General features: G+C 39.2%; 7 protein-coding genes and 1 long non-coding RNA gene across 15 annotated transcripts; 5 read left to right on the plus strand and 3 right to left on the minus strand.

The window, feature by feature from the left end:
* Positions 1 to 777: 777 nt before the first annotated feature.
* LOC124404077 (caskin-1) lies at positions 778 to 50651 on the minus strand. Of its 5 annotated transcripts, none has more exons than XM_046877916.1 (8): positions 50567 to 50624; positions 49707 to 49829; positions 6344 to 6616; positions 5918 to 6241; positions 4819 to 5156; positions 4306 to 4686; positions 3494 to 3892; positions 778 to 2947 (listed from the first exon to the last, which is right to left on the minus strand). In XM_046877916.1, exons 2-8 carry the CDS (start codon positions 49720 to 49722, stop codon positions 2693 to 2695), a joined length of 1986 nt encoding a protein of 661 aa, XP_046733872.1. In that variant the 5' UTR covers positions 49723 to 49829; positions 50567 to 50624; the 3' UTR covers positions 778 to 2692. The 5 variants fall into 5 exon arrangements, with proteins under 5 accessions (XP_046733872.1, XP_046733871.1, XP_046733873.1 ...); XM_046877915.1 differs by lacking the exon at positions 50567 to 50624 and adding an exon at positions 49984 to 50308; XM_046877917.1 differs by lacking the exon at positions 49707 to 49829 and having other exon boundaries at positions 50567 to 50651.
* A 5364-nt stretch (positions 50652 to 56015) lies between these two features.
* Positions 56016 to 59867, minus strand: LOC124404832 (NAD-dependent protein deacetylase sirtuin-7). The gene is made up of 4 exons (XM_046879262.1): positions 59739 to 59867; positions 59461 to 59558; positions 58797 to 59012; positions 56016 to 58540 (listed from the first exon to the last, which is right to left on the minus strand). Exons 1-4 carry the CDS (start codon positions 59835 to 59837, stop codon positions 57316 to 57318), a joined length of 1638 nt encoding a protein of 545 aa, XP_046735218.1. The 5' UTR covers positions 59838 to 59867; the 3' UTR covers positions 56016 to 57315.
* Positions 58885 to 59632, plus strand: LOC124404836. Its single transcript, XR_006929031.1, has 2 exons — positions 58885 to 59017; positions 59466 to 59632. It is a non-coding gene; the product is annotated as an uncharacterized LOC124404836 (long non-coding RNA).
* Positions 59868 to 60002: 135 nt separating the features above from the next.
* On the plus strand, positions 60003 to 61639 carry LOC124404833 (probable methyltransferase-like protein 23). 2 transcript variants are annotated; one of them, XM_046879265.1, is made up of 2 exons: positions 60003 to 60204; positions 60921 to 61639. In XM_046879265.1, the coding sequence occupies exons 1-2, from the start codon at positions 60040 to 60042 to the stop codon at positions 61503 to 61505; spliced, it is 750 nt and encodes a 249-aa protein (XP_046735221.1). In that variant the 5' UTR covers positions 60003 to 60039; the 3' UTR covers positions 61506 to 61639. The 2 variants fall into 2 exon arrangements, with proteins under 2 accessions (XP_046735221.1, XP_046735219.1); XM_046879263.1 differs by having other exon boundaries at positions 60023 to 60291; positions 60921 to 61505.
* On the plus strand, positions 61534 to 61947 carry LOC124404835 (SRA stem-loop-interacting RNA-binding protein, mitochondrial). The gene has a single exon (XM_046879267.1). The coding sequence runs from the start codon at positions 61534 to 61536 to the stop codon at positions 61810 to 61812; it is 279 nt and encodes a 92-aa protein (XP_046735223.1). The 3' UTR covers positions 61813 to 61947.
* Positions 61780 to 62664, plus strand: LOC124404834 (acyl-CoA-binding domain-containing protein 6). The gene has a single exon (XM_046879266.1). The coding sequence runs from the start codon at positions 61882 to 61884 to the stop codon at positions 62590 to 62592; it is 711 nt and encodes a 236-aa protein (XP_046735222.1). The 5' UTR covers positions 61780 to 61881; the 3' UTR covers positions 62593 to 62664.
* A 2419-nt stretch (positions 62665 to 65083) lies between these two features.
* On the minus strand, positions 65084 to 73256 carry LOC124404830 (rho GTPase-activating protein 44-like). 3 transcript variants are annotated; one of them, XM_046879259.1, is made up of 9 exons: positions 72487 to 73256; positions 71041 to 71194; positions 69842 to 70130; positions 69524 to 69748; positions 69071 to 69368; positions 68171 to 68410; positions 67240 to 68054; positions 66878 to 67059; positions 65084 to 65589 (listed from the first exon to the last, which is right to left on the minus strand). In XM_046879259.1, the coding sequence occupies exons 1-9, from the start codon at positions 72537 to 72539 to the stop codon at positions 65161 to 65163; spliced, it is 2685 nt and encodes an 894-aa protein (XP_046735215.1). In that variant the 5' UTR covers positions 72540 to 73256; the 3' UTR covers positions 65084 to 65160. The 3 variants fall into 3 exon arrangements, with proteins under 3 accessions (XP_046735215.1, XP_046735216.1, XP_046735217.1); XM_046879260.1 differs by lacking the exon at positions 65084 to 65589 and adding an exon at positions 65657 to 66143 and having other exon boundaries at positions 72487 to 73255; XM_046879261.1 differs by lacking the exon at positions 65084 to 65589 and adding an exon at positions 66339 to 66551 and having other exon boundaries at positions 72487 to 73255.
* An 819-nt stretch (positions 73257 to 74075) lies between these two features.
* Positions 74076 to 79377, plus strand: LOC124404562 (UNC93-like protein MFSD11). The gene is made up of 2 exons (XM_046878797.1): positions 74076 to 74374; positions 77779 to 79377. The coding sequence occupies exons 1-2, from the start codon at positions 74222 to 74224 to the stop codon at positions 79066 to 79068; spliced, it is 1443 nt and encodes a 480-aa protein (XP_046734753.1). The 5' UTR covers positions 74076 to 74221; the 3' UTR covers positions 79069 to 79377.
* Positions 79378 to 127672: the final 48295 nt, after the last annotated feature.

A 127672-nucleotide genomic window follows, 5' to 3' on the forward strand; every position in this document is an offset into this window, starting at 1 on the left:
AAAAATAGCGTGGGACCAACAGCAGAGAAATGACGACGAAAATCTGCAGTTTTTTGGCTGTAACTTTGCAGGCGTTGCTCGCAGCGTATTGGGACTGCGCTCAATCGATTTCTCTCGCAAAATTACGTCGGAATAGTGCCTCACAGAATTAATTGCAGCACTTTTCAAAGTCGTCGAAATTTCCGCCAAAAATCCAAAGGGGTTAGCCTTACTTTTTTGCTGAATTTCCGAGCCGAAAATCTTCATTCTCGGAATCGATTTGTATGACCATCTCTAGAGTAATTGGACCCCTGGGAACTCAGAAAACACGAGAAAAACTTCTTACGATTAACAGCAGAGAAATCACGCAGGAAAAACCAGCAACTGATACCTTCCTTTCGAGTATCGTTACCATGGGAAACCCATGAGTAAGACATCATGGAATCGACAAGTTAACGAAAACCAGAACTTCCTTTTTTGTTTACTATTGTTCTTGAACATTCATCTAAGAAGTAACGCCAAATATACGTGTTTATCATCAAGACACTGAAAGCTCTCAAATCTTTTCCATTCGAACATGAAAGTAGCCGTCTACAACGCATAAATATAACGCTTGTATTCTGGTTAAAAATATCAGTACGACCAATCCATAGTGATGAATTGCAAATATATTCTCCGCAGATTTCAACCTCGTCGAAAATTTTCATTGTCACTCAATGTCAAATGAGGTGCTCAAATAAGGTATGTAGTAAGTATGCGTAAGTCGCAAGAACAGGTCTCATTCAAATAACAATCGTCTTCATTATAATGTTATATTTAATGCATATTAAACCAACATGGAAGGGGGGGAGGGGTGTACAATACAGCTTAGGCGGACGCACAGCTCGCCAAGCGAGACAGATCGGCGCATACCTTTGTACAAAAACTATAACTAGTATAATATATATTTATATATATAATATGTATATGTCACAGGCAAGTAGTGATCGGTAAGTACTCTACGCAACCTGTCACTGAATTATTTAAAAGTTCCACGCGGCAAATAGGTATATCCACACCATTAATTCGATGTAATCACCATCACTTACTAAAATATCGACTAATTAATAGTAATATACGTATTCATACGTGCTATACGTGTTATTAAATCAATGCAAGAAATAGCGGCACGAGAAGTAGGTAAATATTCCAATAAGGGGAAAGATTTCTTCGTACAATAATGTATACATAACAATTTTTTATATTACCTACATACATATTTATGTATAAATGGCTAGGAACTTATAATAAAACTTCTGACATTCATCGATAGAGATACTTCTTATATAGTGTAAATAAATCTGTAATTGTATATGTATATGTAAACAGTAAAATTCATCGTTGATTTGGTGTTCAATAAACATCAAAATATAGCCGCCGTTAGCTAAAATAGCCTTTTTGGATTATCATTTGAATACTAACATGTAAATCCATATCCAAAGTTATCGACAGTAAAAATAAAAGAAAATAAAATGCTGGAAAAGAAACAACGTTCATAGAAAAGAGGAATAAAAGCAAACATGGCCATAGTCATAGTGAGTCAGTACAAAACTCAAAATCACTGCTTGCCAATAACATCTATATGTAACTATACACCTATAGTAGTTAACAAGACAAGTCCATGGCCTGAGTTGATCAGGTCCGTTTTTTCTGTACTTGAATAATCTTAAGAGTTAAGTAAATAATTCTTAAGTAGTGTGTGGGCACAGCACAGCGTAATTGTAGAGACCACTGTGCGCGTTTCTTTACAGTTTCGTAGCACGTATAAAAGAGAAAAGGAGTTGCGGCACGTTGGTTTCTTTATTCTTCTGTTTGTTAATTTTTTAAATCATAGTATTACAGTAATATTATATTAACATTGTTATTGCCATATACAATAATAACCGTTATACATTATTACGTAACTATCTATATATAATATTACTGTAAGCAATAAATAATGTTAGTGCGTTTTCAATTCATGTAAATGTACCTAGTTTATCAACTCATACTGTTCTTCATTATAGTAGCAACTCGATTTACAACATTTCTATAGAAACATTCAATCAGCATTTCATTGAGATTAGACAGACATAACTAGAATACTAGTAAAATTATTCAAATATCAACAGAACGTCGTGTTGAGTAACTGATAGAAGTAATTTTAACGATTACATATCTCAAATTAGTATAACTGTGGTAAACTAAATATTCGAAATCATTTCGAGGATTCCTTTTTTGTATAAATAGATTAACTAGCACGTGTTTATATTGAAATGCGGGTCATACTTCAAATTCGTTCAACTAAAATTGAAATACGAAGCTGAAATGGTTTTGCATTTTATGAACTGGAATTAACGATTTGATCAACGAAATAAGTCAAGTACTCTCATTACCATATGCTATCTATAGGAGCGATATACCTTACAAACGGGTTTCAATAAAACTAGATACCTAAACATCGAGAACTGCCTTATTGACTGATCTTGAATTTGTGCCATTTTTAATTGATATAATACGGTAGTTTCAATAGTTAGATAAGCCACGTCTCCTCCTTATCCTTAATTCACGTGCGCACAGGTCTTGGTTGTCAGAGGGAATGTCTCGTATTAAATAAATTCATTCAATTATCTTCATCGCTATGGCAACAATAATTGCGCTACGAGCGAATAGCAGTAGCGGGCAAAGGCAGTAATTAGGGATTGAGGCCCTGACGTTTCTCCTCTTCAAGCATGGCGTCTAGCTCGTCTGTAAGATTGGCAAGCATGTTCCCGATGTCGTTCAAGACATCCCCAGTCTCTTGACCAGTTCCCGTACCAGAATGATGATGTCCCATCATGCCACCCATCGGAGGACTTGTGTAATCCTGTGCTCTCGCTGCTCTCTGTTTTATTGTCCCTGCATTTTCGTTCGCAAACGGTAAGGAGTCTGATTCAGTGCTCGAACTTGACTGTAAATTATAGAAAAATTTTGATAGGATTGGCACGAGCCAATATTTACTGCTAATTCAGGTATGAATACCATGTTTGCAATTAAATCTCTGTATATGAAACATCCTTCGGTTGGCCTATGTAATATCGATCTACGTTATGCTGTAAAACTATAGAACTATCCAAGGACCACAGAGTTTTCAATCAGATATAGTGATCAATTATGAAGTTTCCGAAAAACTGTTCAAATAGACGACGAGCGATTTAATATAAAAATTAGAATAAATTCAATTATTGTAGAGATATTTCTGGCTACATACTTTTTCTATAATTTCACCATTATTTAATTCATTTATTGGAATAATGTTAGAACTATTAATCTCTATGATATTACAATGGGTGAAACAATGGTGTTCTGTTGTTTTCCACTCATACTAAAATCTGACAAGGCAAAAATCCGACAAGTCATAAAAACAGAATATCTGAAGGATCCTCGAAACAAATGCAGGTCCCCAGTTACTATAAAAAAAAAACCTGCACAATTGATGAAAAGTTTAAAAACCCACCTTAAAACTAGCGTCAGATCCGTTGCGGTGTTGCAGGGCGAGAGACGCAATCAACTCGTGTTCTTCATTGACACTAACACCTACGCTGCCCCAGGATCGTGACATGGAGGAGTGTGATCGGAGTTGTTGTGACTGGGCGGATTGGGCAGGTGCTGGAGCCGGCGGTGGTGGAATCATTTCATCGCAGGAAGCTGTTGGAACAGGACCGCTACAATCTATCACAACATCTCCCGCTCCTCCGCCAACTGCTGTCCCAATTTCACGGGAACTCTGGCGTCGCGGTGGCGACGGTGGTCGACGTTTCGGTAAATGGGGGCTGCTCTCAAGCCCGTAAGTAAGTTGGTATTTGTTATCAAAATCACGTGGCAACGATTTAAACTGTCCAGGAGTGGCGGTGACCTATGATTAAAAATTTCGCAATAAGTATCATTGATACTCTTTAATTATACACATTATTGAAGACGATGTGGATCGTCAAGGTGGAACGAAACCAGGTGAAACTTTCAAAAACTGCATTGTGACGAGATTCAACTGGTAAAACTACAAACAGATTCTACTTTTTGCTTTCTAAATTGAGAAGTGTTGACGAAATATTTTCTTATAACAAATATTCTGATTAACGGCGACTAGAAATAGGATATTTTCTTTGGAAAAGCAACTTATGCTAACTTGTTGCGAGAAAGAATGATATGAAACACATTTTGTGAATCGATCTAAGAATTGCTTCACCTTCAGATATGCCAGACATGAGCGAATGGTTCAAAACCCATGAATAAATCTGCCTGACCATTTATATGAAACTGTTAACCTACCTTAGCGATGGGTCGCGGACGTACCAGACAGTGTCTTGGTCTGGGAAGAGTGCCGCCACCAGCTTCTATCGCTGCTTCATTAGTGGGTGTCAAATCACCATCTTCATAGCTGCGAGGTCGCCACTCAGTTTGAGTCGGTTGAACGTGGGTAGGCGAAGGTGGATAACTAAGAGGAGCATCTTCGAGGCTCTCAAGGGATTTGCCCCGAGGCCCGGTCCTTGCTACTGTGTAGTCTAAACTCTGAGGCATAGCAGCATACATGCTTCGCCACGTCGAAGTCGAATTCACCTCGTTTCCTCTCTGAAACGACCTGAGTACCGGCGACGAGCAGTCTTCATCAGGGGACGGCAAATCTGGTCCACCACGTTGGATAACAACATCCTGCAAATGAAGATCATATAATAATGCAAACAATGGAAGAACTGTACATAATGTTTTTATCTCAACAATAGTCTTTGTTAATAACTTTTTTTTAGTTATTTAGTTTTATTATTAGTAACTTTATTATTGTACCTGTGTGTGACCAGGGTGCGGTGGAAGACGAGCAAGATCAAGAGGCTGTATGCGTTTACCAGCACGTATGTCTTTTACCCGCTTAATAGCGAGGAGAAGTCGCTTTTGGTGACCGAGCCTGACAATACCGATGTCCTCGAGGTCTTCCCAAGTCAGAGTCGTTACATCTTCAACTGAGCGCATGCCTTGCTGCTGTAGTGCACCCAAATATTCTTCTAGTCTTAAAAGTCTCAACCATTCTTCAAGCGAGCCAGGTACATGCTCCGGCAAACCATCACCGACGTTTAAATTATCGATTTCTGCTTTAAGTCGCTTTCGGTGATTCGGTTTCTTAATACCTGCAGGGTAAAAATATCATTTTAATTCTTCATTTTGTTTCTTTTTCCTATTGCAGTAATTAATGTTGAAACAAAATATTCATACTCCTTATATATTATAATATACTATCACATTTTATTGAAGAAACTGTATTCTCTTATATAAAATCAATTGTGAGGTATCAAGGAGATGGAAAATTTCAGCTTTGTAGATAAGGAATGTTTTTTATCATCATTATTATAAAAAGCGTTTGATCTCTTAATTGTTCTATTGATATTCCAGGGACATACCAAGTAGTCATTAATGAATTCGTGAAAGGGAGGTCAAAGAGAAGAATACTCAATTGCATGTCTCTATCGTATTTCAGAAGTAGATGATAAAACATTGCAAAAGACTGAATATTTCATAGAAAAATTTCTTCTTTTTTTTTTTTGAAATGAGAAGAGTTGAACTCTACCTATGGCAAAAATTAACTACAAAACGTGAGAAAACAAGTTTGCTATTTAATCATCGAAAAGATAGCAAGAATCAGAATTAAATCGACGGTGAAAACTCCGAAAGTACAAAATTAAATGGAAACACAACACGTACGTTATCAAATTACAGCGACCCTATGTTCTGACCCGAATACGGACAGGAAATGGTACCTACATAGACTATTGCGTTACAATCAGAACTATACATGAACGACGTCCGTTACCCTGAACCCTCACAAAGTAATTTGAATGGTGGAAATTTTATTAGAATGCCTATTCGAACATCAAAGACCCTTCTAATTTACCTATAGCTGTGAGATCCTCCGGGGTCATTCGGGTTATGGTAGCAAGATCATATCCCGCCGAAGCGAATAAAGTAAAGTACTCCTCGAACTGGAGTTCGGTAAGCCAGGCGTGGACCACGTCGAGATCTGCTGGCCGATCCGGATGACTTCCCAGCGAACTGATCGAGCACCGCGGCGAGGAGGCCAGGGCCCCTGGTCCTCTGGGACCCAGGTGATAACCGGAAGCTCTTCCGGAATCGAGGGAAGCGGTGGAGTGTCTCGAACCAGAGCCTGACCCAGAACTGCCGGGACTGTCTCTGCCCGGACTTTGAGTCATGTCGATACCTGTGAAATAAGGAGAGATTGAAAAAGAGAAAAAAAATTCCAAAAACAATGTGACAACGTGCATTTGTCAAGGCCTATCTATATTCGCCAAATTCCACGCACCCTGATCCTCGGCATGGGCGTACTTCCCGACGACGGGGGGGAAGGCGAATCCAGGATGGGTGAAAATCGGCCCGGGACTCTTTCCGGCCGGCATTCCGTAGGATCCGTCGTCCCCGCCGCCCCCGCTCCCCGACAAGAAGCCGCCATCTTCGCTGCTCGCATATCCCGCGGAACCAAAAGACGAACCGGAGTGTCGGAAGACGTCCGGGACGGCTGGTGGAGCAACCTTTTTAACTTGGGCCACTGCTTTCGAAGGTCGGTTCATGCCGCCCACTGAAACATTCCAAGGAAAAGATTATGCAGATTATGGATTGTTGGTAATTGAAAAAGAAAACGACCATTTCACCCGAACACTTCATATAATCGAAGAAAATTGCTGAACGAGGTGTAGATGGTGAAAGTAAATTCAATCTAATTGAAGATGATCAAAAAAAAAAAATATCATTTCTCCAACGTTATACGTATCATGAGAAGATAAATGAGAAAAAACGCTTCTGATTGGAAATACATACTATGAAATTTTGGGCAGAAAGAAATTTCTTAAATTTCTTTGAATACGTAAAGCATTTATGTCTATAAAGCTAGAACTAATTCGATTTAAAGACGTCGCAGCTAATTTTGTCCCGTGAATGAACCCTTCAACAGAGAATGGTCTGACAATGTAAACACGTTACAATTGGTTAAACGATATGCTTTTAGCAGTTAAAACAAATAGTATACATCAACGTATGGTCTCTGTGTATAAAGAGTATAAATATCGAGTTTTTGTATTTTTATTTCGTGCACTTTTCTGATCTTTGTCTAAATCGAGAGAACATCACGTTCCAATCAAACTTAATCCAATCAACTTCATCAGCTGTAAGTTCTAAGTCGTTATTTCCTAATTTCTCGCCTATACACGATTTCGTGAAGATTGGCACCGTGCACCCCGATCACGCGCAAAGAATTTTAAAATTCACGCCACGTTTCACAGATTGGACACCGCGATTTGGAAAACAGCTCGAAAAACACTTGTCGTTAGTGTGCACTGCACAGATTCGTGATTTGTAGACAAGATGACGCGAGACACAAGTTTAAAAAAAAACCAGAAATGCAGATTGTCTCCAGAGACCGCGAAACGAGAAACATCATCCTACCACCCCCAACCGGATCCTTGTCGCAGGTTGCACGGACGTTGACAACCGTTCATAGGAACGAGATCACCACATCGTACACTTGGTAGTTCTGTAAGTTGAAAACTGAGACGCGGTGGTTAAATTTTTGTGAAAAAAAACACCACAACGTACGAGGAGAACTAGCAAAGAACAGGACGAAGCCACGAGACTACGGTGACCACTACGGGACGGGAACAACGCCGTCCTTCTCCCACCACCCCCCTGAAACGCCATGCAACGCCACGCGAAGGAATGGGAAGGAATGGGATGAGACGGGATGGGATGGAATGGGATGGGATGCCGGTGGCAGAAGCTACACGACGAGGAGGATCCTCCTCCTCCTCCTCCTCCTCGTCCCCACCGTCAAGGTATACCTTAGCGTCGAGAAACGTAGCTGCAGCATCAGCAGCAGCCACAGCAGAAGGAACAGCAACACCGAGTGTATGCTCTTCTCGAGGAACAGGTTTTCACTGGCGTAGGAAGCGTCTAAATTTAAATCGTATACTTGACCGTAAGCTGGATTGTGTCGCAAGTTAGTCTCGAAAAAATAATCCACCCGTAATTTTCCATGCACCCCCTCCCCCTTCCCCTCCCCTTCCCCTCTCCAACGCGTAAAATGGTGTTTAGAGATAATGAGATGGGGAGACCATGCATATGGTATGGTAGCTAGGCCATTATAAGGGAGATTTTGAAATCGAAATCAAGGACTTTAACATTATCAAGTGTTGTCAGTTGCGTGATGTTCAATGTGCGCGTTGTACTCATACACATATACTGCACTATGGCTAGTCGAAAGAGGGTTTTTTCACTTTCAACTGGAGTTTTAGTCTGCAGGCTGCGCCTCTTATAGGCGTCCTACACGGTAGCCATCGGTAGGACCGAAACCTTTCAACCTTTAATCAAATGATTGACGCGTATTACGCAGAAACAAGACAAACCCAAGTTCATCCATGTTGGAACACATTTTTTGTGCATCAAATTGACCTCTCTTTTCAACCACAACTACGTGAGATATATTAGCTACTTGTTAACTTGTCAAGTCCGTTGATCATCATACAGCAATTGATGACAATCACACCTATATAAAAACGGACAAATTAATTATCAATGGTCAGTTTTCTCTTGTATAAGATATGCAGTATTTACAACAAGTCCTGTACCTTTGATCGGATTTCTATTCTCAGGATCGCCAAGTATTCGGTAAAGAAGCATCGATCTTGTGAGACAGAAAATTAGAGGAGAAAAAAAAATAATACCTTGGACTCAATCTGGTCAGAAACGTTAAGAGAACATGCGATTCGTCATCCGGCAAACCGTTTGAATATGCGAAAACGCGGAAGAATTGAAGAGACTAAACATGGTTTTCATCAAGGTGCTGCAACCTCGTGCAATTTTCAATTATTCATTGTTAGACATACTTCTTTGCTCTGACAATAGTTTTTCAACGCACAGCGTCAGGAGCAGTAGCAACAGCATGCAGCAAAGATGCAGAACCAAAGTGGGTACAAGGTATGCATTAAGAAAAGAAGAACGAGGTTATACAACTTGTCTAAGATTATCTCTATATCCGTTACAATGTTTACGTAGCTAAGCACCGCGCGTGTAGCCCTGGACAAGAGGTTTGCTTTGTACAGCATCTTGATAGAGAAGAATATATATATACGATAAAATGAAAAAGGGAATAGAAGAAGTTTAGAGCATATAAACGCGTATTTACCTATATCTGAAACACAAGGGGGTAGAAGGAGGGGCGAATCAGGCGTCTATTCCCAACGTTTCTAAATTTCCTATTTCCTCAATTTCACGCACCTCTGATCTTGGAACAACAAGGAACGCGCTTTTTCCAACAACGACTTGAACGCTCAGAAATGGGAGCTTACACTACTATACTCCTCGTTACTTCGGGAGTGCAAGCAGTGTGAAACAGCGGTTTGTTGTTCCAAGTACCACCGCATCACCACTATAAAATAGAAGGAGGCAAAAAGATGTGAAAGGGTGGTTGTGATGGTGGCGGTGGTGGTAGTAGAGAAGTCCACGACGTTATATACACAATACCTATAAAAAAAAAAGGGGGAAGAAGAAGAGTCGAAGAAGTCGAGACACGCGCACATACACAAGTTGAATCTTCCCACGCATCGTTTCACCGCACTCCACGCGATCTTTTCGATCGAACATGGCACACAGACTGCACACTAAATGAAGAATACACGCGATTCTCAAGTAAAATAAATATATGTGTATGTATAATATATATATATATATATGTATGTATTATAGTAGGGAAACGTGGTATGTGGTGTATAATATTTGTGACGCCGAAAACTATGGCTAAGTGATGAAAAAAGATTATTAAAACAAATAAACAAAAATTGGTCCCACGAGGATGTGCGTGGCACGCGGTGTGTGTGGTGGGGTTGGGTTGGGTTAGTTATCTCACGTGTGTTTCGTGGGTGGACAGCTACCTTATATCCTCTACCTACATATACCAGGTTATAATACGTGGGTAAACCACTGCGCAGAGACGGAAAGTCGAGAGGAGGAGGAGAAGAAGCGACCGACGTCGCATGGTGGTTGGTTGTTGGTGTCTTACAAGAAGGAAGGTGCGAAAAGGTGATGAGAATGGATACAGAGAATATGGTACATGAGATATGGGAAAGAAAGGAAAGGAGATGAGAGGAATCCCGAGGAGTCAACACACCGTGTCAATTGCTTAAGTTACGTTCTTAATGCTATGCGTATATACATACGCAGTATATAACGCTATGCGGTGGAGAGGATGAGAGTTAGGAGACGTGAGGTATGGAAAAATGGGGAAAAAAGGTGTTAATAATCCCGGACGACGGGTGAATTTATTATTATTATTATTGTTATTGTTATTATTATTATTGTAAATAATAATTTCACACAATGAAAACCCTCGCTTTTGTATAATGGAAGAAAAAAAAATTATACATATAACATGATATATTTATTCAGAAACATCTGATTATAGTGAGCAGTGTATATCAATAAACAAATTTTCGTAGTAAAAAATGTGATAATTTCTTTTATCTTCTTCTTTTTGGGATTAAATATATATATATATATATATATATAACGTTTGAATGTTCGTTTGTAGAGTATCTCCATAATATTTGTAAATTTTGGCGAAAGTTTCGCCAGTTCTTTCAGCCATCATAATCGATGGAGAAACTTTTTCTCGCGAAGCGAAAAAAAGATCAAAGAAATAAAGAAATCTTCAGTCGAGATGATCACATCGTCACCGATTAATACTTAGATACTGTGATTTCGCGTATTTCATCATCGGGATATTTGGCATACAGACTATATATAGATATGCAAAACTTATGAAATGAGAATAATGGTTACCACTCTCTGCGACTTTCGTCGCAAGGCTATTGAATGTCGTTGAATAATTACAACAACATTAATATATCAATATCATATCAATTGCAATATTAACTTTTGTCGACCAAACGGATTTTTCGAAGATTCTTCCCTCCGCTTACAATTAATATTCCGCATACATGTATATATTGAAACTATTACAACAGCCGAAACACACAAATCATAGTCTAGACCCTTTTTTTTACATCACTGCACGAAGTACAGCGAGAGGTTGAGTTTTATGAGAAGCAGCAAGATAGTAGAGAAGAGGGAAAAAAAGCAGGCGAGTAAAAGAGAAAGAAAACAGCGAAGAAGACGAACAAGAAACTAGTTCAAATATACAATTTTTATGGACTGCCTACTACTACTACTACTACTACCACCGCTATAAAATAACACTAAATTAAAGCGGTTAGAATAATATTCTATATTTTTGTCTTTTTTCTTTTTTCCCCAGTGAGAATCTAAACTGCGTTCTGCTGAAGCCGAGCAGCAGTTTGCGTCACTTAAAATGATATGCATTTTTGAATTAAGAAGGCCGGAGATGTTTCACCCACAATAAATAGATGAATGAAAAAAAATACAGAGTCTGCAATAACAGCCGATGTCTGTAAAATACAATAAACGCTTTTTTAATAACTGCAACCGTCACGACGTCTCTCAAAATCTCTCAATTACACTCTGCAAGTCGTATACTGCATGTATAGAAGGAACAATAAATTTTAGAATCATCATATACTTGGAGAGACGAGAGTTTGATTGCGAGAAACCGAGGTCTTGGCTTTCGTAGCTTCTGTTTGCCGCGACCTTAGCTGGTGATCAACGCTAAACGATACCAAGATCTATGCTGTACACTCGGATAGTTTGATTCTGCAATTTTGAGCTGAAAGAAATTAAAAAAAAAAAAGATTCAGACAAATCAAGATCTGCATATAATTCAAGAGAAAGTTGCAATGGACAGACTATGTATTGTCATCACCAGATTGAAGTTAGTAACGTTAATCTAACGAGATATTGAAACTAAAATCATTTTTTTGAAAATGTATAACGACTTTAGAGAAGTTTAATTACGAAAATCTGAATACACTTTGCTTGTTTAAAAATAGATTACTCAATCAAAAACATTATCATTGATAGTTCAACTACCGAAATTGGTATTAGAATCTATGCCGCCAAGTGTACAGACACGGCATACACCGCAGACGCTGACACAAGTACAGTGGATACTGAATTGCGTAATATTTACACAAACTTCATAATTCACCTTGCAGTGTCTACGTATAAAATTTAGAAGTGTTGTATGATATAAGAAGTCTCGACTACGGCACCAGCGTAGGTCTATAAAGCAAAAAGGTTGGTAAGATGAAAGTGTGAGTTATAACGGTATAATATCAAGGGTAAAACCGTAAGTGATATCTACACTATACCGAGGACCCAACACCGCCGCAGGTCGACAAAATGACGGTTATCATTTTTCACGGTGGAAGAGTTCAGTTTTCTTTCTTTGCTTTTTCATTTCTCTTTCCTTTTTCTCGTAACAACGAGCGATGAAAAGGGGAATTTGGTAGTAGGAACGACGAAGTATGCAGTGTCGCTTCACCCAAACCGTAAAGCAACCCAAAGGACTCGACTCCTGGTGCCTCAGACACGTTTAAAGCCGCACAGCAGCTCAGGAAGAGACCGTCCAGCTTATACCCAGAGACGTTGCCATAGAAACGTTTCTTAATTAATCATTAAGAGTCTCTCGCGTACATACATACTGTATACCTACTGGCACGTCGCGTTAATTAACGCTCGCAAATTGCTCCTCTGAATTGGCAAGGGACATTATCAATCCCACTCCAGCGTCCGCAATTCCAGTTTCTTTTTTTTTTTCTATCTTTCTCCCTCGATTCCTAATAATGTAATAGACATCACTTGTATACTTCTATATTGATAACTTAAAATCGAAATTAACGCATTCAAGTCATCGTAGGTGTTTGGAAAAAACCAAGAAAAAACTTGGGATACTATATCGAAGTGAATGGACTCGAAGAAAATCTATTTCGTTGGTTAAAAAATTTCCTTTCCCTCCGTGTTCTTTTCCAACAAAGTTTTTTTGGGTATCAGACATTACATGGATGTAAGATATTACGACTGACTACGACATACAAGATTGTAAACTCATCCTGTGACGTTAATCGAGTGATAAGTTTGAAGCCAGGATGTCTTGGGGCAAAATTTGAGACGAAGATAAAAAAAAAATATTGTAGAGGATAAAAGCGGCTGCCAGCCGAGGTAAAAAGGAGTGAAATTATGGGGGGATAGACTGTTCGAGACTTCTTATCACGTGGTTACTTAAACACTGTTTGCACCCGCTCTGTTTACACAACTATTGAAACTGATTCGAGGAATCGACATAGTCGAGCTCTCGGCGGCGTAACTTTGAGAGATTTGAAGAGAGATGCTCCATAATGTAGAAGATATGTTAAAAGTCTGTTTCTCCTTCATCGCGGACTAAAGACTCGTGGGAATTTGTCAACGTGGAATAAAAATTAAAAACAAATTACATCTGCCCTGAACAAATTTTGCATTCATGTTGTGACTAATTTGCTTTCATAGTAGTTTCAATGAAAAACTCTTTTCGGTTTTTACAAATCCAACGTTTGCCAAAATCCACGGCTTTCCGATCGATTAAACAAACGGGAACTTAACCAGAGCCAAGAGTACATAGTTGAATTCGTTTTCGCTTTATTTCTGCATGTGAATATCGGATCTGCGTCGTTGATGAATAATTTCAAATTATTTTAGCACCGAAAATCCGATGGGTCAGCCGCTGAAGCAGTCGTTGTGTCACTCTCTACTGTAATCGTTTTGTAATCATTGTGATCGCGTTGCAATTATGAAAACGTCTGCAATCTAGCAATCATTTTTTACCACTGTAATTATTAGCAATCACACCATAGTCATTGTGATTCCAATAATTATGAAATGTTTAAAACTTTAACTTCGATTGCAAAAAATTTGAAAAACAATTGATCGAAAAATTCAATAAATCGATTGATCGCACAGCACCGATATATGTACATAAATCGTAAATATAAATACTTTACGAAATATCTAGATGAAGAACGAGACGATAAAGTGAAAAACGACGACTCGTTAAATCAAGATTGCAGCACGCGATTCCTGAATTCCAGAGTGCGAAATCGTCACTTTGTTACGTACAATCTAATCGAGCGTTTGAACATATATACATACATATAGATACATATATAGGGTACATAGGCAAGGGAACAAACCTGTACATAAACATAAATCGATCGTCTTTCCTCGATTTCACCAATCCGAATCTAATTCAAGCTGCCTTTGAGGACAGACAGCCAAGCCAAGTGGATATAAAGATATCGCTTGTAGATTTATTGCCGGGTGTTAATAATGTTGGTCGTAGAAAAAAACAATCGTTTCGAATACCTTCTTATCTAGCACGTCAGTAATTCAGATTGCGATCAGCATAGCGGCATGTCATGCCTGCGGATCGCTCTCTAAGAAAACTCGTATCGCAACAACCTGTTCATTCGCACTATAATAATACCTGAGCTAACTCATTCACTTCACTTCACTTCATTTCACTTCGCTTCACTTCACCCCGCCTATACATATAATAATATTCAGTAACGCGCATTGTTGAACTGTGCAAAAAATATTCTGCCCATGCAGGAATTCTGAAGGCTGACGCAAAAAGATAAAGAGTATCGACGTGTTTATATATTTTCAGGCAACATTCTTTATACCTCCGGCAAATCAGCTTGCTTCTGATAATAATATACATATTCGTACAAATTTATTGACTGTTTAAAATATTTTATGATATTAAACCGCATGCCGTAGCGATGCCATTTCGAAATCTATAATTAAAAGCATTAAATCGTATTAAAAATCGGAATGCAATTGTCGTCTAATTCTCTCTACAATGATACAATAATAATACATACTTGATTAAATTTTCCTCGACTTCAATTAGATCGAACCATTCGACGTGTGGCCGGATTTGAATAAATTAAAATCAATTTCATGCAAATTAGCCTAAAATCGATTCGAATGTAAAGAGGAAAATTTCGCTGTTTGAAAATATTAGGCTATTTTGATTAGCGAGAAACCGATGAATTACAGTTTTCGTCTTAGTAAAAATATTGAATTAGTAAGAATAAGAGTAAATAGAAAATCGAGGACGAAACTTACGTTGCATAAGATTACGCCAGCTGCCGTAAATGGCCTTTATGCATTTATCTAGAGGACTGCTTACGACGCTGTAATTGTTAAATAAATCATCGGACTTCTTTCGTGCGTTAAATAAATTTCCCTCGGATCTGCTTCTAACGAGGTTCGAAACAGCGGTCGAAACACTGCAGCCACCGCATCCTTGGCGAATTTTACGATGACAATATTTATTGTTTCCAGCATCAAACACAACTGGGCAGTTGGCTACGGTCCCAATTTGCTGATTGTCGGTACCGAGTGGATTCCAGACCTCGATAGCGGGGTCCCGAAAGCTCTGATAAGTGGATGAAAGCTTCCTGCTCGATCGTTGAAGGAACCGTTTTCCAGGCGGTAAAGGTGGGGGTCCCAAACAGCTGGAGACTGCCGTGATCGCCATATTTTGAAGATCGAAACCGTAATTTCGGGTGTTAAATTATTCCTTCCGCGTAACAACGAGCAAAAATGTGGAGAAAAAAATCGACGCTCAAGAATTTCCTAATTCTTCACAGGAAACCTCGAATATCTCGCAATTTTTTATTCTTTCAGAACAGAACTTATTCTCAATCCGTGATATTCTTTCCGATGCACAAGGGACGAAATCACCAACGGTGTGAGACGGTGTGAAAAAAAAAAAAAAAAAAATCACTCAAGTTTACAAGAAAATCAATGCAGGTAGGTATACAAAGTTTCAAAATATTATTTTCAAGATTGAACGAGGAGAAGAAAAAAAAAAAAAAACAGAAAGAAGGAAGAAGTAAAAAAGAAATTCTCCGACACGATCGGATAGCCGTCCAGCCGATGGACCCGGACTTAAGGAACTGCCGGAAAGCTTGAGAAAACGGCGCCGCAACGACGATACGAGGAAAGGGAAGGTAGGTAAGGTCTGAGAGGCTATCGGCGTCGAAATAAGCGTGGGTCCAGGTGGGCAGGACACGACGGCGTAGACGAGGCCGTCAGTAGGTGGACGGGTTCGGTTTTTGCGTAGGAAGTCACCCGGGTGCGTAGGAGACCGAAGCCGGGAGGGAACGAACTGAAGAACGAGTAAGACGTGGTGTTTGCCCCGAATGAATTAAAATTGCTGATTGTGAGAGGGAGGGAAGGAAAAGGAGAGGGTGACAAGAGGAGAATATCGTCGTCGTTGACGTAAAGGCGATTGGTCCAATTTGCGATGGTTATTATATACATATACATATAAATATATATAATGCAGAATTCAAGACGAGAAACTCGAGAAGATGCCAATTCCATGTGTATGTGTGTGTATGTATAAATATACATATATGTATATATACTAAAGATGTACATTTTTTATGTCGTCGAGTCAATTATGCAACGCGTATAATATGAGCAGTTTCGTTACATTAAGGAAGGTCGCGGGATACTTGACTTTGTTCATGGACAGAGAAAAATTCACAGTTTACACGCACGCACGTGTGTTGTGCTGTGATGGTGTAGTAGTAGTAGTAGTAGTAAGTGAAGATGAAAAATTATGTAGTACTCCGTAGGACTTAATTTATATTCATGAAATGACATGTATTACAATATACATCTCAAATGTTCAAGGATTTCTGTTACAACACTTGTATTTAAAAACTCGTAAACGTGTGCGTGCATTTTTTTTCAATTTCTTTATATAGAAAGAAAAGCTTTAAACCTTATGTATGTATTATATTAATTTAAAAACTACTATATATAGTTCCTAGGTTTACCTCAGCCGTATAATGATATATATATATATACAACTCGATAACGAGTTTTTCTTGTAAATTTTTCCAATTCCGTTTTCTATTGTAGGTATTTATTTTTGAAACATAGATTTATTATCGTTTATTATAATGTATAATTATTATACTTCAGGTATAACGTATACTTGTATTGTACGTATAACGTATACTTGCATGCATAACATGTATATTATATGAAGATTTTCCTGTGATATATATTCTTCATTAAACATTTAAACCATATCATTTGAATTCAAATTGTTATTCAAATATGAGTTGCATGCCTAATTTATTTTCCCTAAAATTTGCAAAGTCCTGCACAAAAAGCTCGAGGCCTACGTTATATATAGTGCGTCGTTTAATTTTCGCCTCCGTAATCATCTTCCTCGGGGTGCAAAAACGACCAGGTAAAAAGAAGAAAAAAAAATTCCATTAAAAAATGTTTATACGTACAATATTTCATTTATTATCAGACTTATAGAAAACAAATCATCGAACAACTTGTAAATATGATCGTACGAAGAAATTTGCCGATCTGTTTTAGTGCATGGATTGCAGAAAAGATGAATATAACAAATTTGAATAATCAAATTATATATGTATTATACCTTATACCTATATACCTACTCAAGAATTTTAAGCGAGATGAGTGCGAGGGCCGGAATCGCAATAAATAAAGAGATTTTTCCCGGTATTATAAGCATAACACTTGGCGTATAAGTATAAGGGAGAGAAGAAGACCATCGTAGAGTAATTTCTTGTGCACAGCGGCGGTGGGGCGAGAAAAAATTAGGAAAACTCGGTGGGCGAATATTTTACACTTCATATATATACATACAAAACATATACACATACAGAGTAAAGAATTTATGAATGGATTAGAAAAATAGAAAGAATGAAGAGAGGAGGAAAAACGGTAGACGCGTCTACGTAGGCGTTACCCTGACTTTAAAAATTAACATAATACGCCCGTGCAAAGTGAAAGCAATGGTGTTATAAACACGTTATAATATTATTATATGTATATGTATATATACACATATATGCGTATATACCGAAAGCACGCTAGTATAAAACGCACATAATACTAGTAACAATAACAATAACAATAATAATAATAATAATAATAATGATCTAGGTGTACGATGTAATATATAAGAGAGCAAAGCGTTGCGATTGATGCTTTTATACGAGACGTGCTAAACTAAACTAAACTCTTCTCCTCCTCCTCCTCCTCCTCCTCTTCCTCCTCTTCGTCGTCGTCTGATTCATTGATCGGCAGCAAAAGGTTCAATGTCCAGGGGGAGAAGATTCTCTGAACACGCAACCCGGAGAGCTCAAATCTCAAACCTCGTAATGTTACTCAAACAAAACACACCTTATTATTCTGGCTATGCGATTTCCGCGATCTGAAATTGCTGTTTCACAAAACTCAAATTCACTTTGGGTATAAGTAAAATAAACCGATTTCAACCACATCCAGCTATTATAGTATACATAATATATATGCATCAAAAAATATGCTGCATTTTTCAGGATCGATTGTTGATTTTTTACCATTTTTTTTTTCCTACATATGAGTCGATATTGATTTTTTTGTTTTTTACGACTGAAAAATCGTAATTCTATTCAACTTTTGTCGAAAATTTCATCATCATCATCAACTCTATAAATGTATGTTCGGAAGTTATGTGATAAAAATAAAAATGTCAATCACGTCTATTATTCTTCTTCTTCTTCTTTATCATTTGTCCTTTTGAATCACGCATTATTGTGTGTACCGAATCAACTTTTACAACAAAATAGTAGGATACTCTATGGTTTTTGGGGTCACCGATAACGAATCTAAGGGTTAAATCTGTCAAAATATAGGTATGAATATATGACATCGGGTCGTTTAATCGTTGAAAAGTGTCTTTCTCAAGACCCAACGCAATGTGAATAACTGACTGAAACTTTCTATAAATCAAAAGCGTTGGCGACAAAGAACGTAAATAAAAGTATATATATGTATAAGATGTATAAAAGTACCGTTTACGAAATTCTCGGTAAATTTCAAATGACTAATTACTAGGATGAAGGACACAGTCGCATCGTACAAAGAGAAGGTGGGAAGACACGTCATAGCGGAAATACCAGAATGACGATTACATATATGTATAAAATAATGAGAATCGGTGGTAAGATTCAAGGCTCACATGAAGCAAGATGTGTGTTAGAGGCTATAAAACGCGAGGAACATTATAACACGCGAGAGATAAATGAAGTACCTTACAAGAAAGGAAAAAAAGTAGAAGTAGAAAAAGAACAAATCAGTTCAACGTTCCATCGTGCGAACTTCCGCTCTTTCTTTGTTATAACAATGTACTAATTACAATACGCAATGTCTGCAAAAATTTTATTACGTTGCGCGACCTTGAAATAATATATTCAATAAATAATGATAATTTTACTCCATAATTATAATTATAAGTCTGTGAAATTCTATTCGAATTATTGCATTTATCAATTTTTTCAGTATTTTTCTACAGGCTCGTTCTCGTGAAAAAAAAATTTGAACTATATATTTCTTATTTTTTTTTTTTCAAAGTAACACCATTTTTGCAAATATGCGCGCAAACAAAATTTGCATATATACGTAGATAGATAGATAGATAGATACATATTGTATACATAATAAGGTTCGCGTCGCGATGAAAAAAATTCGAGACTAAAGTACTTGGTAAAATTTCTGGCCAAATTTGTTGGCGTTTCTCCGCGTCACGAGTAGAAAGACAAGAAAAAAAACAAGAGAAGGAGGCAAAGTAAGAAAACAAGGCAAAAAAAGAGGAATTCGCAAAACACATAAAAGTTTCACCTCTCTTCAAGTTTCTTCGCGTTTCGTTCGTCCTTTTTTCCTCCTCCCTCGTTCTGGTCGCGCCACTTTATACCCGAGAGTAAAAGCTATACATACATACATACATACATACATATATACACACAAAAAAGATTCACGTGGGAGAAATCACGGGAGTAAAATGTTCTCGACTTAACGCGATAAGGGTTGTATGTATATGTATACTAGGATGGGCCAAAAGAAAGGATTATTTTTTTTCGTTAGTCACAGTGAAAATATCGTTCAAGATGACGAAAAAAAAAAATCTGTAAAAGTTTGAACTCTTAATATAAATATTAAGAGGTGCTTATTTACGATTTTCCATTTTCAGTTGAAGTAAATGTAGGAAAAATTTTTGTATAAAATTGAACGATCTACAAAAAAGGTCTCTGGGGACTTTTTCTTAAATCTACTGTTTAATAGGCGACGAAAAAAAAGAAAGAGAGGGAAGGGGGAGGGATAAAATACTTTTAAATTTTGTAAAATTTAGTAAATTCACTTTCGCCGCGTACCTGCGGAAGTTTATTTTCGCCGTAAAATATCTTACACGTTGTCAGATATACTTGATGTCACGATAAAATCAAAGTCAAAGAAAATAATGAGGAAGAAGGAAAGAGGGAAGTTTGGACGATGAATCTGTGCGCTCATTCGAGCGTGTAAACGTATAAATTTAACCCTACGGCGAAGGTGGGGTAAAATCTTGGGGACTCGTAAATACACGTCGTTTCTACTTATCGCGGCATTACTCTCCTCAAGTTGCTGCTGCTGCAGTATCGAGATGCATCGCAGCTGAAAGAGAGGAAGAAAGCTAAGGAAGCTCACATTATTCCATACAGTGCAATCCCTCAATAGGGCCGTAAGCGTTACAAGATTGAAAGCAATTTTTCAGCAGGTTGACGACAATTTTCTTCAAATAAAATTCCCCGACTTTTGGCGTAGGGAAAAAAAAAAGTTAATCACAATTCCCTCGCTCTTTCTCACGAAATTCAGGTAACGTTGGACAGCTTTTATGATCAAAGGCTCCAGTAGTTGTGCACCTTGAGTACATGAATTTGGATCTTAAAAACACATACCTAGTATTGCTTCGTTTTGGACAAATAATTAGAAATTCAAAAATATCATTTCCGAAAGTTAGCTCGAACGAATTTACGAAGCATAGCTGAAGTTTGAAAACTATTTATAAAAAAAAGTACGCTTTTCCCCTATGGTCAATCATAATTCCCTGACTTTTCCCGATAGACGAAATTCCCGGGCAATTCCAAGTTTTCCCGCCGGTCTGTCGCCATCCTGTTAGAGACTCTTATTTCATTTTATTTTCGTCTATAACACTTGTGTCTCAATATTTTATTGAAACATCGGGTTTCTTCTTCTACATAATTATACTGTATTTAATAATCTAAAATTTGATGGATCGATTATCTGTACTTCCTGCACAAAATAGTGCTGCGAGAAAAATAAGGAGGAATAAGGAAGAATGAAAAGGAATACGGCAAGTAGGAGGAACGAAAAAAAAAATGCCAAAGAAGAAAGGGGGGAAAGAAAAATGATGCGATTAAGATAAAGACGCGGGTGAGATTGGGGGGGGGGGGGGGGGGGCGATAAATCGATAGACGACCTGGGTGCGGCGCCCGTTTCACGTTAATATCGCTGCACGCGTGCGTTTTAAAAGAAGGAAACTAGTATTTATGTGCCTTTTCGTTATATATGTATATGTATACGATAATGGGAAGAAAGGAATTAAAATGTAGCAGAAGAGTCGTAATATCGAATTAAATTGAAAGCATGGGTGAATCTGTTTCATGGAATTTCACAATTTCGACAAAAAAGTCGAAGTATAGAAGAGTGAAAATGTGCAGAAAAAAATAAAAAATAAAAAAAATAAGGAAAACAAAGAAAGGTACATGCATAGAGAATAAAAACTAGGATCGTCGGAGTTTGAAACGTGTCGTGAGAAATTATTCATTTTTTTGTCAATTTAGATCTTAAAAAGATTGTTCGAAAGCCTTTTTTGAAAAAAAAAAAAAAACAGGAAATTATTATTCTTGTTCTGAAGTGAATATTTTTGTACCAGACTGCTGTTTAAGTATTTGGAATACAATTTCTGGCAGTTTGGGATTCTCTGCACGAATTATGATGGTAGGTTAGAAAATTAAAAAACCCTTTTTTTCCACTTTAAATCGTAAAGCCCCAACTAAATAAGTCATTTGATATTCGGAACAGGTATATTCGGTCTTTTTTCCTCAAACTTCGCTCTCTCTCTCTCCTATACATATAAAAACACCTTCAATCGTCACACGAAACATCTTCAACAGCTTCAGCTTTAACAAAATAGTATTCCGTGCTTTTCGGGGTCGCCGATTGCGGATCTGAAATCAAATTTCAAAAATTCAACATGGCCAATCCAATATGGCGGACGAAAATTTCAAATCTAATGGAATCCGGTCAAAACCTCTGTGCAGAGGTTTTGGGGCTCACTGATTGCATTCGCCATAATGAATTTTCAAAATCTGATTTCCGATTCGTAATCAACGACCCCAAAACCCCTGGACAGAGTTTTTCGTATTCGATCGAATTAAAAATTTTCTTCCGCCATATTGGGTTCGCCATTTTGAATTAGTAAAATCCGATTTCACAATCAGACCTAAAGTGTTAATTACGGATCTGTGGCACGGAACGAGAGTTGCAAAGTACGGTATAAAGGGTAAAATGAAAAATAAAAAAAAAGACGCTAACCTAGGTGGCTTACAGGCATAGAAATATACTCGAGGACGTGGGCGTATGGCCTAAATCAATATAGGTGAACAAAATTCGGCCAATCTGTATTCATTTTACGAACTCTGGGACAATTCAATCTTCCCGCTCGAAAGGATCTCCGACTCGGTTTTCGTTGAACGTTCGAGGATGGAAAACAGGGGCAAGATAAAGAGAGAAAGAATAGAAAGAGCGAGGAGGGCGCGGGGGGGGGGGGGATGTGTATAGACAAAGACGCGGATACACACGACCGATTTTAAATTCGATCGATTCTGAATCTGTGGAATTGGGACGGTTGGAAGAATGCCTAAACATTCTGCAAGAGAATTATCTCAAGGACGATAAGGAAACTCGCCAGGAAGTGAAACTAGACCTGCGGCAGGATATTGTAACGTCACCTATACATAAAAGTAAATCAGAAACTGGGAGTACAGAGAGAAAAAAAAAGAGCAAACAGAACTGTACCCGTTAAAAAAATACCCAGCAACGTTATTTGCGTCAAAATTAGTATACATAAATTTCAAACAATTATATGATTCTGTCCAAATCCGACTATAACACAAACTAAGCCATGAACAATTTCAGGACAATATTTCTATAAATAAAACCTTGAAAATGTTTATTTTTTGAGATTACTTGGTCTTTCTGAAAAATTTTTTTACTCATCTGATAAGCGAACGAAACGAGACTTTAGAAACGGATGTAAAAAAAAAAACAAGAAAAAAAACATTATCTCAAATTGTGGATATATATCATCTTGTGCTAATCGAATTTGTTCAGAATAATTTCGATTAGCACACACTTTGTTAATTGTCGCAAAAGAATTGGGAAGAAAAAAAAAATAAATAAAAAAATACGCCGACGAAAACTTTTCAAACGACACTCCGTTCGTCATCTCCTCCCCAATTTCTGTCTCATTTGATGAAATCATTTAAAGGATAGAAATTGTCCGCCAGCGTTCCCGTTTCGCAAAGCTGCAAAAACCTGTCGAGATTTTTGGCCGAACTCGAGCATTCAATTACACCCCGTGTATACATATAACGTTATACAATAACGTTATACTCTTACTCTGTGTAAGTGCCCGTTTGGAGCCCAATGCAGGCTCTTAAGAACCCGCAGCATGCTGCGCCTCGCATTATGCAACGAACACGTTGTGTTCTACGGCATACGGGCAATGAATTTCAATTCAGTCGTCGCACACGTACGTGAGAGGAACGGGGGGAGGGGGGGTTGAAAGTGGGGGTTGAATGTATTCGTCCTCTTGCAGGGATTTTCATCGTCGTAATTCCGAAACTTTTTTAAACTCGCGTCGCGAACTTGGAATAGCAATTTTCTTCCTGTATATGCATGGAGTAAAAAAACGCCCTTAAACATCGGTTAGGTTAAGTACACTATATATACATATATATATATACATATGATGAGATTCTCTCGGTAATGTACATTTTATTACAACAAGTAACGTTGACGTTTTCATCAATTTCCCACGTTTTTCAACCAAAGAATAACAAAAAACCTGTTGCCCAGCTTGAACGTGATATCGTTTTTAATTTAGTAAGTAACGCGTTTAATTTCAATATAAATTCAATTACATACAAAATATGATCTATAAAAATCTGTACAAAATTTCAAATCTCAGATGGCAAATAAAAAATTTTAAATTATCTAGCCAAAGCTTTGACTTGTTACATACAGTATGCATAAATGTACAAGGTGTACCGATTGTAAACGGTTTCGAAGCTCCTCGTAAAGGCGAAGAGCCTCGTTTCGAGTCTCTCGACTTTTCACCCCCGTCCGTGAGAGTGTAACCTACAACCACGCGGATACCCATAAATATGAGGACGGTTACGTTATGTATGTACCCGCATGTCGGGGGTGGTTGGATATGTAGTTACGGGGTGCTCTCCGACACTCTTGGGTGCTCTCGGGTGCTTCTCGCAGCACCGCTCGATACGCATTGTCTCAATCTCCGTCCCCCGGAGGCCTTCCCCTCCCTTCCCTTCCCTTCCCATCCCTTCCCGTCCCTTCCGTCGTTCGTTCGTTCGTTCGTTCGTTCGTAACTTGTTGGCGAGACGAGACGAGACGAGACGAGACGAAACGAAACGAAACGAAACGAGACGAGACGAACGAACGAACCAAAACCAACCAACCAACCAAGAAAGTAGCAGAACCTTATTGTTAGTCCATACATACAAGCTTTTAACAGACGTAGTAAATACATAAGCTTAGTTAGTTACCTTGCATGTGAGTAAAATTTAAATCTGAATACGTACAGTTATATTCTGGAAATACATCACCTATATAAAAAAAAAACAACGCTCGCGAAAAAATAAATCACGTATTCTATTGTGTAGGTTGGATAAAATTACATATATTATAAAATTGTATATTATAAAATAAATAAATATTATCCAGCATTATTTTGAATTTTCACAAATTAAAAAAAAAAAAAAAATTTCCCATGAAATCTGAAAATCATTTTTATTCTCTTTGGTTAGCATATTTGAGTCCTCTAAAACTAAGTATTTAATTAAGTACCCCGTTTTACCGCCCTCCCCTGAAAAAAAAAAACAGAAATCACAGACCAACCCGGAATTAAAATTAATTCTACTGCGCAAAATTTTCTTCACCGCTCAATGATTACTCTATGCAACTTTTCGCTGCCACGTATATTATGCCTGACCCGAAAAGTTTTCGCTGAATTCAGCATGTCTACCCTACGTATATAATAGAGGTATATGTGTGTGTGTATATATATATATATATAGTATATAGTATATATTAGTCGTCGGTCCGGAATGAATTTTATAAAGGCGAATCTCCCGTGGGCCGTGGTATAAGCTATAAGGGTTATATTCCCAGGGCAGCAATATCCAGAATCGAGTTAACTGCAGGTCTCTCTGCACAGCCTGGGGTTTGTAACACACTTCCATGTAGGTATACATATATACATACCTATATAGTACGAATAGGTGTACAATATACAATTACATACCCGCAGGTTGTAACAATAGACGTAGACTGGACGATCAAAGTTTTTATTTTTATCCAACGAACGCTTGGATTATATCATCCATCGATGCATGCATCTGCTTTAGGGTGTTTAAAAAAAAAAAAAAAAAAAACAATTTACAATTTGTCACCGTGGCTGTACCTTTTTTTTTTTTCCTTTCTTTCTTTCTTTCTTTCTTCCAAAGGTTAAGAGAAAGATTCTGTGAAAAGATTAGAGTTCTACGTTACATGGAAGATCGCGCTCGTATCATTTTTCACTTTTTGGTCACATTTTTTTTTTGTTTTTCTTTTTTCTCAATTTTCTAAAGAATCACGTCGTAGCACTTCTATTGTTTATTCCTGTCCTGACATTTGCATTTAACCCAAATATCACGATCCATAAGACATATTGAATAATAACTATTTTATGAGATTGAATAAATGATGAAAAAGTCGTCGGAAAAGCTTTTCAAACGTCAAACGAAGACTTGATATTACAAGTGTGAATCTCCTTTGTTACGTATTAAGTTGACGTTAAGTTTCGTGTAAGTAATAAACAAAAAAGAAAAAATAAATTTTAAAAATTGTTCCACGTTTGTCATACGAATTTTGTGAATGTTATTTTCAGATTTTCAAAAATGGTCGTTATTTCTCGGTTAAAAATTAATCGTAACTCAAAATCGGTTGTTCCGAAAAATCTGAATAAATTCAGAATAACGTTTCAGCGCAAAGACAACAACAACAGAAAAAATCACGATGCAAATCAAAAATATTATGGTCTGAAAGCTAGGTGAGTTGACGTGGCAGCCCCGTTTGTACATATATATATATATATATATATATATATATCAGAGTGCGTATGCCTTGCACATAAGGTATTCCGAGTGGTGTGTCGACCTTGCGCGCGTGATTCGCGTATTCCATTATAAAGAAAGGCATTTTACACATGTATATGTATCCTAATATGTATATATACACGTGCATACACACTGTACACGTATTAATACGGTACGCGTAGGATATCTCCGCAGGCGCAGCAGTGCAAAACGTGCTTGTAATCCGTTAAAAAGTTACGTCCGTTTCGTGTTTCTAATTTCAATGATAATACCGGGTGGGAAAAAAGTGTGGAAACCCTTGGGAATCCCGCGGCGTTTGGTAAAAATACACAAAAAAAAAAAAGAATAGTAATAATAATAATCATTACCAAGGTTGAATCTTAGATGAATTTTCTAACAAGGGATTCAATGTGGACCTTCTTGAACATCATCTTCTAGGTTATTTTGACGTCAACTTTGATTTTCCAAATTGGTATCCACTCTCCCGATTTTTGGTACCGTAATCGAAAGAAGCGGGAAATTTTTACGTTCAAATATGTCTTAAGGTTCTAAGGCAAACGTGACGTCTTACGGGTTAAATTAAGGTCAAAAGTCCTAAAGTTATTGCTTATAGATACAACACGCACGTCGCGTAGTCAGTTTGCCGATTTCCTTGCAAAATACATACCTATATACGAACTTATGAATGCATACTGTATACGTTATGCCAAGTTCACTAGACAGAAAAACGAGAAAAAAACGGAGATGAACAGGGAGAAGAAGGATTTAGAAAGAAGCACGATGGGGTAAAGTTGAAAACAAAAACAAAAACAAAAACAAAAAAAAAAAAAACCAACAACAAGGTAAAAGGTAAGAGAACAACAGTAACGTATGTACCTACGCATTATGCATTAAAATTTACAGAATGCATTCATTCATCGCGTTTCTGGGATCGTACTTAACTACTATCTCCTGAGCACGCAGCTACATCTTGCCGCATTTCTGCTTCATTAGTCATTGCTCGTTAAACTTGTACATAATATTATATATACCTATGTTATATGTATACGAACGCATTGTATATAGGTGAGAAGATTCCTTGAATCGTAAGTCCAAACCTGTATTGTATATGTAAGTATGTACATATACAGATATTATGAGTATCGACAAACATCCTGTTTCTTCGAAAGATAATTATTGTTGTATATGATTATTCTTCGATTTTCAACATCCCGTTTCTATGTTTTTCAGAGAAAAAAAGGAAGTTATTATTCTAATCACCCCGAAAGTGAAAAGTTGAATTTTCACTGGATCTCCACGTTTTGGAAATTCGGAGATTGATTAGATTTCGGCTTTGATCGGTTGGGTATTTTTTCAATTATTTAAACAACAAAATTCCAAAAAATTAAATAAAAATGACGATATCCTGAGAATGGACGAATGGGTTTGAATAAAAATCGGTATCGAGAGGTTTTTGAGACGCTAATCACGAATCCAAGACCAGATTTGCGACGTTTAAATTCGTCGTATTCAATAAAGCTGAAAATAAAAAACTGAAAACATTTGGATTTTGATGAAAATTGGTACTCGTCGGTTTGCTGGATGGCTGATCACGAATCTGAAGTAAGACTTGCAAAATGCAAAATAGCGATCCAATGTGGTGGAAAAAAATCCAAAAATATTTCCATTCCGGTAAAAATTGATGGGCGGAGGTTTTTTTGATCATCGATAACGAATCCAAGCTCAAACTTCGAAAATTTGTAATAATGGATCCATAATAACGGTTCAAAATAAAAACAATGGTCATATGTTAAAAAATCTTTGAAATCGTTAATAACGAATCTGAATTTGTAGTTAAAAATTCGAATTAGATATCATCCTTTTTTTCTCTCTATAAACTTGAAACCTGCCTTGTGAGAACGGGAAGTTCTAGAGCTGCTTGTTGTTTTTTGATCATTTTTTTTAATTAATTTGATTTTTACGAATAAACATGTTGTAAAAAAAAAAAAAAAAAAAAGAAGGAAAAAAGAAATCATCACAAACAACGTTACATCCTGCTACTCAGTTTTATATACGTATACCTACATTAGGCAGATACACCGCATTATGAACGTACAATCGTAGCACTGCTAGGTGTTTTATCGCGCGATACGCGAGTAGGTGGTCCGGTATGTGCAACGAGTCGCTCGCATAACCGTAAGTATAACGTGATATTTTTCCAAGGAAAATCAAAGATAAAATAAATACACTATATACTATACCGAGAGAGTCTTCAGGGTTACACGACGATCACGCGTCATTTTTCGTTGAACGGTGTTAGTCTCGTCGGCATTATATTTATTTATATGTATGTATAGGTACATATATATATATATTTGTAGTGTGGATACTTGAAAAGCTTATTTGATATGCACTGTCGTATAGGTATAACAACGCCGAAGAGCTTAACAACGCGATAAGCGTATTAGCAATTCAATCAAAAAGCCCATATAAATAAAAAAAAAAAAAAAAAATAAATTTAAAAAAGCCAACAACAACGTTTATATAAAAACAAGTAGTTCTGGAAATAGTCAAATTAATGTTTTCCCTGCAGATTTGAAACAACCTTCGTTGGATCCAATTACCAGCTAGTTGTTTTTTTTTTTTTTTCTCAATAAACAAATTCGCCGTGAGGAATTGTGAAAAAATATACATTATCGCTCGACAAACTGAAAGAAGTATATATAATATATATATACATATATATATATGATCGTTTTTCAATGTATTGAACCGAATCAATTATTTTCCTCCAAAAAATTACGTTCAACATTTACGACTGAATCGTACAATTAACTTAATTAATCAATATCCCTCATTCGGCTGGAAAAAGTTATTTCACTATATTATATGAATATACGAAAAGCGGCGAATTATTCAAACAGTTCCATATAGTCAGTAAGTTAATTGGTCTAAAACAATAATTTATTCATATATATATGTATATTAAAATAATGAATGTGCGGACATGTAAGCTTGACATATCCCTTATTATATACAGTAGAGTAAAAATTGATAACAGACTGACGATGAAGAGAGATTAAAATCTCGCGCAGCAAATTTCGTGTGCAAGAACAGGGACCGTCGAATTAACAAGTTGGGTCAATTAAGATGGATATAATAAGTATAATAAATTCATCCACGGTCCGATGAGTTTCATTATTTAAAATTCAAATCGGTATATTAATGTATATATGTGTATACATATATTTCGAGAACGAAGATAAACCGACGATAGACGAAATTCGTCGCCAATTACATCACACACTTACAAAACTGTAATGCGAGATTGAAAATTATTTATGTACTTAATTTAATTTTACATATACATGATAAAATCAATCTTTATTTTATTACATACATTTGAGGGAATAATCTCTTCTCTTTTTTCTCTCTCTCTTTCTCAAAGCAGGCGCATTACACACTACGTAAATAATAAATTACGTAGGATTATAACAGTATTAGGAATCAGAGTTTCAAACATTTTTTACTCTCAAGCTCCCGGTAAAGCCGTAGTAAAAATCATTTTATATTACGTACCTATATTGAATTCCACGATGCTTAATAAATTATTTTTGCTGCGATATATGCGACCGTTTTTTGTGCGTAGAAAAAATTCAGGGTGTCCAATTATTTGTGAAAATTTAATTCCCTGGGAATTCCAGGTTTTCTAGACAAAAATCATTATTTATCCAGTTTGTTTTCGTGTACACAATAAATAAATAATACAATAGTCATACGAACAAGAATATTCTATATTTGACCAGAGCACAGCTCATTGTGAGTCGACTTTGTAAGAATCCGCTACCACGTACAATTTTTAAGAAGTCAGGGCTTGATTCGAGACCATTGCCTGAAAGTTGGAAGAAAAATTTGTTTTCTCACCAAATGGTTAAATTTTTTTATGAACCGCGGATGAAAATTAGTAAATTCCAGATACGACATGATATTCCCTGAGATTTCCAAGTTGTTCCCAGGGGATATCAAATTCCCCGACAATTCCCTGATTCCATAATTTCCATCAATACTGGACACCCTGAAATAATTAGTCATGGGATCTGTGTATAAAAATTAATTTCGTCTTTTCCTTATTATATATATATATATATACACATTATTATCCGTATTAATAATACATCTACTAACACATATGAAGATAATAATTTATTCATTATAAGAAAATTTATCGATTATATACGACTGAATATAAATGTTCGATGAAATTCTTAGCTGAATAATATTTTTCCCTCAACCTGTAAAGAAGGACTCCGCGCAAAACTGAGCGATAAAATAAAAAATTCGACGAAGTAAGAAGGAAGAGTGGACGGGGAATGGGCGGGGGGGGAGGGGGTAGGAAAAAAGCAGAGAAAAAAGACAAAACCGACGGTTTTCTATCGGGAACGCGAAGAAAGGAGAAAGGGAAAATAGATTTCCGTTTGAATTTAATAAAACACCTATATTCCGTCCCACCCTACAACCGCCGTAGGTATTCACAATAGGTTCAAAGGGATCAATAGTCGACCCATGAATAGGCCTTCGGTGGGCTTTTGAATGCTTAGAACCCGAACCTACGAACAATACATATAGTAATATATATATATATACATATATATGTGCACGTATAGCATATAATTATATATATCCACACATGCATATACGTATGGATATTATGGGAATATTTGGAGCAGAAAATGACGGTAACAATAAGAGATATATGCATTATATGTGCAGGTAGAGTATAAGGGTATAAATAGCGACAACAATGACGTGTGAAACACGTGATTCAGTCGATGATCGTAATGACCGGCTGCTCGCAATAAGTATCTCGATAAAATTGTAATATATTATTCGAAAAACGTCTGAAACGGATTATATTGTACGTCTATATATGTATAAAAATAAACTGTGAACAATGTTTCATTGCCAACGACGATCGAATACACTTACATACAATTGAACAATTTTTACTAACTTATGAATTTTTCACTTAGACTTTTCTTTCGTTAATCTTTTTCTTTTTTTTTATTTTTATCCATTTTTTTTTTCAAAACTATTTTCATTAAACTACGACATGTGTACGGTATACTGGACTAAGTTACTGAAAATTTTAAATTATACTCTGAATTTTATTTCACCATTCAAGAATCCATAATAATATCATACAACCGATAATAAATTAAATGTCACTTGTCGGTGTGTTGAAATATTGATTAAATTTTTTTTTTAATAATTCTCATACTATTGTACTGTTACTTTCACCAACACTTTTTGTTTTCTTTTCCTTATTTTGGTTCATTTCTTAGGTGTATACACGCATAACCAATCGCAAAAACGCATTTAAAGAAAACAATTTTTCAAAACTAATCGTTACAATATTTAATTCAATAACTCGATAAACATGATTGAACGACGATACAATAGAAACGAATGAAAGTAATCGAACAGCGATAGAATCTCTGAAAGAAAGAAAAAGCGGCGTAAAGTAGAAACAAAAGGGTGAGAACGAAAAAAAGAAGGAACAAGAGAAAAAAAAAAAAAAAAATAGGTGAACAAAAATGAATAATTCGTTTTCCGGTTTATATGTGTATATATTCGCGGACGAACCGATCGCGCATAGCTCGTCCAATCCCACGATGCATATCTGCTTGTGGGAACGTTCATTAAACGCGAGCGTGCAGAAGAGAAGGCGAGCTGCAGGAGGAGGAAGAGGAGGAGGAGGAGGAGGAGAAGAAGGATGTAAGGAGGACGAAGAGGTGGACGAAGAGGGGGGGAGGGGTCAGTATCGTATCCAGGTTAAGTCAGGTAAAATGAGGCGAGGTGAGTCGAGCCGAGTTTAGGTTAGGTTAGGTTAGGTTAGGTTCAAGTTAGGTTAGGTTTGGTTGAGCTCAGGTCTAACCCCTCGTCCTGTGAGAAACATCGCGTTCGCTCCCAAGGTCGTATTAAAGACCAAGGTAAGGTAAGGTAAGGTAAGGCAAGGCGACGAGACGGGATGAGAAGGATGAGAAAATAAGGAATCGGCTGGACGTAGCGACAACTTTTCTTCCTTTCTCTCCTCGTCTCTTTCCTCTTCCCGTTTCGAGCAGAACAATTTAATAAACCACCCGAGTGTTTTCTCCTTTTTACAATAAACGATCACTGATATTATAATACTTATAATAGTCTCGTCTCGTTTTCATTCATTCACCGCGTACGAATGACGATAATAATAATAAAAATAATAATAATAATATTAATAATACTAATGATAATAATAATAATGACAAGATTCCTCTCTTCCCACCGAATGATTACAACAACAACAACAACAACAACACCAATGTATTGTAAAATAAATATTTTCCAATGAATTACAAACAATAACAAAGAAAGATCCCCGCGGCGAGTGGTGAATTTCAACAAAGAGAAGAAGCCTTAAGCAGCTTGTTACAGCAAGTATTTAAATTACTTTGTTCCAATAGGTATCGAAGTCCGTTATTACATACCTACAAGTGAAGTGCGTTAAATAACCGAAACGACAAAGTTGGCAAATAAAGAAGATGAAAAATGTGAAACATAATTCTAAAATTGCACAACAATGCACCGCAGGTGTTGAAAAATACATAGTATCAATGTCCTTTGTTACGACCACGTCCCATTTCAATCTTTCCCCATTTGTCAGTCGGTAGGTATGTATATTATAGGTACAATAAAGTATGTATATGAAGCCAATGCCACCGTATTCGTTATATGCATGCATTATCAGCAGTGGTCTACTTTACATTGTAGACGTATATTGCGTACGTACGTTATGTACATGTGTAATATAAGCCCAACATCATATATACGGAATTGGTCATCGGTTTTTAATACAAGTATATTATTTCAATTATTATTATTGTCATTATTATTATTATTGTTATTATTATTATTATTCTTTACATACGTATATACAAGTCGTCGAATTTAAAATGTCACGCTTGCATATTATAACGTATAATGTAACCTCTTCACATTATATGTATGTATGAATACATATTCATGTATGTAGACCTTATACATATTACATAGCGTAGAGGAGGGACGTACCGCAGTTAATAAATAGAGTAAAAGGACACGGACGATTTATGCGTACAAAGAATAATGAATATTATATGCGTACATGTAATAATATATATATATGTATATATATATATAAATTATGTATGTACGGATATTCAAGTTGATTCTAGTCCCAAAGGCTAACGCGATGAGCAAAAGACGCTGAAGTTTACTTTCTTGAATATAGTTATTTTATGATATTTTTGAATGAATGACGGTTGTGTCATACTATATAGATGACATAATTATTATATATACATAGATCAGATAGATCGATATACGTTATACATTCTGTATAAAAATAACCGCAACAGTTTTTTATTTTTCGATGACAGTTAAATTTGAAAATATATATACATATATTAAATTAAAAGATAACAAACAAGAACCAAAAAACACAAACGAATCTGTGTAATAATAAAATATGAAAATAAACGCTAAAGCTGCAGCGATCTTTGTAAGTTGCATTCAAGACACACGCATTAAAGATGATGATGAAAGCTTTCCGGACTAGAAAGCTCGCGCGCATTGCACAGCTAAAGCTGACCCTAAATCTACTCTCTGATAGTTTAATTTTTATTAGGTACATCTGGCGAAGCTGACCGACCGGCATTGGGGGAGATAATGGCGTTATCTAAACATAACAGGAGCGTGTCTCGCATACTTTGTCTCGCCTCGCGCTATAGATACAAATGCCTGCAGTGTGTATGTGTAAAGTAAAGTCTAAAAAAAGGGGGAGAGAAAGAGAGAGAGAGAGAGAGAGAGAGCGCAGCGTTGGATGGAACGGAAGAAATTTTTCAATTTGAAACGCATCGTTGCATGATGCAGGAATTATTTATTTATACATTCAGCCCTGGAACAGTAAAGTTACTTTTTTTTTTACGTATTTCGGTAACAAACAGAGAAAAAACGCCCCAATTTTGTAAATTCCATCTCTGGGGTACGTCATATCGTTAAGGCTCTTATACAGAGTATCATTTTCTTGGATTTTTTTTGTGACGAATAATAACGTGTGTCAAAAAATTTTTGCGCAAGTTTCAAGAAAATAGTAATGGTCAAAAAAAATGTTCAATAAACATGAAAATACTGGAAAAACTTCAACTTTCCCTCCCCCCATTACTGTTCCAAGGTTAATTATTATTATACAGTACAGGGTGTGTGATTTGCACTGATTGTGAGAATGGAGAGAAACAGAGAAGGAAAAAGAAAGAAATATTTTTTCATCGAAACGCAGCGAGAGCCGTAACAGCTGTACGCAGTGTGACGTCTCTCTGCTGTTGTTGGCAGGATATTCCGAATCAATAATTATATAATACTGGAAGCACACAATGCGGACATATCCGTATGAGAACCACCACCACCACCATCCCCTATTTCGTATAATAGAATAATAGCATTTGAACAGCGTTTTCAATTGAAATTCGAAATTGCGAACGAACGAACCAAGAAACAATTCATCACCGTTTCTCTTTCCCGCAAAATCCCAACGACGACGAGAAAGAAAAATTAAACTAAATTCGAAATGCATTAAAATATCACGTAATGTCCAAGATTTCTATAACAAGAGTTTTTTTTTCACAACAACTATAATCTATCATGTTAATAATAGTTTTTTCTTAATACGTTTTAAATGAAGAGACGACGTCGTTCTGTTTGTTGTTTGTCAATTTCATTATCGTTATTTACCTGTGCATCTATGCTTAGCATAGGCATAGGTAACTGTAATCTATACGCGTGCAAGCGGACGGTTTGAAAGTAATTAATAAATAGAGAGTGATAATACATATACGTTTGAGATTATATTATATGTATAACGACGAGCGAAATGATAATAATCGAAAAGAAAAATAGTATCGATATCTTATATTTCCGCCGCTCTTTTTTAAAACTATATACACATATATACATATATATATACACGTATACCAGTGGAAATATTATTATGTGACAACTTTCCATATCAGAAACCTAATTACAAAAGTGATTGAAAGCGGAAGAGAGAAAAACAAAAATAAAACGGATACCAATCGTTCAGTATTATATTACAAACAATTTTTTTCAACGAACCAAGATACCCTCGTACAGCTTAAAAATCGTTGAATTTCGTACCCTCAGAATTGAAAAAAAAAATTCAGTAAACGGAAAGCAGAAAGAAAGCGAATCGAGCTCATATTTCACCCGCTAAAATCCTATAAAATCTTTCGAAAGTGTCGCAGCAGAACTGTTGCTACGTATCATCACGACCCTGAAGCTAACCACGTATTCACGCAAAGTTAAAAAGAACAAAAAAGAAAAAAAAAAAAAAAAAGCGGGTAAAGAAAATTTTTTTTGTTCATATCGTTGCCATTTTGTGAATTTTTCTTTCCTTCTTTTTTCCAAGGATTAAACCATAGCGACATCTTTACTAATTAAGAATTTTTCAAATTTTTTTTTGTTTCTGACTACCGTAAGGATTCAAATCACGTCGACCAAGATCCACCCTTTTTTTTTAGCCTCCAACTCACCAGCCTATAATTTTGCCAATTTTTGATTTTCTTTTTGTGCGCTTAAAATGTCAATAAATATTATATAAAAAAGAAAAATGGATGATAAAAATGGTTTTTCTTTTTTTTTTTTATTTTTTTTTTTTCATCTTACTTTAAAAAATGCCTCAAATTTAGGCCTCTGGACCAGAATACCCCCTTAAGCCCAAATCGAGAGTACGCGGACAAGTGTATAATACACGTGTTCTACTACTACACACAGTGAGCGTGTAGTAAGTTACACTTAGGTATACTATCCAGTCCGCGTCGTCGTCTTGTCCGATATTATACGATCGTTCCGACTTTCGAAAAGAATTTCTGGGTTGCAGTTACGCGACGAGAGTTTTAGTACAGTAACCACTTAGGGAGATAGTATATAGGGGACATTCCACGTCAATTTGAATAGAGTCCGACCCTCACCCTCTTGGATTTGGTCCGTGATTTTTTATATTCCTGTTCCAACTCTAAAAAGCATTTCTATTTTTTTTTACAGATTTTTCCAACTCTCCATGATGATATTGTTGATATTTTGACAATGATTGGTACATCTTTGAGAATTATGAAAAAAATTACATAAATTCTGTGGCGTAAACGAAGAATATTCGAAACAAAATTAAAATCGGAAGATAAAGCGATATTTTTTTTTCAAGATACAGGGTAGAACACATTTTCCTTAATTCAACAAAAATCTGTAAATTCATAACAAAGTTCAAAATCACCTTGTTTTTGTTTTTTTTTTTTTTTTTCGTTATTTTAATTTTCGAATTTTCATCAAAATTTACAATTGTACAAGGAAAAAGATATCGATCCCTGAAGATTCGAAAAAAAAAAACGATACGAAAAAAAAAATTGCGAACAAGTTGAAGAATAAATTTAAAAAAAAAAAAAATTACCGTATTGCCTGCCCACTTCGACTATGCTCGAAATATTTTTGTTTTTGGACCGCACAATTGTCGTCATTTTTTTTTCCGTAATTTATCATAAATCTGGCGATCATCGTCAACAAAGCATCGTCATTCGGTGGGGTGTTCTAGCGGCGCCGAGAATGGTAGAAAAAAATGTGAAAAAAAAAAAAAATCGAAATGCTTTTCAAAATTAGAACAGAAAGAAAAAAAATTAATAATTGCGGATCAAATCCAAGAGAATGAGGATCAGACTCTGATCGAATTGACGTGGAATGTCCCGTATGTGGATATAGGTATTACGCCTATAAAGAACAAGACGTGGAGCATGCAAGTGAGCAGTAGCAACAACATCAGCATCACCACCATCGGCAGTAACAGCGCGAGGCATATAAGGTATGGTATCGCCGTTTGCGTCTTGGCCTACAACACAACTATCATTACGTGTGTGTGCGTGTGTGCGTGCGTGCGTGTATACATATATATATATATATATATATATATATGTATATACAAACTTGCACAACCTGCAGCAGACCACGTCATCTAGGTGAACGAATTATAGGAGAGGAAACGAGAACGAGAACGAGAACGTCAACGTCGACGGAAAGTCGCGACTGAAGCACACCTGATTACATATATGTACGTACATACCTATCAAAGTACCCAATTACCATTTCTGATTTTGTTTGAAATTATTACAGCAATTGTCCCGACTCTGAAACAGTACCCTGAATTTTATCAGATTTTTCATTCAACTTTGCTCAATTATTATTGTAAATATTTCAAGTGATTTTGAAAAGGATTCTCAGAAACTGTATTTTGTATTACAAACGTTTCAAAACCGGGTCCGTGATGGGCGGACTTTATTTGCACTTTTTTTTTTCTCTTGTCTTGTTTGGCACTTTTAATTTTTTGATCGACTAAAGCGTTGCTGAAACTGTCGAAAAAATCCCTCGAAAAAAAAAGCTAAAAATTTTTATTCCACTATGCTTGGAACATTTCTAAACTGGTTTCACAACGAAGTTGATGAAAAAAATTTAATGTGCCGGAAAAAAAAAAAAAAAAAAACAAAAACAAAAAAAAACGAAAAACTAACAAATAAAAATAAACAAACATCGCTCCGTAATGGAACCGGTCTAGAAATATTCCAAGTGAAAAATATAAGTTTTGAGATTTTATTCGGGAATGTTCAGACCGTTCAAACAATGATTTAGTTGACAAAAAAAAAAGAAAAAATTGGAAAAAAACCGGCCCATCACGGAGCCGGCCTTAGAATGGAATATTTGGAATAGAAAATACAGTTTCTGAGACTATTTTTGAGAAATTTAAAAAAAGGTCCTTTTCAAAATCATTCAAAATATTTACAAGTACCTAATTGAGCAGTTGAATAAAAAATCTGAAAAAATTCAGAGCATTATTTCAGAGTTGGGAATATTGCAGGAAATAATTTTTTTTAAATTACATACGCGTATATTATTGATAATAAGGTGTTTTAAACCTGATACACACGCATAAGAAGATCGAGCGAACCAACCTTGTCGATATTAAATTTAAACTCGAAACTGGATCAGGACACGCGAGTCATAAGAAGGAGGTGAAGAAGGAAATTCAGGTGCTTTTTTTCAGAAAGTAAAGAAAGAAAGTCATACTGCGGTAATTTTTCACCGTCGAGTTTCAGTCAATAAACTTCGTCCAAATTGCTCCACTTTGGTTGTTTATAGGACAGTAAATCGAGTTTCGAGAAGGTTGATTGGTTGGCCGAGAAACGGTACTTTTTCTTAATTTCATTAGATACGAGACAATCGAAGGTTTATCATATTCGCAAGTTGCGATGCGAAGCCTCGGAAATAATGTTAAAAACAAATACAAGATACTGAAATTGTGAAGATAAGTTTATTGACGGACATCAAAGCCTTGTTTCATATCGCTTAAAAATAATTAAAAACATGTGTAATAAATTCGATCGATTTCACCCGACGACGGTTTATCATTTAATGAGAAAACCATTTTCTACAACGTCACTTCAGATGAGAATTTTCCACCGAAATCACACTGAAATCGATAATGTTAAAATAAAATTCTGGATTAATAATCATCGGTAGTAGTATACGAGAAATCATTTAGGATTACAAGAATCTCTCTGAGAAGAAATCGTACGAAATATTAGAAATCATAAGAAATCACATAATGAAAGTGAGATTTATTTGTTAAATAATCTCTCGTAATTACTCTAAGTATAAATCACGGTGCAAATTTTTTCTTCTAACCACGTGATCAAAGTAGGTATACAAGAAAGAGGAGGTTTCGAACCGTTACGATAGAATCCGAAAAAAAAGGAAAGGAAACGAGGGTTTTCAAAAGGTCTTCGGACACAGTTAGTTGTCCCCGTTGGAATGTAAAAACGACAGGGTGGGCAAAAAGTCCGGATTCTTTTTTTTTTTCTTATTTTTTTTTCGTTTGTTTAAATCCAGTTTTTTTAGGGGGAGGTTTGTTCCTATAAAACTCGGGCAAAATTGGTTTTGATTTACTACGTTTGTGATACGACAGTGATTGAATTTTTGTTTAGCATCGTCGGACATGGAATTAGCGAGATAAGCCATTTAGTTATTTTATCAACTATTGATCAATATTTTATTGTGTAAATCAAGCCACACTGTATATGAACAATTTTTGGTTTCTGCTACGAACGAGTTTACGCTCGTTTTTTTTTCTTATTTGCTTTAGGATACAGTGATTCTATATAAGGTATTATTTGAAGGTCAGTCGTTCATTTGGAAGTTTTCTCAATACGTGATAAACACATGTAATCTAAAAATATACCGGATTTTCACCTTTCTACAAAACCCAATATTAAATAAGAAAAAATTTCAGTCCTAACTGTCCCGCCTTTTTCGGGTGAAACCCAGCGGGTTTAATAGGGTCGAGCAAAGTTAGGCCCACCCTGAAGAACGACGCACAGTCCAACCTACGAACCTCAGACTCATGGATGGGATCAGGTTTGTAAAATTTATTAATAAAAAAAATAAGGCATCAACTATTGATTTTTCATTCTGTAATGGAACTAATCTCTATTAAAAATTAAAATTAAATTCCCATAATGGGATTTATTTTCCATTGAAAATACAAAAATTCAATGTTTGATGAGAATTGTTTTGAATTGAATATTAAAATTCAATGGCTATAAATGTATATACTTTGCATTAAATATTAAAAAATAATAATGACTAATGCGTTGAAAAAAAGTAATGCATTATTTACAACCCTGAGAATGTGGATGGGATTAGGATGAGAATATCTTATACCTGCAGTGGACTACCTGGCCTCGCCTTGATCGTCACACCCTCGCATCATCTCCTTGTCAAGGTTTCGTTTGGTTTTGAGGATTCACAAGAGATCTCAAGGCTGAAGGCTACTGCAGGCAGGCAGGTGACCCTCTCAACGTCACCCATGAATGCATGCCAACGAGAAGTGGAAAGAAGTTGGAAAAAAGAAGAGAAGAAAAGAGAAGAAAATAAGAGAGCGTTGCAGCCTCTGTCCTGTCCGACTCGGTTATTCTCTCTCTCTCTCTCTCTTTCATCTCTCTCCTTCCGCTACATTAGAGTGCATTCTGATGCACCACTTGGCTCTTCTTCGCTGTCTGCACCTTCAACCTTTTCATCCATAGTGTTAAGTATTCTCCCCATGCACCTATTTTACATCCATTTTTTATACGTTTAGAGAATTTTTCGATACGTTTCTTTGCGATTTTTTGTTATTTAAAAAATTTAATACGTCGGATCCGATTTCGCGGACAAAAATTTGAAATTCAGAGGAATCCGGAGACCAAACTTTGTCCAGGGATTTTTGAGATCACTGATTACGAATGTGAAATTAGATTTTGTAAATTCATTATGGCGAATGCAATCAACGACCCTGAAGAACTCTGCGTAAAGTTTTTTTTTTTTTTTTTTTTACCGTATTCAATAAAATTTGAAACTTTCGTCCGCCAGATTGGACTCAAAGGGTTAAATACGCAACAAAAAATTGCTGCATCTTTGTTGCACTATTACATCAGGCTTACGATAGATAATAAAATTCCATATATTATCGCAGCTGTTTGAACGTCAAAGTCTTCGCGAGTCATCGACGACAATTTAGGAGAGACACTTTCGATTAATAAACTCGAACAACCTAATCTCGCACAAGTTTTATATCTAAAGAATTCACCATGTCAACAGAATATCAGGACAATCTAATCCGAGCTAGTAACGAATATTTCTACACTCTGTGAACGGATGGATGGATATGCAATCGCAGTCATAACCTGTACCTAGAAGCTTTAAAAGTTTCATTCACACGTTTTTTCGTGTGTACCTACGACTATACTGCAAACCTATTTGTATAATGCATACCTCGAGATTTGTGTAACATATAAATAATTTACGTAACGTAATACATAAAAATCATTGGTTGTAATATTAAATAGCTGACAGCGCATTCTTTTGATATAATGTAAAAAGAATTTCTTTGATCTCCTTACGCAAGTAAATAATATTTCAGATAATTGCCTCGTTAAAATTGATCAAATTTACTCAAGAACCTTATATAACATTGAACCTGTACTTATTTTATAAAATAAATAAACCAATAATACCGTTAAATTTACTTTGAAGATTGCGTATATCTACAGATTTCGACTGCGCGTTTAGGATGCATAATAATTTAGGATGCGTAATATGATATAATCAAATATGTAGAAACATCGAATTTCTAAAATACACCGAAAAAAGAGAAGATTGCAATTATTATAAAAATTTTCGCCGCAACGACACCTGCTAAAATAGCATTCAAAATTATTTTCGTCAATTATTAAAATTGATTTTACACAGAAGAAACTAAACAATTATAAATAATATAAAAAAAGAACACGATATCGTTATTTTATACCGACGATTCCACTGATTTGGCTCCAGATAAATCAAACGTATATCAAATCAATGGAGTTTGTATAAAATATATATATATATATGTATACACATTTCACATATAATCATCGCCCGATCAAAATAATGATGAGCAAACAGTGTTTATTAGTCAGGCAATAATTGAGTATTTATAATATTGACAGTTGCGTAATAATAATAATATTGTATCACGGACGGTTTACCGAAGCGTCTATGTAAAATTCGCGTACCTAAATTTGCCCACGTGGCACGATTTATAACTTATGCACGTATGTTATACGTGATTAGAGACAAAACAAACGACATTTGATAAAACGAGGCAACGAAGAAAAAAGAGTAAAATGAAAATGAAAATGAAAAATAAAAATTGGTTAAAGGTGTATACAAAGAAAAAATAAAACAACCAACGAAAGAAAAAGGAAGAAAGAAACGTGAAATAAATAGCAAGAAAATCTCAAGTCTGGCTGTTAAGTCTCTCCCCCTTATTTCGTACGTGGTACAACGACGACAGAGAGAAAAAACAACGGTGGGGGGGGGGGGGGGGGGGGAGGGGCTAGAGGGTGGATACGGATTGCCGACGAAGCAAGAAGGATGCCAATTACCTCGGAATTCACCATACAATACCTGTATTACTATAACCAAAACGTGAATATAATTTTATATGTGTGTATAATATTGTAAAGACGCGAAGAATTGAAATGAACAGGAAATTGCGTAGGGAAAAGACTGGCTGGTAATCACAGCAGAAATATAAGTATGTAAAGATAAGGGATATTTTTGAAAACTATATACACACACATATATATATATATATATATATATATATATATATATATATATTCTTCAACACCGCCCCGTGTTACATATACTATACAGAAAAGATTGAACAAATTCATCTTCATTATAAGATTGTTATACGACCTTAGGCAGAAGACATGATGAATGAGGAGTAACCATCTGTATAATTTAAACCACGTGGTGAAGGAAATAGAACAATAAAACACACGATGACATAACAATATATATATATATATATATATATATATATATATATATATATATATATATATATATATATAATATATATATATAATATAATATAACCGAGAGGAATTGGCCAATTGGAAAAACGTCTTACAATTACAGGTGGATAAGTATATAACAACAGTAAATGATTCTACCTAATTATACCGTATTACAAATTGGCCACATAGACGAGGACAATTTGTTACCTATTCATAAAATAATGTATAATGAATAAAAGATCCGGCCAACTATTGCCGACGAGAAAAACAAAATAAGAAAAAAAAAGAAAAGAAAAGAAAAGAAAAGAAAAGAAGAATAAAAACGAAAACTCTTGGTCCATTGGGTGTGATGAGGAGTAAAATTAAAATGCAACGATAGAGGCATAAAAGCCGGCGATATGATCTACAGGTGTGGCGGTGGAAAAGGAAGAGATTGGCGAATTACTAAACTACGTGGTATAACAGACAAGTAACTCTGCACCTCTGCAACGCAGGCGATAGACGAGGAGGGAGGAGGGAGGAGAGGAAAACGCCTCATCCTAGTCTTTGCGCCTCCCCGCAATAAAGTTCAACAGCACCCCTCTCGCGTTCTTCACCTTATACACCACCGGCTTTTCACTTATTCATGAAACGACGAGGAGGAGGATGTTTATACCGCGCGCGGCAACGGCAAGCAAGCAAGCAAGCAAGCAAGCAAACAGGCAGGCAGGCAGGCGACACTTCCGGAAACTCAATGAATTTCTTATATATTTCTACAAGCTTCGTTCAAACAGGTAATGCCTTATAAGTATTCGAATAGGGTCAGGTAATATGACACCTGCAATTCATTGCGATATCGCGATAGGTTCGGTATTGTACAGAGTGGCCACAAATTTTTGGAAAAAAAATTCCATCACATTTCTAGTTTTTTCCAGGACCTAGAACCTAGTTTTCCTTGAAATTTTCCCAGTTTAGTAAGTTACTAAAACTTGAATCGTTCAGCTCACTAACTCTTATGTTTGGTTAAAATTCAATTCTAATTGAGGCAAAAAATGTAACGTAAAAAAAAAAAAGACAGTTTGAACAAATTCGTTTTCTCAATGAAAAAAAGTAAACTTATCACCTCAGAAAATCATTACTAATTCCCACGATAGGAAAGTGATATTTTCAGTTTTTTCCATCACCAAATTAAAAATCCCCCGACAATTCCAGGCTTTTCATGACCCCTTTTAAATACCCTGACATTTCTAGGTTTCGGAATTTTAATCCCGCCCCAAAGAAACGATTGCCGAATCTAAATCACGAAACAACTGCAACAAATCGCAGATTTGATCATCACCGACTTTCTTCATTTCAAATAATTAATTCATGATAACTATGCGTATAACCCGCATAGTGCGTTTAAATTATAACAGCGTACGATAGTATAGTAACGGCACAAATCGTAAATAATGCACAATCTGTTCTCGTTGCTCAATCCGCAGCTGTCTCTGCATGGATGCAGTATCTCGTGGAGAGAAGAGGAGAGGAGAGTAAGAGAGAGAGAGAAAAAGAGGCTGGTTATAGTTAATGAATGAAGAGTAGCCGCCGCCTACAGGATGCCCCGAAATTAGGTTACGAAGATGCGGAGAGTAACGAAAATAAATCGGGGAAGGAAGACACAAACTAACTGCGAGACTAGGAAGAGAAATAGAAAGAGAAAGAGAAAAAGAAAAAGAAAGAAAAGAGTTCGACGCGTCATTTTTTGTCGTCGACGTATTTCGGATGCTGACTGCTGCTACTGTATATGTATATAAGAGAGGGAGCGACTGAGAAACTGCAGCGAGAGAGAGAGAGAAATCCGGAGAGCAGCGTGCGTGCCGGTCCAGCAATGCGTTGCCATATTGTCGTTTCGTTCGTTCGTTCGTTCGTTCGTTCGTTCGTTCGTTCATTTCGTTCAGGGGCGACGCATTCTCGCGTGTAAACAAGAACCGAAAGCACAGCCTGCACCGTACCAATTGTACATACATACATACATACGTACAAGCTGCAGTAAAAAACGAAGAACAAAAATACATAGAAAATAAAGAATGAAAGTACCCTCTTCCTTCGTATCATTATGATTTTGGTTAATTTTCTTTTGTTTTGTTTTTTTTTTCAACAGAGTGTACAGTGTCCAACATAAATTATTATATTGACGCAGAAAATTTTCGTACATAGTATGAAAAAGAAATTTTCCTACCATCATGTTTTTTGTTTTGACTATCATTCATTTTCGTCTGCTTCTTTTTTTCTTCTGTATCTTTGATGGAAATAGATGGAAGTTGTTTAAAATACTCCAAAAAAATAGATGTGTGTGTGTGTAATTCATTCACCACTATTAATTGTATAGAAATTTCTTCGTGAGGTAAATTTTGAAATATTTTTCTTTATACAGGATACGACTATTATTCCAACAATTGGAAACCGGAAAAATACCTAAACGATATTTAAAAATGGTGACGAAGAACTAGGATAAATAATAAAAAATCCTTTCTGTCGTCCGTCTCCTTTCAAAAGTTAGTCACGTTCCTTTGCCGATACGATTTATTTCCGTTTATCTCTTCCTCTGGTTATTCTCTGATTTTCACAATCGTGCAGATTTTGGGCAGACACACGGGGTAATAAATCGCAACTCTGACTTGTACGAAATGAAAAAAAAAAAAAGACAGAAAGCAAGAAAGAAGAAAACGTGATAAAAGATCGAGGCTACGGGGCGGTTTCCATTCTGCTGTTTCGACTAACGTTTATTCAGCAGAAAGAGAGTGCGCAACGCCTAGAGATTTTCCACGGCACGCTGCTTACAATATACCGGCGGTTCTCCTCGTGAACTCCGTATAATACACGATATGTATAGTATACATTGTACATATAACATGCGTAAATTCCGTACAACGTAGATCATACATGTGTGTTGTAATCGGTGTAAAAAGCGTGTTGCTACAGAAAGGCAGGCACGTGAGCGAAGGAGCAAGACGTAAATATAGTATAAAATTATAGTAGATGCGGGAACACATATTGCGTGTGTAAACAGCAACACAAACTATAAAACTACAACCCGAACAAGATGAAGAAGAAGAAGATGAAGAAGAAAAAGAAGCATGTCAGGGTCCTGATTTCTCATACTTGCTATTATTTCGTATGTGTGTGTGTGTGTGTGTGGGTTTTATCGAAGGCAAAGACTGCAGCAACGACATAGCCAAACGCATCTCCCTCGTGAATCGGTGAACCAACAATAGGAGACACGCAAGATGGATAAAAAAAATTTCTACTTACTTTTTAACCCGTTTAGTAACGCGTTATTGTGTTGAGTCAATTTATATAATAAGATAGTATGAAATTCTGTGGATTTTGGGGTCACTGATTACGAATCTGAAATCAGTTTTCAAAAATTCAAGATGGCAGATCCAGTACGGCGCATGAAAATATCAAATTCCATCGAATACGGTCAAAAAACTCTATGCAGGGGTTTTTGGGGTTACTGATTGGATTCGCCATACTGGATACTCAAAATCTGACTTCAGATTCGTAATCAGCGATCCCTAGAACCCGTGGGCAGAGTTTTTTCTCCGGATTCCATCGAATTCGATATTTTCGTTCACCTTATATCTGGATCAGCCATCTTAAAATTTTAAACCCTGATTTCAGATTCGTAATCAGCGATCCGAAAAACTTATAATTTATGTAAAACATGTACGTATACGTATGGAGGGTTAAAATTCTCGGAAATGACTGATTTCTCCAATTTTCACGATCTCTTTCAATCAATTTCTTTCTAACAATAATAATTTACCTTAAATCGCAATAATTACATTTGAGTATTAAAAACCATCCGATTGAATTGTCGAAAACGGTGAAAAAAAAAAAAGAGACAAAGATAGAGAAGAAAAAAAAAAATGATCGTCAATTATAGAAACGAATTCCATGATGTAACTGCATGGCGAGAAAATTACTACACACCTACGTACTATAAAATTAACGATTCTGCAAAAAAAATCACAGACTGGCTACTGCATGAACATGTTATTGGGATGGCAAAAAGAGACTCTTTGATAGAAGTTTCTCTCTTGTTTATCACGAATCGACGATCAGATGTCGTCTGCAGACGCGTCCCCCCACCCTCCTCCACGCCCCTCTTTCTTCTCGTTGTTTGCACCTTGAATTGTCCTTGACTCCGATTATAACCGATAGAGAACTTTGACCCCATGCATCGGCATCAGCATCAGCGTCAGGCATAAACAGTGAGAACACAGCTATACGTTTAACTGACGGACGGAAACACGTCCGTATATATATATATAAATATAGGTATATATTGTGTATATATATGCAGCATAGCAAAGTTGAGAGCGGATTTTGATCGACGAGAAAAAGGATTCCTGCACCTCTCTCTCTCTCTCTCTTTCTTTTTTATACATTATTTCTGATCATGAGTAAAGTTGCGCAGTGTTTCAGTGCATTACACAGCTCGATGATTAGTTATAGCAGCGTGTAGACACTTTCTTCTGCTTCTTTTTGTTCTTTTCACGATATGAAACTCAATACCGTGGCTTCGCTAAAGGGTGCGGACATGACTATTGCTCCTCCTACCCTTCCTTTTTTCATTATCCTCCTTATCTTTTGTTCTTAAATGTTTTTTTTTTTCGGCTTCCGTGACTCTTTTCCACCCCGTCGCGCTTCCGGGCCGATTATCTTATCCTGTTTACAACGTAATCTTTAGTTCAAGGGTTTCCTCGAGATAGAAGATCCCTCGCTTGGGATTTCAAGTCGAAATTATATATGTATAATACACGTTTAGGGCGGCGCTAAATTCCAGCGTGTAAAAAAATTCGCTACGTCGTTGTTCGATACAAAATATAAAAATAAAGAAATGAATGAATAAAAAAAAGTGAAACTGAAATGAAGATTTAAAAAAAAAAAAAAATAAAAACGCCTCAGCTTCAGCATTTATAAGCACATGACGACGATGATGATGATGATGATAATATGACATATAAGTACGTACAATCTTCCGTGTCTTTAATTTTTTTTTAAATATGTTTTTCTTCTGTATCTTCTCCTCTCGTTTATTTTTCTTCCTACCGAGTTTCTTGCGCCCGAGCAATTTAGTACGCGCGCTGAGGGCAGAAAACGTGAAAGCAATTTTAAAAACCGCTCGACCCCTCTTCCTCGTCCTCGTCCTCGTCCTCGTCGACGACGCTCTACCAGCAGCAACAGCAGAAGAAGCAGCTGCACTGATTTATGTTAAACGTGGCAATTAAACTTATTTTAAATGAAACTCAGCTGACCAAGAATTCAGGACCCCCATCATCATCATCATTATCATTATCATTATCATTGAGGGGGAAGACGCGATGGCCAAGAGTGGAATAACGGAAAGCAATAAAGGGAAAAAATCTACCAATATTCAATAGATTTTTTTATGCTCATAACAGAGGATTCGAGAGGAACACCAAATGCTCATCGGTTCTGATCGTTATAACAATACACGGATGGCTGATGCGTTCAGCGTCAAGTTACGTTACATTATACGTTACATACGATGGCTCACAGCAGCGGGCGGAATAATCACGGATAATAGGTTCAAGTTGAGAAGATTAATTGAAAAGGCGCTACTCCGTTTGCTCGACTTATAAAGCAACAAACAATAGAGCTCACACAGCTATGGTATTTAGGAGGATCAAGTTACAGTAATAGAAATTTTTCTACAGTAACGAAGCATCATTTTTAGAGAAAATCGTTATTTTTCCAACATTCTGTAGCAATTGCAATACACGCATGTACTGATTTTTCCCCAATCTCGCGTTAGTACCTGAATACTAGAAACATACGTCGAGGAATTGTGTTCTATTCTCGGGTAATACAAGGTATGATATACCTGCAGGTAATTGTGGCAAATGGCAAACATTCTTTGCTCGTCGTGACGTCAGTCCGAAGAAAGGAATTCTGCAAATTCTAGGCTGATAAGCCTCTTCGGTTCAAGAAAATCGAATTGAATATCCAAGAATTCTTACACACGACATGAGAAAATCAACTCTGCGAATGGATTGTGCAGTTACAAAGGAACGGACTTCGGTATTACTCGTTGAAAACAATTAATCGTAAGACGTAACAACAACTTAACGCGTGTAACGCGCACATACCGCATACCGCTAGAGATAAGAGGTCGCAAGTTTTGTAGAAAGAAAACTCGTTTTTTTTTTCATTCTTTCTTGCCCTTCTCTGTTTCTTTTTTCGCCTCTTTTTCTTCGCCAGTTTATTAACAGCGACGAGTTATAAAGTCCAATGAATTTACGACTCTCGACTGACTGAACCCGACTCGCGTGGCTTCTTCTTCTCCTTCCGCCTCCACGAGCATCGTTGTTGCCGCACGTACGGCTGGCCGGCAGTTTCTTCTCCTCGTCTTTTACTTTTTCTACGTGCAATTCCACGTCGTCCTTTGTATGTAGGTACTATATACAGGTACATCCTGTCGTCTCGAATTGACGAGAATATTTTTAACGAAATGAATGAATGAATGAATGAATGAATGTAGAAAAACACGAATGGGACTCCGTAAGGTTCGAGGAAGGAAAGAAAAATAGGTGTTGACACAAAGACGCGTCGGAAACGCTCTTTTGGTAAGCTTGTAGGGAAAAAAATTGAGTGAATGAAATTTCCACTAATAACTAATTCAAGAGACCTTTAGGAGTAGAATAGACGAAACAGAAGATGCTTTTTATACCGGCGTTTTAAAAAACCGTCGCTTTTTACCCAGCCAACGAAGGAAACAAGAAAAAACCGACGATCGTACTTCACTGTTAACTTACAGGATAATATAACAAACGACAATCGCCGCGAGTGTTTTTCAAGGTAAAATCCAGGTATGCGTGTATGTACCTCGTGATAGCCGCGATAGATATAATCAAGTCTTGCTTACCGCTGATGCGTCTCATGGCGCGTTGTGTAGTTCCTGGGTGGGTAAATATCAGTCACCTCGAATCCAGTCGGTGGTTGATGAGGGTATCACAATTGATAAACACCATGCTAATATCACCTGAGCCTGTGACACGCGGCGGCTTTAACAAACTGTTTCAACAACTTGCTATGATGATAACTTGTGATCGTCGTAGTCGCGCGACGCGTCATCGCCGTGCGTTTACAACCGCATGTTGATCGAAACGAGACAATACGGGTTTAGCCAGGTACCTAAGTACTGTGCGCTGCGAATGCGTGCGCGTGTCGCGTAAAATCGGCAGGCGATGCGACGGGTGAAAACGGCACGTAGGAAACTCGTCGAGTTCGATTAACCGCAGCTTCCTCTTCCTCGCTTTTTCTCTCCCTCTCTCTCTCTCTATCACGTACCTCGTTGTACAAAGCTCACCTCACTCGCGCCCGAGTCACTCGGTCATCTCGCCGAACTGCTACGTTCCGATTACATACGACCAGCCGCGACCGAAACTTCCCCGCAATCTCTTTATAAAACATTCATCCGCGACGGACACTCGTTGACAGGCTAGTGCCAGGCAGAACCGCCAGAGTGCCGGCAGCCGTCTGGGCGAGTCCATTATTCGCGTTCGTCCCCCCCCTTCTGCAGCGATCGCGAGGACGCCACAGAGTATGATGTATGTAGATGGCGCGCGCTGCGGCGCCGAAGATGGCCGAACTTTGCCGAAAGGGATGACGAGGATAATGATATGGGCAGATTAGCTGTGATTCCCCCGTATTGTAATCCCTCTTCGTTCTTTTGTTTTTCATCGCCCTTATGCGAATGGGAATTTTTTTTTACCGTTGACTTACCTCGGTTTCGAATCGAAGACCTCTCCGTGTACCAGTTTGCGTCTCTCTAAAACTCTCCTCTCGTGGAACGGTGGTAAACTGAGGGGAAACTGATATACCTGAGATTGACGATTTGTATGTACTGGGAAGATAGAGCGGCAAATAAGGGAGAGATTAGATAGTGGGTCTGAATCCTGAAATGTGGGGAAAACCGGCGTGGTGTATAAGCTATGTACCTGGAAATAACTTTCAAAAATTTCACCTCTAACGCGATGCCGCGCGCATTTTATACACGCGTTTATATGCGCAATAGACGTGCTGATGTTCTTTGCGGTTTTATGTTCGCTTCGTCAATTGTTATGCTGGTACAGTTTTCTTTCGGCGATGACCGTACCTGTTTGACGAATAAAACACGCACCGTGTATAACACGTGTGTGCGTGTGTGTTGAAGTCGTAAAACAAAATGCGGGCATTTAGATGATACTTAGAAGTCTGCAGGACTCGAAATAACCAATTCTCTACCGTATTAAACCAAATAAGATGTACGGCATATATACGCGACGGCGGGTAAAACACAATAGAACTAATTAACATCAATTACCCAAGAGCGCGTGAGATGATATCTCTCAAACACACACACGTGTATATGTGATACTATAATATGCATTGTCGTCATTCTATTGTGAAATCGAGAAGGAGCTGCGAATACCGTTCTACATTAACAGATTCAAATTTGCAATTAGATATTCATATTCACCAAAGTCGGACCGGCAGGTCTTGCGAGTGAAAGATCGTTAATTTTCAATTCATTTCCAAGCGAGCTAGGAAGATTTGACCACACGTTGAAGGTTGAAGTAAAACGAGCATAGCTAATTGCGACGGGATACCTCAGCAAAATTCCACCACCGACGAGTGAATTTTTTTCTCACACGTTCGATCGCGTGGAATTAATGATCGGCTAGACTAGCCAGGCTTGTGATACGGGCTTAAGACGGACTGATAGGTCATAAGTCGCGCGTGCAGCGAGCAGCTACCTATAGAATGAGGGGATGACATTGATAAAGCGAAAGTCCCGCAGGGTGGCAGAAACGAAACTAGAACGCACTCGGCAGTATCGAGTCATGCGGGTTTTACCTTCGTTCCATGATCGTTAAGAATTTTGTAAAAAAGAAGAAGAAAAAGGTCAGAAAAGAAGGAAACAATGGAGTAAAATAAAAATAGAGCGATTATGGAACGCGCGCCCGCGCCCCCCATTGGCGTAGAAACTAGCACGACTGGTCAGGGTAATGGACAATTAATGTAAAAGAAATGACGAGAGGTTACTTTTGTAAGCGTTAATGTAACTACAGCGGTGCAGTTTGCCGTGCCAATCGCTGCACCGAATCGTAAAACGAATACATACTTATACCGTGACCGTACGGTTGAGGAGAAAGTACAGCGAACAGAGCAAACTGCAATGGAATAAAAACAACAAGGCGACAATAAAGCTGCAATTGCACGTAGTCTGTATGCCGTATATATCCGTTCTGAAACGATCTTTGAAACGTGGAGGACGGGTCCAAGAGATTTTCCCTCTTCCGCGTACCCACATCTTGTACATACATACTATTTGCAGAAAACGCGTGCACGCAACAATATCCGTCCGTTGTGTTAACAAAGTAGCAGCGTATATAATGCAGTTGGGTAGAAATTGAATGCGTGCATATATCAGTAAATACAAAGGGGTAAAATAGAAATAAAAGAAGAGTACAGGCGCGAAGAGCAAAAGGAAAAACGTTTCTCAGTTTTGAGAATATAAATGGTTTATGGGCATACGCATTTCAATGGTTTCGTTCGAATATCGGGTTGCAAATGCTACGCTACTCTCTCGCTCTCTCAGACGAGAGGGAGCCGAGATTTGTTTCTTTCCACGCCTCGACTCCGATTCTTTCGAAAATCCGTCAGCCCGGGCGTGCTGCGCTTCCAACACATCAACGAAGGAATATGTTCGTCGTATACTTTGAGCGATGCACAGGGTGTCCAGTTATATCGCAACCAAAAATTCCACGACATATCTGAAGAAATTTGAATTTCAATCGACAATCCTGCATGGTTCCGATACGCTCTTCTGGAGTCTGTTTTTACGCCGTAATGTGATTGCTCGCGTGTCTCTTCTGTACTACATATGTCTGCAAGAAAATGTAACAGTTTTTTTTTTTTCAATCACACTCTTTGGACATAAAGAGATGTATAGAATTTTAATGAATATTGTTTGCCGAGTAAAGTAAACCCTGCCTTTTTCCTCGCAAGGAATGGAATTTCAGGACGAAAACTACAGGACTCCCTGGATTCATGCCAACACGCGGCAAATATAGTATGGTAGGTGTATGGACATTAAAAATGCTCGAAGGACGAATCGTCGATACTGATAGACTACGACATGAATATGCAGGAGCATGAATTTCAGTGAGTTGTCAGATGATGCGGGACGATCGGTGCAGTTCGACGTTCATACGCTCTTCCATCCAGAGTCTAGAGAGTTGAAGAAGTAGTGCGACGACGTGGACGCGTTGGTGTAATTAGTGTCGAAACGGCACCTCCCGTTCCGGGTATACGAAATCCTCGGAACGGGTTTCCCTACTGCGAAACGATGGCTATAGGTAGCGACCGCGGCACGAGAGAGTGTTGGTACGCAGGCTATAGAGTCAAGTAGAGGATTGTAGAGAACCGGTGTTGAAGCAGGGTGATCGCTGGGGGGTCGCCATGGCAACAGACCCGCGAGTTTTCCAGCCGTGTTGGTCTTCTCGGCATCCCTCTCTTCCACCCTCGCATCCATACATCCATCCGCGCGCTCTTTCTCTTTCTCTTCCTCTTTCTCTTTCTTTCTCTCCGGACACGCTCGCTTCCACTCGTCAGTCAGTCAACTACGCTCTGCACTCACCACTATTTATAAGTCCGTCCCGATCCCGAAGAGTACTCCTCTCGGCCGATACCGCTAGGGTCATCTGGCCCTTCGGCCTGCGGATCGTCGCCGTTTCAGGACACGAAGCGTCTCGAGCGATTCAAGTCGTCGTCGGTCCGTTCGGCAGACTTCCACCAGACGTACTTGACGCGCCTCTCCTGCACTCGAGATGTTCCGATTTTAACTTTTAGGTCTTGAGAGAGTTTACTTTCGGATTCTTATTTCCTCCGACGAGTCGAAGGATCTATATAGGTATAATCACATCGGTGTACAGGGTCTGCAGCGTCGCTATATGATGGTCTATGTTTAGTGTTTACACCTGGAGTATGCAGACCGTATGCCGATCCCGATTAACGAACTTACTACGCTATAGTGCTACCGCACAACTGCAGTAGCTGTCACGAGAGACCCAACCGAGTCTCTTCCCGACGGATGTTACAATATCTTCGGTACGATTAGTCTCTGGTAGGTACTATACTTTCAGCAGCTCCTGGTCTACGGCTCCGGCCCTCGGCCGACGCGTGTAGCGCCAGGATGGTGCGGCTCTTAGCACGAGTGTCGTCGACGTCGACGCCGACGGCGTCGTCGCCCCTCCGCCTCCACCCCCGAGAGCCCACCGTTACGATATCGATTGCTCCTCAGGGCTCCCAGTCTAGTCCGCGACTCGCGAATCGGCATCGTACGTATGCGCCGAACCGTTCCAAAACTCCGGATTACAGCTGTTATCGTAAAGGTTGTGGATCTGACGTCAAGTGACAAAGAGCCTGGAATGAATTGCCCGCTTCTTGGCTGGGCGGCGTATATGAGCCGACCAATCGATCCCGTCGCTCCGGCTTCTTCTTCTTCTTTATGCCGCATAATACTTCTTCTCTACTTCCTCCTGTACGAATCTACCATCCTATCCTTCCTCCACTGTTTTCTTGCTGCTATAGTGAGTTCATTGTAAGTTATTTCAAAAGCTGACATGAACGCACAGGCTTCGTTCGAAAACATCTTCTTCGAAAATCTTCTCGAATAAATCTCTGAAATTATCGAACATCCGTGAATACGAACGTGGGATTTGCTAGACCACGTTTCATTTTCTGTCACAACTTACGTTGTAACTGCATTTATCGTAGGTCAAACTGCGGTAAAGATGAGCTTGAATATCACCATATAATTTCGATTCCAGACTCAACCATATATATTTATTTTTTCTTACTTGAAAAGCGGGAGGAAAGCGGGAGGAAAGTGGCATGTTATTCCCTCTTTAATTTTTTCCCCACATTTATAAGAAAACAAGAAATACTTTTCTCCCGCGTTTGCGGAAAAATATGATCATAGTTAACCCACACACGGGAATAATATTCGACTGTATTGCCTTGTTACATAATTACTATTCTTTCCCCTCCAGTATGTAGAAGAATGCCAGTTGAATCGTGTATACCCTGTAGTGGTATTTTCTGGCCTATTTGTTTAACAATAAATTTTGTTGCCATAACGTTAAATAAGTTAAATATATGTAAATATTGTATATAATAAGGGTTGCATGAGCGATCCAAGACTAGAAATGCATAACTTTTAGGAAGTAGATTAGTTTTAACGGCGCGAAATGTAACTGGTAGTTTACTTCGAGTTATTTTTTTTATTTATTTTTTTTTTCATGCATCGGTGGTGTCTTAAAAGGTCATTGGCCTTTTATAGCATTTGGTGTAATAGGATATATTAAACAGCAGCGGCATTTATACTGGCCATGGCATCGTTCGCGTCGTTCGTTAGTTGCATTTTCGATTATAATACTATAGTTCTCCATTCCACCTTTGGCAACGGCTCAATACAATTCAATCGAAAAACCAGTTTCTTTTTCTAAAACACCATATTCAGATGAGAATCGGTCGAACGATTTATACATAAGCTACGAGTAATAAATTTGAATCGTTCTGAACACATTTTACTTTCCTCTGTGATGTCTGCCAAGAAAAAAATTGATGAAAAAAAATACTTTTAAACTCCGAAATAGGGTCCAAGAATGTAGGTAGGAAATCGTTGCGCTTATAGTAAGCCAACTTAATCCTCCTTGCATATAGATTATTGTAGAATATAGGTCACTGCTGCGATTTGCAGGACTTTATTGTTAGAAATGACAAACCACTACAGAGGACAAACGCAGGTTATAAGCAGGTTTTATTGACACGAAAGATTCAATATTACAAACTGGTTACCGACAGCGTTTCTTGTGACCACAATGTACGAAACAAGCGATAATAAAAAAGAATGGTAAAGAGTTAAGCTTTAGGTTGAAAAATGAAAAAAAAAAAAAAAATGATTAAAATGAAAGAACCACAAAGTAAGAACATGTCGTACAAGATTGTAATATGATTCCATATAGTAACGTGATTCGAACGTTCCAATTGTCAATTGGATTGATTCTAATCAATTGGTATTATATGTATTATTGGAACAGATCGAATAATTGCATAATAATTCCCAGGGAGTGTGTTTAATTTCACAGTCGGATTATTGCTTCACAATAATATCTTTTCTCTTCTCTCTCTTCAACTTTTTAATATTTTTTAACTCTTGAAACAGAGCTAGTCTGAATAAATAATAAATGATAATACTTATAAGTATAAAATAACGCTAAAGCTAGAGTCACAACAATAGTTATAATAATAGTAATATAATCACTTTAACAGAAAAGCATAATGCAAGAAGTATACTATATAAAGACTTAAATGCAATACGGAAATAAAAAAACGAGCTATGGCGTACCAGTCGGTTATAGGTTTGTTCAATTTTAATCCTAAACAGTTATTGAGTATGTGAATTCACCACACCGATTCAATTAGTATATCATATGTATGTAGTAGGAAGCTATTTATTAAACATTTATCATCCGTAGATAGTGTGAATTTCATTCAACACGGACAGGGGCAATTGAACAGTTTTAAAATTTACCTTTATTGCTTAATTTACTATGTATAAAGGAATAAAGGAAGATGTGAATCCTTAGACTGAGGTAGCCACTGAACAGATATTGCAGAATGCTAAAATGCTAAGCCAGAAAATATTTATCAAACCTAATAAGTCTCGTTAGTGGTTATCGAGTACATGTTATGGACTATGGTAGTAGGTAAGAATAACTATTTCATCATTGTCGTTCAATTAATATTTCTACAAACTTATCTAATATAGCAAGTACTATAATTGGAAGCAGAATTCATACTGATGGTGCCAGTGGCGTTGTGATTGCAGAAAGAAAAAATACAATACGAAAAAAAATCTAAAAATTTATAATGTAATCTTCACACGTGAAATAGCATTTTGAAGATGAGGATGAAGTTAGTAACATTACAGTAACTATGCATGTTTAGGAAAAATTCTTTAGGAATGTTTGAAATTTAGCAAACCACAATAAACAAAACATACTCTTATTCTGAACAGCCGACTCTTTGAAAGTCATTCTAAAATTGTGTAATAATGATTTTTCCCCTGATGATCCGTCATGTTAGCGTTACTAACTTTAGTCTCATTTTTTATGATGGAAATATTGCAACAAGAAATAAATAAGAATATTGAGGTTTTTCTCATAGGATTCCTCATCGGATAACACTATTTTGATCGGGGTGAACGTAAAACATTATGTGGATCCAACTGAATCGAAATATTACGTCGTTCTATTGCTCGACTCTCTATTTTTTGCTTTTCGTAATATGTAATGTAATAATTCTTGCGTCATGCTTTTTAATTTATTAATTTTTCTTTCACAGCATATACCAAGTCGACGTAAAACAGGAACAATATTCATACTCGCACGACACATACACTTTTTAAATGGCGACAGCAGATGCTACCGCTTTTTTCTCATACCTTTGCGATATCCCTTCCCAAACCAGCCAGGGTTTTTAGCTGATTGTATTATCGGCGTTGTGGGGTCTAATACTAAAGATTCGTTTTCCTGAATTGGTTCTGGATTGGAATCAATTTCAGACTCTGTATTATCAGTCGCTGAGAGGTCCGCAGAGACAGGATCGTCCCCGTCTCGTGGATAAAATAGGCAAGTTAAGGACCCCTCGTTTTCCATACAAAACGAACAGGCAGGTTTTGGTTTTGGTGACTCAATCATATGTGGCGGTACTTGAATAAATGGGTAGTAAAAAAACGGTGTTAAATGTGGATACATGTACATAGGAGGAAAAGGCAAGCCCATGGAAAGAAATGGTAGGGCTGTGAAGTATGGGGCGGGGTAAGCCGTCATCGGCTCCGATGTAGTGATTTGTGAATTGCAGTCTTCTTCAGTTTTTGGCATAGTTTCATCGTCACCGTCCTCTTCTTTTACCAATTTTTGATTAACGTCGATACAGTTTTTCGAATCGCTCTCAACTAAGGTTGCAGGTTCCTCGAGGCACGGTTGTGACGTGGTCGATTGTTCGATCGCTTGAAGTCTTATAGCGTGATGAAAGATTGGGTCTTTGGCTCTGTTATACTGTTCTATTTCGAGCCCCAAGTGGGTCATTACTTTCTTCATTACTTCGTCGCACCTTCCGTTTATTTTCAAGACCGCATTTTCGTCCTTGGGCGTCCATTGAAGATTTACGATATACAAGGCAGGTCGTTTGTTCACTGGTCTGTCCATCTGCCAAAGCCATGGGTACTTCTTCAGGACCTTTAAACTCGAGCCCAAACACAAAATAATATCGGCTTGTTTTGCCGCTCTGCTTGCTCCGTTCCAATTTATAGGCCACGACAAGTTGCCCCGTTCGCCAAAATGCACTATTGAATCTTGTAACACGGAATTACATTTGTGACATGTTCTACCTGTCCCATGAGAATACCTCGCAGTCTTTTCAGTCACATCGAAAAGCCTCCAGTACTCTCGGTTCGGCTTACACGTTCTACAAACCTCGATATACATGTCTCCGTGAACCTCTGATAATAGTGCACGAGGAATACCACTTCGCAAATGCAATCCATCACAGTTTTGGGATACGATATGTTTCAATACTCGTGCCTTGTATAGCGCATACAGAGCCATATGCGTTAAGGTGGGTTCCGCCTGACTGAGATCATGATTTCTGTGTGGAATTAAATGATTTACTTCTAACTTAAAAATGTCTTTATAGTCTGAATAGCTTCAAAGTATGTCAAACAACGAGCTTATTACTACGCTCTGATTTCAACTACATCTTTCCACAGAAAATGCTTATTTATTATAATTTATAAGAAAAATAAGGTATGAAGTAAACAACTTTTCCATTTACATGAATAAATTCAGAGTGAAATCTTTAAATGCTGTGAATCCTGCTTTTGTATAGATTTCATTCAACTCACCCAATGTCTTTTCCTTGTTGTAATCTCGTCCAAACGCCATTGGTTCCTCTGTAATCAGGAATGGAGGCAGCCGTGCTGATACCAGCTCCTGTGTAAACTGCAAGCGAGGTAGCTCTACTGAGTGCTGCTGCAAGCCGCATACATTTCTCTTCCAATATTTCTGGAGCATCTTCCACTTCTTCCAATCTCGCCTTTACTCTGTCCCTTTTTTCTTGCCTGTGGTAAAATAAATTCAGCATGCTATAAGCTTTCATACACTTAAATAACATCAAAGTCGCAGCTGCGTCAATATGCTCAATATTCAAGAACTCCATTCCGAGCGCTATAATAGGTATAAGGAATCTAGAATGGAATGTTTAGGTGCCATTGAATTGAAAGAAAAAAAATTTCATTTTTGTCAAAGTGGAAGAGAATAATTTCAATACATGGTACGAGTAACTTGGTACTGATAATATTCTATGGCCCCTGCAGAGATATCGTTCATGTTTTTTGTAACAAATTTGAAGTAAGTGAATAAGAATTGTGCCTATGAGACAAGCGAGGACCAAACTACGCTAAGACTGGTGTATAGGAAGATGACACTCAACTGAAATTAGGTATATGATTGTCAAAATACGAGATAATTGTCGTTGTACAAAATGGCCATGCAGGTATGTATACATACCTAAGGTTAACCTCTTTGACGACGTCTCCACAGGATAGTAAAATGTCCTTTTCCTCGTGAGTCCGATCAGTTTCCGACTTCTGTAGTATCGAGGCGACCTGAATACAAAAGGTGTTAGTCAAGAGCCGAGTATAAATACGGATATTTGTTTACAATGGGAAATGAGCGATAACAAAAAGGGAAAAGTGAGATTAGCTCGATTGACCCGAGGGACGTTGCGAAATTAGGAAGACCGGGAGGGACGATGATTGTTGATGTTAATTTCGGATGAATTCTACCTTCTTCAAAGTAGCGACACGTTCGTCCTTAGCACGGAATGGTTTAACGGTAACGGAACGTCTCCTTGACAGACATTTCTCCACGCCAACCTCCTCCATTTTTAATCAAGAACCCTTTTTTAAACTCAGATTTGCGCATGACGAAACTACGAACAATACGAGTAACAACATAAAAGCTAATTTTTTATCAGAACGTAATTGATAGCGGTGTTGAAATATTTCCTTGCAGAACGTCGTCCTGTAATTAAGTAATCATGATAAATACAAAGAATATTTAATACACTTCATCACATCGATAGTTATGCCGGGATTAGAAGAAAGTTTTTGGTTTCACTCAAGTCCTTCCGCGCAAGGCCCAATGTCCGATGGGGTCGCCTCCGAGCAAGTGAAAAAATTCTTTTTCACATCTCGAAGGAACTTGGAACTTGATCAGGACGACGAATCACTTGAGATTTACATACCCGAGGTGAGCAATACGATTTTCATCATTTACCACCGCGATAAATCGCCTATTTTATCCTCCAACCGACTGCTACCGGTATTACGCGTTTTGGTTAGCTCATCAAAAATTTCACAGTTTCACCCCAACCATCCTTATTTCGCATTCACTGCCGTATTTTCAACGTGTCTCATACTCCTAATTAACGATTTATCATCTACATATGTCCGTTGTTGGCCAGTAACGGTTAAACATGCATAACACGAACATAACCTCAATTCCACTAGGAGGTCATATTCTGAACAAAGATTCTGAAGAGGACCTAACGCGAAACTTCTGTTTTTTAATATATGATCATCGAGACGATAACAGTAACACAGAAATTAAAGAATAACTATTTTTTCCGGCAAGACAACTAAAATATTTTCAAGTTGAAGGTTAATCAGCACGATCTGATTTCAATCGTTATTTTGTGTAATTGTACCAGTTATTTTGTTTACGTTTGTTTTACAAATTAAAATTCTCAGAAAATCTTGTTTTCACTGAATCAGAATTTGTGTTTTGCAAAACTTCTCTTGTAGCAGATACTTCTCAATCACACTCTTACGTAGATTCAGTGGAAACGAAACAATATGATTCGTACCTTCTGTTACATTAAATAAGTATCTTAATATTGAAATAATACAATGTCGAATTGAACAAGAATTATACAAACATGTTTTATTTTTTTCTCAACTAATTAGCTCCTGCAGGCAAGCTACAGCTTTTACACTTGGCCGTCAGCTCCTGTTCTGGCGTGGTTCTTGTGGGAACATCGTGAAGATTTGGTTGGGAAAAGGGTACTGGAGCTTGGTTCTGGTACAGCGCTTCCTGGAATAGTGGCGAGCAAGTGTGGAGCTCTAGTAACACTCAGCGATTCTGCAAGTCTACCAAAGAGTTTGCAGCATATAAAGCGTAGTTGCGAGCTGAACGGTGTTTTGTCGCAAGTTAAAGTAGTTGGAGTAACTTGGGGCCTCTTCTTGTCTGGATTATTTTCCATTGGTCCTCTAGATTTGATCCTAGGATCCGACTGCTTTTACGAACCAACTGTCTTCGAAGACATTGTTGTAACTGTCGCCTTTCTACTAGAGAGAAACTCAAACGCAAGATTCTTGTGCACTTACCAAGAGCGTAGTGCCGACTGGTCCATTGAACACTTACTCAATAAGTGGGGGTTGACCTGTACACATATTCCTCTTGCTGGGCTTGGCGCTAACTCAGGTATAAATATACAAGAGTTGATGCAAGATCATACAATTCACTTACTCGACATCAGACGAGCATCGTAGAAAAACAGAATCATTGAGAGACCTTGTCATGGCAGCAAAAGTTGCAGGAGTTACTAATAAATTGTTCGTAAGCAACTTGCCTTGGACTGTAGCACATAAGGAGTTGAAAAACTACTTTTCACAATTTGGCTTTGTCTCCAGTTCATATGTTGCATTTGACTTGAAGACTGGAATGAGCAGAGGCTTTGGCTTTGTGACATTTTCCAATAAAAAAGAAACGATTGCTGCAATGAATATGGAGACTCACATTCTAGAAGGAAATCGAATATATGTGAAGCAATTCCAAAGTGCCGCGTCACATTTTTGAATTGCATTTTTTTTCCGTTAAATTAGTCATACTAGAGATAAGCTCAACTTCATAAAAAAAATAACAATTATGGCTAACAGTGAGACCACTGATATATCTCAGCTTGACAAAACATTCGATAGGGCTGCAGATCACCTTCAATCTTTAGCATCACAGTTAGATTCTGGACAGCTTTTAGGCTTTTATGGTCTCTATAAACAAGCTACTGTAGGACCGTGTGACATACCCCGACCAAGCTGGTATCAAACCCAAGCTAAACATAAATGGGAGGCATGGAAAGCACTGGGTGACATGGGCAAGGAAGTTGCTATGGGCAGTTACATACGAGCAGTAGGTAAACTGGATCCTACGTGGGAGAAAGATGCTAGATTAGAATCACAGGCTTGGGTCACAGTTAGTCGTTTACCCAACACAGATGTAGAACTTCGAGATATAGACAAGACTTTGTTAGATTGGGTTAAAGACGGAGATGAAGAAAAGGTTAGAGATATAATAGGCACAGATCGGAAATCCATAAACGTTTCTGACGACTCTGGAATGTTACCGATACACTGGGCGTCTGATCGAGGCTACATGCCGACTATAAAATGTCTTGTTGAGAACGGAGCTGAAGTAAACGCTCGAGATGACGAAGGACAAACTGCCCTGCATTATGCAGCTTCCTGCGGTCATGCAGAAGTAGTAAAATACCTTTTGTCTGTCGGCGCTCAGTGTGTAAAGGACAACGATGGTATGACCCCGAAAGATGTAGCGGATGATCAAATAGCGGCAATGCTCTGACACTGATGTAGTAAACTTTTCTGTACTTTATGTCTGTATCCATTGTATGAATAAACCATAATGTAATATTGATGGATTCTGTTATTCATGCCTTTGCATAAGTTGAAATCTTCAATTAAATATTGAGATAAGTTTGACTGAGTTACTGAAAAGCGATTGCAGGAAATGGTAAGCTAGTTTAAAAAAATTATTTCATGCTGCTCAACAACTTGTAGAATTTTGAGTAGAGATATGCTTTATTTATGTACAAACAAATCCTTTTATGCTCCAAAATACTCACAGCCGAAGCTTTCTTTAGGCATGATACTTGCTCTATCGGTATTTATCTCATACTTGTAAAACAGAAAACAACTGATCAGCACGGATTATTATTACTGATTAAAATAGAAGCGGCACAATGTCATGTTATTCATCATGTCCTGTGTTCCTCGGCAAAAGGATACTTGATCGAAGAGTGCAATTTTGTGACCTTGCTTCATCTCTACTCTCTTAATCACGCAACTATGGTGACTTGCACAATATTTTCATGAATCGGGAAGTACCTTTTCAATCAATTTCAGATGACTATAGATAGATTACAGAATTTTTTACATCAGTAATACGAATTTTCAAATTGCACGCTGATCCTAAATTCTTAATAGTTCAACAATATTATATAAATTATAGCAGACAATTTCCATTGGAACCAATTAGTCTAATACTTATGAAATAAAAGTAGTTACCTACTGAAATTAAATTCAATCTTACTGACAGAAGACAACAACAGGACATATTCAATCAGTCAATAAGCGGTTACTGTAAACAAAATGCCCTAAGCAATTAGTAATATAAGATTGTAACTTAAGCACTAAAATGATGTCATTTTATTACGATTATATCTTAGTAAGACCTTTAAAATATATTATTTTTTTAAATTTAAAAACACATAACTAAAAATGATTTCATTACCATGTAGATTTGCCTAATTCTATGCCCATGTTAAAAAGTACAATTAGGCAGTTAATGCAATAGTATAATATAATGTATGTATGTATAAAACAATTTATGACCAGTGGATAATTATTCACTGTTTTATATAAATGCATCAATTTGAAGGTGCAACTAATTCTGAATTAGGTACACATTGCTTCATGATATATCAAAATCTTTGACTCGTACGTCTCATCGTTAAACCCCAATCAGTTCATTGCTAATTGACAATAAACATTATTATTCATACTTAGCACTCGTTCGTTTAATATATAAGTATTATATAGATATACATCTCTTGATATAGATGTAAAATTGAATTTCCATAGTAATTCTATCACATATTGTATTCTTAGTGTGATTTCAGGTTAAATTACTATTTCTATCCTACCTACATTGAAACTATCCAACAAAACATAAATCGACGAATTCGTTTTGTGGGAAGATTTGATAAAATGCAAAATAACAGCCCATGTTAATCGACCCAATATAATTCTCGGCAAAAATCCAATTATAATAGTGAAAAATTAATGATCCTCAATACATATTTCATACAATTGGAAATAAGTTTTCAATACTGTTTCAACACGTATACGTGCGGTATCTTATGTTAACTATACAATATTCCTAATATCTTGGCTAAAAAACACCAAATAGTTCAGGAAACTGTTTCAAGTAAACTCTAATCAAACGATGGGTGATTATTTTATGCTTAACACAAGTATCACAAGTTGCAATAAAATCAATTTTAATTGATTTGCTGTCACTTGTCAGAATATTGTGCTTAAATCACGTTACATGTATCGGTAAATATTATCATCGAGTCATTGAATCACTTTTGGGGATCAAGAAGAATATAGTTTCCTAGCACCTGATAAATGTCATTCTTTACTCCCTGTAGTATATTTAGTGTAAAAAGAGTAATGTAAAAAACTAACGAAAAATCATCCGTTAAAGCAGTCTTAAAATTGCTTTTTAAAACTCCACTAGGTACATGATTAAATAAATGTCATTAACATACATCGAAGAAAAAAAAATCGAAATGTTCGCTTGATCCACAGCGAGAATTGAAAACAAGCAAAAAAAAACTAAGAAATAAAAGTGATGTATCTTAATTGTAGGAGCATACCAATCTTTGTGCGAAGTAAAGTATTTTAAACAAAAGATGTGAGTTTCAGGCTATGAGAATCACGTTTTGATTAGCCTAATCATATTAACTGTGACCCTCTCTACCATGTTTGAATAACTTTGAAGCTAATTGATTTAATAGTGCAAACCGACTTGAATTTTGGTTTTAAAAACTTTGCAAATGTATAAGTTTACGCAATTTACCGGTGCAAAAATATTCTTATGCTTTTCGCGTGCTTTTCATAAATTTTATTGTAATAATTCCATCCTCAAAAGATCAAACAATCATTATTTAATTGCAGCATAAATATATTTGTACAAACTTGATGAGCAATAAAGAATTTTACTCCAAATAGCACAAAACTCACTTCTGGCATCGTTTGAAAGGTTTAAAAAATATTTATATCAATTTATAGATCCTAGTAACAGCAAACGGGAATCGCTGATAAGTAACAGAAATGAGCTTCTCACCTAGAGATTGGTACTTTCGTGCTCAGACTTGGCCCTGACTGTCGGAGGTGGGGGCGGTGGTGGTTGTGGCCTTGGAGGTCGTTGGAGAAATCTGGGCGATGGTGGAGGCGGGTGCTGAGGTGTTTTAGGAACAATAACTGTTTCAGTTTGTGTTTGAACATCAATTATGTTTCCCTCTGATCTCGTCCTGCTATGAGATCTTATTTGCTCTGGCATATCAGGTCTTGGTGGTTTCTCAGGTCTATTTTCGCCAGGCAATGACATCGATGCTGGTCTACTTCCGACACTGGGACTTCTCTGAAGATTTGGACCCAAACCAGAGGTGTGGTCACCTGAATTGGTCGCACCTACAAAGTTCCCGCGTACTTGGATTATACTAACCTGCTGCTTATCCACCGAATACATGTGCGTGCGTTCCAATGTCAAAGGCTGCACAAATTAAAAAAAAATCATTTAGTCAACATTTTTGATTATCGTAGCTCCGATACATACACTAAAAACATCTAAATATGTATATTTACAGTGCTGCGCTACCATACTCAAAATAAAATATTACTATTTTAGATATCATAATTACTATATAATGAACAATTTACTTCCCTGGGTACTGAATTCAAAAGTATAACTTTTTTTTCCGCTGCTATTTAATATTCCAACAGAAATTAACTACCATATTATCATCTACTTTGCAACAATAAACTATGATTAATTATCGATAAGTTTGAAGAAACAAGGCAGAGGGGAAACCATGCAGTCAGTAAAGTATTAAACTTAATTCAAACGACACGGTCACTTTCCAAGACCAATTAGCCATATTAATGATAAGATCTTAGTTGCTTTAACAATTTTCCACAGGAGTCTGATGAATTTTGTGAAATATATAAATAATTGGCAACCTTGGTTTGCATTCATGAATAAAGTGGCTTCCTTATTTTTACCTTTATCGGACTTGCTTATCTCAGGTCGATTAAGATAAGAATTATCTACAACAAAGTTTAGGGTATTTTCATAACTCTTAGAATGTACAAAGTTAGATCTATACAATACAAGTTTTCAAACATTTAGAGCAGAATTGAATTTAAATTAACACGACTCACAAGTACTGGACTATAGTATCAAATTGTTCAACTGATTATGTGTAAGTTACAAGTGATGAATAATAAAATGATTAATAATTCTTGCCGAAGCGAATTTTTCATGTTTTATTTATATCGTTACAGAACAACTCTGCTTATCAATATTATAATAGGATATTTCTAATTTTATTTTACTTTGCTATTTAAAAAGTATTGAAGAATTATTTAGTATTTACTAATATATTTAAGCTATTCTCATCAAAATTGTAAGAAGCACAATTATAACATACTTCTATCCACCTAAGTTTTAGTATACTAAAAAATAAAAATATTCATGTAAATATCTTTGATTCAGTTATAAATTACAAGCCAATACACATATCTTCGGAATGAGTTATACTGAATAATAGCATCATACACAATCCAGGGTTGCATTTAAGGTACTTACACATTGTAACCAGAATAAGGACGTGCAATAATCAAGAAATAAAAAGAAAGGAAAAAGAAGGACGAAATCCGAATTGGTCTACAACTATTATCTCTGTAAATGGATAGAAACCAGAATAGGGTTAGAAACTACGATTCAAATCAAAATTCTAAGCTCAACAATTCTCGCAATATTTTACTCAATTTTTACTTACTCCTGACTCTGCATCCAGATTTTCATTGCTCTGGCGATGCGCAGGTCTAATAAGACTGGACGGTCGCACAAGGCCAGCAGGACGCTCTGGAATAGCTGGTTTACCACTTCTCTCGACACTGCTCACACTTATAGACGTTATATTGTTGTCTACCGACTTTCTCCGTAACTCCACGATATCATCTGTTATCATTGAAGAATATGGTAGTGAAGATCAAATTCTTAATATTAAAAATATCAGAGCACCTCATGAATCAAGTATTAGAGAGATACCCAGTGATTGTCGTTGCAAGTAATCAACCTTTCCATGGAAGTTCAATCCCAAGTTTAATTTAACTTGAAAAATTAGCTCAGTTTACTAACCTGGAGATGGCTGGCTAATAGTCGATAAAGACCGTGGGGCTGCAACAGGTACTCTTCTCCTTTCGAGAGTTGAAGGTGAAGGTTTTTCAGCAGGGACAGGCTTAGGCTTGTTTGTAATACTTTCCATATGTTCCGGATCCGAAATCGATCGGCATTGATTGTTTTCGATATCCTTTTGATGCAGAGCTTCAAATCCGATGGGAACAGGATGTTTGGTATCTTGTTTTCCATGCTCAATTCTACTTTCGTTGTTCTTTGTCACGTCACTTGGAGGTGATTTAGGTTCTGGTTGTTTCTCTTGAACTTGGATATCAGCCTTAGCTAAATCTGCTTTATTAATGATTTCAAACCCTAACGGTTTTACGTCAATTTCTAGATTTCTATCGACTTTTTCAGACTTATTATCATGATGAACGGTTCCCAGTTCCACGTTATCATGCTTGTGTGGTTTGTACGTCGCCCTGTTCAATGTAGCAGTTACAATTGGTCTTGGCGGTTTATCTGGTGTGGCTGGTAATTTTTCGTCAAATCGTTTATCATGCTTATCAGGAGTACTACTGGGTGGTGTCGGAGCAGGTTTGTTTTTTCTACGAGTTGCAGGCTTTGGACTTCCTTGTGGAGGACTGCCACCATGATCGCTAAGACTGCTATTTGAAATCGCTCGTCTCATCCCGACACCCGGTGTTTCCGAACCATTAAGAAAACTTACGTCTAAATCACGATCAAAATCTATATCCCCAGGGAAGAACCAGTCAGAGTATGTTACCAATTGATCCACTATTAGACTAGAGTTGTTTGCTGTGCTCATATTCATTCTAAAATTGCAATAAACAAGGAAAACTGTAAAACGATTGCATTGAAATTTGTTGGCATGGTGAAGTTCATAACTATGTTGTGACATAGAGAGTAAGAATTGAAAACATCCACTTACACCATAGTATTACCATCTTCTTGTGGGCTCCAAATTAAATTCGGAGCAATAACAATGGCTATATTCTGTGGTGTCATTTTGTTGATATCCTGATTTTTAGTAAGCACAGATAAGAACTTCATTAGGAACCTCAAATTTTCAAAATTTGCTGGAGGTAGCTTGTACAGGACCTCCCAGAGAGCACGTAGTCTTGCTTCGTTTTGGGTAACTTTGGCAGCTGCCATCCATTCAGGATATAATCTGATGAAATAATTGTTACTATAACTTTTGGTTGATCAAAAATACAAGCATTAAAATTATATCATTTCCGTTGAAATAAAGCATGACGATCAAGTTCGTTGATATACGTGTATCATTTTAAACCGTTTAAAGGTTCTGTCTACATAAGTTGAGTAATTTGAATAATAGAATTAAACGATGCGTATGCAAATGTTGGATTTTATTGCATGTTTATTTCATCAGGTATACTTGGCTAATGCTGGCAGTTAAATCAGTGGAAGTCATTGCTGAGGTCAAACCAATTGAATGTTCAACGTAGCCAATAAGCCCAATAAAGGTCCCATTGCATATTACATAGTCAGAAGTCAGTGTCTCTTGTGTCTATAGAAACTTAAGTGGAGATTTTTCACACGCAGAAGACTTGTCTTTTCTTTGTTAACAAATTCCAAATAAAAATTAACTCTCTGTTTGCATATTATACATTGTGAAATTAGCAAGAAATCACAGGAGCACCAAAATTTGGAATAAAAAGGTAGGATAAATAATGTTTTGTAATCTCATGGCACTTTCGTAAAAATCTACAAGCCACTTAATGGATCGCTGGGCTTGCAGGTACAAGATGTATTTTTAGACTACCCAGTCATTGACCAATTGACTTTCATATTGAAGCGTGTAACTCACTTATAGGTGAGCAAAGGTTCGGGTAGTTCTCGTAGGTACGATTTCAGTGCCCCAGCAACCACATGAGGATCCCTATATTCCAGGACCGTTGGCAGAGTCAGACAACGCGCGTCAAAGCTCAGCTTTATTCTTCTTAGTTTAGAAGCACCGCCAGCTATCCGAAACAGCCCTTCTTCCTCCATACCGAGCCTCAAAAGTGCAGACACGCACAATTGAATAGGTAGGGCTATTTTTCTATTCGTCACACGCAAATGCTCCTCTAGTGGGTAACCGTATACCGGCTTTGTTTCATTGTCATCTGTGCAAATGGTGAAAGTCAATCTTAATATTTCAGCAAAGAAGCATTGACAAATACATAGTCAATCACTGTAACTTATTCTGCAGTTGACTGCAAAAATGAAAAATATGTGACATAACTTTCAGTGATGACTAAAATGAGTAGTAATAATTTACTTATGAAGGTCTCCACTTGAGGAATCATATCTTCCAGGCAATGTAAGGCACTCTCGTGATACGCTCTCTGTAATTTGACATACTGAATAATGGTTTGGGCTAGGTCTGTTTCCCGTGACATTAACTGAAACATTTCAGCGGCTAATTGATCGCGACATTGTTCCACCTTCCCTTCAGCTTCTTCCAATTCTTCTCTTAAGCTGTCAGCTTTTGTTGCTCCAGTGCCTGAAGGAAGTTGAAAATAGAATCATCGTAACTACTCAGAGACAAAACCGAAACTTCACAATGTTTGCATAATTATTTGGGAAAGTTACTTACTTCCTACGCTGTGTTTGGTCGCTTGTTGATGACGAGTTCTTGCACTGTCCATATCTAAAGTTAGTCTAGCTAAATTTCGTTTATGTTTCAATATATTTGGTACATCTGTTTCCAAAATCTGTTGCAAAGGAGTTGCTACGTATTGATCTACTTTTGACTCGTGATCCACAGCTTCGTGAGCTAGTGCAATCTGCGCCTTACCGCATTCCAATAACGTAGTTCCGAGAAGCGTATCATCCGATCCGTTTTCTATCATCATTTGCCCAAGAACGTATTCCGGGCATTTTTTCTATAAAGTAATTCATTGCACAGGTGAAAAAAGAAGCAAAGTACTTTTTATAATTTGATTTAACACCATTCATGTACTTAAGTTAAGATAATGGGGAAAAATGGATTTAGTCATACGGAGAAACCAATTAGTGATAAGACTCAAATTATTTTCATGGTTGCCTTGAGGTATATATAGCAGAATCACTGTCATTCACTACACTGCTATCTAAAATGCATTTTAAAGACACAGAATCAAGATTTAGGGTTGATAACGCTGAACATTGAAGAGAGAATAAAAAAAATTTTTATGGGAATTAAAATATCCTTGGAAAGAATTAAAGTCAGAATGAATGTACGTGTAAAGCTTTTACAGAGTGTAACAACATTAATTATGCAATAAATTCCTTGAAACAAATTTTCTACAGCTGGCTTGCTTATTTACTTGCGATATCTTATGTTGTGGTCAGCACAATAACTTCGAAGCAGTACATTCTTTCATGTAATTGAATGAGACATTGTAAAAGATAGGCTAAACTCTCTGACAATGAGTAATGAACACGTTTAATCAGTTGAAGCAAAAGCAGTTATTTTTGTGATTGCAAAGACCGAGGACAATTGCAGATAAACAAATTTGAATCACATCCGTCAATAGAATTCGAAATTCCCTGTACACGCAAAATCAGAGTAAACCCTAAATTGCATACTATTTCTAATGCCATGTCGACTCCTCTAGTTCTTTCTTTACCTGATAATGTTTGTAAATAGAATGATGATTCACAGACAACCTCTTTGTTTGAAGAAAGGTATAATTCTCAGTGAAGCCTAATTTTTATTTCTATTATAAGTTTGGTCATAACTAATCCTGGATAAACGAGCTTACTTAGATGCTCAGTCGAAAACCAAATAGTAAATATTTTTTGCAAACTTACCAATCGCTTTTCTTTCTGAGCCGGATCCTGGGCAAGCGTTTGACTCGGAGCATTTCCAAGCCGTTTACTAAGCCCTGTAAGCGCTGCTCTGATCTGATCCACATGTTTGTCTGCCTTTTGTAGATCATCGGTCAATACTTCTGTCTTTCCAGCTCTGGAAGAATTATGTAATTTCTCAAACAGTTCTGTTACAATTTTACGCTGTACACATTACCAGGTTTTATAATATTTCACCAAGACTTCCAGCCCATATATTTTGTGGATTCTGCGAGACTTTAACTACTTTTACTTTAACCACATTTAACCTAAGTAGCGGTTTATTAGCGGGCACTCGGTGCCGCTGGTTTTCAGAATTGTGATAGCTAACGAATTTGCAAACTTTAAAAATGTTACTGATTTATTTCAATACTGTGTATCCATACAAATGTTGATGGTTAATGAATTCAGTAGAGAAATCCTTACTTGCTCTGCGAGCGACTTGTAGTTGTTATTATCAATTACAGGAAATCCCCTTAGCAAATAGTGATTAAAAACCTGGTGCTCTGTACTTTGTCAACAAGAGAATTCATGGCGTTGTATCATCATCGGATTTCCCATTTGAGATATAACGCGATGGACTTCCTTTACGGCACAAGCATTAAGTTATGAGAATAAGCGATATGTATAAAAAAAAAAAATACCTTCCACCAATTTCATAGACATGAATATAATTTCAGAATATCTGAATTTAAATTAGGCTAACAAATCCCATAGATCTTGTGTCATTCATGTTTTATCATCGTAAAAATTGGAATATTTTAGCATGAGTACATTAGCTTCTGTTACAAAGTGGTAGAACAATTGCAGACGGTACTTCTATATCTTATTTTATCTCTCGGTAACAAAATTGTAATTGAATCTCTTCGTAGAAGAAGATATGATAATCATTGTTATAGATTAGATCACGACACTTGAATTGAATTGAATTCGACGCCAGTTCCAGATTATCCATACCGTAATAGAAAATATGTATTTATTAATCAAAATAAAAAGAATGTGGATCTGCCGAGTTCCAGCGGATAAAGAAGGAAGAAAAAAAAATTCATCAACAATCTGTAATTCTGTAGAAATATGCAAAAGTGTATGACTATTGTATACATGAATATTTCAAGAACCCATTTAATTCTCGTAGCGATTTTACCGTAATTTGCGATTAAATTCATGGAAAGTGAAATGTGGGTACCACGAAGGTCATCGAACGTAATTTTCAAGCCGATTAAAAACGGGATGTAAAATTATTTGGAACGATTGAAACGATCTGGTTTTTATTATATTAATACAATAACCTAAACGTATACTGCAAAAGTTTTGTACAGCTTATAACCTGTCAAGTTTTACGCATCGAAAGTCATGGTTTATTGTCCAACGATGAATAACGCCGATTAACAATAGTTAACGGGTGTTTACCTCGAGAATGTTTGATCGGCGAGCTGTTTCACCCTGAAAAACTGTTTCTTCATGGTCGCTGCTTTTCAGTACTTCGTTTGACAGTTCGGATAGGAGTGAAATCGCGCCACGAACCGCCCACCGCGCACGCTCGGATTGTGTACACCACCTCGGATTCTTTTTTCTCTATTCGCCTATATTATTTATTATTCCACCACTTGTTTCTCTTCTTCTGTTCTTCTTTATTCTCCAAATGTTTTTCAAATTTCTTCACTCACTCCCCGCCCACCGACGATGACTATTTATAACCAAAACCTGGAGCACCGCTGGACGTGGACTCATGTAAAAATCCAAGTCAGATTCAGCCGAGTAACGAATTACCATTGAGAATACGTCCAACACTTTAAACGGACACTGATCAGTCATAATGCTCGGCGATGATCTCACTTCACAGTTTACCTAGTTCGGTACACGATCAACCTAGCCTCTACACCTTCGATAAGTTATTTATATATCGTCGTAAAATTTCAGTACTTTTACCACGGTGCATACACGGAAATTGAGCCTCGATACCCGAGCCTTCCTTTTCATTCAATTTGCACTCGTCTTATCATCGCGGAGCTTAATTTTTCCCTCAAACTACGTGTCAAACTTCTCTTTCGAACTCTTATCAGCTATCACTCGTATCCGCATCGCGCATATACCTACTCTTGTATTAATTTTACTGTCCTAGCTCGCTCTACGTTCGCTCTGCAGTTACCAGTGATGTTCACCTTGTTTGCAGCCCTCGCGGCTAACTTCACACTCCGGATTATCGAGATTCGCCTCTCTTCGATATATCGCATGATATCGCACATCAAATCACTGTGGTTTCAACCCATCCCTCAAGATGGCGCGAAGAACGCACTGCTAGCGCATGAATTTGAATTGCAGTGGTTTTCATCAATCCTATCCTTCCTCTTTGGTTTGACTACTACTAAACTTACGACGTTGACTGATGATATATTCTTCAGTCTTCAACGTTTACGATGAAACGATGGTTTAGAAGTTGCGACTATAGTTAATCTAGTTAAATTTACTTCAATCATACGTACCATTCTTTTGAACGCCGAAATGTGTATGTTATATTTAGTCTCTCACACACAAATTAAGCTCTCATCCATTAAAATATTCAAACAATGTGACATTGGCGTAAGCGTTGACTAAAGAATATACTTCAGTCGACGGCGTAAATTTTTTGAGACAACAATGTGGTCTCCCTGACGTTGTTAATAATTCGATATTGTAGGTTTGAATGGATACGAATTTCCTTTCTCATTGAGTTTTCTGAGTTAAAAAATATTATTCGAATTTCGTTCAAATTCACTGACATCGGCTCAAGTATTTTTATTTATATTTTGTAATACTTCTAATGAAACTCTAAATACTTTATTATAATTTGAGAAACAAGTTAGAGCTGAGTTAAAATAATTACATATACTTGCTCCTCTGACTCGAGTCGCGAATTGAGTTTGGAGACCGCGACTTTCGATATATTAATCCCCAAGTCGATAAGACTCGAGAAGAGTGCGTTGCGGCGATTGCAATTGTGGCCAACTTTATACCGGTCGGTGCGTATTCACAGACGGCGCAGTACGTGGTACGGTAACCACGACCGTAACAATCTTTGACAGATTTCATTTGACTGGCATTCCATGCCGCTGGCGCAGCTCCGTATTGAAATATAATAATAATTAGTAACGAGGGATTTAAGCTGATGAGACTGTTATTTTGCAAGTTTTCCTTTCCTTGCGCTTTAAAGTTAAGATTATTCAAAATGAGTTTCGATACTCGTCTCTTCAACGTGATAGTATTAAGCTGTGGTTTCATGTTGACTTTTACCGCTTTCCAAACGATGGGAAACATCGAGGTGAGTTTATAATCGAGTAATTATCATTGATCCCTAACACTCTGTCTGCCGCATTAACGACCGTCATTGCATCAAATTCCAGGGAAGCTCTGAATGTCGACGAGTTAAATCCGCTCGACTTTGCACTTATTGTTGACACACAGTCAGCTGTTCGCCAGAACACTCGCATTCCGGCACGCATTCTCCTATTCGTATCGTAATCTCTTGGCCGTATCGCTCACACTTTGCCTATAATGTATGAATGTGAAAATTTTGAAGAATCGCGCGCGACAGCCGTTGGCGTTCAAAACTCCCGTCAAGCATTGCGCGACTAATATTTTTGTATCATGAATAAAAAAAAAGCGAATTCTGGTCGCTCTTTCTTCCAGATCTCGTTATTGAATATCTAAGAAATGACGATGACCAATTGCAAAAAACGTATCTTCGATCGCATTGACAGAGAATTACCCATACACGTACGACCTTGAGGTAAAAATTTCGTTTTTGGGACGGGTGCGAAAGCTCGCCCACTCAACGAGATGATCAAAAAGTAGCTCATTTCGTAATTGTGAATCCTAGTGCTAGCTTGACTTTCCATTTTGTTCCACTACTTCGACACTGGATCTATCACGAATAGTTTTACACACGGCACAGAGCGATACGGAAAGCTAGAGAGTCGCTGGGATGATGATTGCTCAACGTTTCAACTGCTCAAATGTCAACCCGTACTAGCAAGTTTCTCGTGAGAAGATTTCCTGTATAATGAATATAAAAGTAGCCGGAGGCATAAACGCAGGTTTTGAAATCAATGCATTGATTGTTTCGTTGACCAACAACTTTCCGAATTCATAATCGATATACATACATACATTGTACATGTATAGTAAAGACAAATCGAAGCAGCAGCTGCAAACTTTCATATAATTTTTTGCAAAAGTAGAGATCATTTTGATGGGAAAACGATTATTGAACCAGGGTTAGTGCAAAAACGCGTGGTTTCTTAATATAGGTAGAAAATATCATGTGGAAGTCAGTAACGAGTTATTGGATCTATTCAGGTTGAAGAAAAAAACCATTCTTCCGCGACTTTAGAATTTTAACTTGAAACTTAATAAACCGTAATAAAGCAAGAGACGTTAATATTTTGAAATCATAGTTCCTTCAAAATAATTATAAAATTTATAAAGAGTAAATTTTCATCCCAATCTTTCAAACAATCTAATTATAAGCGTTAACAAATAAAAGTGTAATTTTTCTGCGCCACTAAAGCTTCTACGACTAGGCAGTCAGTCGCTGAAGCGTCATGGGTAAAATCGACGAACTTGATACACCGTACAGGACGTACGATACGATAACAGAGTATAAAAAATAGTTCGTATAACGAATGCGAATACAGAAACGTATCAACGTTCTAAGCATGCAAAATCACAGAATGTAACTCTGGGGGAGATGAGCAATGCAACGATGCCTGTTGCGGTTGTGAGCATATTGTAATGTTGTTATGCAGGGAAATCTCTCTGCAGCAGAGAGACAATTAAATGCAGGATATTTTCTGCGTGGTAATCACGTTATCATTTTGAAAAGGAAGGTCGATGACACGAACGAAAGAAAAAATCGGTTCATTTTATCAGACCCAGATTTCACTTCGAGAGATGCTGCGGCCCCGATTACGCGTTATCATATATTTGTATGATGGAACGATAGAGTCGTACCTCTCTTCGAATTCGGTGATAGCGTAACTTTTGAAAACATTCAATTTAATTCCGACGCTGCAACATAGAATTATATCATCGTATAATTATTTTCCTCGAGGGTTAATACTGGCGATTAACAACTCCTTGACGGTCATTTTCCACTAAAAAATTCTTCTGTCCCGGAATTGTGAATGTGAGAAATCAGATTCGTTGCTACAATTTGTGGTTTGTATCTGAATATGCGAATCGCGTTAGAAAGCTGCGCGTTGAACGGTGCCAGAAATCGACAATTCGTGATTTATAATTATCCATTAATTGGTGCAGTTTACACTGCTGCAAGTGCCCGTGTTTTCGGGTCAGTGCAGCAATTTCTTCTTGAGGTAAACGAGAGTTAATTAGCGGCTACCTTCGCCCGCCGTAACACATTCATAAAGAACTGAACATTTCTACTAACAACTTAAGCGGAAACGTAATTTCAAGAATCACCGAGTGATTTTTCTAATCTAAGCTACAGTTATGCTATATAATAAATCACATTGACTCGGTAATTCTTGAAATTGTATATTTGGACTCAAAAATAGTATTATTCAATGTCTTTCGCGATTTGACAAAATGATAAAAAATTCGTCAACTTTGAGGACTCGGTACTGTATAAATGCGCGGAAAAAATAACTTTTTATGGTCATAATGGGATTCCTTGACCTCAAAAATACTTGAAACCTATGCTCTCAAAAGTAAATATTCACCTGAGACACTAGAAACATCGAATTACTTTATGACACGGTTTTGAGATTTTTGGCACTTACGGCACGGGCGCGCTTAACGCCACTAGACACCTTGGCACTCGAGTAGTTAAAAGCGAGAATTCCGATTTGGGTCAAAGCAAATTTATTTCATTCTATCGATAGTGATAATAGTGAATTTGCTCTTGAACCAGTCTCAATGTCGCATAGTTGCGAATTCATATGTAAGTGCAAAGTGAAATATTTGACATTCCTCATAAAAGCTTGGTAAAATACAAGTCCATCCTGAAGCGTTAAATTTGTAAGAAGATGCTTCAGGTACTTCACAGGACAAGTCAGGGACCTATAGGGTTTCGTATCTCAAAAAAATTCAGCTTCCCGAATACCAACCTTCTTATATCTTGAATCAAACCCAAGGATTATATATTTCTCGTTATCCTTCGCACGGTTAGTTTTTCCTTGACTTTATAAAGGTAATGAATTGAAGGCAGTTTCCTCTGGTTATATAGTATTTGTCGGACAGTTGAATAGAGGAAACAGACTCCACCTGCCATGCAAGTGCCGCGAGTTCGTGACAGCGCAATTAGTATTCCTCGCACGTTGCATCAAAGCGTTTCGTTGATCATATTTAATTATTCGTCAGGGTTTCCTTTGCCGTTGGATGCTTCACCTAGAAATTTTGTAACCATTTTATGGAACGCAAAGTTCCTAGGATTGAAGCCGTTCCACTCCCACAATACTATGCACAGTCTGCGCTTCTGTGCTTTGGCAACTTGGAAGTTCAAGAAAATGACCACTCATAATAAACGAAAGCACCCTGACCTAGTATAGTTATGAAATTGAAAACGATCCGTTGGGTATTTCCCCAAGAAGGGCCTGGATGCGAAAGACATTCATATTCTTTTGAATCTATACCCGTATCGAGCTTCTTTAAGTGTACATTCCACATTACTGGTAATAAGATGTAAAAGGTTAATTCATGTTTCAGAAAACGATATTGGACAGCATAAAAGAGGACGATGGGACCTTCACGGCTGACGGTTACACAAGCCTGGCAATAATATACGCTGTGTTTGCAACCTGCAACTGGTTGGCGCCATCGTTCATATCCGTGACGGGTCCTCGAACGGCGATGCTGACGGGAAGCTGTTGCTACGTGGCGTTCATCGCCTCCTTCCTTTTGGCACAGACAGAGCTTCTCTACGTGGTATCGGCGCTAGTGGGTCTAGGAGCAGCCCTGATATGGACGGGTCAAGGGATGTACCTGACGCAGAACAGCGACCCAGAGACGATGTCGAGGAACGCGGGTCTCTTCTGGGCGATATTCCAGTGTTCGATGTTCACGGGCAACATCTTCGTCTACTTCACGTTTTCGGGATCCAAGATCGTCGCCTCGACGCGAAACATGGTATTCTGGGTGCTTACGAGCTTGGCTCTAGTCGGCACGGTGGTCCTGGCGACACTGCGAAAGGCCCCGAAGACGATGGAGATCGGAGAAGCCGAGGGGGTCTCGAGCGCCGACAAAGAGCTTCACATCCCGGAACCAGCGAAGGACAAACCACTAATGGCAGCCTGGCACGCGCTGAGGGATTCCTTTCGGCTTTTCATCACCTGGAAGATGATGCTCCTGTCGGTAACCTTCTTCTACGCCGGTCTAGTCCTCACATTTTACTCCGGAGTATACTCGGCCAGTATCGGTTTCACCCAGTCGATGGGTTCGGACTCCAAGAAACTGGTTGGACTCTCGGGTATCTTCATCGGGGTCGGCGAAGTCGTGGCTGGTGCTCTCTTCGGGATCCTGGCATCGAAGACGGTGCGGTTCGGGCGTGATCCCATCGTCATTGTCGGGTTCATTGTCCACATGTTCGCCTTCTGCACGATATTCCTGAACCTTCCGGACGACTCGCCCTTCCAGACAACCGCGGAATCGGGCTTCATAGCGACGTCACCGACCCTGGCGATGATCGGCTCGCTCGCCCTCGGCTTCGGCGACGCCTGCTTCAACACCCAGGTCTACGCGCTCCTCGGTGTTCTCTACGCTAAAGACAGCGCACCGGCTTTCGCCCTTTTCAAGTTCACACAGTCGGTAGCAGCGGCGATCAGTTTCTCCTACAGCAGTCACGTTGGCCTGTACATTCAGCTCGGGATTCTAGTCTGTTTTCTGGTCTTAGGAACGATAACATTTTGCGTCGTAGAATTTGCCCTCAGGCGACAAAAGAAGGAGCAACATTCCGAGGGCGATCCTGCGTTGGTTGACGTTTCCGGTCCGGATCCTTGATCTGTAATCGAGAAAACGAAATAAATAACTTGCACAATTGTCTGACTGTAGAAGCGATCTGAGCGAATACTCGCAATATGACATTTTTACAATCATCGTACGTCTTCCAGAATGAATTGTTTTTTTGACATTTAAAAATCTCATAACGCAATTAATAGTAGTAGTAATAATTAGACCAAGACAATAATTTACGGTCATTGGCAATTTGTATGCTTAAGTACCTGCATTATACACAACATAATAATAATGATACCAGTCATACCTAACTGCAGTGTTTGAAAATGGAGAAAGTGAATACGTCGCTGATTATGTTGAAATCTCAATTTGTACCTACATTCTATAAAGATGGATTGTTTACTCAAGCAGCGTATTGACTATTCTGCATCCAACGATAAGTATAGAGAGGACATTGAGCAGCATATAGTTGATGGAAGCATTTATTTGGTGCAAGATAAGATACCGACGGGACGGGACGTATGTACATATTATTATACATATATAATGTACAAGTCAGTACCGACAAATCGATTTGGATCCGAAAAATATATGTATATATGACAGATGTATATTTAACATACTTGTATATTTTTTCTAAAAATAAAAATAAATGGGCAAAAAAATAAAGTTAATTATCGCTTTGTTCTCAATCGAAGATTATTATGGCGTATACATGCAGATACAATTGATAAGAAAAGTATTTTATCTAAGATGGCCCAATTTCTTTCTGTACATTATCAATCTATCATTCGATCCGTTTCACTTTTTTTTTCTTTCTTTTTTTTTTTTTTTGATTAACCTGTATCGGAAAACACGAATTGTGCAATATGATCATTTTATCAATTATAAACACTCGATTCTCTCAATATTTCTTAACCGAGTTTATCAATTGATGTCAAGAAGGAAGATGATGATCTTGTTATTTTGTAATAAGACAATTTTCACACCGATTCATATACAGTCCTGCATATATATTCATGACAACTATCAACTCTTTCTTCGCGAATTTTCTTGATTGTTTCCGAACGCCTGATTGCATGTTTCGAGTTGTATTATCAACATTATGCCTACCTAATTGTACCTAAACATGCATTTGACGATCGTTTCCTATGATTTGTATATTAATTATTTTGCTAATTACTATTATTCGTATACATGTGTATGAAAAAAAAACTCACACATTTAACATTATACATTGACAAAGCCGACACTATATACTGTATTGTTATTAAAAAATTGTTTATACGAATGAATGTATGTAACATATAAGATTTTCATTGTTAAACGTCTGGAGTTCGATTCGTTTTTCTCAACAATATACGTTCCTCGTGCCCATTATCCGTCTAGTGAAAAACATATTGTATATACAATAAATATGTACATTGTAGACGTAGGTTGTACAGGTACATGGGTTATCGTTACGTGTTTCCATGTGCATTAAGATCTAGTGTAGGATGGGATTGGTATTGCACAACAAGGCCTTATCTTTGCCGGTGATTGAATGAGGAAGAATGTAGATAAACTGCTAACAACAATTTCAAAGCTTTACACAACCCGTATATTATACAAAAAAAGATTCGCGTACTTGCTTCAAGCGTTATTTTAGCCTTAGCTATAAATTTTAATATTGCTTTTGCGATAAAGTTTCGCAGAGAAAGACTTCGTCTTGTACTAAAAAATGAGAAAAATATTCTATATATATATACCCACTGCGAAAACCGGCTCTCGAATCTTATACGTAAAATGTACATCTTTGTATTTTCTTTTCCTTCAAGTTTACATGATCGATAAAATTTAGGTATTAGCGTACACAATTGGTAATTGTAAAAGTTTTTTAGCTGTATTTTTAAAGAGAAAATTGTTCGCAAAAATTCCTAATTGTCCAGTTATTCTCAAGCCAATAACAAGCGTGTAAAACAGTTATAATATCATTCAACTAGTATTTTTCTCTTTCAAAGAATAAAATAGACAAGGTCTGTTAGGACTTTGGTTGTCTGGACATTAAAATACGAAGATTTCTATGAACTGTAAGGCAGAATTGCAGCTCTGGACTAATGTGCAAAAACTTGTAGTAGAATTAATGCGACTTCGTTAACCATGAAAAATCTCTGCGTGCAGTAACAGATGTTTAAAAAAAATTTTAAACAGCTCATCTGAATGCAATAGTTAAATAAATAACTTCGAGAAGAATGACTGCACGAGTGAGAAAACGACAAATTAAATCTCACGTGCAGTGCAGATATCAACTGTAACCCGGAATGTCAAGGTTGCAAGATTAGCCGTAAGTTTGTCTTATTCGTTTTGCATCTTACTTTGGTCTTTTTCTAGAATCGTCAAGTACCGAAATAAGAAGCGACCGGCTGAATAGCCGATCGCTATAGAACGGAAGCAGACGGATTTACGCAGCAGAAATACACGATCACATATCGCCGCGACTACAGATAATTATTTTTCAACATCTGCCGCAGTTTCAGCTTGCAAATATTCACTAATTGTACAGCGACGATGCCATTCGCAAGAGTTTAGTACGGGAAAAAATCTGCGATTTTGAACATTAAATTTCGTGACAGACACACAGTCAGCTTTGGCTAACCGGAACGACGATTCAAATCGAGAACGATCTAATCAAGAGTGAATAAATTCAATCTCCCTTATTAGAAAGTTAAGCGTAGCGTGATAACGAAAGGCTACAAGATACTAGAAAACATTCATTCAATTTCTTTCTCCGATTATACGAGTATTATATCTGTATTGTGTATCAAGATTGGCCTCAAGGTACAAATAAAAGGGCTTGCAAACCTTTTATTACATGCTTGTTTATGAGCTGGATGCATAATTGACCGAACTTTCTACGTAACATATACCTACGTAGTAATAAAGAATCGAGAGATTATGCATGTATAACAACTCAGTGCCGAGAAGAAAATGTATTAATGGTAGTATTGATATTTAGATATTCATCTACCCTCACTAGTTGTTGTTTATGGTGATTTCAAGCATATTCAGAGCTACGCAAGTACAAGAGAAAAAGATTGATCAGGAGTTTTGTATAAAGTAGAAAAAGATATCGTAATAAGTCATTTTGATTTATCTAGTCTCTTAAGTCTTGTTTAAAACTAATGCAGTTCATTTTACAACTAAGCACTTAGTCGTTGTATTCATAATATTTTACTTTTTCATAAAAATTCTTAAAAAATCTGTAAATAGGCATATCTGGCACAAAAATAAATCTCGATGTACTTTAAAAAAAACTGGCGTTATTTTTTAATTCAACATATCTGAATACCTAAAAAAAAAAAAAACAGCATTATTATTTTAAAGGTAAATTAAAAGTTATATTTCACAGGCCTGTGTAATCTATTTCAGGAAGTAACGAGTTCCTGGCCCTTTTATTTATATACTCGACGCTGATAAAGGCAACTTTATTTCACCTAATTGTGTTTTAAAATCTCGTTTCATTTACGATTGTTTATAACAACAAGTGCAACGATGTAAGATAAATATTGATATCGCAAATGTAAAACCCTTTCCGTACGAAGTTGAAATAAGTTCTTTTTCATTTATTCATTTATTTGAAAAACAAGCATGGGTTTCTACCGAGCACAGGAACCCCCATTTGCACCGACTCTGAGCAACTGATCGAGCGTCGGTGAAGACTGACTTACAAGGTAGAGAAAACGTTCAGCTGTGGTTAAAACAGACTGCGACAGAGTCTGGCTTGAAGCAAGCTCCAAGAGATGGTGCCGCTTCCTCTGATGAATTAAATAGTATATAAAATACGAAAGATGTGAGCTAGATTAGAAGAGCGTTCGCTGCTGCAGTCTGCGGTTGGCTAACTAATTGTTGCTCGGTCGCTGATGGGGCCCGGAGCAATTAGCCGTTTGCTTTATCGCGGTTTCACATCCGCGTGGGACATTGAGGAGCATTTGCGTCACGGGTCAACCAGCGTCGACGCAGTTCCCCCGGAAGTGGCGTGAAGAGAAAAAACAAAAAACAAATGTAAAAAATAATATTAATCTACTCGCGCGAAGAGTTAAGAGCAAACGGAAAAACAAAAAGAAAAAACCGGAAGAGCCGAGAGAGGAAGGAAAAAGGAAGTGTTACTTAACTTAGCGCTGAAATTTATACATACACCAAGAATCTCGTAAAATGCATAAACGCCTTAATCTTCTGACTAACTTGTTTTCCGTCCGAAACAAAATGCGAGTTCAAATATCTATACGAATTATGTGACGATGTATTCCATTTTCTCACGTCAGCTACTAACATCGCTAGTTATTGTCACATAATTTGTATAGATAATTGAAACCGCGTTTTGTTTCGGACCGAAAACAAGTTAGCCGGAAGGTCAAGGCGTTTATGCATATTACTGCTGTACCTACGATTCGTTTTGCAATTTACGATTTGAATGGGTAGGCTTGAACGATTGATGGTATCGAGAACACAATTTCGTGACACGTGTTTCACTTCCACAGCGAGAATGAGCGGTGGGTAGGTAGGTATACGTATTAATTAGGTTCTTGTTAACAATAAAAAGCTAGTGAATCTCAATTCCGGCAGGCTCTATCTAGCCTACATATGTATAATAATAGTGATGCATGGTATACATGATATGTAAGCCAGGAATGTGCTGACGTCTTATTTAAATTCCTTATACACACGAACGACGACTATCTTTCTGGCTGCCTAGCAGCTTCTTCTGCCCGCTGCGCACTCTGAGCTAATGAAGATTTATGAATAGACATAATTTTATATATGATATGCCATAGTGAACAAAATAGTCGATATTTCACTTTATTTTTCTCCATCTTTCAAATGTCGCCGCGCCCGGCAAGTCGACAAAACCGTGTGATATTTATAGGTCTGTAAAGGCAGTGCTTAACGCTCTCTGGGAACAAAGACCATTCGACGTTCAAGATTCTGCTTCACTTCGAATTGAAGAAGATGCCTCTCGAATCGTCCGAATGTCGATGCAAAAAGTAATAGGAACCCACGCGAAAATCATCACATGGCGCCGTTTTCGCTTATAATCTTTCAGCAATTCATTAAGTTCAACTCAATGACCTCTACATCGAGAAGAAAAATAAAAAGCATAAAGAAGATCGCACTCTGTATCTACCGCGATTGAGAACTTGGTATTTTTCTCGCAAAACTCTTGGCTGATTACGATATAAATTTCTCGATAGACATAAAATACGAGTGATTGATCACCGAAACGTGCGTGATCACATCTACCGCACTCCTGCAGACTGAGGAATAATACCGTGGAGGACGTGATCGGGATAAATGGTTTAGCGCACTAAACGTCCTGCGATTGCGAGGATGTGGGAGATGAAAATTTGTGCTCGTGCCACAGTTGCAACGAAAATTACGGTTGATTAGCGGGGCAGAACAGTCGCAGCTTATACTCATATGTGGTTGACGCATATATAGTATACGTGAAGAGAGTCATATTAATAATCAAGAAGGCTATTTATAACGTTCGTATATATACAGGGACGTATGTATGCCTACAGTTTGTAAGGGTAATGGATTAGGAGAAGAAAGAGGAGAAGGAGGGGGAGGAGAAGTCCTGGCGCGTGGACCGGCGTTTGATGATGAGTACATTACGGCGAACGCGTGGGTTTAATGAGAGTGAGGATGAGAATTTTCGAATACGTATATAGTTGAAACAGGAAAGAGCCTTAGAAAGAAGTATACAGATAAGATGCGTGGAGAGGCAGAGCGTCGACATCGACGCCTCCATGCCGGCCGGTGTTTCTTCACTCCGGCGAGGTTACATCGCATCGCGACATAACTTATTCGGTGGAGTTGTACAATATATAATAAAATATAATATGTGTAGCCGAAGCAGTCTTCCATCATCATGCGAGTGGTAAAAAAAGTCTTTCCTCATATCGAGTGACGCCTGGGCATAAATCGATGGAAAAAAACATTGGTCTTTATCTCGTTTTCACCCTGGAGAACCGGGGGGAAAGGGAGGAAAGAGTGCCATCCATCGGTAGTCTGTGTGCTCCGAAAAGAGGCTTTTTTATTCCCCGTATACGGGTTAACAAAGGAAGAAGAATAAGAGGTGGTACCGGAGAAGCTGGGGGACTATGAATATAGAACGACGAAGCCGCAACCCAACAAAGACAGGACACAGACGGGGAAAAAAGGAGAATGATGAATTCCAGACGACGACGACGACGACGACGACGACGACGACGACAACGACGACGAGGACGTCGCGGATGCAAAAATGACGATCAAAGCTTGTCTCGGGCGAAATTATGGCTCCACCCACGTGCATTTGCTCCTCGGTGGCTGCACGTACTAGGCATCGTCGTCGCAGTCTGTAGGAGGCGAGGGTCAACCATTCTACATTTATGATTCAGCCAGCCGGAGCAGTTAGTAAGATTGGGCCCAATCAGCGCACGAGCGAAGAGCATCCGAAGCTCGACTTTAGTGATCTACTGCACGCGTTTACTCGCGGGATCTTGAACGGAAGTGCCGGTTTCGCACCAGATTTTTCCGAACTCTCTCCGTGTGTCCGTACATGACGGCTAAACGAAACGGTGACATCGCCGATAACAGATACGGCGTATCAAGGTGCAAACAGAAGACATACGTGGACGTGGATACGCGTCATCGTAGAGAGACAGTCTTTGACTGGTACGTTTGCCAGGAACACAGGCCACGCGACCAAACACAGATAGCATTGTTCCTTACCCTCCACCAGTTCCTCAGCGAGAGCGAGTATATCGTATAATCTTATGAGTGAGACGGATCGGCGAACAGACTGTTGTCTGCAATTCTGAAACACGTTATGTACGTACCTACATACGTTATGCATTACGGACAACGGAAGACGAGAGCCTGCGTCGTTTGTCACGACGTCGCGTTTCGCTGCCTTCAAGCATCGCGTAGCTTTTGGCACCATTGACATGAATCAGTCAGTCAAGCGGTATAAAATGTATTTATGAAAAAGTAGTATGTAAGACGAGGAACAAGGTGATGAAAAGAAAAAAAGAAGGAGTCCGAAGGTTATCCCACTCTGTTTGTCGTGAAACGATCTGATAGGTACATGCATACATGTCAAAAATAATCCTGATGTAGCCATGTACCGGTTGGTGACAGGTTGGCTAAGAGGGCGTAATTCCCGGTTTCTATGGTGGTGCGGTATAAGATCGGTGGCGAAGAAGAAGGAGGAAGAAGAATTTCGTCCTAATAAAGTTACACTTGGTAGTAGTGAAAAGTCGCCTGTTGCTCGAGCCCGGTTGTATTTTTAGATGGAATTAGGGTCGCCTCGCTCCCCGCCTTCCCCCCATCACGCCTGTTTGCCCTACACCATGAGTAAAAAGGGGCGGCGGAGGTGCAGGCGGGGTGGACGAGGTGATTTCTGGACCTGTTGCACGTGGGTCGGGCCCTAAGATCCGAGCCCTAAGCATAGGGGACACACCAAACGACAGACCCAAGTGCACACAGCGACGCCTCGAGCTCTAGACACTTTTCTCCCCCAACCTAACCGCACACACAGCTGGCCAAGTCTATATTTACATTCAACGAACGGTGCATGCTAGATGACTGGATAACTGGGTGGCTGCGATAGGCAGGTCAGAGGAGGGTCGAGGGTATTGCGTATGCTGGTGGTCGGTGGTTACAGTATTACCGAAAACCCTCAATGGATGTACATACACGAGTCTTCCTGACCTGGCTTCTGGAGTTTCAAAATCAAGCCACCTCGATTTCGAACCGGTTGATGACTCTTCGTTTACGGAAAATAGAGGACCTCACGTTGCTGATTGTGGGGTGAATCGACACGACAAGTTCGAGACGATAGCAAAGTACATACATTCGGAGCACACTTCTCGAGTGACACAGTTAACGTGGTGGTATGCCAAGCTGCCAAGCCAAGAGGGAGTTAAACCCCGAGATAATCTCGTCGTCCGCATTCTTCTATCGAGTCCTGAGCATCGTTCTGTTTACGGTTAAGAGGTTGTGTTCCATGATCACAAAGAAGTGACGTGGCAGGTTTTCGCTAAGCGTAAGATCTGGTTAAATCGTTAAAATCTTGCAATCCTTTACGAGACCTTGGATTCCATTTCGTGCAATGATAGGGATTTCAGCTTTCCATAATATCGGTATAGCTCTTCCACCGGATGGACGTCCGTGAAGACGACGATAATAGACAGACATCCTTCTCCTTCGAGTTGAGAACGGTACGTGCGTAAGGTGCTTGGCGATTGTTACGCAAAGTGGCTGAGAGAACACAGAGTCACGTACCACCTATACCTTGTCGATGTAGGCGCGAAGGGCAGAATTCCTTCCCAACAAGCCTAGCGAAAATACCTTAGCCACTGCTGAAGAAAAAAGAAAAAAAAAAAAAAACGAATACGGCAAAGTGGAACCTGCCCGTCCTCCATTGTTTGCCGGAATACATTTTTAGCTGACACAAAGCGGGATGATGAAAAATGGCAACCTGTTGACTTTTTCCTTTCTCTCCTCGGGCCCCTTCGCCGAGGTGCTGGTGCTGCTATACCGGACTGCACTGAATCGGTGGTAAGTAAACTGTGTTGTGTCTGCACGCGGTATACCTGGATGTATGGAATGGAGGCGTGGAGGTGGGGCAGGCATATTATTTACCTGCAGTAGTAGTTCGGGTCGAAGGTCTTCGGAACCTCGAGCGTTTCTGTCCCTCGAGGTTTACTCGGGGGCCGGACGGACCTGGAGGGCCAGGACCCAGTCGGAGGAAGGAGTTTGGGTGTGGGCAGCACGTGCTGCTGTCTGACGGCATGAATAATTGCCGCATTGTGCCTCCAGAATAGACAATTGCCAGCAACAACTCCAGAGCGGTAGAACGAACGCCGCAGGTCCTACACAGAGAAGTGGGACGTTAATGCGGCTGGTCCTCGTATTCCCCGGCATTATGTTGTGGCGCCTTTTTACACAGAGGTTGAAAACCACGAGTGATCTGTGATCCTAGACCGACCTGCATTTTCGCAGGTATGCTGCACACGTGTCGCCTTCCTCTCGCGTTGAAGAAAAAAGGTGAAAAAGATGGAGGAGAAAGATAAATGGAAAAGAGAAGTACGATTTGTGTTACAAGGTGAAGTTACTTAATCACCATAACACAGAGTATCCTAGGATCTTGGTTTGAATACCCAGCTTTATACCCACGGAGGTTAATTAAACTTTGTTATTCGGTAGTTTCCTCATTTTCGAGGAAAGATGCTCCGAGCTTTCGAGTCTTGCAACCCGAGCTGAAACTTGATACGTAGGACCAGCCGTTCGTTCTTTCTTTCTTTCTTTCTTTCTTTCGTTCGTTCGTTCCCGGTGGAACGAACATGTTGCTCGGTGCATCAGGCCTGAGTCTGTTTTCACCCGGTCATCCATCACGAGAAAATATTTTCCACAAATCGGTTGACTGGCTCCTGATCGTCGATTGATCCGATCGTTTATGATCGTAGTTAATTGCAAAGCCTAATTGATATCGAATAGTGTCTAGTTACTCGGAATCGCTGTTTTCCTATAAAACGAACCGACCCTTGAGTGACTGTTTGCTTCAGTTTAAAAAAATAAAAGATAAAAGAAAGTAATCTAAAACGCTGCTACATGCTGTTAACCGATCTAAAGTATATTGTCGAAAATTGCTTCGCGTCGGAAACTCAAAAGGATTCGAATGAAACTGTATTTAAACAGATTGTTTCGGCGTTAACTAGGTGCTTCACGGGTTTCAGAGAGTGCGCTAGGCGAGGTGAAACGATTTAAGTATCAGTGCCCTGAAGACTATCTCAACGTTGAAGCCATTGCAGGATAGAAACAAGCAGGAAGTCGGTTATATTGATCCGGCAATTTTGATCGGCTTAAAAAAAGTCGAAGGTTGATTCACGTGGGACTTAAGGATACGGCCGACGTCTCGACGCGTTAGAAGCCTTACGTCAAACTCTTCTCGGGTCTGACGACCCTCAGGAATTCACTTGCCTGTCACAGGGTGAACCGGAAGCCTTCCAAAACCCGACCACTTTTTAAGGAACATATTTCTTTTCACGGATTACTTACTAAATCGATTATATGGCACATTCGAAGTTTTATTGAAACATCTCTGATTCAACATCTGATTTATGTATTTTCAATGCTTTGTTAAAAATTAAAAAAAAATAATGAATAAACATCACGGTGACGATAGTGACACACGAGGTGCAGCTTATAGTATTTAAAGAATAAAACGCGATGAGAATTTCCAGATGATTTCGTGCAAGGAATATGTATGAATGCGTTTGTGAATAAGAATAATAAACAAAATATAGGCAGGCAGAGATACGTACAATATTTATATTCAGACGTGACAAGGATTCGTAAATTCCTTTCCAAGAAGGCTCGAGCTCGTTGCCGAGAGAGCGCGAGAGAAAGAGAGAGAGAAGAGAAAGCCCAGAATTTCTAATGAGAATTACCACGAGGGTACAGTGTAAATTGTGGGTAAATCTTAAAGCCAGGCTTCGTGTATTTGAATAAAAACCTTTCATTAGTCTTTATTCCGTGTTGCAGAGTCGATTTCAAACGATAGATTTCAAACGTCAGTTAACCAGCGGCGCTGCATTATCTCGCCCTTCTCAACTGTTCAAACACCATCCTCGTCCTCGTCCTCGTCCAAAAAGAGCCAAAAACGTCGAAAAAAATATCAAACCGTAGGTATACCAAAATATTTTTTTTTCCAACCCAGTGAGAATTTACCTGCAAACCAGTCACAATTCATACGCAGTCACGTAGCCTGATTCTGTGGATATGTAGATAAAAAGGTGTTGGAGAGGTCTCGTCAAACGAACCAAATGTACCATGTCTTCTTACTCACATTCCCATTAGATTCAGCCACGTGATTGCGAGTGAGGTGAAAGATAAGATTTAACAAGAAAACAAGAAAAAAAAACAGAATCATGTTATATTTCTTCACCAGGAAGACACGGGAGGGCAACACGTGACAAAAATTTACGATTGCTTCTACACAAAGAAACTGAAGGTATAATAAACAGAAAAGTAAGTTTGCCTGAGAACTCGATTATTAGATATAGACGATGGCCAAATTAAAATTAAACAATTCACACGTACGTATATGTAATAGTTCTAAAAAATTTATCCGAAAGTAATTGACATGTTACTGAAAGTGTACGATGCATGTTAGAAACACGTCATGTCCAACTTGAAAACCTTTTCACGTAAGTATAATTAAAACACCCAAAAACCCGGCAACGAGCTGGGCTAAAAAATATCTCACGTATATAGTCGCACTCGAGCGGCGGCAACGGACAGTTTTGTTACAGGATCTGTTTAGCCGCAGGCGAGGGGGTAGTTTAGGGCTGAGCACGAGGAAAAATCTGGAGCCTCACCGCGGGGAGGTAGGAATACCGTTTTTGTCCTGACCTGAGGCAGTTTCCTCCGCTACAGCTATCCCATTTGTCTTTCTTCTTTCCTCCGCACTTTCCTGCAGGGTCAGTTTATCAGCGGCGTATATACGTTCCCTCTTCATCCTCATCCTCATCCTCATCCTCATCCTCATCCTCATCCTCATCCTCATCCTCATCCTCATCCTCATCCTCATCCTCGTCTTCTTGTTCTTCTTCATCTTCTTATTCTTCTTCTGTTTCAGTGTACATGGTCGCTGACCGTAAAACTAGAACAGGTTCCTCATCAACCTTGTGTCACCAGCCAATGTATGCGCGAGTCGAGCAAGACTCCTCTGAGATAAAGATAACCTGAACGAAGCTTCTAGACTCTGGGTCTAACCGTTAACCCAACACAAAAATGCCGTCCATTTAGTCTCGGCAAAAGCTCTCTTCGTTCGGACCACAGGGAAAGATTGGGACGGTTAAAATCACGACCGAAACGGCGATTGGGCTGAGTTAATTGATCAGGCTGAAGGGCCAGCTCATTTCACGACCGAAAAGTGCCTCCGACGAAGCTCTCGAGGAGCTTAAGTATAAACGTTGCACCTGTGCACCCGTACCTGGACGGCATCTCAGCGTATATAAGAAGAGCGACGAACGGGATTGTACGGAGTCAAAAATGAAAGAAATTTCATAAAATTGTGTGCAGCGAGGAGTTGGCCGAACCAACGAGAGAGGATCCTTGTAATCAAGCTTGGCTCACCGCTCGGACTCAAAGTAATATCCTGTATACGTCGGTTATATATATAGACCCTGGTATGTAAGCGCGGTGATGAAGAGGCTCGTGGAGAAGGACGGAGTCCAGGAGGGTTACGAAGACACACCCACACCCCGGAGGCTCAGACGGATCTTAATATAATACCAGGACTACCTGGTGCACTTCGAGGTGAAGACCAGGCTCGAAACCTCAAACTCTTCGTCAACGGGTTCGTCTGCCCGCGATGAACAAGACACGAATGCAGTGCGTATTGCAGAAGAGCCTTCTTGTTTATAAAACTCAACACTTCTTGTCTCTGCGAGTTTTAATAATATTATTAATTTATGTCAATGTACGATTATCTTGTAATCAAGTCGTCAAAAAATATTTATTTTCAACTCACCTACTGTATCTTTAAGTTGGTTAAATCGTGGGGAAGTCAAATTTCAAACATGCGAATATAAAATAAGGAAAGATGAATTGTTCGAAATTTTGAGTCACAGGTTATCAGTCATTCCAATCAGTGAAACTTTCGACAATTAACATTTCGAACAATTCATCTTTCCTTGTTTGATTTTCTCATGTTTGAAATGTTTATCTATGTAGAAGCGACATCATCGATCTCATTACACCTGTAAATACAGTTTCAGGTTTACTTGTATTCGACTATCGAGAAGCGGTTCGTAATTTGAATAAATAACCAGAACCACAAACCGGCATACAATTGCAAATTCGAACACAGCATTGATTTAAATCGAACATAATAACAGAGGGGTGTGAAACGTACGACCCTTAATAATTATAAAAAATTTCAGTAAAAATATTCCATTCCATCGGCGATAACAATTTCCGTTCAACTGGATCGACGTGCAATAAGTTCTCCTCAGGATTTCGAGCGAAGCGATATAATGCTATGCAGCACGGGCGCGCCCCGGGCCATAATGCAGGAAGACGGCAAAGAGACGACAAGAGGCACGGGGGATTATACTTGCACCGGGTTGGAGAGCAGAGTGAGAGAAAGAGAATTACTGGAAAAACTGGTTTGCTCCGCGACGCAATCTTTGCAGTCTTCTCAAAGAAACCTTCCCCCATCCATACCTGCCTATAATTGCACTGCACGCAACGATTAGGGAGCCTCGATGAACAACCACAATCCAGTAGTGATGAGCGGTCAATTTCCGAGTCCACGGAACCCTGGCATCCCCACAGCGGAGGATAAAAAAGATTTGATTACCGATCAATCGACGCCATTCCGAATTTTGGAAACGAGCTCTTCACCGCTCTTCATCATTAGATCCGTATTCAAACGGTGCTGCGATCAGGATTTGCACCCCGAGTGTAGGTACAGCTGCCATAGGCGAGTGAACGAGGTACTAGAGATCGTTTTTAGTATGTACAGCGAGAGCCCGGCCCTTGGCAAAGCCTTTTGTGGAAGCCCTCAGGCCCAACTTGAAAAAGCTCGGGTATCACGGTGTGCATAACATACACGATGTAGTGCCTGGAGGTTTGGGACCTGAGGCGAAGGGTTGGAATTCGAAGTTTTGCAAAACTGCTGGTTTTATTTGCACCGACGCTGGAATGCTGGAATAACGTATCTGCGACTGGAACCAGATCATTGCAAAACTTCGCCATCATTGGACGGTGAATTGGCTCGATTAGCGGGTAGAGAATTTTAATGACAAAATACCAAACTAAGAGAGTAAAAATGTGATGCACTTTGTTTTACGCAATATTCTCGAGCGAAAACGAGCCGTTCTCCACACCTACAGCTAGCTAATCCAAAGTAAATTAGTTGTTTGCCAACAGCGGCTGTTAATCGACACCCAACGTTCCCTCTGTTGCAATGTAACATTATCGCGATACTGCAGTTGCGTCTTGCAGTGGTAAATTGACGTCTGTTTTCAGTAGGATTCTCGGATATTATTAATACTCACCTATTGCACCGTCATCAAATCATGTAGTTGCAAAGAAGTATCTATTCGGTCGATCAATCGGAATGGATTTGCGATCAGGAAGATTATTTGCTTCAGGGTTCTGTTACGAATTCCCGGTTGAAAGAATTTCCTGAGAAAGTGAGAAAAAAAAAATCCTTCTTCTCACGAATCAATTAATACATTCGACGGAATGTGTCTTTATCAGATTCGATTAGCAAAGTGGTAAGATCTTCGAATTTTATGATTGCATTTCAGATACCTGCGATAAAAAAAACAATATATGTATATATATATATATATATATATATATATATATGGGCTGTCCTTTCGCGCCAAGTACCTACTACACTGCAGTCAAAATTTGTTCGAATCGTCTAATCCGCTGTATACACGGCTTAATACATAATTTCCACAACCGCGATCCTACCCAGAAGTAGAGGATAAAAAAACGCACACAAGACGAGAGCGCCGAACTGGAACCGCTTGGGATTAATGTGGTCTTGACCAGACACAGCGGGTGACTGTATAATATCATTTTATCGCGAATGACATAATCATCGCGTAGATGATGTAGGTATCACGGACTGATCGGAACGCGAACGGGTTTATGGCAGGCTCGTGTACCTACTTTCGCCACGTACCGACATAATTGCGAGTTTCGCTTGGCTCGCTCCACAAATCGTGACAAGCGAAAAACTCCGCATGATCTATATCGTGTCAGAGCTGTATAACCATTCGGTTTATGAATCGTCCATAAACTACGTTACCGGTTTTGAGCTTTTTTTAACCCGCCTCGTACCGAATTGGTAACATTGTTTCGTAATTTCTGATCAATAATTGGTTTGGTGGTATGAGACGTGTGATCTCATAACAGCGGCATCACAACATAAGTACGAGGATCTCATTTCACCCTGGCGACGTGTACAGCGAGGTATTGTGTAGAACGTTAAGGAATGCGAAGAGGGGATTAGAGCTCGATACCGAACAGCCTGGACGAGTGACGACTTGATGTAAAAGTCGTTGATTACTGCAGGTTCGCAGACCGGTGTAATAATAAGCAATTCCACTTATCAGCGAAAGAGAGTGGAGCGAAGAATCACCTGACGACAAGCTGACAAAAGCGGTTCCGAGCACGTGCGGCGAGATTGACTGCAGAACAAGACACTTTCGTAATACAAGGTATAACAGCGAATTCCTACGGCTGCTCCGCAATTTCATGGAAATCGTGCTGCGATCGCGACAAAGAAATCCTACGGTTGACTTCCGGTTCAAACCGCGATCGAGTTACACGCGGTACTTACCTACTTGCAATAACAAAAACGGATATACAATATACAAGTTCTATGTTATATTGGTCAGAAGATATAGCGAGAAGTAATTACACGAGTCTGATTCGCAATTGGCGAAAAATTGGCAGTTTTTTCCTACATTTACAATTGCATCATCGATAGAAGATCTGTGCGTTCGAGTTGCAGCGGTGAGATGCACGGAGCCGTAAAGCTGCAGCATAGGATCAATTACCCAGATTATAATGATCGATCGAGATTTTCCACCCTTCAAAAGTGAAATTTAAGTCCATTGAATTACAATGAAAATAAAATACTTAGATACCGGAAAACCGAGTTACGAAGTTTGCGTAGTTTCTTTAAGTAGTTACACGCGATCGGTAACTACTCTGAGATTTTCGAATTAGCGAACGCCGCGGCAAATTATACGGTTCTTCCTCTGGTTGTTAAGGTTTAATTAATCGCGGTAGCTCGTGTTCGCGTTGAAGCAACGAAATGGAAAAACAGGATTTAATTACTTAGGTACACAGCTGATACAAACGAGTAATTAGTAATTGGTCATTAATTTGGCGGCACTCTGTGAGCTCGATCATGTGCAAACGGAAGAAATCTCGATTTAATATTAAACGGGGTTTGTATGATGAGACGAAAGAACCCGAGCGACGATCATCGTTATGCACTATTGTAAACAATGGCACGATTGTATTATGCAGGATAGAGGAATGCCGGGCATTGTTCCGAGTGATGGAGGAACCGAGCTCGTTCGACACAGTCCTAGCACACCGACGCCTCTTTATAGATGCGCCCGTCATTCGATCCCAGAGTAGGTATGCATATATGTATTACGGATATCCATGCAGGTGTTCGTGCATCGTGCATGGGATTGCAGAAGGCTTGATTATGAGTGTTCGACCATAAGTTGATGACGTTAGAAAATATTATTTCTTTATCTTTATTTGTTTTATTCATTTTCGTCCCTGATTATTCAATTATCGTGATACGTTAGTTATACATACGCATACGTATCTGCGTGATCAGCCAGACCGCGAGTAATGTGAGATCGATGATATAATATGCGCCTTGCTTCCTCGATAATACACACAATGACGCACTACCTTGATTTCTATAAAATTCACTTGCTTCTATTATACGAAAATTATTTATACATGTAACGCGAGCATATTTTACGCGTTTTTTCGTACACAAAGTACCCGTTTCATCCGTTTCTATGGCGGTCGAGTGAGTCTTCGAATGCGCATGCACGGGGTACTGAAAATACCATCGTTAAGACCTAGGAGTAAAAAGTGGTATTTTCTGCACTGCGCGCATGCGCTGTCGTGGACAAATCCGATGTTCCGCGACTCTAACCTCAATGTCGTGCTCCGCGAAGAACCTTGTTACAAACTACAATTTCATCACCAACAATAGTCGTCGGCACCGACCGTTGAATCCGTCGAATGACTCGCACTTTCGGGGATCGTAGCGCGTATTTTTCGGAATCCCATAACAGTGAAGTGTCCGCCGGACAATGAGGGAATGGCTAATAGACGGGAGAGGCGTGGCAGCCTATTTTGAGGCCGAGATGCTTTTAGCGGTTCTTTTGGTCCTCGTGCCGATCAATTTTAGATCCTTTAACCTCTCGTCGGCGTTGTGAAATGCTGGTAGCAAAATATCTCGTGTATTTTCGTCCGAGACAAAGTGGCAAGATGCGGTAAGTTATAGGCCCAAGGTGAAACAATTCTTATCAAATACATGGAGTACTTTTGCACCGTGCGCATTACACAAATATCTCCACTGTTTAATGATAGCTACTCGTAGCAAGGCTCGATTAGTAGTCAGCGGTATGCGAGACAGGTAAACAACTCTGTTCCTTGTAAAGGAAATCTTCTTGTCGTCCGGTAATGGATACGACAAACATGTTTCCTCCGCAAGTACACACCGCTGCATCGCATCAGGGAGCGATCGTACCAGGGAGCCGTGAAAGGAGCCAAGCTGTAAGCAAGAAGGAAAGACGGAAACGAAAAGAAAAGAAGAAAAAAGAAAGTTACGACAGAAAATAATATGACAGAGGAAGAAAAATAGGGGGTTGAAAGGAACCGTTGATACGATGCGCGAAGCAAAAGCTTTTAGCAACAAATTATGTACCTTTTATATCTCTATTTTGTTTTACTCTGTGCAAATCGTCTTTGGATTTCGTGTGACGTAAAGATAAGATAACGGAAAGAGATAGGAAGGAAAGAAATAAACCCACCATCTTTAGTCCTCGAGTCATCTGCACCGCATGCATGCATGCATGGATGCTGCTCATATTATATAGTATACCTACTCATCGACGAGTTGCTTAAATTTCTGATTTTACCCAGAGCACAAGCACGCGGTCATTCCAAGCGTGTCGAGGTTTAAAAGCTTTGAAAGAGCTTCATATTTTTATTTTTCCTCTCCCCCCTCGCGCTCTTTCACTCTTTTCTTTCCTTCTTCGTTATACCCACAGCCTACTCCTCGTCGAGTGTTTACAGTGGTCTCCAAATATGTAAGAGCTAAAAGTCGCTCGCCCACGCACGGCTGAGATGGCATGGGCACTTTATGAGAATCGTTTAAATTTCGTGGGTGCGACGCGCCGGCGTTTCGGGGCATAGTTTCGGTGTGTACAGACGTAATAGTCCTGCCAGTAAACACCGAGTTGCTACCTTCACCCCCCCAACTTGACGAAACTTGTGTTATACAAGATTAAAAAAATTCGTGTTACGATACACTTCGTGTTCTTTGATTATAAAGTAACAAGGAAGAAGAAAATTGGAAAGCAATTTATACCGATAAAATAAAATTTCGTTCCCCTACAGCCCCGTAAGCGTAATTTTATCAAGAGTTTATTCTACGTGTCATAAGCTTGACCAGAAAACTCTCTACGAGGCAACGATCAGGAATTAATGACGCTCATAATTGTCCTTATTTGCGGTTCGATCCTATCCGCGTTTTCTGCACTGCAGAATTTTACTTCCAGTTTACCGACACACGTATGGTGTAGCTATCAGAGAAGATCCAAGAGCAAACGGTACGCATAGGGTACGGCACGTATGTACACACATGAACAAACCACCAACAAGAGTTTACTTTTCGCCTTAAATGGTACAAGCCGGGTTGTAAAAGGTAGGTTAAGATAAGTGATTCGAAAGAGGAGAGAAGCGGACGAGATGAGGTGCGGACGCGATAGAGCTCTGGTACTGAAACTGCACGCGCAGGTGCGTCTGGCTCGCGTCGAGAAATGCGTAAGGTAAATATATATTCAAGAAGCAAACATTGCTATCTATATCTCTTCCAGAAACAAACCCTGGGAGGCAGCAACACCTTATGCGTCGAGTCCAACGCGTAAAACTTATTATACAATACTATATAGGATATATTTTTTCACACTCGGTTCATATACGTGCACGTAGCAATTACACGCATAGGAAGCAACGTTTATGGTGATATTATCATAATCTGAACGAGGCGCTTCGTATTCTCTCATCATGATCGCTTTATCTTCGCTCGGCAAAGATGAAATATGAATTACTAGAACTACCGTTGGGGGGAATAATATCCGTCGACGCGTATTTACGTGTAACACAATCAAGGATCGTTTGATTACTCCGAAATCAAAGTATGACGTTAAGTCTAAAAAAACTTTGACTAACTAAACGGCATCCGGTGATAAGATTGCACTGTGCATAGAGCGAGCGATACTTACTATCCGATACAAACGTCAATGCCGCATTGGAAACGACCAAAAAAACCCAAGTCGGAGGCACGAAACGATCGTCACGTTTTCGAAAATTGACCCATATAAATGCTAATTAGTAACCCCATTAGTATTTAGTAGGCTGGAACAAGAGAGGCTGCGGCTTATACTAGACCGGCCCTCGGGGTGACAGGAAAACGATTGCTTCGGGATATACACCGGAACCCTTTACAAATTGGCTACTAATTATTACGATCAATTATACGTCTAATTAACCGAACCCTGATTCGAGTCAACTCTCGGGTAGGTAAGCCTGGATTCGACCAAGACTTGTAACGATCGAATCGGCGTTAATTGCGTCCGTCTTCGGTACGTTGGAAAAATTCTTCCCAAAGAATGAGACAACGACGTTCCATTGATTATACGGTCACTTGATAAAGGTACGCCAAACAGGATGGTCGGAGTGACCCGAGTTGTATGGCGGAAGGTTGGGCAATAACAACGGATGACCGTTAATCCTCCCACACGTTAGAAAATTCCTCTCATTTCCCAAAGATAGTAAGTAGTAACTGAATACTCGCGATACAAGTTATAGGCATGTGTTTTCGAGGGATTCAACTTCTGTTACCTACAAAGGTATATATAGAGAAGGCGAGGAGGATCAAGGCGGAGGCGTGCGTAAGTTATTTGTTATCGCTGTGTGTGTGTGTGTGTGTGTGCGTACGCAGAGAGTGCGGCTATCGATGCTGTTGACTTCTCATTATTGAACAAATGAGAATTTATGCGTCAACATTTGTCCGTTAGTTCGGTCCGTGGTCTACGGTCCTCGGTTTTGAGTGGTACATACCTACTTTCGTTGGAAATATATATATTCACTTCTCGAGACGGTGTTAAATACAATTAATACTTATATACAGACCATAACACGTCCAGTTTACGGCCCACGCTCCTTACCACGGGTCCTAGGAACGTGTAACACATATGTACTACCTGTCCCACCTATCCCCACACACAAACACACACACACACACGGAACACAAGCCAAGTATAACAATTACAACAATTTACACACAAACCCTCTTTTTAACTTCTACGAAACGTTTAAGATTATTAGCCGAGATAAGGGACGAACTCGGGTTCAACTTTGCCTGGGACCTAAAAGCTGGAAGATAAGAGTCCACTATAACCATTCCTGTATCTTCTTAAGACGTGGTTGCCGATTTAGACAGGACAACAAAAGCACACCGCAGTTTGTGTAATTAACACTTCATATTATACATACAGCCTTGAATACTTTGTCCTAATGTGCATACATATTTAGCTTATTATTTTAATTTTCACCATTAGCGCCGAGAACTCTGTTTCCTCGTCGTCATATCTTATGTTAAGCTTTGGATTAGCTTGATACACGGAAGCTTAGCGGTATGTTAATTCAAATCAAGTATCCGATCTGGTGTTGCAATTCATTTTTTTTTTTTATAAAAATTCTCTTTACCACTTATATCAGGAATATTACAAAACTTTGTCTGAATAAACAGTAACATTAACAGTGTACACGAAGGGCTATTTTTCATTCGAGACTTTTCACCTTTTGCTTCGAATTTATCTATTTTCTCTTTATTGCCCATCTCATCGCGGTTCACTTTGGTGTTGTATCCAAGCATGAATTATACGTGTATAAATGTATATAGGTATATATGCGTATATGTATTATATATAGGGAGATGCGTGGGTCCGTCCGTTGTCTCCTTTTAACCGCGGCGTCGACGCCGCCCAGCCCCATGAGAGGAAGAAATTAATGGATTCCAAAACCTGGACGCGTGATGATCGAGGCTCGTGCGAGTCCTCCGTATCGATTCGACGTGTATAACTTAACCCACGGATATTTAAAGAAATGTGAAAATTACTAAAACACGGGATCTTGTATCCAATTTACCGTACGGTTAGATTAAGGAAGAAAAAAAAGAAGAAAAAAATAAATTATACGGAATACTGAACAGCTGTAAAGTCGGCAACATCTGTTATTGCTATTATAATTATCAACGTAATATCTTTTCCAAAGTTGTGAATAAAATGATGTGACACGTTCACACACACACATATCGTCGCATTCATTTGAAAATCGTGACTAATTGTAAAAGCAAACTACGTCAAGGTGTGTGTCCGCGATGTTAAACTCCCCGCGACGGTTCGCCTTATTATACGAATCACCCCCAGAGTTGTAGATGCTCATTGTCAGAATGAAACATCGTCGTCGAAGGGTGATGAAACGGGGCCTTAAGCAAGCGTCACGGATGCACGTGGTGATCGGGGCCCCGAGGGCGTCGGTTTCATTCGTGTAACACAGGCATTCCGTGCGTTGTGAAGAACGCCCGTTGAGCCCAGGGGGGAGGGGAAGGGGTGAAAGGATCAGGACGAAGGAGGAAGGTAGTTGAGGACCTTCCTCGACCTCCGGAGTCATAAGGACCGTCGAATGCGGGGGTGATTTCTGCTAGTCATTCCTGAGGAGACGCCCCCCGGGACCAAAAGACGTCAGAAGACTCCAGCAAGTCAGGCTCCAGTGTATCATGCCGAAGAAGAAATGAATTATGGATACAGTCCAGCTCCGCGTCGAGGGTAATCGAATTTCCTCTCGGAAATGATGAGAAATAAGCAAAAACTTGCGTCTCCGCTTACACGGACTGGTGCTCCATGATGTATATTCTGGTCTCGACTTGAACGTGATGATCGGCAATATGGCACTGTTATCACACTTGGGAGATTCCTTTTGGAAATCGTTTATCGCACTGAAATTGGTCGTAAAGTGTTCGGTTGATACTTACACTGAGTGCAAGGGATGTGAAATCAATTGATATGTTCATCCGAGTTATCCGAAATGCTTTAGAAAGCTTAGAGTGTTGCTTTCCAATGAATCAATCCAACGTTCCACAAGTGCAAAAATTATTCCTCCCACTCGAGGTTCATGTGAGTCTCGCGTATTTTTATGGTGAAGCAGATGAGCGACGTATTCGATACTGGTCTTTACGGCACCGTTCCAGCTGTAAAAGGCTTGAGGCTAGCCAAGAGGCTGGACGTCTCGGTTCTTTGTCATGTAGAGAGAGGTTATCGGCCAGCCTTTTACCTTCCGCCGCACCTACCTCGGAAGAAGAAGAAGAAGAAGAAGAAGAAGAAGAAGAAGAAGAAGAAGGAGAAGAATAAGAAGTAGAAGAAGGGAGCGTCGAAGAAGCGGGCGGATAAAGTTTTGACAAAACCAATAGCAGACGGCTCGATGCGATCGAGAAGAGCGGACAAAAACGGTGCCCTGGTCTGCATGTATATCACGGTACCAGAGCAGTAGATAAAATGAAGAAAGAATCGAGGGGACCAAGCGCAGCCCCCCGTCGCCACGGTCCGCGTGATCTGGCGTGCAAACCGCATGAAATAACAATCTTTCCATCCTTGGAAGTAATAGCTCGATAGAGGCTTACTTCTGAAGTTGTCCACGCCCCACTACCCACTTCCCATAGTGAGTTGTGCAGGCAGGCATACATATAAATATAAATATATATATATATATATATATATATATATATATATATATATATATATATATAGGTACCGCGGAGAAAAAAGCACTTTCAATCATTTTTCACTTCGTTCACGTTCCACGCGGCGTGAAAGTTCGTAGTCAACGAATTGGCTCGCTCTGTGGGTGTACAACTTATCTTTGAAGGTATATAGACGATCACACTACGGAAATGAAAATAGTAATTTTTTTCACATGAAAATCTTCGGAGAATTTAATCCGATACGATAAAAGGCTGTGAGTGTAAACTCAGCCTGATTATTTTCTGACAGTCAGTATGATCTGTTGTCAAAGAAATCCGTGATTTTTACTTCAGAAGCTTATCTGTATGGTGCAAGATATTCAGACAAAGTCTCAAATTTACAAAGAACTTGAACAAATTATTATGCCAAGAACAAAGCAATTAAAAAATCATTGATGGTTCATTTTATCGAGTAATTAACCATCGTGTCCGTTAAATCATCGAGTTCTTCCTTAAATTTTTTGCCAAAACGATATCAGTTGAACCAGCGAAACATTAAGAAGTGTACAATCACTCGATTACAGTCAGATCTTTGTAGTATGTATCTAAATCTCAGTTTTCACGATCCTCGTCGAGAGCCTCTCGGCTGTTTAGTGTAGCGCAGACGATTCCGGAGCATCTGATTGCCAGTCGGAGGGTTGAGGGATGAAGGCAGGCGGCGCGATGATAGCTGTTCAAATATCGGCCGGTCGCATCAAAACGCAAGCACGTATATATTCAGGACTTGAACCAAGTGTGTGGTCGACGAGAGGCGAGGAGAGGTGAGGCGACGCGACGTGAGGTGGCCCGAAGCGAAGGCGAGATACGAAAGGACCAGAGCGATGCCTGTAGAATGGACCAGAAACCGGTTCAATTACAATACAGGGCATGGGCGCATGGGCTGACTCAACGCCATATCCGACGTTACACGTTACACGTTACACGTTACACGTTGCACACAAACGCGACAAACACGAGCACGGAAACGCTGAGCTTTTCTCTGCATCAGAGCTCATTTATATGTGTGTGTGTGTGTGTGTGTGTGTGGCGACGTACACTTAGGTATGAATTGTACATACTATTGCCAACATGCGACGCACGGGGGTATTATTTACCGGGTAGATTATATCCTAGAAGAAATTGCCCGTATAGTTTTACTATTTATAGCACGTTTGTGGACCTGTATGACGATCTATAAGTGGTAGGCAGGTTCGACTTCCTCGACACCTCGACGAGGCTTTCCTTTCCGCTTTTGTCTCGTCGAAATGGTACCACTTGTGCACGTAATTATGGCCAAGTATTATTAATCCGTCTTCAAATATCCTGCAGCAGGTTGCGTGTTCAGCCGAACTACAGGCTAGTTACATCGACGATTGGGCTTCACGGTAATCGAATGGATTCTGTAGCAATGATTGTGAGTTTTATGGTAAACTAAGAACGTCTCATCAAATTCGAAGTTAATATTGTTAACGAGTGTCCGTCTGATTAGAAGATATATTATTAACATTCCAAAAGCAAACGACTGCTATACTATTTGGGGGATATGAGTTTCAGAAAAGGATATTACACGAAGATCTCCTTGATAACTTCGGACTTGCAATGTTCCGTGAAATGACTAAGAGGTAGATACTAATCTTAGCTCGTGTAAAAAGGAGTCTTTGTTTACTTAGCAGTAAGAAAACGGTAAATAGGTTGAACCTGCTCGAGAGAAACAAGAATATACCGCAAGGATGTACGCTGTTTTTGCTCCCTTGTGATCCAGAGCTCGTCAAAATATTCTAGTTAAAATTCACGACCTGCAAACAAATCCATAAAATCATGCTGATACTTTTTTCCAATGAAACGCCAATTAGTACCAAGTTCTCGGTAGTAAAAACCGAAAGTTACAATTAACAATTTATCATGAATATTAATTGTTCAATGCTGCAACAAAGAAAGCTCATTACTTTACAGCCAACTCATTACTGGCAGCAACTTTTTTCCCCAGTATACCAAAGCTTGCATAAAAAGAGTTACACTCGTTACGCTCTTCTGAGGTGTAAATATAGCGCAAATCGAAATTAAAATAACACAATTTTCACCTGAAATTGATCAAAAGTTTGTGAGTAACGTTACAATGAAGACCGGGGCTTACACAGTAGAACCTGCAGCTCTTAAAACTACATAATTACGCGTTACACTTATCGCGTACCTAAAAGCCATTCCATCATCCCTGGGACGAGAAATATTTTGGTATCGAGGAGAGTTTTATGGAGTACTGTAAGGAGCCCCCTGTGGCGAGGGCACGAGACAACGAGCATTGTTGTACTGTCGGAATAAGAGGAAGAAAAGAAAGAAAGAAAGAAAGAAAGGAAGAAAAAAAAATGAGGTAAGAGGTGAAAAGAGTAAAAAGCAAAAAGGACGGAGGCGGTCGCCGAGCTGCTGCCCACCCGACACACACGTAAACGGTCCACCAAGTAAGTCCACTGTGCACTCGGTTGTCCGAGCCAGGAGAAATCAAATTTATGCGCGCGCCCTCCAAGGGCCATTACGAACGGGTCCACGCATTCGTCCCCGAGAAATAAGCCGCGCTATTTATAATCCACGTCCCAGCCCAGTTCTGTAAGTTGTCTGAACGATACGAGCGATTTTGCGTAAAGTAAAATTTTCAGTAAAACAAGATTAAAACAAAGTTATTCAAACTGCACTTTGCGCAGTTGAAACCTGTAAGCTAAGCTCTCGCTGTCACCAAATTCTGGATAGTTTGAACTTTTCGTTTCGGTGTAAGTAGGACAACGATACGCCGTAAATAGGATAGACGGATAGATAGATATTTTTTATGATAGCATGTCATCCAGGAATGCACCCTGCCACTCACATCCTCCTCGGTAACGGGCTGGTGTATTTTAAATTTGCCTAATGCAGTAGATCGAAGAATCACATTGTATGCCCGAGGTAGAAGCGGCCGGCCACAGGATCATTACAGGCAGACACATACATAGACGGCATGAATACGAGTCCCGACAGGGTATAAAGAATGAGAATAACCGTATACGTACTTGCATAATAAAAAAGAGACAGCGAGTGGGAGTCGTCGGTATACCTATAAGGACTAAACCCCCGCCCTCCCCGTTAGCAAAATAAGAATAAAGTAAGTAAAACGCGGCTGAAAAGGCCGAGATCGAGGAACGAAACTGAACAGGAGCAAATAAGTGATGAATAAAAAAAAAAGAAAAAGAAACAACAGCAAGAACGACAAAGAATCGACTACGTGTACATATACCAACGTTATATGTATATACATATATAGTATATTGTATATAGTATATATATGTATATATACTGTGAGTATAAGGAGAAATACGGGCAAGAAATTACAAGGCGTTCGGAGTCCGAGGCGGAGGACCTATATCTGAAAGGTTTTCTGAACAAGCCAACGTTACAGAGAGTGAAGAGAAGAGAAGAGAAGAGAAGAGAAGGGAGGCGTGGGTGATCGCCGTTGAGGCAAAGTTATGCGTTACAGTCCAGCGGTCGACGAGCAACTCTATAAAGTGGAAGTGGAAGTGGAAGTAGGCAGAAGCAGCGCGTCGTCGGACTGGGTCCAGCATCATCAGGAGCTTATACACGTATCTGTATCTCCACACGGTGTACCGATATCTCAGCCGTGACTCTCTTCGGGCTCGATAAAAATCACTGCACGGGGTCCAGCTGCTCAGGCTGGTACCATCTGCGTACGTCTTGACCCACAATGTATTATACCTACTGTGACTCTCCTGTTACATGTAAAGAAAATATTGGACGGTTCATATAGTTGTTGAGAATGAATGACGGGAAAAATTTTCTAGAAACATATTGAATTCGAATTTGTGTATTTCAGGTGATTGAGCTTTATGTAATATCCATTATAATTGGCCATTCGACGAGAGTTTCTTCGTTGGAATTTCGTCTTTACCGTATTTCTTACGTCCTCTGTTGGTTTTCGGATGAAATCACCGAGCGTGCGGTAAAACGAAGACAACCACTTGTAGTTAGGATGGGTATATCGTACACGAGAGCCTTGTTTCGCGTAACGCTCCAATTATATTGCGTCTCGTCGGTTAAAAAGCGCAGTCGACCCGAGAGTTGGAAGTTAAATTCCATTAACCAGTTCGAACCGATTCGTTGCAGGGTCACTCGAGTGCATTCGGCTCGTGAATGTCGTCCAGGTAATTCAAGAGGGCGCACGCAATGAATCAAGCCATGATATCGCAGCATCGAGTTGCGACGGTATCGTTCCGGTCTTTCACACTCGTTCGTAAGTCTTCTATCTACCCAGCTCCCATAACCATAACCGAAGGTGACGAAGGATTGAAGAAGTTGGCCGTTGACGGTTGGCAGCCAGTTTAATTGTAAAACCAAGAGCAACCATCACGGTGGCTCCGGAAACCCGTCAAGAATCGTTCCGCCTTTTTCCACCATCTTTCCCCGCGAACGGAGAACTCATTCCGCGGCTTTCTTTCATGCTCTGAGAGAAGCACGACGGATTTGGAAACGTCGAGGACGGTCAGAGGCCGGACACCCGGTAAACCCGTAGGTCCGGTTCCTCTGTATGGCTGCTGCTTGATACGGACTCCTCGCACGCGACCGAATTCGTCCTGTGGTGGTGAATGCACGAGTGCAGAGCTCCGTCGGAAAAACGACTAGACGTATTCAGTTTATTATACTAGTGCCGTGCGATCGGTCGATTAATCGGCAGCTTCGCCAGTTAGTTTAAATACAAACACTGACGTAGAAAAACGGAAGCGATAGATTGGTTCCGCTAGCGTTTCGAGTCGTTAAATTTTTATCTCATCAATTGTAGGATCTAGGTATAATGCAGAGATTCGAGTTATTCGTTAGCGTGTCCAGAATTTTTACGAGCATACCGCATTTTCATCGCCATCCGCACTTTTGTACGGAATAAATTTTACGACGACGCTATACGTTATCGGTAAACTGCTGGTGGTATAGAAAGTTACCGCGCTGTAGTGGGCAATCCTTGTAGGTCGCTTTCGAATCCTTTGGAAAGGCATAGAAATCCGGACTTTCGACACAAGGATCAATAATCTACTCTGTTTTGGAGAAAAAGGTCTTTTCCAAATCATTCGCATCACCCTGTAGGTATGAATCGTCGGTTTTAAACCACCGGTCGACGGTCCTGCGTTGGCCCTTCTTCAAATTGTTTCAATTACAAGAAAAACGAGAGGTCAAGTAAGTAGGCGTGCCCGTGTAGGCAGTCAACGAACGAGACCGGGCTTTGAAATTGTCTTCCGAGTATCACGGATGTGGAAAAAAAATATGACGAGACAAGCTTTGAGAGGCATGTACTACGAGCGACCCCGTCTGCAGGCTTTTACGCGGGAGCATCACCTTATCGGATACCTTTTAACGCTTAATTCTCCTCCTAGATTGAAAGTCTTGATAGTTTTGGAGAAGCGGTTGTGCCGCATACAGAGGTCTGTGTCCAAACGTGCATACCTCGTCAAAAAACTCGTGACAGAGCGTTTCGTTGGTGCCCGTCAGTTCACATCGACTTCCTGAATATCTGGCACTATATCATAATTTCAAATAGTGATTTGCGAAGTAAAGAATTTTCGTTTTCAGCTATGCAAAGCAAAGTTGGTAGACAAAGTTGACACGCTGAGTAACGAAACGCGTTCCATCCTGTGAACAGAAAAAGCGACTAATGCCGAATAGGTTTTAACGATTTGTTTTTCCAACTGCTTAAGAAGCTTCGAGGCTGATGTCACATGCATCCGGCAAATGACCCCCCGCACGTGTCGTATCGGATTCTGATCGAGGAAAGTACGTACCTACCAAGAAGCGAGATGCTCGAGGAGTAGTGAGCTGGGCCGAGAAAGAGAGAGAAAGCGAGGCAAGGCAAGCCAAGGATCAGGACACTGCAGTTGATTGAATTTCACGCGAACCATCCGAGCGTTGCTAACGCCGCTGCAGCCGTCGAGTGTTCGATATTTCATTTTTCATCTTTGCCCGTTCGTGTTTCGTATTTCGCCCTCGACGTTCCAGAGTATATTCGGTTATTATTTTCACCCGATCTCGACATGGGCAGACCCTGCAGATACTACGAGGATAGTGTTACTCAAGAGAATTCATCGGAACCTAGGTAAGCGGCTTTTGGGTTGACGCGATAATTTTACGTAAGAGGAAGGAAATGTTGGTGGACGATAAGAGGTGGTCCAGAATTAAGAGCGTTATAAAAAATCCGAAGGATATCAAGCTTCAAATTTTTATCCAAATCTCAACAAGTTACGGTCAGCATCCGCCGTAGACATTAAGTCACTGCTTCTCATATTCCTCGTCGCAAAGTTCATGCTTACAAAGGCGGTGTTCGAATCAAGAGACTGGCTACTGCAGAGGCGTTAATCTGTGAATGACGGAATCTTGGACTGACAGAGACTTTGCCAATCAGTTCTATTGTCTCGTGTTACTTATGCAGCGTCTGGACTATAACGAGGCATAAATTATGCATAATAAACGAGCTGAGTACGTGACTTAATTACGAGAAAAGAAAGAAAAATTAATGAATTGACGTACAAATTCCGTAGATCGTATTACGTAATACTGGTTATACTAATCTGGTGACTAAATCGATCGGTACAAAAATTAATTGGCAGAAATATCTCTATCGAGGGTTCAAACAGCGTGGCCAAGGATTCCTGAAGAGGAAACTATTCCTTGCCGTTGATTGAATTTTTCGAACAATTTCGGTATACGGGGAGCATAAGATACTCCGAGAGAATTCGACGAGGCATATTTTGCCGTCCAATCAAAATACCTAAGGCCAGTTCGCCTTCTCGGTCGAGGAAGCTGCGGAGCCCTTTCCTGCACCATGGTTATCGCATTGTTCTTTGTCGCGCCCACTCGTTCTTGTGAGTCCATTTTTTACCCCCAGTTTCTTGTCTTTTACAGGTATACCAGACCGCTGGCTGTTCGACGCTTCTTACCTCTCTGCATCACGAAATATAAATGATCCCGTGTATACATAGAATATTGTGAGCATCAATACACAAAGATGTGATTGTGATCTCATATTGTCACAGACTTTACAATCAAATGCCGTAAAAATACGTAGTTCAAGGTTCCATTTCCAACGATCAAGGTTGAAGAGTTCTCCGTAAGCAGTTCTTCTCGTGGTTGTAAAAAGCTTTGCTAAACCAGCTTAAACTTGACTCATTCCAAACCCATAATCATCAGCCAAGCGAGGATCACTTTGTCTTGCAAGAAGTTACGTAATCGCAGTGACATTCTGATGATAGAAACACGTCGGTCATGGACTAGGAACACTTTTTTCTCCTCTCGTTCTATAGTTCTCCGTACACATGGCCACAGCTTATAAGTTGATATTCCAAGGAAGGAGGAGATCCTGTTTTGCCAGGTTGTTCTGGAGGAGGGTAGACGGACTAGGGGCAACGAGACCAGCTGGCAAGATAACGATCGTGTCCAAGTCGACGTAATTTTTCACGCGGTAAGGCGGACAGACGCACTCCCCTTTCTATGCTTCGCGTCGCGTCACTTCGAGAGTCCAGAGCCTTTCACGGTCCCGTTTTTAGAGACTTGTATATGCCATGACATGCCATGCCATTCCATGCCTTGTTGTGCCGCGCAATGGCCTCGCCTTTATGCATACATACAGGTATGTGTAACATGTATAATGTTACAGGAGGTATGACCACGTACCGAGTACCTTGTGCTGAACGCTAGCGGCCAAAGTATGGACCCAGCGAGCAGTCTCTTGGTCTTGATTATTCCTCGACTCTCTGCATGCTCTCCTGATACACGGGCTTGTCTAGCCCAGTTTGCCGGCGAGATATATACGGTTTTCGCAATCTACGGAGAGGAAACCCAACACTCTGTGAGGACTTGGAATTTCTTTGAAACTTTGATATGAGACTTTGTGAGCATTAGACTAAGTATGAATCATGACTTGGAACGACGCTATGATTAAAAGAATGTTATAGGATATCGATGAAGAACAATTAGCGGGTATTTCAGTTCGATATGGTGTGAAAATTTGTCTATGATTTTTGAAGAAAAAGAGAGCTGACTATTTTAAGACATATTCTTGAAGGAGATCTTGAGAAACTTTGTGAAGAGATTAGATTCAAATTTACAAAGTATTCGATGATGAAAACTGTTTCAACCGTAAACTGTGAATGAGCAATTTCACTGTCTACGGTCAGAAAAGTAAAAAAAAATTAGACTTCATGCCGTCCAAAGTCGGAAAGCAGAAGTCGAATAAACCGCACATTGACCCGCTCATATTTTGCTTCCTTGCAACGATTACAAGCAATTAGGGTGCGATGGAAGCATCGAATTCCGAATTTCTTGATGACGAAACTTGAAGTAAAGAAATCAAACTTTGGCGAAACACCAAAGTTTCGAATGATCCAACTTTTCACACCAACTCGTTGAGTCAACTACGCTGTGTGAGTATATTTTAATTTTCCTAATTTTACTCAATCCAAACTTCATTTTTCGGATCTTTGCTCTATCATCACTCGAGTTATCGGAATCTTGTATTTCGGAACTTTAAGCCGTCGGATTTCCAACCATTTGAAACTTCGTTGTTTCATAAGAGTTTGATTTCTGTACATAAAGTTTCGTCACCAAATAATTCGTAATTATTTCGCGCTCTCGTATTTTTTTAAATTTGCAACTTCAACCCTGCCCCAAAAACTTGAGTAAGAACTCAACAAAAATCGACATCCTCGACGTGCCATCGCACGAAATCCTTACAGCTGCAGAATCTACGATAACACATCATGAAATCGAATGTTCACGATAGTTGTACACCAGGAAAAAAAATGGTAGAGTGTATTACTCAACACCTTCGCTAATGAATATACATCCTCTCTAAAGCTTTGAGAAGTACCGATACCTCACGCTGACGCTTGAGTACACAGTAATCAGAGTTCACGGAATTGAAGTGGAAGAAAAGGAATAATAATGATAGACAATGGGTAAAAGTGGCGGTATGCAGCTGATGCCAGCAACAGGATAGATTTGTTAGCGTTGAATATGTACATACTTCTGAGCTTCGGCAGCAGCACTTTGCGGTATATACATATATATATATATGTACATACATACCTTCACCAAAGGTGCTAAAAGCAGAAGCGACTTAGGAGTCACACTGCTGCAGAGACGTTATAAGACGAGAAAACGTCGAAGATTCCTTAATGTATTGAACACACCATCGTCTTTGAAGCATCTTCGACCATTCGCCCATTTCCAATTCACGCCTCGCTTTGTGTATTATGCGCCGAGCCCCCATGATGGCAAAAAAGAAAAACAAAAAAGAAAAAAAAAAAAAAAAACTAAAAGAAATTTCTACGAGTTATCCTATAAAATATTTCCATCGTGAATGTATGAAAATCTTGGAGGATCGATTGTTTATCCTCGTCGGTAAGGTAATTGAGGGATGAAACCCGTCGGCACGATCTTGGCAACCTTATCGAATGTACAGTCTGACCATATGCTTTAAAAAAAGTTGTTCGTCAGCCGACGTCGACGACGTCGGCAGCCGTAGCTTGGACAAAAACTAAACACAATCAATGCCGCGAAACTAAAGGGCGGGGGGGGGGGGGGGGGGGGATACACGTGACGTCTACGTCGCGTAGCGGAATTCCTACACCGATCGAGTGGTGCCTTCGTACATGTGTTGCAACACAGTGAACGTGTAAAATCAATGTTACCCCACCCGTTATAGCAATATTAAAAAATGGCGGGGTGTCTTTTTATTAATCGTCGAGTAGGTACGGAGCTGAAATTCGGCGACGCAATGCTACGAGGTTATGTAATACCTTGTACGTACTACAAGCCAGATGTTGAAGCGAAATTCCTCGTAGTGACGCGTTTCCTCCGCGTTACCCTCCCCCCCGGCGACGACGAGGACGACGACATTTGGTAATTTTCACCATCTTTTGCTTTTATTAATTCTTCTGCACATTGTCATCCTTTTTTTCCTCGCATCTTGACGTCTTTCGGCAGAGCCAGTCTGCGGTGGTAAAATATATATATGAAGACGAAACTCTTCGGCTAATATCTCATGAGGATGTGACATACACGCTGGATTCATTACTCTGGGTTATAAAATTATAAATGTATGATATGATATACCCGTAATAAAATGACAATTATAACTTTGCAATATCGTTATTGTTACCGCTCACTCCGTTACTCTATATCAGCACTTTGCCAACGCTACAAGAACCTATAACCGCCAATTAATATTAAAACCCACTTTTATGTATAACAGTATATAGTTCCATATATGTATATATATAGCATAAGACGACCAGCCATTACCGGAAATTGTTACATATATAAATGCGATAATTGAATTGAAATATTTCTCACCGTCACTTATCGCGGTTCCATTTTAACAATCGTACATCAGCATATACGTGGGCAGCATGTGAACAAACTAAAAGAGAGAAAAAAATGTATCGTTTCCTATCTACGATCGCAACGTTTGCTGGTGTCGATTCGATAAGAATGAAGAAAGTCAGAACGACTCCCCGAAAAAACTGGAAAACAATTATCAGAAACCTTATAGACGTAAAAAAATTCAAATCCGATTACTGATGAATGAAGATCCCGTTCCGATCATCGCGATCGGTATTGCGAGAAGGAAAAACCTGATCAAACCTCGTGAAGTACGAAACCTCGAGCAATGAAACCTTAAAAAACGGTTATAACTGTCATCGATGGTTCGGAGAGTTGCAACAAATTGCGACCCGAGTTACATCTGTGCGAAAAATGACCGGTAATTACTTGTTATTTATCGATTATCATTAGCGGCGGTCTGGTACAAATGGCACGGGTATAACCGAAGACGTGCCCCCCCCCCCCCCCCCATAAGTGCTGGAGTGCCGTGTGTGGCAGAGAACTCCAAGAACTGTAATTGAAAAACTTACTCGGTGATCGAGCTTGCGCCAGCTTATAAATTACCGACCGCGTGACACCGATAATAATTGTTACTGCGTACGTGATACAGACCGAGCCGCAGGCTCAGAATCCAGAACGTCCTTCGATTCGAGCGAGCACGTTGGCGTACTTTCAGTATAGTATGACAATTTATTGGCACGCGCTTTCCTTTGTGATACGACCGCCCTCGTCGATTTGAAATACAGGTATCTGTAATAAATCATTGAGGTAAAAGCTCTTGCGGACGGAATTCGTATGGTGCTTTATACACGCAAAATATGTGATCCAATCTGTGTGTTACGATTTAGATAAATCATCAAATCTCGAGTCACGATTCTTCGAATCGTTTCCAAGGTATAATAAAATGACTGATTTTCCATTGCACTAATAATCTAAAGCCCTGATTAGAAGGTGAAAAAACCTCTAATGACGATATAATTTTTCTAGCATGAGCTTGCACTTTGTTAAGAATACAATTACGGGCACTTTAGTGTTAGGTGAGATGTGTAAAAGAGAAATTAAGAACCATTATAGGTGTAACTGTACCCTTGACGAGCAATGCTCATCAAGTCCATAGGAGGCAAAGAATGGGCGTGTATGAATCAGCGTGAGAGATGTATATAATATACACACGCTTGACGAGGTGATACGATAGAAATTGTAACGTGTGGTAAACGTCGACAAATAATAATTACAGTTTCGTCAAAGGATATCGAAGGTAGTGCTGGACACAAGAGCAAGACTGGATCTGGTCTCGTCTTGGTCTTGCCTTGATTTTCGAGACGAGACGAAGGAGAGACCACGACGGATAAATTCGAGACGGTACCAGGATTGCCCTGAAGTCAATATTCAAATGGAAACCGTATTCAGGCCAAAGCCAAAGAATAAGCAAAAACTATGTCGCAAAAATCAAGGTTTTTCGGAAACCAATACAAAACGTAACAGAAAGCGAGACTTGAGAATTGACATTTTTCCGTTTTTCTCTATACCTTCGAAATCGAAAACACCCAATGGACCAAACACATGTTTGAAAAGCTATTGAGCAATCGACACTTTTCTCTCCTCGACTGCTGCAGCAGCATTCTCTGTATGTCTGTCAACGATTCTGAACGTGCTGTTGAAAATCTTCACGCCTTATCTGCACCCCGTAACGGTCCGTCCCTTTCTCTCTCCCTCTCTTTTTCCACCATTTTGCCATTAGCAGTCAAAAGGTTGGTCCTGAGGGTCCTGCCGTTCATTTTTTTGCCCCAATTTATTGCTTCATATGCTCGGAATGCCACCCCGCAGCAGTGCGACTAGCTGCCTAACTTATAGTCTTAGAACCTGTTGACAGAACGGAAACAAAGATTGGACTTATCGGAAGTTGAGAAAGTAGTTTAACGAAGGTAGGCTGCTCGTCAAAACCGTGGCTCTTAAGTATACCGAGGAAGAAAATTTCAACGTCGAATGATAATATCATGATAACGGCTCTTCTCACCGCGTGAAGTTACATCGCCGAGGAAAGCACGTCTATTCGGCATTGCTCATGAACCGACTGCTGTGACCGTGATCATCAGACGCGGCAGCCTGTATAGGGTTGACAAAAAATGGTCTATCATGGAAGGGAGAGAACCAAGCACGCGGAGAGAGGGGAGAGGGGAGTAGAGAAGAGGAGACAACCTTCGGTCGGGTTGCAGGGAGAGACGACGTTCTCGGAGGGAGAAAGGCAAAAAGGGACTTGGTCAGGTCCGGCATCCAAGAAACTGATTCCAGCATCTGTCCCAGTCGTGTGAGCATCTTTTATGCACTCGGATATTCAGCCGTGTCCTGTACCCTATGACCTACGCACTTTACGCTCAAGGTCCGTCCTGGCAATATATATATATACATGTATGTGTATCCAATATATATAAATGTCTGTATGTATAATACGCAGCAAATACTACATTATCCAGGGTCACAACCGGTAGAGGACGTATCACTTCGAGCGTACGCAACTCGAGTCGTGAAATTTTTTCATCTTTCTTACAGCTGTTTCTGTTTTTTTTTCTTTTTTTTTTTTTTTTTTTTTTGCTTTTCTTTGTTTCTTTTTACGTTTTTTCTCTTCACGTCGCGCAATTTTCGTCGCTGTGCAAATAAAGTTATATTCTGTATAAATATGAGAAATGTATTATGGGTTTATAAGAGAAAGAATTCACGGTGACGTGAACAATTGTTGGCTAGTGGATAAAAATTGAGATTACAAGTTTCGAGGCTTGCCTATGTTTATTACTTTATAGTTGATTGTTGAAACAAGATTATTTCCACTAAAAGCTGAATACCCATAGCGGACTTGTGCAGTCCAGACAATTGTGGCCAGACTTGAAAAGCTTGAATCAAACTAGTTGGTCACCTGCAGAGCACTGAATTTAGTTTCTATTATACGATTCACAAGAAGACTTTCTATCATGTCGTGATAGAGTCTCCGTGTGGATCCATCACACAGTACTTCCAGCAAATGTACATAATAATACTCATGAATGTAGGTGGAAGTACAACGTGATACCACTCCTCCTCCTCCGAGTTAATCTCTCATCTGATCTAGTCTCATCTCGCATCGTGGCGTACGATCTTATACATACAGAATATACCATATGTATGTACACATACAATACGTTACATACATATTCCTCATTCATTACATTTGTTTCATTCACACCCGCGCCACGCCCCCGCGTCCGATGCATGCATGCGTACATACGTAGTTCAAGCGGCGTGCTTTTAACTCTTCAAAACTTTTTCTTACCGACGCCACATCGTTGCTCCATTGCGCACCCACCCTGACTTTCGGATGTAAAACTTTTTCTCATCTCAAAAATAAATTATACACATACACGTGTGTGTATATGTATATGTGTGTGTATGTGTATACTGTTTATATATACGTATATCTGTTGCCTCCTAATTTCATTTGACGCACATCTCAACCGCGTGTTCTGCCGTCACGTCCGTGTGAACACCCGACTCTGGTATTCCCCGTACCTCTCCGTCACGGAACCGGAACACAATTCAGGAATAAAAAGTCGAGCTTGGCAAGGATTTGACGTCCTCTTCACGTCCTCATGACGTCCTCATGACGTCAGAGCCTGGTTTTTGGCGCCATTTTATCATCGCATAACCTAAGTTTTTCATTTTAATGGCAGCAAGTCGTCATTCTTGGGCTTTTGAATTACTCATGTCATAAAAATTCATGAAACGTAATCAATGATGTACCTGTCCTAGCCACTTTGCATTAGTTTGATTTTTTCCACCAGATGACGCATTGCAAGGTGACAATCCCAATAAAAATCCACCACTCCAAATCACGTAAACAGCCCAGTTTGGAACTTCGACTTCACGAAGCGCGTGTGAAGACTCGCAAATGTTGATTAATAATAAGAGTTGTACAGTAAAACCCACTGTAGGTAAACTTGGCACATATGAAATGAAAATAATCCGAGCGAAGATTGAAGTTTCCTTCGAACGTCGCTTGGCGTGGGAACTTCAAGTATTTTTATCACTAGTATCGAAATATTAAAATAACAAGTGAAAACTCGATTGGGTTTATTATACTCACCGCATATGCAAGCCGTGCGTCGGCGGCGACGATGGCGCCAGTTGAACGTGTTATGACGGGGCCCCATGAGCGTACAGGCAGAGAGCACACCACGAAGAGGAATGTTTGCACGACTGAGTGAGGCGGAAAGCTGCCCTCAGATTTCGGGCTTATCTCATTCAGACCGGGCGCCCCGAGAACCATTGCTAGAGAGGCAACGTCGTGTCACCGAAAACTAAAGTGAGACAGAGAGAAAACAAGAGAGGTAAATAGAGAGATCTAGATCACGGTAGAAAGAAAAGGATAAACATCTTTAGTACATACATGTATACATACGTAAGAGAGAGAGAGAGAGAGAGAGGTATTAAGTATAAGAAATGTTTTCACCTTGCTCGGCGTGAAAAGATTAGGTAAATAAAATGTTGAACAGATGATGTACGCGGTGTCTTTTAAATAAACAACTGCCTTGTCAGTGATGAATAATACATTTGCCTTCTTATTAACGTATATCAGCACTCAATCCGCACTTGAGTTCGATATAACAAGAGCTGTTCAAGATACGAGTGCTTGAATAAACAATGAACGAAAATGGACGAAAATTAATGTAGATGAAAAAATATCTCCCGACGTGAGAAACGGCAGTATTATAATAAAAAGCCTTAGGTTAGAATCGTAAATATGAAACTTCGTTTCCGTAAGTGCATATATAGCTTTTACAATGGTTTTTACATTCATGTAACGCCTTGGATAATTTATATGACGCAATGGCTTATATACATGTGTGTCGTGGTGCAGTTTCTCACGTTGAACTAGCTGGCTACTTGACCGAACGAGTCATGTGTTACGAAATATTCCAGGAAACTGTTCAACAACTATGTATACAAACACGCGTCTTAACAGGAACGAGGAACCATGGGGGTAACATGATTACATCTTGTGTCTAAAATTTGTAATGAAAATAAACGGTAATTAGTACACCACAGATATTTTTACCCCCCTGTGATGTGGCATAAAATGCGGAAAATCCAGATTTTTCCGTTCGCTTCGTTCCTTCATTTTTGCAAAAAAAAAATCGAATCAATGGTCGGCAGTAATATGGAGACGCAGAAGTTTTATCCCCGCTGCTGAAAGAACGTGACGGGCTGGCTTTTAGTGCATATCCCAAAGTGCAGCGATTGGAAAAAACGAAAACCTGAAGGTCAGTCCAGAGCCAGAAAGATTATCCTTAGATTACAATGGGGAGAACCTTAGGGGCCGTCCATAAACCACGTTACCAGTTTTTAGTTTTTTTTTATCTCATCACCGTTACCTACAGTAGGGTTTTGCTTGACCCACCCGTCCAACTGGTTACGTACTTTACGAATGACCTCTTAGGAGTTTTAACACTTCGTCTTTAGCTGCGGAATGAGGCAATTCATCCCTAAACCTGCGGGGGAGGAAAGAAATTCCGGTAAAAGATCAAAGATAAGATCGAGAAAAAAATGGGGGTCGTAACTTTCCGCATTCAGTGATCTAACCAGCATCGAAGGAGTGAATGGAAAGTCTCCGCTTCATGCAGTGGTTATTAACCGAAGAAAATGGCGCAGAGTACATTTATATACCAGCATCGTGTGAAAAAGAAACGCGGATTTGGAGTAATAAGAGAGTTTTATAATGAGACAGAAAGAAGCGCGTGATGCATATTGAAATGTGAGCTTAGGGTGTATAATAAAGAAATGTATGAACCGCACTTAAATGGCAATAAAACTAGTTTAAAATTCCTCGATGAATGGATCGCCCTGAAGAGTTCTACGGTTCTACAGTGATGCAGCTGTGCCCATAAGTCGTCATATTTAAAGAAGCGAGCTTATTAATCCTCACCTCTCCCACGTACTTCCATAATTATCCTCGGTCCAATTAACATTGTTATTATTAAATGCATCTATCCACGTATCTCGCTATACGCAAAGAGAAACCTGCAGCTTGTAAGAGTGAAAGGAACTCCATGAAGCTGTGTGCAAAAACCGGCAACTTTGTTAGTTTAAATCAAATAATTTTTCGCCGTTTGTTCAGCAAATGAAAAACCGAAGTAAAGACGGTACAAAATTAATTACGAAAATAACTCAATTAATTTCTCCTCAATCAAACCCCAGCAATTGCATATACCCACCAAGTATATGGGAACCATGAATTGATTTTCTACACGCATCCCCTACGATCCCGTAATATGTTAAAAATCAACCCTCTCTCTGTCACCCGCGTGGTTCCCCCCTGGATAAAGGAACGCGCAGTGTGAATGTCCTCGTTTCTTTAGAGTCGTATTATGGGGTACAAGGTACACCACATGGTGTATCGGGTTCACGGAACGGTTTTTTAGACTATGGAGTGAAGGATGGGTTAAAGCGATCAGATGCGGGTAAACACCTGGCCAGATCCTGATCCTGCAGGTATTCCGCGATCGGAAAAAACGTCGAGTTTCTTCATGCACTGTAGATAAGCGTTAGAGATAAGGTGACTATGATGTTCCACAATCTTTTTGTGCGTGATTCAGAGGACAAGCGTCACTTGGAATTACCATGAACAAGACTGCGATTCAATGCCACATCACTCCTGCAGTCTACAAAAAGACGAGTTTTATTCCCGGGTATAAAACGTCAGACGGCAAACTTCCGGGCAGAAGGATTTCCGCATCTGGTCAACCGGTCAAACGACCCTATTGCAAACTCCAGCTGCAGTGGATCACTCTTTCCAATAAACACCTTGTAAGGCCAAAGTGCCTTCTTATACCTATAAGGAAAAGACGGGGAATGCATCCTCCGAAGTGCAGATTGCAATGAGATCCAAGAAGAGTCAAGAACAGCATATTCCGACCATTGATCCTTGCTGTGGTGAGTAAGTACTAGAGATCGAAGCACAGAATTAATCGACATCAGTGCAAGATAGTATAGTAATGGAAGAAAAAAGAGAATATTGAATCACACGAACTTCAGTTGACGAAAACAAATGTTCAGTGTATTCCACTATTTGGCCTGACAGGGCGAAGATTTTATTAATTAGATTGGTCGAGATTTCGGAATTGTAAAAGGTCTTTCCACCGGCGATGGAGGTTGGAGTCGGAAATCGTAAGAGTTCCGCGAGTCCGGGAGTAACGAAACGTGCGGAAGATGGAAAACCGAAGTCCTCGTCACCGTTGCCTCCTACCCCCGCATCCTCGACCATAAATTGTCCCGCAAGCAGATCCCAACCGCCCCAAGGTGTCGCCTACGAGGGTGGTAAGGTGCTCGAACCCCCAAACGCTGGTGTCGTCGGCGGTGATTCTCGAGGGGTAAGATTGACGGTTTATCGGATTTTTCCAAAGTGCAGCAGCGTTTCCTGTCAACGATAGTCTTGCATTTTGACCGTGTGCTTTACACCCTCTGTTTGAACTGTTAAGGTTCTGTCAGGTATCACCTTTAATCCCGAGTCGTCCAACGTCTGAATCATTGCAAAAGCATAATGCGCAGACCGCGAGTCATCGAAGAAACGTTTGACATCTGACGCATCACTTGTCTTCATTTTATTAGTGTTATTATATTGTATAGGTTCTCAAATCCGTTGAACTGACGAGACGTTATCGTCGAACGAGCTGATCAATCACCGATTATGCGACCCTGATTGATCTACTGATTTAATCAATTTTTATTAATTATAATGTATATAAATCGGAGATCAGTGATAGGTATGTATGTTATTCGCTCAACGATCTTTAAACTCGGAGTTGACTACTGAGTTATTTATGCCTCACCATGATGATGATGATCTGATCATAAAACCAAGATCACGTCACTCACGTTTTTCCATCTCGACCTGAATATGATAATTTTATTGATGAATAACGGAGCTCGAGCGAAAATGATACTATTACGGTTTACTTCATATCCGTGAGATTCGTAAAGTGAAATTGCACCTTTGTGCAGATATATTAAAAAGTAAAAACTGACGACGGATCAGCGAAAAATTGTTTAACCTCGATCTCTAATTACTCCCTCTAATTCTCTAATTACTCTAATCTCCCTGTCGTGCTCATTTCACTAATTGTCAAATCGACCTAGTGACTAAAAAGTTCTAATCTCGGTTAAACACATAATATAGGAGAAATTATATTCCTTGTCGAGATACGTATTACATATTATATATATATATATATATATATATATATATATATATATATATAAAAGTATACTATATACCAGGGCCTCAGAAATTTATAAGGTAGACATTACGTCTAATTAAAAACCTCATGCTTTTTAACTCTGAATTAATTTGACACATATTAAAATCACCGACACGTTGTTAGACCCGTATAAGAGATCTCGGACACAGATAGTTAATTTCTTCGTCGTAGGTAGACGACATGCACAAATACCTGTATCGTATGATCTTGTACAACGCTTTAACACACACACACACATATACCATGTATAACGGTGTTTGGCGCCCTGCACCTTACGGGATAGCAATAAAGGGTTCTTAACACACCTATAAGAAAAATCAAGTATATCATACAAACGCACAATAATACACCAGAAGACCACGTTATGGGCTAGATTGTGTTAGGTTAGGTCTCATGACGCGCATGGCGAATAGCTGTACATAAAAAGAGAAGTAAAATAAAAGAAAAAAGAAAAAAAAGAGTAGTAACTAGAAAAAGAAAATTCAAAAAAATTTTACATGGATAGCTGTAAGTATACATAGTCGAGTTCGTCACGTGGCCAAGCGTCGCCAAAGAGGGAGGAGGTGGGGGGGGCTCAGGGAGGCGAAAGGTTCCCCTCTATGTTTATTATTACTGGCGTGTGTGAAACTTTGAGTTTCCCACAGACTCGCCCTACTTCTGATGATGCCACCCGGCATACGTACGACGTACGCCGCGCGTACACTGGCCCCATATATTCACCCCAACCCCTACTTTATGCCTTCCAGTGCAGCGTGTGCACTGCGCGTGGGACCACCCCGACCCCCTGCACCCCCATGCATGCACGTGACCGGCGATACTCGATTCTGCTTGGGCCTTCGTGCAAGTCGAGGCAATTCTCGAACCCTCCGATTTTGTTTACAATTTTTTTCTTGTCCATGTGTGCGTGCTAGTGTGTTTTCCGCTTCGAACTCTCTTCCCATGAAATTACCTACCTCGGATACTTTGGTTAGAATACTTGTTCAGCGACGGTATGATAAATCGATAGTCTAGCTGGATAAGTCTGAAAAATTTGTCAACCTCTTGCAGTGACTTGATAGTCACTACGATTTGATAAAAAGATTCTTTCGTTGTGATATTTTCATAATTTTTTTTCTTCCCACGCTAGTTTTCACCATAATAAAATCATCGATCTATAATTATACCTCGGAACAATATTACGAAACGCTTCTACGATATGAAATAGATAATTTTCTGCCAACTTGAATAGCGATACCTTCGAATCTGACTAGAGAAAGAAAGATTGAAAGACGTAAAGCAAGCAAGAGAGAGTCGTGAGAATTTTGTCAAATTATTTACCACCGCGATGTAGAAAGAGAGAGAGATAGACGGTGGTGGGGCAAGTTGTTTGAGGAGCGTTTACATCATGCATTAACTCCGCCGCGTGGCGAACATAATCGTCGACGATGCAGGGGGAGAAGAAGACACCAGGAGGTGTAGGTATCAGTATATGTCAGTGTGTGCGCGTGTGTGTGTGTATGAAGTTTCCGGGTTCAACCGCAATTTCCCTCCGGGCTTTCTGTACTTTCTCACTTTTCCCCCATTTTCCCACAGTGAAGAGACGCGGCCCCGTTAGTCCGTCATCCCCATTCTACCCCCCCCCCCCCCCCCTTCAACTCCGACTCCTTTCCCGCCAATATAATTGTCGCTGCGCTTCGTTGCGGCTCAAGTGCACGTGACGGTTATCTTAGGTTTTTATCTACTCCTGAACGCAAAGTTCTGATTGTTGAAATCGGTAACGCGACTGTATTTCAACGCGACAACTATTCGCGCTGATCATTCGTTACCTGAAGAAACGGGCAATAACCTGAAGACCGACGACTCCGACACGCAACCCGGTGATTCCGCTGACCCTATACTATTCGAATAAGGTTCGGTAAGGTAAGTGTACCAGTTACTGACACGTTTAGACCCAATTATTGACCCTCTCATTTTTGAAAATTACAAACGGACGGCACAAATTCTTAATTTCTTGATTTCTAAAACCAATGCTAGACGGTTAGACACTAGAAATTTATTTTTTGGCAATTTTATAAATTAGGATGAGACAGATGCGACCAAAAAAGGTCAACAATTGGTACAGGGCCAATAACTGTTACTCTTACCTTGTATACGTTTTTCTTCAACGAAATCTTCCGATGAGCGAGTAGAAGCGACGCAGCTCGGTAACGAAGTCAACTCGAGTAGGTACCCATCAACCGAGTTACTATACCGATCAATTTCACGGTTCCCACAGCGGACAGCCCGCTCCCTGCACCCATAATGCAGGCCATGTCACGGTTGGACGATGATGCCCACGGGGCCTGAGGGCTCCGGAAATTAACTTTTCAATATTATTTTATCACCCCGTTTGCCTCGGCCCCGAAGTGAAAGTCCTTATGTTATCTCCTGGACGAATATACCTGTACCTATATACATACGTATTCGAATGAATGAGAAATGCTGTAGGATTTTTTTTCCCTCAAATTCCGGTACATTAATAGATGGTACATCGGACCTCCGTGATGGGCACGATTATGACAACGACGACGACCATTTCCTGGCTAACTAACTTGCCCGCGTCCACGAAATGCCAAGGAGCCGAGTTATTCGTCCGGAAAAATAGGCGACGGTAGCTTTTTGGTAAAACTAATAAAGGCCCCCTAGCCGAAGGTGAGGGCAGCTGCCGAACGGACTCAGGTAGCCCTTGACACGGCCACGCTAATCCTGCCTTATCTCCCGACGCGGTCTTCGTCCGAATGATGCACGCCCAACGTCCGGTAGCTCATAGCAGCATGAAGGTGAAACGCGCGGCTACCGCATCCATCCCTGAAACTCAATACGCTCTTGTGACGGATGCTTCGTCCGGCTCTCGGACGGACAACCGTTAATGATGGAAATCCATCTGCATGTCGCTCAACTTTAACCCCTGACCGCGGGATATAAACGCTACGAGGCGATATCGAATTACGAGGACTTTGCGCAACGGCGAAGTTTTATATACCTAAGCATTAGGCTGGCGAAAATAAACCGACTATTTTTTTTTTTTTTTCGAGTCTTGTGAAATAAAATGTTAGTTTTTGACGTTTAAAGATTTCACTCCAAAGGACAGCTCAAGAAAAAAAATTTTAAGAGGTCGCTTCAAATTTTTTACAATGTCGAAAATCGTCAAAAAATTAAATTAAAAAAATTATATTTTCAGTACTTTGGTTGATTTTTAATTCATGTCGTGGTGTATTGTTATCGATTCTTTCTTACTAAAATGAAGAAAAAAAATTTATCAAAATTTTAATATGAATATTAAAAGGTTAAAACATGAAAAACTAACATTTTGTCACACGAGACTCATAAAAAAAAAAAAAAACAGTCGGTTTTTTTGCGCCACCCTACTAAGCATGAAGTTGAAAAACGAAGGTGGAAAGAGGATTTCGCGTCTAGTAGTTGATAAACTAGCTTATCATCACATGATTCGGTTCGAAAGAGAAACCAACTTTACGTAAAGTGACAACTACCAAACTGTGACAACTGCTTGAAGGATTCGTAACTCCATTGACTCGTTCATTCGTTCATTCATCAAGCTCTCTTATTATACTAGATAAGTATTATTTTTGGCTGACTCAGAGCCAGTTGACTTTGGCTAATCGCTCGCCCATCTGTACCAACAAAACCATCGGCTTTACCGCCACGCGGCTAGCAGTGACTACTAAAATGTATATACGCGGGCTTTGAAAAGCGAGGAGAGAAACGAGGAGGTTGCGTGTCCGTATGGGTTGTCCGCGGGGCCCGATGTGTATGGGAATCGAATTAACTTAAGAACATTCGTTAGTTAACGGAGCGTGGCGGTCGGCTCGACGACTGAAACTTGTGTAACTTGCTTCGTTCCCACTCTATTATATCGGTCTAGGGGACGCTTGCGTTCGGCATTAACGCGTTGCGTGATTATATCATCAACGGGGACCCCCTCTATTCTTTATCTTCTTGTATTATAGCTGGTGCATTAAATGCCGCCTGCAGATCGGCCAGCGATACCGTCCTGTAAAAACATGCGAGAATACACCCCGAGCATTATCGACAATCTTACTCGTTGGAGTGACGATTTGCTATCCGCTACTGAAATGCATCAATTGTCAAAGATAGAGAAGTTTAAACAATGGTTGATACTTTTCTAAGGTTAATTGTTCGTTAATGAGACCCAAAATGCCCAAAAATTGCCACAAAATGACTCAATATTTGTATTTTTTCGAGATAAACATACACATTTTCTCACGTGTTTGACGTATACATTTCAACAAATTGATGTAACCTTACTTCAAACAAATTTTACTATCTATTGGACATTATTTACTTAACCCTTTCAGTCACACATTTTTCAACTCAATATTTTGGCCTGAATTTTGTTATTTGGGGGTTTTTGGAGTCGCTGATTACGAATCTGAAGTCAGAATTTGATTGTTTCTAAATCGAAGATGGCGGATCCAATAAGACAAACGTACAATCTAAAAAAAACATCAAAATTCAATGATTCCCGCCCAGGATTAAATTTGTTCGAATAATATTAAAATTTTCTTAAAATGTCTTCTGTTTTTTTTTTTCTTCTCGTAATTCCGGTGAAGGTAAACTACATATTATACAGTTGTGCACGCACCGCATGGCACGATACTTGCAAAAAATCTGGGACAAGTAGATACGTCCGTGACATACAAAGGCGTGAATCTCACTCCAGTTACGATCTAATTGTAACACCGTTATATTGCTAGAAATAGAAGAAGAAGAAAATGACTGTCAGACCGGTACAAGACTTTTGATAGCATATTTCCGTTTTAGTTTCTGCGGCAACGATCTTTATTATTCATAAAATATTTCCACAAAATCGTTCCCTTTCTCTTTTGCATGCGCAACGATTGAGCAATTTTTCAAGAATCAGTGGTCATTTCTCAAAAAAGCTGCACCGAAGTAACCACGTGATTAAAAAATTCCACTCGCCGTGTTAAAAAAACGTTTGCGAAAAAGAATTCGGTGTGTTATTATTTCAGCATTGGGGTGTTCGTAACTTTTCCCCATCGCGTCGGAACGGCGATGCTTTGTTGTGCAACAATATTATACGCATCGGAAGATCGTAAAAAGCAGGAAATTCGAAACTCTGCGTTACTGCCTGGGAGAGATCAGTGCCCCTCGTCATTTCGGTTGGCCTCGGGCTATCACCACCCTCGCGTCTAAATCTTTCAGGTTCAAATTGCTCCTAACCGTTTTGGAATGTTTCGAAAATTGGTCGAATTCATCGAAAACCCTGTAATAAGAACCTTGATTTTTTTTCAACCAACTTCTCTTTTACAAAACGGAAACCTCGTTTCTCGCTTTTTTAGTTACAGGGCAGATACACACGATTCTTTGAAAGGTCAAATTCCTCTGTTCCTTTCTTCCTTGAAGATCTCTCGCCGTCGAAACTCGAATTCATCCCGAAAATCAGCGTTCGCTGTAATTTTTATGACTTTTTTTTTCTCAATTAACACTTTAAATTTTAGTTCTAGTTGATCAGTTCACTTTCTTGTTAATTCTTTTACGTTATTTACGGCATTCTTCTAAATCACGAAGTAACCACGAAGCAAAACCTGTAAATATAGCGAACGACGACCACTTACGGAGTTACGACTTGCACGCTTGAAATGACAATAAGATACCAGTCATTTCGCAAGCGAAGTTTGTAACAGTTAATCATGATAAATGATGCGTATTGCACGAAGGCTTACCGGTTAGCGGAATGATTTTTTATACATCTGGGACTATAAATTTTGCGGCCACAAATATCCAATCTACCCAATTGAGAATATTACAGGTTACGTGTACACGATTATAATATACGTACGTGCACGGATTCTGTTTGCTAAAACTATCTGCATATATATATACATATATATTGGGAATGAAGATTGGATTGGCAGGCGATTAAATAATCATGGTGAAATCGAGACAAGCATGTATTTATATTGTATGTGGTATGTAGCCTGATTAGCCAATTATACCTCTACCTTCGAATCTTCGAAATTATTGATTAACTGTGAGAAATTGGAAGAAAAAAAATAACAAAATTAAACACCGAACAGAAATACGATGAAAGAGAGAAGAAGATCTAATAAAAGCAAAATAAATATGACGCTGAGATTAATCCGACCCTCACCTTTTCAAAATCCTATAACAGTTGTACAATTTCATGTATTTTTACCTATTCTCTCTCTCTCTCTCTCTCTCTCTTTTTCTCTGTCTCTCGTTCCGTAAACTCGCAAACTCGCACCAACCGCAGACCAGCAATTGGTCGCGAGGTAATAATTATTTATAAATTGTTTTTGCGGTTAGAAAAACAATAATGAACAAAAAAAAAAAAAAAAAGTAACAAACGAAACGAGAAAATAAAACTACCACCTGGATATAATAAATTCTCGAAATCCAAAGGTTCTTTTTTCCCCGTTGGACGCTGCTTCGTGTCTGTAGGGTTAATTCCCCGATTAAAACCCAAGCTTATAACCTCGCCGCAATAATTCGAATCTGTATGTAGAAATAATCCCGTATGCACGTGACAGGCTATCCCAGAGAGTATAAGCCTGAAACTTTAATCTAGCTCTGCAGGCCCCTCTTCTTATACTATGTATATATACCTACTTACGGGTTGTGTTTATAAGAAACCATTAGCCGTTTGCAATCAATCACCGACGAGCCGTAGCTTATGACATTTACGAAACAGGGCGACCCCGGGGTCGCCAACTGTGCCATGGGAAAAAAGAAACTGTAAAAAGTAAAGAAAAAGAAAACAAAAAAAAAAAACAAACTCACGAACGAAGAAGAAGTAAAAAAAAATACTTCGGCACTAACGCGCGCGGCTCTGCAACGAGCTCGACCAGATCTCTCTACCCTAGTCTTACTTTACCGTAATGCCCAACGCGGTCTATAATCAGGCACATACGGAGGATTTTGGCTGCTACAACTCGATTATGATAAAGCGTACTCGTTTCCTCGACCTTTGGACAAGACCCTGCTAATTTTACCGAGTGAAATTTTTATTCTCAAGGAAATAATTGAGGGCGAAGTCTATGGTGTAATTTTTTTTATTTCACAGAAATAAATTGTGTATCTCTAATCTAAGGATAGAGAAATATTTTTTCAAGAAGTTCGTGTTGTCGAGTCTATGATATTATCGAAACTAAAAACCTGATAGCGAGTTGTTGAAGTTGAACATTTTTATCCCGATTTTTAATAGTTATAATTTTTTGTATTTAACATTCGTTTCAGCGTATGACCAACGCTC

The sequence above is a fragment of the Diprion similis genome, chromosome 3, assembly GCF_021155765.1.
Source record: "Diprion similis isolate iyDipSimi1 chromosome 3, iyDipSimi1.1, whole genome shotgun sequence".
In the NCBI taxonomy this organism is placed as follows: domain Eukaryota; kingdom Metazoa; phylum Arthropoda; class Insecta; order Hymenoptera; family Diprionidae; genus Diprion; species Diprion similis.

Bases quoted from the DNA above. Each gene is read 5' to 3' on its own strand.
- LOC124404832 (XM_046879262.1), bottom strand. From the start codon at position 59,837: ATGGAGGAGGTTGGCGTGGAGAAATGTCTGTCAAGGAGACGTTCCGTT. The intron at 59,559-59,738 runs GTAGAATTCATC...TTTTGTATTCAG, and splicing joins GTGTCGCTACTTTGAAGAAG to GTCGCCTCGATACTACAGAA. The intron at 59,013-59,460 runs GTATGTATACAT...ATTTTACCACAG, and splicing joins GTCAAAGAGGTTAACCTTAG to GCAAGAAAAAAGGGACAGAG.
- LOC124404834 (XM_046879266.1), top strand. From the start codon at position 61,882: ATGGCTAACAGTGAGACCACTGATATATCTCAGCTTGACAAAACATTC.
- LOC124404835 (XM_046879267.1), top strand. From the start codon at position 61,534: ATGGCAGCAAAAGTTGCAGGAGTTACTAATAAATTGTTCGTAAGCAAC.
- LOC124404830 (XM_046879259.1), bottom strand. From the start codon at position 72,539: ATGAAGAAACAGTTTTTCAGGGTGAAACAGCTCGCCGATCAAACATTC. The intron at 68,055-68,170 runs GTAAGTGGATGT...TTGCAATTTTAG, and splicing joins GAAGATGGTAATACTATGGT to AATGAATATGAGCACAGCAA. The intron at 67,060-67,239 runs GTTAGTAAACTG...CAATGATAACAG, and splicing joins TATTAGCCAGCCATCTCCAG to ATGATATCGTGGAGTTACGG.
- LOC124404562 (XM_046878797.1), top strand. From the start codon at position 74,222: ATGAGACTGTTATTTTGCAAGTTTTCCTTTCCTTGCGCTTTAAAGTTA. The intron at 74,375-77,778 runs GTGAGTTTATAA...TTCATGTTTCAG, and splicing joins AAACGATGGGAAACATCGAG to AAAACGATATTGGACAGCAT.
- LOC124404833 (XM_046879263.1), top strand. From the start codon at position 60,040: ATGCCGGGATTAGAAGAAAGTTTTTGGTTTCACTCAAGTCCTTCCGCG. The intron at 60,292-60,920 runs GTTAGCTCATCA...TCAACTAATTAG, and splicing joins TACCGGTATTACGCGTTTTG to CTCCTGCAGGCAAGCTACAG.
- LOC124404077 (XM_046877913.1), bottom strand. From the start codon at position 15,520: ATGGCGATCACGGCAGTCTCCAGCTGTTTGGGACCCCCACCTTTACCG. The intron at 6,617-15,105 runs GTAAGTTTCGTC...GGAATGTTTCAG, and splicing joins CTGGCGTAATCTTATGCAAC to TGGGCGGCATGAACCGACCT. The intron at 4,687-4,818 runs GTACAATAATAA...CTTCATTTGCAG, and splicing joins CGCACCCTGGTCACACACAG to GATGTTGTTATCCAACGTGG.